Source organism: Giraffa tippelskirchi, chromosome Y (genome assembly GCF_054371585.1).
Source record: "Giraffa tippelskirchi isolate mGirTip1 chromosome Y, T2T-mGirTip1v1.2.pri, whole genome shotgun sequence".
In the NCBI taxonomy this organism is placed as follows: Eukaryota; Metazoa; Chordata; class Mammalia; order Artiodactyla; family Giraffidae; genus Giraffa; species Giraffa tippelskirchi.
The window spans coordinates 10,052,856-10,174,751 of record NC_137290.1 but is presented as its reverse complement, the minus strand read 5'-3'; the positions used below and the strand labels follow the sequence as shown (position 1 = coordinate 10,174,751).

General features: G+C 42.8%; 2 protein-coding genes and 1 pseudogene across 5 annotated transcripts; 1 reads left to right on the top strand and 2 right to left on the bottom strand.

Annotated features, from left to right (window-relative positions):
* Positions 1 to 790: 790 nt before the first annotated feature.
* On the bottom strand, positions 791 to 56,290 carry LOC145537685 (zinc finger imprinted 2-like; annotated as a pseudogene). The gene is made up of 6 exons (XR_014076412.1): positions 55,912 to 56,290; positions 52,660 to 52,763; positions 52,002 to 52,049; positions 48,505 to 48,631; positions 8,981 to 9,073; positions 791 to 1,743 (listed from the first exon to the last, which is right to left on the bottom strand). The product of XR_014076412.1 is annotated as a zinc finger imprinted 2-like (transcript).
* LOC145537763 (testis-specific Y-encoded protein 3-like) lies at positions 34,449 to 38,410 on the top strand. Its single transcript, XM_081568575.1, has 6 exons — positions 34,449 to 35,558; positions 36,142 to 36,219; positions 36,373 to 36,484; positions 36,582 to 36,727; positions 36,847 to 36,933; positions 38,255 to 38,410. Exons 1-6 carry the CDS (start codon positions 35,043 to 35,045, stop codon positions 38,393 to 38,395), a joined length of 1,080 nt encoding a protein of 359 aa, XP_081424701.1. The 5' UTR covers positions 34,449 to 35,042; the 3' UTR covers positions 38,396 to 38,410.
* Positions 56,291 to 69,200: 12,910 nt separating the features above from the next.
* LOC145537765 (eukaryotic translation initiation factor 1A, X-chromosomal-like) lies at positions 69,201 to 89,010 on the bottom strand. 3 transcript variants are annotated; one of them, XM_081568576.1, is made up of 7 exons: positions 86,543 to 89,010; positions 84,090 to 84,173; positions 78,575 to 78,678; positions 77,433 to 77,483; positions 73,287 to 73,368; positions 72,277 to 72,376; positions 69,201 to 69,335 (listed from the first exon to the last, which is right to left on the bottom strand). In XM_081568576.1, the coding sequence occupies exons 1-7, from the start codon at positions 86,556 to 86,558 to the stop codon at positions 69,311 to 69,313; spliced, it is 462 nt and encodes a 153-aa protein (XP_081424702.1). In that variant the 5' UTR covers positions 86,559 to 89,010; the 3' UTR covers positions 69,201 to 69,310. The 3 variants fall into 3 exon arrangements, with proteins under 3 accessions (XP_081424702.1, XP_081424703.1, XP_081424704.1); XM_081568577.1 differs by having other exon boundaries at positions 72,277 to 72,373; XM_081568578.1 differs by lacking the exon at positions 77,433 to 77,483.
* Positions 89,011 to 121,896: the final 32,886 nt, after the last annotated feature.

The following is a 121,896-nucleotide window of genomic DNA, read 5'->3' as shown; positions in this document are numbered from 1 at the left end:
CTTTTCTTCAGAGAGAATGTGGCAGGAACAAAACAAACCTGGGTTGAGCATCAAGATTTAAAATAAGTATCTCAGGGACTCTCAAAAACCAAACAAGCGAACCAAACCAAGCTGGGGTTCAGTTTTTGCCTCATCACTTACAACCCAGGTCAAATCAAATGACAACCTGGAGTTTCAAGTTTGCTCTATCTGTACATATGAAATAAATATCCTCAACACAGGTGCAGTGCAGCATTCCTTAACAGATCAAATAAAACACATGGCAATGTTTTCAAAATTATGAACGTCTATGTAAGCACATTGCCAATTACTTAAGCTTTGTGGATTATCACCATAGGTACACCTCACACACTTTTTTACGATGCCCTTTGCTGATGCATCCCATGTGGTAAAGATATTGTATGTCAAAACTTCTGTAAAAATTCAAGCAACAGAGTTCCTGTCTGGAGCACACCTGCCAGTCACACATTTTTTGTCGGGATGTCAAAATCGAGGTTCTCTGTTCTATGGACACCACCAGAGAAGGACAAAATCTATCGGCTTCTTTGCCAAAAATACTCTCTGAGGTTTTTTGCCTCAGTGACTGGCACACGTGCTGACTGTCCGTCTGCAAAAAGACTGTTCTATCCCCTTGCAACCGCTTGCTGTTTTCTGACTACAGCATGACATGTTTTCGAGTTGTTAACAAGGTGGGAGGGCTGGTGCAAGACCTTCTTTCATTCAGAGCACTCCAAGGGTCTCTCTCCAGGAGAAAGCCTAAGAGGTTGAGAATATTCTGACTGGACGTGTTTCAACAGTAATGGCACTCCAGGGGCTTCTCTTGAGAATGGAGTTGGTAATGTTGAGTGAGGCAGGAGGGTCAGCTGAAACACTTCCCACACAGCTGGCACTGGTAAGGCCTCTCCTGAGCGTGAATCCTGTAGTGCTGGATGAGGTGCGACCTTTGACGCAACCTTCTGCCACAGTCGCAACACTGACGGGCTCTTTTTCCAACGTAGTCGTGCTGCCGCTTATATCCAATCAAATACATCTTGTCTCGGGGTAACTCACATGGCAGGGCTCTTGCTGCTTCGTGGGCTTTGAGATGCTGGAGACGATGCACAGCCTGGATGAAAGCTTTGCCGCATTCGAGACGCTCACGGCAGTCCTGCCTCTGAACGCTCACGCGGCCGTAGACATCTGCACGCTGGGTCAAGGACTTCCCATCCCAGTGAGTCTTCTGATGCCTGCTGAGGCGCGGCATGAGGTAGAAGGCCTCTCCACACCGTTTACATACAAAGGGCATCTTCCCCGTGTGGATTTGCTGGTGCTTCTCCCAGCCTCCTCGGGTACTGAAGTCTCTCCCACAAAATTCACATCTGTAGTGTTTGTTCTCTTGGAGGAAAAACGAGTTGTGGGCCAGGCAGGACCTGGTGCAGACTCCAAGAGTACTGTGCTCCCGGGGACCCTTTCCTAGCAGACTCTCCGATGCTTTCTTACGTTCTGAGCTTTTCTCTAGTTGATCACCCTCGTGGCTTCCTTCCTGAGCGAGGGTCTTGGGGTCACTCATTTTTATGGGACTCAAAACTTGTGCCGGCTTGACCTGGTGTGACTCCAGTGGATCATCAGCACAAGACTCTCTCGTGTGGGCACACAAGGAGTCACCTGCCTCCAAATCCTTTATTCCTGCCCCCGAGGATGATGTCTCTACAGGCAGGCTTTGCTCTGGAGTTAGATCTTTGGTTTCAGATTGGTCCTCACAACCTAAAAGAAATGTAAAAGGTCCTCTACTATTTTTTACTCAGAGAAAAACATCATTATAGTAGAAATAGAAGAAAGAGACCGAACATCACAAACACATTAATTAGTACAGAGGTTTGAGAGTTGTCTGGGGATGTAAGGAGAGAGTGGGAGAAGGATGCAGAATACAGCAACCAAGGATAGGTGAAGGTGAGGCAGAAAAGACCATCTAGGAGGACTGAACATTGACAAAGATGCCAGAGGCACTGACAAGAGAATGAGAAGGAAACCAGAGAAAGACGGGGGACTGGGGTTTGGCTGCAACTTTCACACCATGCTTGGTACATCATTGCTGTTTGTAGGAACTAGTATAACTGTGGCCATAAATGGATTCTATTATCAGGTCAATCCAGGAGATACCGTACGATGCAAGTCAGCTTTCACTCTTGTAGGACTCTTCCGATCCCTTAACCAGCATCTCAGATCTCAAAGAGGGGAAATGTAAGAGGTAGCATTTCTTGAACTGATCTTGTTAGGCAACACTTTTTGTTTTTTTGTGTTGTTTTTTGTAAAGAACCCCTATTATCATAATTCTGTAGGACTATTGGGGAAACACTGGAGTACCCCGGTCAACACCTTCTCACTCAGAATAAAGCAAGAGTACTCCAACTCTTTTCTTGGCTCCCAATCTCTCATTTTACTCATTCAATTCAACATTTATTAAACGCTGATTCTGAGCAAAGCGTTATCCACCTGGATGTTCATAAGTCTGTATAGAGACTTATCCTCCAAACGGGGGGAGGGGGGACGGGAAGGGAAGGGAGGGGTCCTCGAGGGGGAAGGAGGGTTTTCTAGGGCGGGAGTCCTTGAGGAGGCCAAAGGTGTGTCTGAAAGGGAAGGCCCGTGGGGTCCTCGAAGGGGAGGGCAGCGGTCCGAGAGGACGGGGAGGGTCCTCAGGGACCAAGGAACGCGTTCTTGGGGGTGAGAGCAGAGAGGCCATAAAAAGGGAGGGTCTGTGGGGTCCTGGGGCGGGGAGGAAGGTGCGACGCGGGAGGAGGAGGGCGGGTGGAAGGCCTTCCGGCCGGGGAAGCATTGGCAGGAAGCCGGGGCGTGAGCAACAGGGAGGCCGCCGCGTCCTCCTCAGAGCTGACTTGGCCCGCGCGGCCTCCCGCACCCCTTCCCCTCAGGGCCGCTACTTCGCGCCTCACTTTCCGTCGACTTCCCCGCGAAGAGGAGCGTCTGCCCCGGCGGCCCTGAGGGGACGCCCGCACCTCCCTGCCCGCGAGCCGGGCCCTCACCCCCAGGGCCCCTCCCTCGCGTCCGGGCCCTGGACGCCGCGCGCTCACCTCGCAGACGGACACCCTCGCCTGACGGAACCTCTGCACCTCGCTCTTGCAGAGCAAACCCGCCAGGCAGGCGCTACCAGCGGTCTGCGCATGCGCCCTGTGGGACGGCCGGTGCAGAAAGCGCCGCGCAGAAAACGCAGGCCGCTTCTGGCCGGCTCCGCTGGGCGGGCCCGCGAGGACCACCCGGCCTAGAGAGGGCTGGGAGGGGCCGGAGGACTACTTCCTTTAGATGCTTTACGAGTTTTGGCAGTGGTTAGCACGTGGTTTAAAACGGTTTCAAAATAAACAGTATGCAGTGAAAAGCCTTCTCACTTTGTGTGTGCCACCGACGAAATTCTCATGCTATAAAACCACGGAACACTCAGGTGACCGGTGCAATTATTTGAATACGTATGATTATTAAACTGAATAATTATGCAACTGTGAATAATTATGAAAGCGTGAACATGTTTTCAGTGTCCTTCCACAGTGTCTTTGTGTATATGAAAATAGAGATACATGCGTATATACATATGTGCGTTATACACACATATGTCGTTATCATTGATACGTATTATACATATCTATACTATAAATTCGGTAGATATTTACCTGTAATAGATATAAATAGTTTAAAATATAAAATATATTTTCTAAATAAGAAGTGTGACGATGTAACACAACCTATAATGTGACACAGTGTGGTACATACTGTAGCTTAAAATGTGTACTCAACTAATATAAGTACTTCCTTGATGGCAATATAAGGCTTCCCTGGAAGCTCAGTTGGTAAAGAATCCGCCTGCGATGCCGGAGAGTCTGGTTCGATTCCTGGGTCAGGAAGATCCGCTGCAGGAGGGATAGGCTACCCACTGCAATGTTCTTGGGATTCCCTTGTGACTCAGCTGGTGAAAAATCCACCCTCAACGCAGGCAGACCTGGGTTCGATCCCTGGGTAGGGAAGCTCCCCTGGAGACGGGAACACCTATCCACTCCAGTATTCATACCTGGAGAATTTCATGGACTGTCGAGTCCATGGGGTCTCAAAGAGTCAGACACGACTGACCAACTATAACAAGTATATCATGATGCCACGCAGATTCATATTATATGTAACTATATGTCTGTACAAATAGAGTAGAAACATTTTTAGTTTGCAAAAATACTCATAGTCTCGTTTCCTACCTTTTTTATACAAAAGGTGGCAGACTGTACCCATTGTTCTATGCCTTCAATTTTTCCTATCTCAGAGACCTTTTCATATCAGTACAAAGAGAATTTGCCTACTGTTTCTGAACAGCTGTTTGAATTCTGTTGTACTGTTGTTGTGACTTGATTTATTTACCCCATCCCTGACTACTGGGTGGCTGAGTTGTTTTCAGCCCTTTGCTACCAGTATTCTGTGCAAAACTATGAGCTTCAGCAGTTCTGCTGCTGTGTAAACCTTCTGGGAAGATAAATCCCCTGCAGTGGAATTGTTGAGCCACAGTGCACATGTGTGTGTCATTTTGACAGAGATTTCTAAGCTGCCTTCCATAGACGCTTGCCTATCAGACCCCCACCAGCCTGTGTGAGCAAACCTGCATTCTCAGTGTTATAGGATGCTTTTTCAGGTTTTCCAAAACTAGGGTCGAGAAATTTTTCAGGAGCAAGGTAGAATATGTTTTCCTGTGTTGAGGAGCCATTTGTATTTAACTAAAGAACATTTATCAGGGCCTCGAGATACGTAGGGAAAGTATAGTGAAAGGTGCAATAAGTATTTTAGTCATTGTGATGTTGATTATGGTGATGATGGCATAATGGTTAATATTCTTGACACTGGTCTTATACCTGTGACAAAAACTAACTCAAAGTGGATCAGACACCCAAATGCAACACCAAAACTAGAAAACTCCAGGAAGAGAACTTAAGAGAAAACCTATGACCTGAGATTTGGTGATGGCATTTTAGGTATACACGTGCAGCTCACAAACCCCTGGTGTGGGGGATTCCCCAGAAGTGCCCTTCTATGTATTGTATCTGAAAACCTGCAATTTGGAGGTCATTCAAGCTCTCTGAGCCTCAGTCTGTCCTTCTAGACTAAAAGGACAGCAAGTTACTAAATGTAAGGATTAAAATATGTAGAGGTGGATAATGTTTTCTTCCACGTGCTGAGGGTCGCTGGGTGCGTCTGAAAATGAATCAACAAAGACACATTAACTGGAGACAAGCTTACAACTTATTTTAATATGTTTTAAGTGACGCAGGAGCCTTCCTAAGGAAATGAAGACCTAAAGAAACAGACCTGAGTATTTCAAACTAGGTTTGATGAGGTGGGGACAGTTGTGGAAGAATATGATCGGTTAAGGAATAAGAGGTGAGTGTAATAAGCTGGCAGAAACTTAGCAAGGCCTGTGTGTTAGGCTTCCTCTTGGAAGTGTTCCTCACCCTTTGGAGATAAGAATGCTCCTTTCCTCCTGCTATAGGCAGGGTACCTCTCCCATGATGGGATTATGGCTTGTTTCATGGAAGAAGGGGGAAGGGGAAGAGAGTGAACCTCTTCCTTCCGCTGTTTTCTCAAACTGCTTCACCTTCAATATGCCAGGTGCCATATTTTGGGGTGAGGTATCCTGAACCCAATCACATGTCAAATGATTAAAGTGGTGTCTGAGATCCATACAGGCAGTTTATATCTGTTGGCTTCAATTTTATTAGACGACTCTTGACAGTCCCTTAGACTGCAAGGAGATCAAAGCAGTCAATCCTAAAGGAAATCAACTCTGAATATTGATTGGAAGGACTGACATTCCAGCTGAAGCTCCAATACTATGGCCACCTGATGTGAAGAGCGGACTCCTTGGGAAAGACCTGAGGCTGGGAAAGACTGAAGGCAAGAGAAGAAGGAGGTGGCAGAGGATGAGATGTTTGGATGGCATCACCGACTCAATGGACATGGGTGTGAGCAAACTTTGGGAGATGGCGAAGGAGAGGGAAGCCTGGCGTGCTGCATCCGTGGGATAGCAAAGAAGTGGACGTGACTCGGTGACGAACAACAACAGCAACCCAAAAAGTAAGAAATAACAGTGGTTGAGGGAGGAATGGAGATAGGGGGAAGCAACAAGGACGTTCCCAACAGGGATCGCTGATTCCGGATTAGAAGTCAGTGAGGAGTTAACACAGCTTGGGGTCCAGAGGAAAAATAGGTCAACAACCCAGCTTGGAGGGTCCCAGGGAGTCATGCACTAAATGTCAGACTTGATGCAAAGCTCTCTGTTGTGTACATTTCCATCTAATTAAAGAAGCAGACATTTTTCTCAGAATCCACATGAAACATCCAGAGGTCAGGAGACTCCCACCTCTAAGTCACACACATACCTTAAGTGCACGTCAACTTCTTGGAAATTCATATCTTGTTCTGGATCTTGTTTTTCTCCCTTGTTCTTATTTTCTAGGCTGAAGGTAACTCACGAATATTTTCTTATGTGTGGGTGTCTTGTCCAGGGTGCCTGCCAGGGGCACCACACGAAGTCAAGTGTGAAAAAGCTGTATGTTCAACATATGGTTGCTGAGAGGAAGGATGCAGGGAAGGGATGGTTAGGGAGCGTGGGACAGACATGTACACATGGCTGTATTTAAAACAGAGAACCAACAAGGACCTGTTGTGGAGCACAGGGAACTCTGCTCAGTGTTCAGTGGCAGCCTGGATGTGAGGGGAGTTTGGGGGAGAACGGACACATGTGTATCTGTGGCTGAGTCCCTTTGCTGTCTGCCTGAAACTATCACGGCATTGTTAACTGGCTATAGAAAATAAAAAGTTAAAAACTTCATGTTCAATTTATTAGCAGCACCTCTTAAGAGATCATAAGTAGGAGGTCACATTGTCTTAAGTGGTTTTCTATCTCCTTATGTTAAAATCCGAGCAGCGAGAGTAGATAAAGGGATTATATATTCATACATATTAAGATGTCACAATATGTAATCATATAAAAGCAATTTATGCACATTTGAATCTTGATTTTCGTTTGCTGAAAGAAAATACTATTAAGATAAAAAGGAAAATCATCCCCCTGAACATGGTATTACCCCCGTGGTTCTTGCTCCCATGCAAATATTTTACTCAGTCACCATACCTTTATACAACTTAAAAAAAAAACAAACAACTTTTTGTTTGTATTGAGGTATAGCCAGTTAACAATGTTGTGATAGTTTCAGGTAAACAGTGAAGGGACTCAGCCATATGTATATATTTATCCATTCTCCCCCAAATTCCCCTCCCATCCAGGCTGCCAGGGAACATTGAGCAACGTTTCCTGTGCTATACAGTAGGACTTTGTTGGTTATCCATAAGTTTATCCATAAGAACAAACCGTAAGTTTGTTCTCTAAGTCTGAGAGTCTTTCTGTGTTGTAACTTCATTTATATTTCATTTTAGATTCCACATATGAGGGATGCCATATGATATTTCTCCTTCTCTGTCTGATTTACTTCACTCGTTATGACAATCTCTAGGTCCATCCATGTTGCTGCAAATGGCATTATTTCATTCTTTTTAATGGCTAATATTCCATTGTACTGTGTACAACTCTTATTGTATGTGTATATTTTATGCTTTGCACAATTTATTATGTTGTCTCTTTTAAATTAGTATCCCTAAGATCTAATAAGAGTACATCCTGAGAAATGCCGGGCTGGATGAAGTACAAGCTGGAATCCAGATTTCTGGGAGAAATATCAATAACCTCACATATGCAGATGACACCACCCTTATGGCAGAACGTGAAAAAGAACTAAAGAGCTTCTTGATGAAAGTGAAAGAGGAGAGTGGAAAAGTTGGCTTAAAGCTCAACATTCAGAAAACAAAGATCATGGCATCCGGTCCCATCACTTCATGGGAAATAGATGGGGAAACAGTGGAAACAGTGTCAGACGTTATTTTGGGGGGTTCCAAAATCACTGCAGATGGTGTCTGCAACCATGAAATTAAAAGGCACTTACTCCTTGCAAGGAAATTTATGACCAACCGAGACAGCATATTTAAAAGCAGAGACATTATTTTGCCAGCAAAGGTCCATCTAGTCAAGGCTATGGTTTTTCCAGTAGTCACATATGGATGCGAGAGTTGCAGGGGGAAGAAACCTGAGTGCTGAAGAATTGATGCTTCTGAACTGTGCTGTTGGAAAAGACTCTTGAGAGTCCCTTGGCCTGCAAGAAGATCCAACCAGTCCATCCTAAAGGACATCAGTCCTGGGTGTTCATTGGACTGAACAGTCTCTCTGTATAGAGACTCTATAATCAGGCTATAAATGTACAAAAGGAGAGTTTGGGGAATTTCATCTGGGAACAGAAAAAGATCAGGCAGGGGAAGGCATTAGGGCTCAGCAAGCAGTGAAATGGGCGGCAATCTTATTCTGAGCAGACACTGACTATGGAAGTACACAGTCCTGGGGAGCAGCAATATAGGGTTCTACTAGGAGTATCTATGAGAGATGAAGCTGGATGTGACTTTTGGACCAGACTGGGACAGATTTAAATGTTTTGCTAGAAGTCTGGATTTTCTTTTGGGAGTGGTAAGAACCTGATGTGTGCTTTGTAACGTCAACTCCCTGAGGGCTGGAAAGAGCAGTGGTATCACACCAAGGTTTTTGCTTGTCTCAGTGACAGAGGAAAGACCTCTGATTTCTAGCTGTCAGGGGAAAGGCACAAATGAATGCAGGGGCTTGAACATTAGAGGATACAGAAACTGGCCTCCCTGGAGCTGAGCAGGAGAGGAAGAGATGAGCTTCAGAGAGGAGATAAAAGAAGTACTGAGTGAGCATGATGTGGCGTGACCACACGAGCCCCTAAGGTGAAAGCACCTACCGGCCCTCTGCCTAAGCTGAGTGGGCTCTGAGGACCAGCTCCCAGCCCCTGCTCACTGACCAGGGTTGTCTCCCCAAGATCCCGGTCTCACGGCTCACCTTGACATGTCACTGCACTCCCGTCTTCCTCCCTAGCATGTGACCCCTCCTCTTCCAGCTGTGAGATAATGTCAGGTTTAGGGAACTGGTACCCTGTTGAAGAAGGAGACTTATAACTTGGGGATTCTGTCCTGTACCCTCAGGAACTCCCAGCCTGGTTTCTAAAGGCTCTGAGATAACAGGCAAGTGCAAATTTACACACAAGAAAAATAAAGCCTGTTTCAAAAGATTGTGCCACTAGGGACATATGCCAATGTCTGGAAACAATTTTGGTCATCATGGCTTACCGAGGGAGACCAGGTTCCTGTAATTTTCCAGCATCACCTTCCGGTAGAGCTTCCTCTGAGAAGCACTGAGGTAAGGGTAATTCCTCTGGACTGAAGTCCACAGCCACATCCTCGAAAGTCACCAATTCCTGAAATACCAGATATACTCCTAAATGATTGAAATCCGGAATTATCCCAAAGAGGGGGAAAGGTATCTGATAAGAGGGGACTGACCATGAAGCACACCTTCAGACAAGCAGAAAGACTCTAATCCAAAGGTTTCAGGGACCTACAAGGGTTTCTTTCCTTTAAGTCTTTCTCATTAAAATGTTTTCTTCTCTGCAATCACCCTCTTGTTTCTTTCAGTCTTCTAACTTTATAGAGGCTTTCAATGGCTAAGTCAAAAATCTTTCTTGGGAAACGTCACACTGCACTTGAAAATATGTGGGTTATTTTCCAATATCTTTTGCTATTAACTTCTATCATAATTCCACAGTGATAGGAGAACAGAGTGTATATGATTTCAATACCTTCAGGCCATGAAACTTTTGCACTTTATGTTCCTGGATATGTTCCAGGGTCTCCTAGTTTATAGTCCATGGGAACTTGAACACAATTTGGATTCTCTTGTTGTGTGAAAACTATATAAATCTGAAGTTATGTCCAATTGGTTCATACTGCTTTTCAGATCTACTATAGACTTCTACCTTTATTCATTCCATTAATTTTTTGAGTTTGATATTGGAAGTCCAACTAAAAATTGTAATTTATCTACTTAAAAATAATTCTAATTTATAGTAGAACTTCCCCCATAGCTCCCTCATAGCTCAGTTGGTAAAGAAGCTCCCTGCAATGCAGGGGACTTGGGTTTGATTCCTGGGTCGGGAAGACCCCTGGAGAAGGAAATGGCAACCCACTCCAGTATTCTTGCCTGGAGAATCCCATGGACAGAGGAGCCTGGCAGGCTACAGTCCATGCAGTCACAAGAACTGGACTTGACTTAGCGACTAAACCACCAACCACCACATAGTGGAACTATATGTAACTTTGTTCTGAACTCTCCAAGCCTCCTGCAAATGTGTTATCATAGTTTCATAATTTAAAACATGAAAAAGAAAGAGAAAAAATAAGTATATCTTTCTTTTGTCTTGAAGTCTGAGAGAAGTGGGAATATTTCTAAGACAGCTCCTGCTGCGAATTTCTAGAGATCTGTGTGGGAGGAGAAAGATCCTTTTAAGTTCCTTAATAAAGAGAGAAAAATGCAAATAAAAGCTGAGCAGTATACCCCAATCCCAGGAAAAAGAGACAGTTGGGTTTACGTTCTGGTTCTCTCTTACAAGCTCTGTGAGTGTGGATAGGTTAAGCCTCAGTGACTCATCCACAAAACACAAACAGCTCATAAATATGCAGAGATGGCCAATCTTATAATAAAAAAATGCATTTCAAAATGACAAAGTATGACTTTATACTCATTCAACTGTCAAAAATTAAGACGTTGGACAATACCAAATACTGTCGAGAAGAGGGACTCTTGGTGGTGGTGGTGTAGGACTGATGTTGAAGCTGAAACTCCAATACTTTGGCCACCTCATGCCTACGAAATCTTATTTTAAGTTCCTCGTGCAGAGTTTTCTGACTTTACAGATTGTTATTAGATTACTATTTTAGATTGACCTGCTCAATGCACTTTGATAGATTGTCTTCTCTAACTGGAATAGACGATCGTCTCCCAAGTCTATTTCACTTGCGATTTTATTTGATTCTCTTCTGGGGTAGAGGTCTGTATTTGAAACATTCAACCTAAATAATGGAATCAATAAGAAACATGTTTAAACTTACAAATCTTAATAAACTCTGGACTTGAAGACAGATTATTAAGATCCTAGCCCTTGAAAAAATGAAGTATATTGTTTACAAGTTAAAACCACCAACTTTGGGTGTCCATCCAAAGATCAGCTAAAAAAAAACATCATCAGCTTCTAAGAAAAGCATACCTTTCCATGACTTATGTGGCCAAGGAACATCAAAAAGGAAAAAAAAAAGAAAAAAAAAAAAAAACGAAACAGCAAACAATGTAATCTCAGAGGTCTGCACAAAGGATAGCAAATAGCAGCAGAGAGTGGCATTTTACCTTAAGAGAAACTGAGGCTAGAGTATGAATATTTTTCCCTTTCCTTTTCTTGGCGAGTGGTAGTTGCTATTCTGTGGTGGGAATGTTTTCCATCAGATTCCCTAAAAGCAGAGCCCATGTTTGCTACTCACAGGACTCAATGGTGAGGGTTTTCCAGGAGAAATGGAATGAGGGAAGCAAGATATAGCAGAGGGAAAACAAAATCTAAGGTCAAGCAGAGACCAAGTTGCACCAGGCTTTATCTCACTTTGTATTAAGGCATTTGCTTCCATGTCACTCAGTCAAAATTTCACCCATAGATGTGGGATTTTCACCTCTTGGATGAGGAGGCTTTCATGTGACCAAAGGCAATTTTCCAGAACAGGGAACCTTTCACAAAGATTAGTGGCCAGGATTTATGGAGTTGAGGGGTGCCTAGTGAAAGGGACCTGAGTGGTGCACTATAATAGGTATAGTCTGGTGCGGTCTTCCCAGCAGACCACACTGCCTCTCGTTTTTACCACTGGTCTTCCTACTTATTGTATGCCTGTATCCGAGGTTACCTCTGACCCTTGGGCCACTAAAATTTGCCATGAAGCAACCCACACCCATATATTATAGGAGTTGGAAAGTGTCAGTTGCTCAATGGTGTCCGATCTTGGCGACCCCATGGACTGGACCCCACCAGGCTCCTCCGTCCGTGAAATTTTCCAGCCAAGAATACCGGAATGGGTAGACAGTTCCTTTGTCAGCGGATCTTGACAAAGGCACTGAACCTGGGTCTCCCACGTTGCAGGCAGGTATCTTACTGTCTGAGCCGTGCACATCAAGTACAATGAGAATACCATGCATGTATTCCACTGACTAGCCGCCATACTCAAAGTCCAAGGTCCGGGGTCCAATTATCCTATCGAATGGTTCCTTTAATGGCTGCTACTAGTAATCCAGGTTCTAAAGTCAAAGTGAAAGCTGCTCAGGTGTGTCTGAGTCTTTGCGACTCCACGGACTCAGCCGCCCATGGAATCCTTTAGGCCGGAATACTGGTGTGGGTAACCTATCCCTTCTCCAGCGGATCTTCCTCATCCAGGAATTGAACCGGGGTCTCCTGCATTGCAGGCGGATTCTGTACCAACTGAGCTACCAGAGAAGCCCAATCCGGGCAGTAAGGTCAACCTCTAAACTGCATGCCCTATTACAAAGTGATGTGCACAGGATTAGATACGTACGAATAAGAAGGCTTCTAAGGAGCAAAATAGCCAAGTGGTTGGTATTGAAAATATCTATATATGAAAGAGTTGAGAGGTTCCAGGGAGATGTCTTGATTACGAAGCTTGCAGGAAAAGGAAAAAAAAAATGGAAGACAGACCTTGCAGGCCCACATTCATTCCATAATTCAGCTCCAACAGCTGAAATCGTTATCTATTGCATACACTATCCTCTGAGGCAGAAAAGGTTAAAGCTTAGAGTTTGGCAACTGCTAATCTGATCCAATTGCTCATCTAATCCACAGACTGGGAGCTGACTGTGGCTCAGATCATGAACTCCTTATTGCCAAATTCAGACTGAAATTGAAGACAATGGAGAAAACAAGAAATCATTCAGGTATGACCTAAATCAAATCCCTTATAACTATACAGTGGAAGTGAGAAATAGATTTAAGGGACTAGATCTGACAGACAGACTGCCTGATGAACTATGGATGGAGGTTCGTGACATTGTACAGGAGACAGCGATGAAGACCATCCCCATGGAAAGAAATGCAAAACAACAAAATGGCTGTCTGAGGAGGCCTTAAAAACAGCTGCGAAAAGAAGGGAAGTCAAAAGCAAAGGAGAAAAGGAAAGATATACCCATGTGAATGCAGAGCTCCAAAGAATAGCAAGGAGAGATAAGAAAGCTTTCCTCAGTGATCAATGCAAAGACATGGAGGAAAACAACAGAATGGGAAAGGCTAGAGACCTCTTCAAGAAAATTAGAGATACCAAGGGAACATTTCATGCAAAGATGGGCTCCATAAAGGACAGAAATGGTAGGGACCTAACAGAAGCAGAAGATAGTAAGAAGAGGTGGCAAGAATACACAGAAGAACTGTACAAAAAAGATCTTCACGACCCAGATAATCACAATGGTGTGATCACTCACCTAGAGCCAGACATCCTGGAAGGTGGAATAAGTGGGCCTTAGGAAGCATCACTACGAACAAAGGTAGTGGAGGTGATGGAATTCCAGTGGAGCTATTTCAAATCTTGGGAGATGATGCTGTGAAAGTGCTGCACTCAATATGCCAGCAAATTCGGAAAAACTCTGCAGTGGCCACAGGACTGGAAAAAGTCAGTTTTCACGCCAATCCCAAAGAAAGGCAATGCCAAAGAAAGTTCAAACTACTGCACAATTGCACTCATCTCACACGCTAGTAAAGTAATGCTCAAAATTCTCCAAGCCAGGCTTCAGCAATACGTGAACCATGAACTTCCAGATGTTGAAGCTGGTTTTAGAAAAGGCAGAGGAACCAGAGATCAAATTGCCAACATCCGTTGTATCATCCAAACAGCAAGACAGGTCAAGAAAAACATCTATTTCTGCTTTCTTGACTATGCCAAAGCCTTTGACTGTTTTTCCATGACAAGTTCTAACAGCTGCTTCCTGACCTGCATACAGGTTTCTCAAGAGGCAGGTCGGCTGGTCTGGTACACCCATCTCTTTCAGAATTTTCCACAGTTCTTTGTGATCCACATAGTCCAAGGCTTTGGCATACTCAACAAAGCAGACAGGTGTTTTTCTCGAACTCTCTTGTTTTATCGATGATCCAACGCATGTTGGCAATTTGATCTCTGGCTCCTCTGACTTTTCTAAAACCAGCTTCAACATCTGCAAGTTCACGGTTCACTTATTGCTGAAGCCTGACTTGGAGAATTTTGAGCATTACTCTTCTAGCGTGTGAGATGAGTGCAATTGTGCAGTAGTCTGAGCATTCTTTGGCCTTGCCTTTCTCTGGGACTGGAATGAAAACTGACCTTTCCCGGCTCCTCATGAATAGTATGAAAAGGCAAAAGATAGGACGCTGGAAGATGAACTCCCCAGGTCACTAAGTTCGTAACGCTGTCCAGGAGGCAGTGATGACAACCATCCACAAGAAGAACTGCAAAGAGGCAAAAGGTTGTCTGAGAAGGCCTTTCAAATAGCTGAACAAAGAAGGGAAGTGAGAAGCACTGGAGAAAAGGAAAGATGTATCCACCCGAATGCAGAGTTCCAAAGCATGGCAAGGAGACAGCAGATAGCCTTCTTAAGCATTCAGTGCAAAGAAATACAGGAAAACAATACACTGAGAAAGACTAGAGGTCTCTTCAAGAAAATTAGACATACCAAGGGAATATTTCATGCAAAGAGGGGCACAATCATGGACAAAAATGGTATGGACCTAACGGAAGCAGAAGATACTAAGAAGAGGTGGCAAGAATACATAGAAGAACTACTGACAATGACCGAGATAACCACGATGGTGTGCTCACTCACCTGGAGCCAGACTTCCTGGACTGACAAGTCAACTGGGCCTTAGGAAGCACCAGTATGAACAAAGCTAGTGCAGGTGATGGAATTTCGGCTGAACTATTTCAAATCCTAAATGATGAGGCTGTGAGAGTGCTGTACTCCATATGCCAGCAAATTTGGAAAACTCAGCAGTGGCCACAGTACTGGAAAAGGCCAGTTTTCATTCCTATCCCAAAGAAACACCACGTCAAAGAATGTTCAGACTACCAACAGTTGCACTCATCTCACACATCAGGCAAAGGAAGGCTCAAAGTCTCCAAGTCTTCAACAGTAAGTGAAACGAGAACCTCCAGATGCTCAAGCGGGACTTCGAAAAGGCAGAGGAACCAGAGAGCAAATTGCCAACATCCGATGGATCACAAAAAAGCACGAGAATTCCAGAAAAACACGTACTTCTGCTTCACTGAGTACGCTAGAGCCTTGGCCTGTGTGAATCACACCAAGCTGTGGAAAATTCTTAAGGAAACGCTAATACCAGAACACCTTACCTGCCGCCTGAGAGATCTGTATGCAGCTCAGGAAGCAACAGTTAGAATAGGGCGTGGAACAATGGACTGGTTCCGAATAGGGGGAAAGGAGTACGTCAAGTCTGTATAGTGCCACTTTGATTTTTTAAGTTATATGCACAGTACATCATACAAAAGGCCGGATTCGATGAAGCACAACCTGGAATCAAGATGGCCGGGAGAAATATCGCTAACCTCAGATATGCAGATGACACTACCCTTTGGCAGAAAGCGAGGTGGAACTGAAGAGTCTGGCCTGACGAGAGTGACAGTGGGCAGTGAAAAATCTGGCTTAGAACTCAACATTCAAAACACTAAGATCATGGCAACCGGTCTCATCACTTCAGGGTGAATAGAAAGGTAAACAGTGGAAACACGGACACGTTTTACTTTCCTCAACTCCAACATCACTCCAGATGCTGAATGCAGCCATGGGATTCAAACACCCTTGCTCCTTGGAAGAAAACCTATAACACAGCTAGACAGCATATTAAAAAACAGAGACATTAAACTACTGACAAAGGCCCATCCAGTCAAAGCTATGGCTTTTCACATAGTCATGGACGGACGTGAGAACCGGACCATAAAGAAAGCTGAGTGCCAAAGAATTGATGTTTCTGAACTGTGGTGTTGGAGAAGACTCTTGAGAGTCCCCAGGAATGCAAGATCAGCCGGGCAGTCCTAAAGAAAATCAGTCCTGAATGTTCATTGGAAGACTGATGCTGAAGCTCCAACTGTTGGCTACCTGATGCGAAGAACTGGCTCACTGGAAAAGACGCTAACCCTGGGAAAGCCTGAAGGCAGGAGGAGAAGGGGATGAGAGAGGATAAGATGGTTGGATGGCATCACTGACTCAACGCACATGAGTCTGAGCAAGCCGGGGGGAGCTGGTGATGAATAAGGAAGCTTGGTGTCCACGGGGTCACAAGGAGTCGGACACGACTGAGTGACTCAACTGAACTGAACTGAATAATGCTTACGAGAACAGTCCACTATAGCTGAGTCCTGGCTCCAGCTCTATTAAGTATTCTAAGTGTTGGAACAAGTCTGATACAGCAAGTCTCCAGCAAGTTCCACACAACCCCCCAAATATCTGCTGAATTTCTAAGTGGTGACACTGCATGTAGTCTAGTCTAGTGCGTAGGCAACGGCAACCCACTCCAGTACTCTTGCCTGGAAAATCCCATGGACGGAGCATGGTGGGGGTCGCCAAGAATTGGGCACGACTGAGCGACTTCCCTTTCACTTTTCACTTTCATTCATTGGAGAAGGTAATGGCAACCCACTCCGGTGCTCTTGCCTGGAGACTCAGGGACTGGGGAGCCTGGTCGGCTGCCGTCTGTGGGGTCGCACAGAGTCAGACACGACTGAAGCGACTTAGCAGCAGCAGTATGCTGAGGCATTAAGATTGTAAAAGCTCACTGAGGCCAGCGACCACATTTCTTTATTAAATTTGGAAATACGTCCCCAAGGCCTGCAGGCATGTCTGAAGCAGCTCCCACCACCTCAAAAAGCCAGCTTGTAGCTCACAGATCTCCCCTTCGTTCTCCTTTCCAACTCCCTCCATCATATCACCAACCTGTAGCCTTCTCTGTCCTTGGCCTGGGAAAGATTCTCTGTTCTTGCAGTCCTCACTGTCTTCCACGAGTCCCCATTTACCGTCCACATTTTGGGCTGCCTGCTGACTGACCGAAAACCTTTGAGGAATGGAAATTAGAGGTTGCAGACAGGCCTGCAGTGAAATTTATTAAGTTCCATAGAGGGAACCTGCACTTCATTTTAGCTAGGCTGAGTGTTAGTAGTGATTTGAATCCTATTGACCTGATCATCTGGGAGATCAGCATTTTCTCTCCAAAACTGGCACTAAAGGCTTCTATATGGCTTCACTTTGAGTGTCCGTCTTCTCCAAGGCCTACTCTACCTGTAGTGTGACCTCCAATTATTCTCAGTTGAGTATGCCTTGGGCCTGATGTGCTGCAGTAGAGAGTCTTTCGGGCGTGGCTAAGGTGGACGGTGGAGAGGTCTTGCTAGCAGAGTTTCTCGAGCTGGTAGAGGGCTTGAAGTCTATACTCTTTGTCAATACTGGGGACATGCCCCTGGCATGGCTGCAGGTGTTAATGGTGAGCTTGTGTGGAGCTGTGGTTTTGCTGCTCATAGAGGCCCTTGTTGGGGTTGAGGACCATGCACCTCTCCATGGGTTGGGGCCCTTCAGTCTGGACTAGATTGTATTCCTGTTTTGTTTTTGCTTTTTTTTTTTTTTTTCCAGATATGTAGTTTGGAAGCTAGAATGGTGACCTCTTTGGGGGTCCCAGGAATCCAGAGGACTGGAGAGAAGAGTGGCGGCCACAGACAATAGACTCTGCCATGGAGAAGATGACACCAGCAAGCCCACCTGGCCAACTGTGTGGGGGACAGGCCCAGGCGGCTCCAACAGTTTGGGTGGCCTTGTGCCAGTACTCTTGCCTGGAAAATCCCACGGACGGAGGAGCCTGGTAGGCTACAGTCCACGGGGTCGCTGAGAGTCGGACACGACTGAGCAACTTCACTTTCACTTTTCCCCTTCATGCACTGGAGAAGGAAATGGCAACCCACTCCAGTATTCTTGCCTGGGGAATCCCAGGGATGGCGGAGTTTGGTGGGCTGCGGTCTATGGGGTCACACAGAGTCGGACACGACTGAAGCGACTTAGCAGCAGTAGCAGTAGTGATCCTCTAGGCTGCCTCATGGCTGCTGAAGCCTACTGTCTTGGTGAGGGGAGGTTTAAGGAGGCATGGTGACCATGACATCACAACAATGTGATTTCACTAAAGCGACAGGCAACAATGCCTTGGGCACTACCATTTGCCACCTAGGATTTAGAAAGAGATGTATGGGAAGGATAAAAGGAGAGGACTGTATCTTTTTCACGAGGACAGACTGCCTTCCTGATGTGCGTATCTTCTTCTACCACCTCCTGTGGATTATGCTCATTCTGATATTTCATAGGCCAACTTGACCCATGAAATAAGAATACGTTCTAGCCCAGCTGAGTCTCTAAAGAGGCACTGAAAGCTCTTAGGGAGCATTAGGAATCTTTAAGGATTTTCAGTTGATGGGAAAGAGAGTTCTTAGCCATTTTCCATTCCCTGAAAACACATGTAAGAAAAGGACACCTCTTCTGGAACTGACTGCCATAACAAAGTGCCCCACACCAGGCAGCTTCAATAAATGTTTTCTCAAACTCCTGGGGATCGAGTCAGTAATCAAAGGGTCAGCAGATTTGTCTTCTTCCGGCGTCTCTTTTGGATTGAGACTGGCCATTGTTTGCCTTTGTCTTCACATAGTGATGTCTCTGTGTTGTTTGTGACTGATCTCCTTTTCTTATACAGTACCAGTCGTATTAACCCAACCACCTATATAGAGGCCCTATTTCCAGAAAGGGTCAGAAAGAAATTATAATTTATGCAGTACGACTACATATAAAATACAGAGAGTTAGAGCTTCAACATACACACTTTGAGAGAATACAGTTTATTCCATGATATGGATTTTTGTTCTTTCCACTTGGTACTGCCGTATCTGTCTCCCAGAGTTCAACCTACGAAGTAGGTCTCCACAACACAGAAAACAACTGGTTAAGAAAAACGGATTGTCCAGGGGTAATACAGATGAAGACAAAATTCAGAATTTATAACCAATCTAGAAATCCTCTCCTCAAAGACACAAGGGAAGGAAAACATTCTATTTTTGAGTAAGTATTAAACCATAATATGACACACACATAAGAAGCAAATTGCTGAACGATGGAAAAGATAAAAGATATACTCTATATATGTATCCTAGCAAATCAGTTCATGACAACGTTTTCAAAATAATAAGGAGTCCTCAAGGAAGACCAGATGACAAACTTTGTCACACTTTGTCCTAAATTCACCCGGTAACTGCGGGAGCTCTCAATGTCTGCTAACGTGCCTTACACAGAAGAAAAAACTGCTCATATTTTTATGACTGCATGTGGTTTTGAAATGAGGCATTCTCTCAAGAGAGTCTGTTAACCTCCATAGACTTGAGAGATAAGGTGTTACTGTAACCTAACACCCCTGTACCCAACATCCTTGGCCCAAGCAATACCGAAACATTAGAATTTAAAGCCGAGATATGTTTTGTTGCAGAGCCGTGCATGGAGATGGGTGGCATATGCCTTTAAAAACCTCAATCTACCTAAAGAAACAAAAGACCGACATATGGAAAAGTATAAAGCACTGATGAAAGAAATCAAACAGGACACAAATAGATGGCGAAATATACTGTGTTCATGGATCAGAAGAATCAATATGGTGAAAAGGAGTATACCACCCAAAGCAATCTATAGATTCAACGCAATACCTATCAAGCTACCAGTGGTATTTTTCAGAGAACTAGAACAAATAAGTTCACAATTTGTATGGAAATACAAAAAACAAAAAACAAAAAAACAAACCTCGAATAGCCAAAGCAATCTTGAGAAAGAAGAATGGACCTGGAGGAATCAACCTGTCTGACTCCAGGCTGTTCTACAAAGCAACAGTCATCAAGACAGTATGGTACTGGCACAGAGATAAGTCCACGCACCTATGGACACTTTATCTTTGACAGAGGAGGCAAGAATATACAATGAAGACCAGACAATCTCTTTCAGAAGTGGTGCTGGGAAAACTGGTCAACCACTTGTAAAAGAATGAAACTAGAACACTTTCTAACACGGTACACACACACACACACAAAACTCAAAATGGATTAAAGATCTAAACGTAAGACCACAAACTATAAAACTCCTACAGAAAAACATAGGCAAAACACTCTCTGACACAAATCACAGCACGATCCTCTATGACCCCCCTCCCAGAGTAAACAAATGGGACCTAATTAAACTTAAAAGCTTTTGCACAACGAAGGGGACTAGAACCAAGGGGAAAAGCCTGCCTTCAGAATGGCAGAAACTAATAGCAAGCAAAGCAACTGACAAAGAATTAATCTCAAAAATACACAAGCAACGCCTGCAGCTCAATTCCAGAAAAATAAGCGAGCCGATCAAAAAATGGGCCAAAGAACTAAGCAGACATTTCTCCAAAGAAGACATACAGATGGCTAACAAACACATGAAAGATGCTCAACATCACTCATTATTGGAGAAATGCAAATGAAAACCACAATCAGGTACGATCTCACACCGGTCAGAATGGCTGCTATACAAAAGTCTACAAACAATACACGCTGGTGAGGGTACGGAGAAAAACGAACCCTCTTACACTGTCGTTGGGAATGCAAACTTGTACAGTCACTATGGAGAACAACGGGAGTTCAGTTCAGTTCAGTCACTCAGTCGTGTCCGTCTCTTTGCGACCCCATGAATCGCAGCACTCCAGGCTTCCCTGTCCATCACCAACTCCCGGAGTTTACCCAAACCCATGTCCATCGAGTCGGTGATGCCATCCAACCATTTCATCCTCTGTTGTCCCCTTCTCATCCTGTCCCCAATCCTTCCCAGCACCAGGGTCTTTGCAAATGAATCAACCCTTCGCATGAGGTGGCCAAAGTATTGAAGTTTCAGCTTCAACATCAGTCCTTCCAATGAACACCCAGGACTGATCTCCTTTAGGATGGACTGGTTGGATCTCCTTGCAGTCCAAGGGACTCTCGAGAGTCTTCTCCAACACCACAGTTCAAAAGCATCAATTCTTCGGTGCTCAGCTTTCTTCACCGTCCAACTCTCACATCCATACATGACCACTGGAAAAACCATAGCCTTGTCTAGATGGACCTTTGTTGGCAAAGTAGTATCTCTGCTTTTTTTTTTTAAATACATTTATTTATTTTACTTGGGGGCTAATTACTTTACAATATTGTAATGGTGTTTGCCATACATTGACATGAATCAGCCATGGGTTTACACGTGTTCCCCATCCTGAACCCCCCTCCCACCTCCCTCCCCATCCCATCCCTCTGGGTCATCCCATTGCCCCAGCCTCGAGCATTTGCCTCATGCGTTGAACCTGGAATGGTGTTCTGTTTCACATATGATAATATACACGTCTCAATGCTATTCTCCCAGAACGTCCCAACCTCACCTTCTCCCTCAGAGTCCATAAGACTGTTCTATCTCTGCTTTTAAATATGCTATCTAGGTTGGTCATAACCTTCCTTCCAAGGAGTAAGCGTCTTTTAATTTCATGGCTGCAGGCACCATCAGCAGTGATTTTGGAGCCCAGAAAAATACAGTCTGATGCTGTTTCCACAGTTGCCCCATCCATTTCCCATGAAGTGATGGGACCAGATGCCATGATCTTAGTTTTATGAACGTTGAGATTTCAGCCAACTTTTCCACTCTCCTCTTTCACTTTCATCAAGAGGCTCTTTAGTTCTTCTTCACTTTCTGCCATAAGGGTGGTGCCATCTGCATATCTGAGGTGATTGATATTTCTCCCGGCAATCTTGATTTCAGCTTGCATTTCTTCCAGCCCAGCACTTCTCATGATGTACGCTGCATGTAAGTTAAATAAGCAGGGTGGCAATATATAGCCTTGACATACTCCTTTTCCTATTTGGAAACAGTCTGTGGTACCATGTCCAGTTCTAACTGTTGCTTCCTGACCTGCATACAAATTTCTCAAGAGACAGGTCAGATGGTCTGGTATTCCCATCTCTTTCAGAATTTTCCACAGTTTATTGTAATCCACAGAGTCAAAGGCTTTGGTATACTCAATAAAGCAGATAGGTGTTTTTCTCGAACTCTCTTGCTTTTTCGATGACCCAGCAGATGTTGGCAATTTGAGCTCTAGTTCCTCTGCCTTTTCTAAATCCAACTTGAACTTCTGGAAGTTCACGGTTCACGTATTGCTGAAGCCTGGCTTGGAGAATTTTGAGCATTACTTTACTAGCGTGTGAGATGAGTGCAACTGTGCAGTAGTCTGAGCATTTTTTGGCATTGCCTTTCTTTGGCATTGGAACGAAAACTGACCTTTTCCAGTCCTGTGGACACTGCTGAGTTTTCCAGATTTGCTGGCATATCGAGTGCAGCACTTTCACAGCATCATCTTTCAGGATTTGAAACAGCTCCACTGGAATTCCATCACCTCCACTAGCTTTGTTCGTAGTGATGCTTTCTAAGGCCCACTTGACTTCACATTCCAGGATGTCTGGCTCTGGGTGAGTGATCACACCATCGTGATTATCTGGGTCGTGAAGATCTGTTTTGTACAGTTCTTCTGTGTATTCTTGCCACCTCTTCTTACTATCTTCTGCTTCTGTTAGGTCCACACCATTTCTGTCCTTGATCGAGCCCGTCTCTGCATGAAATGTTCCCTTGGTACCTATAATTTTCTTGAAGAGATCTCTAGTCTTTTCCATTCTGTTGTTTTCCTCTATTTCTTTGCACTGATCGCTGAGGAAGGCTTTCTTATCTCTCCTTGAACAACGTGAAGATTTCTTAAAAAACTGGAAATAGAACTGCCATACGACCCGGCAATCCCACTGCTGGACATACACACTGAGGAAACCATAACTGAAAGGGACTCGTGTACCCCAATGTTCACCGCAGCACTGTTTACAATAGCTAGCACATGGAAGCAACCTAGATGTCCATCGGCAGATGAACAGAGAAGAAAGCTGTGATCCATACACCCAACGGAATATTACTCAGCCATTAAAAAGAATGCCTTAGAATCAGTTCTAATGAGGTGGATGAAACTGGAGCCTATTACACAGAGCAAAGCAAGCCAGAAAGATAAAACACAAATACATCACATTAACGCATATATATGGACTTTAGAAAGATGATAACGACGACCCTATATGCGAGACAGCAGAAGAGACACAGATGCAAAGAACAGACTGCTGGACTCTGCGGAAAAAGGCGAAGGTGGGATGATTTGAGAGAATAGCATTGAAACACGTATATAATGTGAAATAGATCGCCAGACCAGGTTCGATGCATGAGACAGGGTGCTCAAGGATGGTGCACTGGGATGAATGACCCTGAGGGATGGGATGGGGAGGGAGGTGGGATGGAGGGTCAGGATGGGGAATGCATGTACACCCAGGGCTGTTTCATGTGAATATATGGCAAAAGCCACCACAATATTGTAAAGTAATTAGCCTCCAATTAATACAAATTTTAAAAAAGAGGTAAAAAAGCAAGCTTAGAAAATATTTTAACAGAGTGATAATAAAAACACAGTATATCAGAATTCATGAGATGCATGTCTACAAGTGCTCATAATTTTAAATGCTTGTATTAAAAAAGAATAAAAGCCTAAACCAATGGAAAAAAAAAAAAACAACAAAAAACAGAACTCCCTCAAAGCTTTCAGCACAGACTACATTTAGGAAAGGTGAGGAATGGTTGTGATTAGCTGTTGCAAACTTCTTGCTGTCCCATCTTGTGTTCTTGAGGTAAGGTGGTGGTCAGCTAACTGTGTTCCTGTAATCCTCGAGGGAAGCAAATATTATTCCCGATTCCCTATTTCCTGAAAGGAAAGGTAAGGGGACGGGGTCCGTTACGACTGCAGGGGCCCCAGGCACTGGGGAGATGAACACGCACCCCTAGAGAGGATTCCCTCGGGTTCACACAAAAAACACGGATGCAAGTCAGCATCCTTGATCTCAAACAATGTGCCTGGTCATCAGACTCTGTTAAATAAGGACTGAAAGTGAGGTCGCTCAGTCATGTCCAACTCTTCTGCTACCTCATGGACTGTAGCCCACCAGGCCACTCTGTCCATTGGATTTCCCAGGCAAGAATACTGCAGTGGGTTGCCATTTCCTTCCCCAGGGGATCTTCCCGACCCAGGGAAAGAAACCTGGGCCTCCAAGATTGCACGCAGACTCTTTACTATCTGAGCCACCAAGGAAGCCCTTAATGACAACACCTTTTTTAGGGGCTCAGCATGCTTCCGCTGCATAACTCCATGCCTGTCATTTTAGATTTCTGTTACCCAGAAAAGACATGAGTTCTTGATTATTTTAGGGGAAATTTTCAGTTAACTGTGGCTCTGGGAAAACCAAGGAGTGTGAAAGGAGAACAGTGCTGACAGGCTGACCTTTCTGCCTGGGGGTGGGAGTGTCTTCGTGGTTACAAAACTGAGTGGCCCTCTTGCTCCTCTGGGGAAGAATTCAGCCAAAGTCCTGGGTCAGAACACAGGGTGGGGCTGGGAGAAGATCTCTACCTAGAGTGAGGAAACCCCATCCTTGCCCAGGACAACCTTTCAGATATCGGTCACAGCCACTGCCCCTTCCACTTCCATGGGCAGAAACGGCTTTGAGCTTGGCCCTTCTAAAAGGCAGAGATCCCACAGGCAAGGCTTCTAACCTGCAAAAGGAACTTCAGCGCCTCTCTTTTCTGCCATGTGATTAAAAAATACCCTGTCCTTGTTGATTAGCTAGTCTGATACCTCTTTGCGCAAAGGGCAACAACAAAAAAGTCCTTTCTCTCTCTCATCTTGCAAAAGCAAGCAGCTGGCTTTGTAGAGTGGTTACTCCCCTGAAAGAGTCCCATTGGAACTCTTCTCCAAATTAAAAAACAAACAAACAAACAACAACAAAAAAAACAGGAGTATGCAATCCGAAAACTTTCCGGGCTTGACGCACTCTTGGGGGGGTTTCACTTAGAAACTAAAACGTTTTAATTTCTAAAGGATATGGATGGTTTACTGGGGCAGTGGGGAGGGAGAGGAAAGGCCATGGAAAATTCCATTTGTCCTAAAATTTGGGAGTATATACTCACCTGTAGTCTCAAAAAGAAGTGAATTTCTTAAAGGTCAACATTGCAAAAGCGACCCCACCCAACTAGCCCACTTACATCAGACTTAGGTTGCTGTCTTGTACATTAAAACAGGACTTTTGAAGAGAAGGCTGGAAATGACTTATATGACACAGGTAAGTGGAGTCACGGTCCTGAAGCGAGCTCCCTTAGCCTCTGCTCTGGGATCTCTAGCTAGAAAAGCCATCTTTCGATCTGAGGATTCAGATTCTGTGTATAAGCTGCACTCCTAACTAAAGATCACTTGGAGGTCACCAAGCACTCTCCAAAACACCCGTCACTTAATAAACTCGTAAGTGAAAGCACACCTTTGAAAAGATGCTCAACTGCAGAGTCTGACATGAAGTCGATTCTTCAAGACCGAAATCATCCTCAGGTGGCTCTGGATTTCAACCTCTGTGAAGTTCCTCTGACTGACTTACTGTTTCAGAATCATCCTTTGCATAAACGTGCCACCACACTCAGAGGATCCTAGAGAAACTTCCTTCAGACACCAGTCAGAGGAAAAGCTCAGCTTCATTTGATCAACTGGAGTGTTTTCTATTTACGGGGGAAACATGAGCTCTTTGAAAGCACTCATATGTTTTTCCCTTTTCCCTCTGACTGCCAGCAAGCTCGGGGCCAAAATGGAAGACTGACTTTGCTAATTCTGAAGGCCGAAATAGTTATTTCTGTATGCAAAGTTTCTCCAGATCTCTCACTATTCTATTTTCATCTTTCTTTTTTTTTCAAATAAAGTTATTTATTTTAGTTGGGGGCTAATTACTTTACAATATTGTAGTAGTTTTTGCCATACATTGACATTTTCATCTTTCTCACTGTCTTTGATATCCATTTTGTCAGTATATCTGAAATCCTTTCCGGAAGCAGTGAAAAAACCCACAACCAAATGAACAATCTACTTCAGAAAGAGAAGAATAGTATAAATGTATCATTCATAGGAACACTGCCATCTGGGACCCAAGAATTCCACAAACTTCATGGAATAAATGCTACTCCTGTTGCTTTCTACAGCATCAGAAGTGGTCCCTCAAACCCCAATCCACACAGAATTGGATGTTTCAGATGCCATTCAGAATTTTAAGGAATGGGGTGGTGATCCACCCTTCCTGACTAACCCAACTGCTCTCTCTCTTCCTGCCCTGTATCACGGAGAGATATTCCATCCTCTCTCAATGAACTGCAGGAACTGAGGTTCTGGAACAGTTCCCAATGATACAAACACGGAGGAAAAAAGCTCAAAACTCATCCCCCCTCCTGCTTTAAGCAGCAAGACTAAGAAAACCCCAGGGGACACACAACTTGTAGATGGGTCCTGTCAGAAGCTGTGTGTTGTCTGTTTTGTCACTAAGCCGTGTCCAGCTCTTTTGTGACCCCATGGATTATACAGCCCACCAGATTCCTCTGTCCACGAAGTCTCCAGGCAAGACTACTGGAGTAGGTTTCCATTTCCTTCTCCAGGAGATCTTCCCGATACGAGCATCAAATTTGCGACCCCTGCATTGGCAGGCAGATTCTTGACCACTGAGCTACATGATTAAGCCTGGCTATCCGTGTATGTAACTCACAAAGTACAAGAGGTTTTATGGCTACAATATCCAATTTGTCCTTAGGCCATGTTTCTCCTGGGCCTTAATTAATTCTTATCTTTCTTGGGCATATCAACACACACCTGCCAAGCCAGCTGAGAAATTTGCTGACTGCTTCGCCAATGGACCGAATATCTTTCAAATCATTCCTATGTTCCACTGTGGTGTCTGCCAACATGCCTGGCGTGTGGCAGGTTTGAGAGAAGCCTCTGCTGGTTCAGTCCCTAACAACAGCAACGGGGGAACTGCTAAGACTCAGGCAGCAGTTCACAACTAGGGGAGATTTAGCTTTGTCAAGACACTTTTGAAGGCCACCGCTGGGTAGATGCTACTGACATCCAGTTGGTAAAGACCAGGGATACTGCTAAACATGCCTCAATACACAGGACAAAGAATTATCCAGCATAAAAAGCTAATAGCGCCAAGGTTGAGAAGCCTCGGGCCCACGTCAGGTAAATGCAAATATGGCAGAATACGGGCTCAGGTGTGCATCCTACAATGCCCCTTGAACTTCTACAGGCCTAAAGAAGAACTCAGCAGTCTGGTGCCACCCACTCGGGAAGTCTTATACTCGAGTGAGAAAATGTATTTTGAAATGCCTGGGCAGTGTGAGGGGAGGTAAGGGAGAAGAAACTCATCAAGGTCTTTGAACTGAACGCTTTTATCAATATCAGCCCTGTACAATGTTTTAACATTGATAACCATGTGAGGCATGTAAGTGAACATATTGGAAACAAAACTGCTTAGGTTCACAATGACCTGACTGCTAGAAGCAGCTATTACTTTCTAAGAGACTTCTTCTCCTGTGCTCAAAATCAACCACATTGGGTATCAAGGAGGTAAATGGTAGGCAGGGCCAGCTCAAGTCCTTGTCCTGCTCAGTAACTAGCTAGGGGACTTGGAGCTAATCCGAGCTTGGTTGTGCCACACTTCATGACGTCTGAGGGCGACATGACGTGTGATACTACAAATGGCAAGGTGACATCCTAAAACCAAATCAAGAAACCAGAAACTGGTACAGTCACTTACCCTCCTGCTTGGGAGATGGTTCTTTGGGTTCCTTCCTAGTGTTTCGACCCTCCAGCGGAGAAAGGTCTTCTTCTAAATCTATGACAAGTCCGCTCTCTGAATCAGAATCCAGGCCCAAATGCACTCTTGGGGAGTCAGTCTCACCTTTTCCCTTCAGCTTATCCTTTGTGGGAGGAGGAAAGGGTTTTTTGCTTTGTCTGAAAAGTCCTTCTCAAGCTGGGGCTCATCTTCTCCTTGACTGATCTTGAGTCCACTTTTTCACAGACTGGTGACCTGCTTTCAGCTCCTCTTCCATCTCCACGGGATTTGGCACTTTGGGCATTTTTTTTTTTTTGATAGCAGATGGCTCTTTGACCATCTGAGCCACCTCTTTGTCTTCAGCATCTTCTGGCTCATTCTTGGACCTCTGCTCCTCATCACCGATAGAGTTACTTCCGCTACTATCTGACTTCTCAGAATGCCTTGAATCGCCAGGCCCGACAGTCATATAAACATCTTCTGAGATTTCATTTATGCCTAAATTAAAACAACAACAACAACAACAAGATGTCGCATACTCACAGAAAAAAAGAGCAGGACCAGAAAACCGCAAATATTTAACACGCTCAATGCTGAAATAAAAAAAAAAAAAAACCACGTTGCATCACACTGGCCTGGTGGGATTAGCAGTAGACTTAAGTTGCAGCTGACTACAGGTGACAAATGGAACTTCCCTGGAGAGGGTTTCAGTTACTGACATTCAAAGATGACATGGGACCAAACCATGTGAACTTCTAATCTATCCAGAGCCTAATCTTGGCAGCATGGGTAACTAACTGGGACACATAGAATGGGAGGGATGGAAGGGAACGCTACACAGGATTTGTTAAAACTGATCCATTTTCAGTTCAGTTCATTTCAGTTGAGTTCAGTCACTCAGTCGTGTCCGACTCTTTGTGACCACATGAACGACAGCACGCCAGGCCTCCCTGTCCACCACCATCTCCCGGAGTCCACTCAAACTCATCTCTGTTGAGTCAGTGATGCCATCCAACCATCTCATCCTCTGTTGTCCCCTTCTCCCTCTGCCCTCAATCTTTCCCAGCATCAGGGTCTTTTCTAATGAGTCAGCTCTTCGCATCAGAAGAGGATTGAAACGCCAAAGGATTGGGGTTTCAGCTACAACATCAGTCCTTCCAATGAACACACAGGACTGATCTCCTTTAGGATGGACTGGCTGGATCTCCTTACAGCCCAAGGGACTCTCAAGAGTCTCCTCCAACACCACAGTTCAAAACCATCAATTCTTCAGCGCTCAGCTTTCTGTACAGTCCAACTCTCACATCCACACATGACAACTGGAAAAGCCATAGCCTCAACTAGATGGACCTTTGTTGACAAAGTAATGTCTCTGCTTTTTAATATGCTGTCTAGCTTGGTCATAACTTTCCTTTCAAGGAGTAAGCGTCTTTTAATTACATGGCTGCAATCAGCATCTCCAGTGATCTTGGAGCCCAGAAAAATAAAGTCAGCCACTGTTTCCCCATCTATTTGCCATGAAGTGACGTGACCGGATGCCATGAACTTAGTTTTCTGAATGCTGAGCTTTAAGCCAACATTTTCACTCTCCTCTTTCACTTTCATCAAGAGGCTTTTTAGTTCTGGATATCTGAGGTTATTCATATTTCTCCCGGCAATCTTGATTCCAGCTTCTGCTTCCATTTTACAGATTAGGAAAAAAAAAAAAGAGGGCCTGAGAAATCCCTTGTCCTGGGACACATAGAAAACCAAGACAGAGAGGCGAGACCAGAGACATGGGCTCTTGAGTCACCGCTAGGACTCTTCCCACAAATTCCCAAAGCATTAAGTCTTTTACTCTTTGTGTCCAGGACTCAAAGAAGTAAGCCAAGCCTTAAAGCAGCGGATGCAAACTCACAGCCCACTAGCCACATGGGGCGAGCAAACGTGTTATTAAGGAAGCAATGGTTTGACCCAATGCTTTCCAATCTTTCGTTATTTGTTGCTTTTAACTTAGAATACGCTGGCCAACTCAGAAATCCCGAAGTTTCACACAGAAATTAAGATGTTAGGCTTGCTGGAAAAGGCGGGAGACCTGGCCATTCTGGGTCACAGGCCTGCAAGGCTGGCTGGGGCTGAGAACTTCTGGCCCATTTCGGTTGGGGGAGCACTGTCTCCAGGTGACCCAGCTGCCCAGCCCCCATCTGGCTTCCTGCCCTGAAGCAGAGTCAACCACCATTGTGCTTCTACTGTTTTTCTACTTGTAACTGAGTCCAGAGGAAAGGCACACATTTCCATGTCTCAAGCAAAAGGAAAAACGATAAAACAGCAGGAGTTTCCTACATATACAAGCAAAAATGGGCAAAAGTCTATTTCTAACAATAATTTCATTTAACCTATTTATGTTTCCTGCTCCCAGAAGTGAGCATCATCCATCTGAACGTAAATAATCTGTTACGCTACAATTTTGAAAAGAGGAAATCCCCATCGACTCTGTATTGTCTTCATTCTAGAGCAATGCTTACCATGAGTGGGATCATGGAAGAGAAAATCTTAAAAGGCCAAGAGCCACAAACATCCCAGCAGGATCAGGAGTGAACTATATCCACCTCCTCCAGGGCTCAAATGGAAAGAACCTAAAAACCAAGTGTGGTTTAATTTCTGGATCTCAGGGCTGGTGCAATTGGGAACTAAAGGTTGGACACAAGAACGACAAGCATGACCACACTTGCTTGGATACTGGAGCCCAAAGGAGGTGAATTCAGATCCTGCTCCTCTGCTTCTATTAGTTGTGTGACTGTGAACGAGTGGACTACCTCTCTGAGCCTCCGTTTCTTCCTCCGGACAATGGGTTTGATAACAGTATCAACCTTCCAGGGCAATCTATGCACAGTGCAGGGGCCATAGGAAGTCCTCCGTAAATCCTTATTGAAAATAACAAATCGAGGAGCTAGACCAGCTGCCTGGAAGAACCCAACAGGGATATGGACTGCATAGTTCATCCACGTCACTCAATGTCCTAGCCAAATGGGCGAACCAGCCAGGAGTGCTTTGGTTACACAGCCTGGGTGACTCCCAACTACAGCTTCTTTCTCACCCGAAGGTCCAGAGCATCCAGTGACAAAGAAACCTGAAGATTTCTTAAAAAACTGGGTCTAGAACGGCCATACGACTCAGCAATCCTGCTGCTGGACATATACACCGGGGAAACCAGAGCCGAAAGAGACTCGTGTACCCCAGTGTTCATCGCAGCAGTGTTTACAATAGCTAGCACATGGAAGCAACCTAGATGTCCATCGGCAGACGAATGGAGAAGAAAGCTCTGATCCATACACACAACGGAATTTTACTCAGCCATTAAAAAGAATGCATTGGAATCAGCTCTAATGAGGTGGATGAAACTGGAGTCTATTATACAGAGCGACGTAAGCCAGAAAGATAAAACACCGATACATGATATTAACACACATATATGGAATTTAGAAAGATGATAACGATGGCCCTATATGCGAGACAGCAAAAGAGACACAGATGTAAACAACAGACTGCTGGACTCTGTGGAAAAAGGTGAGGGTGGGATGATTTGAGAGAATAGCATGGAAACATGTATAGTATGTGAAATAGATCGCCAGTCCAGGTGCGATGCATGAGACAGGGTGCTCAGGGCTGGAGCACTGGAATGAATGACCCTGAGGGATGGGATGGGGAGGGACGCGGGAGGGTCAGGATGTGAAACGCATGTACACCCAGGGCTCTTTCATGTGAATATATGGCAAAAGCCACCACAATACTGTCAAGTAATTAGCCTCCAATTGACATCCATTTTTAAAAAGAGGTAAAAAATAAAAAGAAAGCTTCAAAAATATTTTGAGAGTGATAATAAAAACACAGCATATCAGAATTCATGAGATGCATGTCTAGAAGTGCTCATAAATTTAAATGCTTGCATGAAAAAAGAATAAAAGCCTAAGCCAATGGAAAAAAGAAAAAAAAAAAAAAAAAACACTCCCTCAAAGTGTTCAGCAAAGGCTACGTATAAGAAAGGTGAGGGAGGGGTGTGATTAGCTGTTGCAAACTTCTTGCTGTCAGATCGTGTGCTCTTGAAGCGAGGTGGTGGTCAGCTAACTGTGTTCCTGTAATCCTCGAGGGAAGCAAATATTATTCCCTATTCCCTGTTTCCCGAAAGGAAAGGTCCCAAGCTTGACTTTCACCCTCCACGGTCCTGGTTGGGAGGGGGAGGGGTGCCTGTGCAGGCCGGTTATCCTAGTTGTGGAGCATTCGTCTAGCACCCACTCTTGTTACTTCCAGCAGTGCTCAGTCCCAGCCGGAAGAGGCATTTCTCAGTTCTCTGTGCCTTCCTCTTACCAAGGCCCCCATACACTGCCCAGCCACCTTCAATGAGCGAGCCAGGTACCCAGCATGTAGCTGGCCCTCAGCCTCCTCAGTCTACCCAGATGGAAAGCTGGGTCCTGTAGACTGTGACCCATGGAGATTGCCACAACCATTCGGTCATGGAGGTGGGGATGGAACACGTTGGCCATTGCTTTGAAACCTGGGCCAGGCCAGTCAGTGGCTCCAGCAAGGGCTCTGGGACTCTACAAGACACAGCCTGTCCCCAAGCTCCACAGTTCATTCCCCAGCCCAAGGCCCGAGGGCCTAGAGGGCTCTGTGGGAAGGCTGTAATATATCTCTCACTACACTCTGCTGAGAGGCTTTTTGTTGGTGGTGTTGGGGTTTCTAACTGCACTAAAGGTCTTGGGCTGAGGCCTGCAGCTCAGTTTTCCATCCTGCCTCTATTACAGTATCTTCCTTGATGAGCTTATTCAACCTGTGACTAAAAGTTGATAACCTGGACCATCACGGGCCATTTCCAGTAGCCCGAGGACCACAGTCTACTCTGTTTCTATAATGCAGGGATTTCAACTTCACAATGTCATGTGATGAAAAAGGTTTCGTCTTCCTCTAACTGAAATATTTAACTTAGAATAATGTCCCCTTGGACATACATTGCAAATGAGGCTACCATTTATTTATTCACTGCTAGAATTATACTTGACATGAATATGATTGAAACAATTATTATTGGGCTATAGTCGCATTACAATGTTGCTTTAGTTTCTGCTGTACGTATGTCCAAGTGAATCCATTTTAGCTGTACATATATCCCGTCATTTTTGGATTTCCTTCACAGTTAGGTCACTACAGAGCCGAGTCGAGTCCCCTTGTACTTTCACTTTTCTCAAACTGTAACTTTTTCTTAAATTTTAACTGGGGGTTAATTACCATACAATATCGTGATGGCTTCTTCCATGGGTCAACATTAATAAGCCATAAGTATATAGACGTCCCGCCCATCCTGGAGCCTCTCCCATCCCTTCCTACGCTATTTTTCTGGGTTCTTCCAGAGCACTTGCTTTGCATGCCCTGCTTCGTGAAGATGAAAACCTGAAAGATGATTTTTCTGTATAAAATATGTAATTTTCTCTATCTCACACGTGAGAACATGGGGGCACATTTTTCTATGTGAAATAGGAGATATGTACTTCATGTTTGAAAATCTATTTGTATAAGTTTCTTCATCATATTTGGAATCTTGTCTGTTTTACCTATGGATATCTGTGCATTTTTCCTACATGAATGGGGAATTCTACATATTTCAGATATGAAAAGTTGAGCACATCCTTTCTTGCATCAGAACTCTGAAATTGTACACATTTCCTATGTGAAAATCTCAATGAAATTTTACTGACATGAAGTATGTAATTAAGATATGGGGAACCAACATGGAATTGGAATTCTCTCTATTTCATAAATGAAATTCTGGGCACCACTGTTTCTTCGTGAAATACTTCATTCCTTGTATTTCTCATATATAAAACAATGACTGTCCACCATGGAATATGGAGTTCTCTATATTACCTGCACCAAAATCTAGGCATTAATTCTCCTTCATGAAAGTTGGGCTTCTCTATATTTCACATCTGATGATCAGAACGAACATTTTCCTATGAGAAATAAGGAAATCTCTGCATTTCATGTGAACCACTGGTTCTTCAGTCTCTGAAACACCTGTTTGCATTTGTGTCCCTGTGCATCAAATGTGTGTGTGTACACGTGTGTGCTTGTGGCACCTGTTTGTGTGTGTGTGTGTGTGTGTGTGGCCTAAGACAGGTGCTCAGTGTGAAACACCAGACATCCTAGGAGGCAGAGTGTGAGTGTTGCATCTATCCAGGCACTTAACGTGAGTGTGCCCATGTTAGCTATGCAGCCGAGAGGAAGGGAGTAAGCAATGGTCAGGAGGAGCACTTTGGTCCCCTTGAAACACTTCCAGGAGGAGCTCTGCTGCTCTGGGAAGTGCATCCGCAGGAGCACATCCTTAGCCACCGGGGTGCCTGCTCTAAGCCGTGGGCCGGGGGAAAGGCCAAGAGCTGACAGACCGCAAGCCAGGGGCTCCAGGGTGGTTTGGCTTGGGGCTGCGTTGTGGGGCCCGAACAGCGAGCTGAGGAAAGTGCGCTGCTTCATCCTCTGAGGAGAGGATGACTGCATTCCTGACACTGCTCAAGCCTAAGGCACAAGTTTAGGGATGGACTCTGCAGGCGGTGAACTTCGGTGAGGTCAGCGGTAAGCCCGCCTCCCACACCCTGCCCGTGGCTTGCAGTTCAGATCTAAGGTGAGCACCTGTGTCCCTGAGGTACCCAGGAACCCCGTCTCACCTGTGTGGATCCCTGAGCACACGGAGTCGCCCGCTGCCCCAGAGGCAATTTCAAGCTTGAGGATGGTTGCGGCGTCAGGTTCAAGTTCCTTGCCTTCGCCTCCAGCTGGCCTGGCTCGCCCAGTCGCTGGGCTGGCACATGTGCACTGTTGGTCAGGCAAACGGCTTGCCTGGACCGGCGCACTGTGCGCTGAGCCAAGTTGGGCCCCTGGGTCACGTGCTGAGAGAGTGCCCAGAATTCCAAGGGGCGTGTCCCGTGAGCCAAGCCCTTTCGACTCCATTTGATTGGTTCTGTGATGAGGTCTAGAGGTCAGGGGGTAGAGTTCAGCCCCTTCCCGCCGCCATATTGTGCGTGCGTGGTGGCACACGGCTCTGCGCATGACTGTCTCCCTTTCCCTGCTCATTGGCTGTGGGCAAGTAGCCAGTTGGTTGTGCCACGTAGACTGCGGCCGGTGGGCGGGCTGTGCCGGCCGCCCGCTGTGCCCTCACGTGCAGCTTCTTCGCGGCTCTGGGCTACGGCCAGAACACCATGGAGAGTGAGACGGGGCCAGAGGAAGGCGGCAGCACCCCGGGATCCGGGGTCTTAGTTGTGAGTCCGGGTCTTCAGGAGGGAGGGACCCTGGGGCCTACCAGCCCGGTGGGGGCGGCAGAGGCGATGCAGGCCGCAGGCGAGGAGGCCGCACTCTTCTGGGTGGAGGCGGCGGAGGAAGGTGCGGCCCTGGAGGAGGGCGAGGTGGCGGGAATCGGGCAGGAGTTCCAGCTGCTGGCGTTAGACGTCATGGAGGAGGTGGAGCTGGTGGCCTACGAGGAGCAAGAGCAGGTGTCCTCGGAGAAGCAGGGCCAGGAATATATAAGCCCCGGAGCCCCGAGTGACCGGCCCGCACTGGAGGCGCTCAAGGCCCTGCAAGCCGAGCTGGAACCCGTGAATAAGCAAGCCCAAAGGGCCCACGCTCGCCTGAAACACAAGAACTGCCAGAGGCGGAAGCTGCATCTAGAGCACAGAAGTGCCATCATCCAGGGAATTTGTGGCTTCTGGGTCAAAGTTGTATCCTTGGTGTGGTGCTTGTGGATTTTTTTTTTTTTTAAACCTGGGCTATTGCAGAAGCGGTTTACAGATCGTGGATATTGGTTACCGTTCTATGTATCTGTTCCTGATATTAGGTGGGCTGTCCTTGCTGTTCTAGTTAGCACAAATTGCTACTTGGGCTTTACTTGCAGAGGTCCCAGTCAGAATTGTCATTAGCACCAGGGATTCCTCAGAGAAAAGGCTTGTCTGGGATCCAGGTCTTCTCTGAAAAGCTGAGTGAATTTGGGGATGAGGTTGGGATGTGCAAATGCTCATGCTGCTTGTACCTCGGAGTGCTTGTTTTCCAGAAGTAAGCTAACTTTTAGGAGGCTGAGATGGAGCTTAGGGCCTTTCCTGTTAGGAACAGACCCTCTTATGGTAGTGCGTTCATAGGCACAGCCTTGGGGCTTGTCATGCCTTCATACAGTCTGCGTCAACAGAAATGTGACGAGTTAACTCGTAGCAAGTTGAAGTCAGGCAGTGCCATTCTACTCTTTAGGCTAGATTTGTCCTTCCAGCACTTTTTTCCTCTAGCATCTGGAGGCTCCTTGACCTACAGCAGTTTATGAACCATCCCCAGATGTCAGCTATGATGGCTGACCAAGATGAAGACATGCTTCACTTCATGACCAACTTGAAGGTCAGGCAGGGGACACTGATAATTGTGGAGGAATGGTGACTGGGGAGGGGAGAGGACATGATTTACCCCTGAAAACAGGAAAGGACAGCTCTTCTGTAAAGAGGTTTCACACCCACCCACCCCTACCCCACTCCCCACACTTTGTCCTGGCAGGTGGAGGAACTCAGGCATCCCACTCATCACTGCAAGATCACATTGTTCTTCCGGAAGAATAGGTATTTCCAGAATGAAGTGATTGTTAAGGAATATCTCATTAATGTCACCGGTAAGAGGCAGCTCCTTGGATGGGGTGGGGGGCAGAAAAGTGTAGGTTGAATTGGAAAATGACTTAGGTCTTTCTCCCATACTCCCTTTTCCTGCAGGATACCGCGCATCTCATTCCACCCCAATTCACTGGAACCAGGGATTTGAACGTAAGGCATACAGCCGCAGGCACCACAACAGCAGCGTTAACTTCTTCAACTGGTTCTTTGACCACAATTTCACAGGATCTGACCGGATTGCTGAGGTAGGGTCCCACGTGGCCACTGGGCCAGAATTGGTGATGTATGTTGGAGTTCTTGGCGGTGCACGGGAGGGCTCAGGGTCTGGCCAGCCCTGTGCTGACCTTGCTCATTGCCCTGGCAGATCATCATAAAGGATCTGTGGCCCAATCCCGTGTGGTACTATATGAGGAGGAAGGCTCCCCCACGAGAGGTACTGGGAGGACGAGAGGTGAGGAGCCCAGGGGCTGGGCACTGGCATTAAATGTTTTCCAGAAACTTGGGTCATTTATTTCACTTGTGGAGAAAGTGAGACTCCGTGGAATGCAGAGTACCACCAGGGAATGAGGGAATCAGCAAGAGACAGCAGGAGTAGAGAACTGTAGTGAAAAATGGGTTCTAAGTAGAGAAGCTTGAGGTAGATGAAGTGGCCTGGTCAGGGCAAACTCACTCCAATTTATATCTGACTCAGCTGCACATCTCTGAACTGCCATTCCATGGCCAACAAGTGTACCCTCAGGCTTCTCTTAAGTTGGGGCCCACCTACTATTGAAGTCCCCTTTCCACAAAGGTCTGTGAGTCTCCTTTCTGCTAGGCTGTTCCCCACTGACCATCATTTGATTCCGTTTTGATCATCACACTTGTTTTTATTTTCTTCTGCATCTTTTTCACCTGCCACCCTCATTCTGAGAATACTGACCACTGTGCAGGATTCTGGAGAATAGTCTTTTAACTTACTTATTTCAACTGGAGGATGATTACTTTACAAAACCATGGCGGTTTCCGCCATACATTGGCCAACACGAATCACTCGTATACACGTGTGTGCACGTGTCCCCCCAAATGCTGAACCCACCACCCACCGCCCTCCCCTACCTGTCTTTCTTGGTTGTCCCACAACATGACTTTGTTTGCCTTGCTTCATGCATCAAATTTGTGCTGGTCATCTATTTTGCATAAGGTAATGTAAAGGTTTCAGGGCTATTTTCTCAAATTAACCCAGCCTCACGTTCTACCACTGAGCCCAAAGTCTGTTCTTTATATGTCTGTGTCTTATTTGCTGTCCTGCATGTTGGATGTTCAGTACCACCTACATGGTCCTAAACTCCGTATATTTGTGTTAACATGCAGTATTTGTTTTTTCTCTTTCTGACTTAACTTCACTCTGTATAATAGGCTCCATGTTCATTCCAACTCATAAGAATTGAGTTCGATGTATTCCTTTTTAGGGCTGAGTAACATCCCATTGTGTATATGTACCCCAACTTCCTTATCCCTTCATCTGCCGATGGACATACAGGTTGCTTCCATGTCCTAGCTCTTGTAAATAGTTCTACGGTGAAGACTGGGGTACGTGGTTTTTAGTATGTGCCTAGAGAGGAAATGTAAAAGTTCACAGACTCTCCCTCCTGGGAATTGACTTGAAAGATTAAAGCTGTCTTTAGTGTAGTTCAGAGAGGATAGGTTTACATATCTGTGTCTGTGTCTGTTTTGAAAGGACCCCCCCGATCTTGAGAAACTTATGAAGGAGTGCCCCCCTTTACCTAAAATAGGAAACCTATGAAGGTGCTTCACATGAAGATCAATGGCCAGCTAGTTCTCTCGGACAGGAAAGTAACGCAGAGCGGTCTGCTGGTGAAACGGATCGAGAGGGAGACACAAGTAAACCTGAAATAATTCCGAAGGATAAATAAAAAGCATCAACTGTATGTGTCTGTGCATTGTTTGGACAGGTCCTCAGGATAAATACTTCAGCTCCGTGTAGGATTCTCAGTTTACCGCATGGGAATTACCAGACCATGGAGAGTTGTAGAGGGGGTTAAGTCATATGTTGGGGTTGTGTCAGGGGACACAGTTCTTCCTGTGGGGTGGGGGTTGGGGAGGAAGCGGAGGGGCCATTAACTGTGGGTCTGTCAGTTTTTCAAGGGAGATGTGGATGTTCATGGAAAGGGTCTGGTGAACAAGGGCCAGAGATCAAAATAGTGGGACGCAATTTTGTTGGAAGGTGGTGCCCCAGGTATCATCCCTGTTGGATATCATCAGATACTTGAAGAGTACAGGACAAGGAAAAAGCCTTAACATTCAGCTCACTATGAACCACATAGCCTCCTTGTGTGTATGACTGCACAGTTCAGCTTTGCTCAAAGTCAGCTTCCCAGAGCTAGGGTTCCAGGTAACATCTTAGGGGATGGGGGCGTAAGGTATATAGAGGGGCTGTGGCCTAGGGAGAAAGTGAGGGGGTGAGAAGGCAGTAAGGATATTAGTTTCTGGCAAAAGTGACCAGGGGAAAAGATCAATTGCCAGGAAACAGAGAGACAAACAAAAACAGATCCCATCATATCTGTTTGAGCTCATGTGAACTCTGTTCTTTTTTTCCCAGGAACTCAGTTTAGGTACAAAGTCTGCAGGGGCAGAAGTCAGGGGAGTGGGGATGTTAAACAGGCAAGGTCCAGCCTACCCAGCCATGCACTCTGTGTCCCATGATGGCTCGGTGGTTAATATCCCTTTTCTCAGGAAGGCTTAAGCTCTGTGCCCAAGGCTCTCTATCAGGCCTAGGTGTACAAATAAACGTTTTCTCATGAACCCTCTGGTAATAGTGTCCCTTCCTTGCTGAATGGCTCAGCACAGACTGTTTTCAACCACAAGGGACCTTCTTCTGGGGCTTTGTCGCTACTCTGTGGGCCAAGGGCCAATGGGAACACCTGGGGCATACGGAGCTCACCGAGGGACTGGTCAGCACTTAGGGTGGCCCTTTCCAAGTAGATGGCTGCTTTCCGGAATCACGTCCACCTCTGGATCGGGCAAAGGACAGACTGGCACAGAGGGAGTAGGGAGAGTTCAGCGTTTGTCCTCCCGTGTTGTCCTCTTGCCCCAGATACAATGGCTCCAACGTGGGCATGCCTGAGGGTGATGGATCTGTCCCACATGGAGTTCTCACTCCACAGCTTGTCTCCCTACAGCAGCATCTCTTTTGAGGGCAAAGGGTAAAGGATGAACGTCAACGTTCATGGGTTTATGGATGTCCCCTTCAAGGTGCACTGAACGAGATCTCCTGCTCAGGGCCAACTTTTGCATTTGAATATCTGCACCCTCGCTTTGCCCCTTCTGCAGAGGAGCATCTACAGTTCCAGAAGGCAAGGCTTGGCCTTCTCTGGGTGCTTTCTGTACAAGCAGCCCAGTAAACACCGGAAACATGTCTTCTTACTTTCTTATTCTGTAAACTTCAAAGAACCCTTGGGGCTCTGGCAGGCTGGTACCTGTCTTTCTCAGCGCCAGTTCAAAACAAAGCAAAGGAGAAATTACGCTGTAATAACTCTGCAGTGGGTGTGGGATGGCATATTGGTGCATGGTTTGGGGGACCTTAGACTGGCCTCATTCTAGGGGCTGCGTGGTATTTATCCACATTCAGAAGTTTTAGTAAGGCATTGCAAAGAACTTAAAGACAAGACAAGTTAAGGACAGGGTCCCCCAATGCCTAATACTTCCTGCCTTCAGTACCAGTGCTTCAGTACCAGGGATGGCTTTAGCTCTAACCTGTCCTGGAGTGAAGACTGCAGAGATAGTCATGGATCGGTTAGTGAAACTGAACTGTGTGTGGTTGACTTGATGGTCATTCTCTGGAAACTTGCCATGACTTGTGTCCCAGTGTCTTTCGGGCTTTCACTTGGGCCCTAAGGTCTAGGTGCTATTAGATTTGACTGCGCGCTTGGACGTGTTGTGTAAGGTTTTCTTCCACTGAATATCAATGCGTGGGAAACTTGGCGGATTACTGATGATTTCAAGAGCATTCTGGCTCAATCACCCTGATCTGCATTTGTTTCCTGTTCCCTGGATGTGTTCATGTTTTCCTCTGTTTAGAATGAAGATTGGGTGTCTCCGTTGTGTTTGCCCATGAAGGTGAGCTGATGTTTCTTCCTGTGGGTCTGCCTATGCCTCCTGTCTGCTTTGATGTGGCACCCATGCCTGTGCCATTATGCACAGCTCTGCTGCCGTAGCTGCGTCAGTTCTTGCATGGCCCTATTCAACATACATGAATTGTGTTGCTTGTATTCCCTTTTTTGTTTTAAATTTGTGTGTCTTTGTTAGACTGTGTGTGAATTCGACCCTTTCTTTCATTCCTGGATCAAATGCTTCCAACACCTTGAATAGTGACTTTTTAAAAGAGTTACGCGATATTTGTGAACAGCAAGAAATGCTTTACCGCAGGAATACTTAACAGTGACCCACGTTTGGAAACAACAATACCCACACACTTACAGAAATGCCCATGGGGCAAGATTATCACTCGTTGAAGTGAGAATATTAATTAGGATCACAAAGGGCAAAGATGTTGCAGGAATGCATCTGTCAGAAAATTTTTCATCTGTCAGAAAAGATTTGGGGTTGACTTGTTAAGTGTTCTATAAACGCTGCTGCAGAAATGAAGGACGTTGACTTTTACCACTTCTTGCTTTGATCGTTAAACTGACATTACCTATGCAGTATTTCTTCATGATTTTAAGTGAAGCATCACCCAGGCAGTAGGAGTTGGGGCTTGCCTTTCTGTGAATAGGAAGTTGTTAAAGAATTCTTGTCCTCAGTGACCTTCTATAGCCCGGGGAAAGGGGGTGCATGATCAATTTCAAGTTCAAAGCCCCTTGCTATTTCTTTGTTGTTTCTGGAAGGAAAGCCCAGGGAATGGTATCTTCCCAACGTGATTGGTGCTGTGAACTAGTCCGATGCGATGGGAGTAGAGAACACAGGCACACGTCACTCAACCGTCCACAGTGAGGACTTCCAACCCTGCCAGCCTCTTTGCATGTCAGTCCCCCTCATGAGCAAATCCCATTCACCTTCTAGGATGTATCATAGAAGTAGAAGAGGACGCTGAGTTGATCAACTAGTGAGTGGAAAAAAAAAATAACCGGGCCAAAAAAGAGGGGTGCTTACCAAAGTCCATTATACTGGACAAGTAAACAAATAGTTGTGCATGTGTGAAGTTTCTTTTCAGGACTGTTTGTGTGTGTGGGGGGGTGTGCATGCACACACATATGCGCTGACACAAATGTGTGTGTGAGCTGTCTGAACTGGTCTGGCTGGGGGGTGGAAGAATGGACACTGAAAACGTGAAAGAGCTTGTGTAAGGTTTAAAGATCACAGGGCAGCAGAAGCACTGACGCCATGGAAAAAAGCCCAGGGATCTCAGCGACAGAGCAAGCTGGAAGTGTAAACAGGCTTGTAAGTGTAAACGTGGATCCCTCAGCAGAAAGGAGAGGCAGGAAAAAAGCACCTGGGGGCAGTCAGGGAGGATGCGAAGGAGCAGAGAAATAAGAGTGGGCCAGATCCCCAGGCACAGAAGAGGGGCTATGCACAGCCCCTAGGACACCCAGCTACAAAGGGTTTTCTGTCTCTCTCAAGTGCAGAACCATTCTATCCTCAACATGTCCAGGCACATGAGCACAGCTTGCCCTTTTCTGTAAGGTTTGGGAGACTGATGGCACTGTAGCATAAGCACCTGCTACATCCAGCGTATGCCAGTTTGAAACATCACTCCTTAAAAGGGTGTCTTGGGTTGATCCTCTCGCCCTTCCCAGTCCCACAGGCCTGGGCTGATGGGGTAGGCTGGGGTGTGTTCTCACCTGGAGGCTGGATGAGAACAGAACCACTTTTACTTTTTTTTTTCCCCAGTGACTCGTAAGTTTTTAAACTTTATTTTAACGAAGTTGACCTTGCTAGGCTGCTGTTCTTAATAATAGATTATGATTATAGAGTATGATTCTGTGGAGAGATGTATAAGAAAACAAGAATGGGAGAGAGATTCTGTTTCTCTCTATAGAAAAGAGACGTGGTCTTTGTTTTCTGTAGATCACTTTACCACCGATAGTGAATGAAGCTGAGTAATATTTGGACAGTATTCTGTGTATTCACTAGCTGAACTGTTAGCTGTAAATAAAACACAGGACACAGAAGAGTGTTGATGAAATGTGGCTCCTTCAGTCACCGTACATACAGTGTTTCACTGGGTCTCTTGGCTTTCCTGAGAAACAATTCATTCATGTTTTAAAGGATTGCCCTGGACGCTGAGGGTGTTTCTGTTCACTGGAACTAGGCAGTTCAGTATGGTTGAACACTTAGGGTCAATTATGTTGTTAAATGGACAATCTATGAAATAATCATCTTGGCTTTCAGTTTTACTCTAAAACACACTTACTAAATACACAATAATTTTGCAGAACCATCTGGCATTATCCAAGGTCATGTGGGTAACACCATGCATTTTCTACTCAGGATATAGTTGAATAGGAAAAAAAAAAGTAGTCAATGGCTATGCTGGATAATTTTAAATGTGATACAGTTTTTTGTTAATTTTTTGAGGTATAGCTTATGTTCTTAATTCCTAACTGTATTCATTTTTATAAGGAGAGACATGATATACTGCAGACTACCTAGAAAGTAAATATTTAGAGATAAACTCCTGAGGTATTTTATTTCCCTTACAATTTATGTTCTGTGCTCATGGAAGAAGCTAGGGTGATGGAAGTAACAGGTAAAGGTATTAGTACCTAATGATTTGTCATCAGGTCAGATTTAAACATGTATAAAGCACATATTAGCTGGTGATTCTTACTTGTTTGCAAGAGAACGTTCACTCCGTATAAGTTTTATTTCTAAGAACTAACCATTACAGTTCCCATGAAATGTATGTCATCATTACATGACAACCCAGATTTTTAAGTAAATGATTTTGTCTTTGAGATTCAAATTACTGTTAAATGAAATAGACTTTCATTCCATAACTTCTAAGAACTGGCCAATATATTTAAAATTTTATAAATGCCTTTGTTTTATACTTTAGATGGAAGAGTTTTGAAGTATTTGACATCATTTTTGAATTTTTAAACCTAAAAGCATACAAGAAGTAGTACTTTCTCCATATATTTTAAAATTCGGTATTTTTTAACTTTATTTTTAACAATTTTAGACTTACAAGAAAAAGCTATAAAAATAGTATTCATTTTTTAAAAACAAAGTCCTCAGACTAAACAATGCAGGACTCAGCCAAGTGAAGATCTTAGTTAATCCCTGACCACAGAAGGGCAACACACAGAAGTAACACCAGAGTGGCAGAGGTAATTTGAGTATGTGTTCCACCCAGATTCTCCATAGTTCAAATCAGTGTTTTGTGTTTATAAAAAATAATTTTTCTAAGTTATAAAAAGAGCTTCCCTTGTTGAATAATGCCAGATTTTTCTAAATTTCACTTTCTTGAGAAATCTACACTTTAAAGATGTATTTGTTTGATGCTTCTGCAGTAGAAAATGTAAGTTATTCACTGCTCCTGCTTTCTGATACATTCATAGATTTAATAGATAGATTTCCTTGCCTCCTTCATGGCTGTTCATGTTTCTGTGGAGGCCTGGTTAGGAAAATCTTTTTGTTTTTTTCATGGAAGTCTCAGATGGAGGGGACAAGCTGCACTTAGCACTTGAATTTTAACCATAGCTCTTCAGAAAGAGACTATATGTGGCAGAGGCAGCTGCACTTGCTTGAATAGACAGTGCACGATTTAATGTTTTAACCAGTTGGGTACATCATCTCAGTCTCGCTCACGATAAGAAATTATTTGTCTTCCATTTTCTAAGAGGAGATAAGGATATTAACAAAGAAATCCTTACACCAAGTTCTTCAACAATTGCCAGAGCAGACTAAATGCATAAAATGAGGTTAGGCCATGAAGCATTTTTACATCTAAAACTAAATTCTCATCTCTAAACATTCCTATTAACATAGCAGATTTGAGTTGCAACCATCCTCCTAATAAAATTATGAAATCTTTAAAACTGGGAAGCATTTGTAAATAATGGGTCCTTTAAATATCCCTGAACTTTATTCTAAAGCTTTTCTTTTTTTCTGGTTCTTTTTTTTTTTAATAAATTTATTTATTTTAGTTGGGGGCTAATTACTTTACAGTATTGTAGTAGTTTTTGCCATACATTGACATGAATCAGCCATGGGTTTCCATGTGTTCCCCATCCTGAACCCCCCTCCCACCTCCCTCCCCATCCCATCCCTCTGGGTCATCCCATTGCCCCAGCCCCGAGCATTTGTCTCATGCATCGAACATGGAATGGTGTTCTGTTTCACATATGATAATATACATGTTTCAATGCTATTGTCCCAGAACGTCCCACCCTCACCTTCTCCCTCAGAGTCCATAAGACTGTTCTATGCATCTGTGTCTCTTATTCTGTCTCACATATAGGGTTATCATTACCATCTTTCAAATTCCATATATATGCACTAGTATACTGTATTGGTGTTTTTCTTTCTGGCTTACTTCACTCTGTATAATGGGCTCCAGAAACTGGAGAACAGAATCACTTTGAAAGGGCCTCTGTACAATATATGGGCAGACTTCAATTCCTCTGGCAATGGAGAGCCGTGGCCCTTGGCAGGATGCTGGCCTTAGCATCTCCGTATAAATCTCTCTCTACAGAGAGAATTCCATGTCTGTATCACATTTTGACATGAGGGCAAAAGTGTTCTACGTGAAGCATGGAACTCGGTATTTCACATCTGAATACACGCATGTAGATTTCCTGAATGAAATACGGAATTTTCTGCATTTCACTTGTGAATATCTCACCACAAACTTTCCAAATCAAGAATGGAATTCCCTATATTTTATAATATGAAAATGTATGCACATATTAAACCATAATGTGACACACATGAGAAGCAAACTACTAAACGATGTAAAGATAAAAGATATACTCTGTCTATATATCCTAGCAAATCAGTTCATGACAAAGTTTCCAAAATAATAAGTAGTCCTCAAGTAAGACCTGATGACAGCCTTTGTCACACTTTGTCCTAAATTCACCTGGTAACTGGGAGAGCTCTCAGTGTCTGTTAACTTGCTTTACACAGAAGAAAAAACTGCTCATACTTTTATGAGTGTATGTGGTTTTGAAATCATTCTCTGAAGAGAGTCTGTTAACCTCCATAGACTTGAGAGATAAGGTGTTACTGTAACCTAATACCCCTGTACCCAACAACCTTGGGCCAAGCAATATCGAAACACTAGAGTTTAAAGCAGAGTATGTTTTATTGCAGAGCCATGCAAGAAGTGTGGCTTACGCCTTTAAACACCTCAATCTACCTGTTTAGTATTAACAGTAATAATAACTACTATTAATCAAGTATTTATTATGTATTACTCACTTCTGTGTTTTAATGGACTGTTTGAAAAATGTTCACAATAGTCTAATGAGATAGGGATCATTATTATCCTTATTTTACAGATGAGGGCTATAAAGCACAGAGGTGAGGTTGTGCACCTATGTCACACAGCTAGGTGGAGCTCAGATAGACCCATATGAAACATGATTCCCAGGTGCCTGCGCTTTTCCACTATTTTTTGCAATACTCTCAAATCATCATCAATGGGTGATATTTCAAAATCTTGAAAGATATTGAATTTATGAAAGTAGTCCATTTATGATCTCTAAGGACTCCCTGTTAAACCAGGGAGAAGGTGAGGGTGGGACGTTCTGAGAGAATAGCATTGAAACATGTATATTATCATATGTGAAAGAGAACACCATTCCATGTTCGATGCATGAGACAAATGCTCAGGACTGGGGCAACGGGATGACCCAGAGGGATGGGATGGGGAGGCAGGTGGGAGGGGGGTTCAGGATGGGGAACACATGGAAACCCATGGCTGATTCATGTCAATGTATGGCAAAAACTACTACAATACTGTAAAGTAATTAGCCCCCAACTAAAATAGATAAATTTAAAAAATAAATAAAATAAAATAAAAAACAAAAACAAAAAACAAAACTCAATCTACCTAAAGAGACAAAAGACCTACATATAGAAAACTATAAAGCACTGATGAAAGAATTCAAACACACAAATAGATGGACAAATATACCGTGATCATGGATCAGAACAATCAATATAGTGAAAACGAGCACATTACCCTAAGGATGCTATAGATTCAATGCAATTCCTATCAAGCTACCAGCAGTATTTTTCAGACAACTAGAACAAATAATTTCACAATTTGGATGGAAATACAAAAATCCTCGAAGAGCCAATCTTGAGAAAGAAGAATGGAATAGGAGGAATCAACCTGCCTGACTTCAGGCTATACTACAAAGCAACAGTCATCAAGACAGTATGGGACTGGCACAGAGAGAGACACATAGATCCATGGAACGGAATAGCAATCCCAGGGATAAATCCATGCACTTATGGACAGAGAAAGAGGGGGAACTGGGTTTTGGCTGCAAGTTCCAGACCATGCTTGATAGAAAAGACCATCTAGGAGGACTGAACATTGACAAAGATGCCAGAGGCACCGACAAGAGAATGAGAAGGAAACCAGAGAAAGAGGGGGGACTGGGGTTTGGCTGCAACTTCCAGACCATGCTTGGTACATCACTGCGGTTTGGAGGAACTAATATAACTGTGGCCATAAAGGGATTCTATTGTCAGGTCAATCCGGGACATAGGGTACGATGCAAGTCAGCTTTCACTCTTGTAGCCCTCTTCAGATCCCTTAACCAGCATCTCAGATCTCAAAGAGGGGAAATGTAAGACGTAGCATTTCTCGAACTGATCTTGTTAGGCAACACCTTTTTTTTTTTTTCCTGGTAAAGAACCCCTATTATAATTCTGTAGGACTATTGGGGAAACACTGGAGTACCCTGGTCAACACCTTCTCACTCAGAACAAAGCAAGAGAATTTCAACTCTTTTCTTGGCTCCCAATCTCTCGTTTTACCCATTCAATTCAACATTTACTAAATGCTGATTCTCAGCAAAGCGTTATCCACCTGGATGTTCATAAGTCTGTATAGAGACTCTAATCAGGCTATAAATGTACAAAAGGAGAGTTTGGGGAATTTCATTTGGGAACAGAAAAAGATCAGGCAGGGGAAGGCATTAGGGCTCAGCAAGCAGTGAAATGGGTGGCAAGCTTATTCTGAGCAGACACTGACTATGAAACTACACAGTCCTGGGGAGCAGCAATATAGGGTTCTACTAGGAATATCTATGAGAGATGAAGCTGGATGTGACTTTTGGGCCAGACTGGGACGGATTTAAATGTTTTGCTAGAAGTCTGGATTTTCTTTTGGGAGTGGTAAGAACCTGATGTGTGCTTTATAAAGTCAACTCCCTGAGGGCTGGAAAGAGCAGTGGTATCACACCAAGGTTTTCGCTTGTCTCAGTGACAGAGGAAAGACCTCTGATTTCTAGCTGTCAGGGGAAAGGCACAAATGAATGCAGGGGCTTGAACATTAGAGGATAGGAAAACTGGCCTCCCTGGAGCTGAGCAGGAGAGGAAGAGATGAGCTTCAGAGAGGAGACAAAAGAAGTACTGAGTGAGCATGATGTGGCGTGGCCACACGAGTCCCTAAAGTGAAAGCACCTACCAGCCCTCTCCCTAAGCTGAGTGGGCTCTGAGGACCAGCTCCCAGCCCCTGCTCACTGAGCAGGGTTTTCTCCCCAAGATCCCGTTCTCACCGGGACATGTCACTGCGCTCCCGTCTTCCTCCCTAGCATGTGACTCCTCTTCCAGCTGTGAGATAATGTCAGGTTTAGGGAACTGGTACCCTGTTGAAGAAGGAGACTTATAACTTGGGGATTCTGTCCTGTACCCTCAGGAACTCCCAGCCTGGTTTCTAAAGGCTCTGAGATAACAGGCAAGTGCAAATTTACACACAAGAAAAATAAAGCCTGTTTCCAAAGATTCTGCCACTAGGGACATATGCCAGTGTCTGGAAACAATTTTGGTCATCACAGCTTACCGAGGGAGACCAGGTTCCTGTAATTTTCCAGCATCACCTCCCGGTAGAGCTTCCTCTGAGAAGCACTGAGGTAGGGTAATTCCTCTGGACTGAAGTCCAGAGTCACATCCTCGAAAGTCACCAATTCCTGAAATACCAGATATACTCCTAAATGATTGAAATCCGGAATTATCCCAAAGAGGGGGAAAGGTGCCTGATAAGAGGGGACTGACCATGAAGCACACATTCAGACAAGCAGAAAGACTCTAATCCAAAGGTTTCAGGGACCTACAAGGGTTTCTTTCCTTTAAGTCTTTCTCATTAAAATGTTTTCTTCTCTGCAATCACCCTCTTGTTTCTTTCAGTCTTCTAACTTTATAGAGGCTTTCGATGGCTAAGTCAAAGATCTCTCTTGGGAAACGTCACACTGCACTTGAAAATATGTGGCTTATTTTCCAACATCTTTTGGTATTAACTTCTAACATAATTCCACAGTGATACGAGAACAGACTGTATATGATTTCAATACCTTCAGGCCATGAAACTTTTGCACTTTATGTCCCAGGATATGTTCCAGGGTCTCCTAGTTTATAGTCCATGGGAACTTGAACACAATTTGGCCTCTCTTGTTGTGTGAAAACTATATAAATCTGAAGTTATGTTCAATTGGTTCATACTGCTTTTCAGATCTACTATAGACTTCTACCTTTATTCATTCCATTAATTTTTTGAGTTTGATATTGAAAGTCCACCTAAAAATTGTAATTTATCTACTAAAAAATAATTGTAATTTATAGTAGAACTTCCCCCATAGCTCCCTCATATCTCAGCTGGTAAAGAATCTCGCTACAATGCAGGGGACTTGGGTTTGATTCCTGGGTCGGGAAGACCCCTGGAGAAGGAAATGGCAACCCACTACAGTATACTTGCCTGGAGAATCCCATGGACAGAGGAACCTTGCAGGCTACAGTCCATGCAGTCACAAGAACTCGACATGACTTAGCGACTAAACCACCAACCACCACATAGTGGAACTATATGTAACTTTGTTCTGAACTCTCCAAGCCTCCTGTAAATGTGTTATCATAGTTTCATAATTTAAAACATAGAAAAGAAAGAGAAAAAATAAGCATATCTTTCTTTTGTCTTGAAGTCTGAGAGAAGTGGGAATATTTCTAAGACAGCTCCTGCTGCGAATTTCTAGAGATCTGTGTGGGAGGAGAAAGATCCTTTTAAGTTCCTTAATAAAGAGAGAAAAATGCAAATAAAAGCTGAGCAGTATACCCCAATCCCAGGAAAAAGAGACAGTTGGGTTTACGTTCTGGTTCTCTCTTACAAGCTCTGTGAGTGTGGATAGGTTAAGCCTCAGTGACTCATCCACAAAACACAAACAGCTCATAAATATGCAGAGATGGCCAATCTTATAATAAGAAAATGCATTTCAAAATGACAAAGTATGACTTTATACTCATTCAACTGACAAAAATTAAGACGTTGGACAATACCAAATACTGTCGAGAAGGGGGACTCTTGGTGGTGGTGGTGGTGTAGTTGCTCCGTCGTGCCTGACTCAAAATTTTGAGACCCATCCACTGTGGCCAAGCTCTTTTGTCCATGGGATTTCCAAGGCAGGAATACTACACAGCAGGTTCCCATTTGTTTTCCAGGGGATCTTTCTGACCAAGGATTGAACCTCCATCTCCTGCACTGCAGGCAGATTGTTTACTGACTGAGCCATCAACGAAAATCTTAGAATGTGGGCTTTTGAGACCTCTTAAAAGATGCTAAAAGTGAAGTTGCTCAGTTGTGTGTGAGCTCAGTTGTGTGTGACTCTTTGCGATCCCGTGGACTGCAGCCTACCAGGCTCCCCCATCCATGGAATTTGCCAGACAAGAGTACTGGAGTGGGTCGCCATTTCCTTCTCCAGGGGATCTTCTCGATCCAAGGATTGAACCCAGGTCTCCCGCGTTGCAGGCAGATGCTTCATCGTCTGAGCCACCAGGGAAATGTAAATTGGTAAACCACTTTTGGGTCCAGAAATATACCTCTTCCTAGGTGTATCTGCTCATGTGTACTGTCTTATAACCTCCAAAATCTAGGCAAGACCCAAACACTCATTTATGGTAGAAGAGATAAATGTATGATGATATTGGGGCTCCCCTGGTGGCTCAGATGGTAAAGAATCTGCCTGCAATGCAGGAGACCCAGGTTCAATCCCTCAGTCATGAAGATCCCATGGAAAAAGGAATGGCAACCCACTCTAGTATACTCACCTAGAGAATTCCATGGACATAGGAGACTGTCAGGCTACAGTCCCTGCGGTTGCAATGAGTCAGACACAACTGAGCGACTCAGTTCAGTGGAGTTCAGATCAGTCACTCAGTCGTGTCCGACTCTTTACGACCCCATGAACTGCAGCACGCCAGGGCTCCCTGTCCATCACCAGCTCCCGGAGTTTACCCAAACTCATGTCCATGGAGTTGGTGGTGCCACCCAACCATCTCATCCTCTGTCATCCCCTTCTCCTCCTGCCCTCAATCTTTCCCAGAAACAGGTTCTTTTCCAGTGCATCACCTCTTTACATCAGGTGGCCAAAGGACTGGGGTTTCAGCCTCAACACCAGTCCTCCCAGTGAACACCCAGGACTGATCTCCTTTAGGATGGACTGGAAGGATCTCCCTGCAGTCCAAGGGACTCTCACGAGTCTTCTCCAACACCACAGTTCAAAAACATCCATTCTTTGGCACTTGGCTTTCTTTACAATCAACTCTCACAATCATACATGACTCCTGGAAAAACCATAGCCTTGACTAGATGGACCTTTGTTGACAAAGGAACATCTCTGCTTTTCAATGCGCTGTCTAGGTTGGTCATAACCTTCCTTCCAAGGAGTAAGTGTCTTTTAATTTCATGGCTGCAATCACCACCTACAGTGATTGGGGAGCCCCCAAAAATAAAGTCAGCCACGGTTTCCACTCTTTCCCCATCTATTTGCCATGACGTGATGGCAACAGATACCGTGATCACTGGGCGACTAACACACACATAATCACACCTCAGAATAATCCAGTAATACAAACTAAGTAATTACAGTTACATGCAACATTCTTGGTAACAGAAAGGTGAATGTAAGAAGCAGGTATTGGAAGACTACCGAAGACCATGATACCCATTTTACTAATATACGTCTTTTGTGTTTTCATGGAAACATTATGCAGATCAACGAACTAGAGAGCATGTACTGACTGCCCAGCTTTTATAGAGGGGTTTATTTGGCTCACATGTGTTCTTTATTCTTTCTTCAAAATTTGTTAGTTGCCAACACCAAAATATTAGTATAATTCATATTATTAGCTGGATTTTTTGACTTCACTTTAAAAAATCAGAAGATCTAGGCATCAGGGTCCACATTCTCACATGGCGCCATCAGCTGATGCTGAAACATAGCTGCCCCTTAGATGGGGCAGATGCCCCCCATGTTGTCACAATCCACCCACTTACAAATTCTCTTTTATTACCTCAGTCATCTCTGAGGGCATCTTCACTTGAGATCCTAGACACAGACACTGTAGGGAAAGAGGGCTATTCTCAGGAACAGATGACCTGGAACAATGTTTCTCACCCCTCTTCCCCTTAGCTCTTCCTCAAGGAGCATTTGTAAACACTTTCTTTTCCTAACTGTCAAACGCCTTCCCCTCACCCATGAATTTTTTTCTAAAGCAAGTGCAACACATTAGCTTCTTCTAGGTTTCAAAACATGATTTAACAAGAACATTAAGGAGCAAATTTTTAAAAATTCACAACAGTTATTTCATCTATAAAAAGGAGCATAATAGTAGTACAAATCACATCAGGGTTGCTTTGACTAAGTCAAAAGTGGAGAGATAATGGAACAATAAACAATGAAAAATTAATTCAAGAGACGGGAAAAGAGAGAAAATATTAAAGATGTGGTATGTGGTGGTGGCAATAAGTGTGAGAAAAAGCAGGAAATCAAATACAAAGAGTCAGAAGAAAATTCTGATACAGAAGCCTGGGAAAGAAAGGCTCAGTTAGGTAAAGTTTACATAAAGACTTTAAGGAAATGAGGATGTTTAATTAGATAGAGGAGGTCTAGAAATCAGAAAGGGGAGCTCCTCACACTGCAGAACTAAGTCAGAAGAAAACCTGACTCACCTGAGATCTAACAAATGGCTTCCTGTCAGACATCATTGTGTCCTTCTTTTGGTGGTGGTTTGTGTTTCTCTCTTCTGCAAGGACACAGTTCTGAGCAGAGAAACCTAGAAGGGAGAAGGAATAACCACAGAGTTGAGTCCAGTCTGGCAGCACCCACAGACACAGAGAGTAGCCTGCCAACCCCTCACCTGCCATGGGCAGAAGCAGCACTTCCTATGACAAGAGAAAAACCAAAAAAATCATTTCTCAGCTCAGTGTGGCAATTCCAGAAAAGAGGTTTGGTTACCTCCCACCTCTAAATGCTTCCATGGATTTTCAGTGCCTTCCAAATAAAGTAAACCTTCCCTCTACATTTGTATCAATGGTCCTAGCTTCACCATCTATTTAGTCACCAGAGAACATCAGTTTCTCAATTGTAACATGAAAATTACAAAGATCTCTCTAATTCTACAGGCACCTATAAGGGTTAAACACCTGCTGTGTGTGGGGCACAAAGCAGGTAGTAAAAAAAAAAAAGACCACAACTCTTATTACTACATCTTTTTCACTCAGGGATCTAGAAGACAACCACCACCTTCCCTCAGGAAACCTGAAGTCCTTCCTTGTTTGTGGTCTCTTTCCAAGAGTACCTTTCACTATTCTATAGTTTCTTCTCATACCCTAGCAAGCTCTTTCCCCTCTCTTGAATTTCAGCTCCATCAAAGGCTGTGTCTTTGACCAAGTTTAAAAATTCTGTGGGACCATATGCCCTATGTCCGATGGAGGCAGTATTAACAGCCACGATTAATAAGATGACAGACTCTGGAGCCAGCGACGGAGGTCTGAATCCTTACTGCCAATTACTAATTTTAATAATTGTGGACCACAGGCAAGTTGGGCTTCCCTGGTGGCTCAGACGTAATCCCTTGGAGAAAGAAATGACAACCACTCCGGTCTTTTTGCATGGAGAATTCCACTGGCAAGGAGCCTGGCAGGCTACAGTCCATGGGGTCAAAAAGTCAGACACGACTGAACGACGAACACGTTCACAGGTAAGTTATTCAATCTCCCTGTGCCTCTGTCTTCTCATCTGTGGAAGGAGGGTAATACCTATCTCAAGAACTACTAAGAGAGGTAAAACACTATTATAAAATATTTACAATGTAGTACATTTTAAGTGTCCAACATGTTTACTATTCAGTTCAGTCGCTCAGTCGTGTCCGGCTCTTTGCAACCCCATGAACCGCAGCACAACAGGCCTCTCTGTCCATCACCAACTCCCGGAGTCCACCCAAACCCATGTCCGTCGAGTCGGTGATGCCATCCAATCATCTCATCCTTTGTCGTCCCCTTCTCCTCCCGCCCCCAATCCTACCCAACATTAGGGTCTTTTCCAATGAGTCAACCCTTCGCATGTGGTGGCCAAAGTATTGGAGTTTCAGCTTCAACATCAGACCTTCCAGTGAACACCCAGGATTGATCTCTTTTAGGATGGATTGATTGGATCTCCTTGCAGTCCAAGGGACTCTCAGGAGTCTTCTCCAACACCACAGTTCAAAAGCATCAATTCTTCGGCGCTCAGCTTTCTTCACCGTCCAACTCTCACATCCATACATGACCATTGGAAAAACCATAGCCTTGACTAGATGGACTTTTGTTGGCAAAGTCATGTCTCTGCTTTTAAATATGCTATCTAGGTTGGCCATAACCTTCCTTCCAAGGAGTAAGCATCTTTTAATTTCATGGCTGCAATCACCATCAGCAGTGATTTCGGAGCCCAAAAAATAAAGTCTGACACTGCTTCCACTGTTTCCCCATCTATTTCCCATGAAGTGATGGGACCAGATGCCATGATCCTGCTTTTCTGAACGTTGAGCTTTAAGCCAACTTTTTCACACTCCCCTTTCACCTTCATCAAGAGGCTCTTTATTCTTCTTCACTTTCTGCCATAAGGGTGGTGTCATCTGCATATCTGAGGTTATTGATATTTCTCCCAGAAATCTTGATTCCAGCTTGTGTTTCTTCCAGCCCAGTGTTTCTCATGATGTACTCTGTATATAAGTTAAATAAGCAGGGTGACAATATACACCCTTGACGTACTCCTTTTCCTATTTGGAACCAGTCTGTTGTTCCATGTCCAGTTCTAACTGTTGCTTCCTGACCTGCATACAGGTTTCTCAAGAAACAGGTCAGATGGTCTGGTATTCCCATTTCTTTCAGAATTTTCCACATTTTATTGTGATCCACACAGTCAAAAGCTTTGGCATAGTCAATAAAGCAGAAATAGAGGTTTTTATGGAAATCTCTTGCTTTTTTGATGATCCAGCGGATATTGGCAATTTGATCTCTGGTTCCTCTGCTTTTTCTAAAACCAACTTGAACATCTGGAAGTTCACGGTTCACGTATTGCTGAAGCCTGGCTTGGAGAATCTTGAGCATTACTTTACTAGCATGTGAGATGAGTGCAACTGTGCCTTAGTTTGAGCATTCTTTGGCATTGCCTTTTTTTGGGATTGGAACAAAGACTGACCTCTTCCAGTTCTGTGGCCACTGCTGGGATTTCCAAATTTTCTTAGCCTCTTCAAAATTCTTTTAATGAATGCAGGTGCACAAAACTGGACTAATCATAATCCTTGATACATCACCATTCAGCCATACATGACCCTCATGTTTATTTCAAATTTGATTCTTTATATTTTTCAATGTAATCAACCCATCCCACTGGTCCACATCCCCATCTTGTTCCCTTGCCTTTCTCTCCTTGTCTATATATATATGTATATATATATATATATATATATATATACACACACAAACAAAGCTTTGGTTTTAGTATCAATATCATCCAAAGGGCTATCGGGAGTGAATGGCTTTCTTCTATCACCAGTGAGATGCCCTTAGTTCCAATCGAGTAACTTTGAGTTTCTAAGACACCAGTCAAATTTTGACAGAATTGAAATTTCGGGCCTCCTATCTCCCACACTGCATGCCCTCTTTTTTTTTTTTTGACTGTGTATTGTTTTGTGTTGACACTAAGGTTTAGGCTCAAAATGAAAAGTGGAAGCGTGGGGAACAGAGCAGAGAGAAGGCATACTCTCCGAAAATAGCATGAAAAGCAAAAGCCAAATCTCAAGTTTCTTTCATTTCACATAGGATTAGGCAGATTAGACTGGAGATTACAAAATTCATTCATTCATTCATTGAACAAGTTTTTATTTAGCTCCCTCTTACATGCCAGGCATACAACAAAAGTTCAAAAAGTCCCTCTCTCACCTTCCTCCTCACATGCTTGGATCAAGTCTGCCACCAGGTCACCTGCTTCCTTGCTGCTCTTGGGCTGCTTTGACCTCGCTCATGTCTGAACCTCCCCTGGCAACGTGTTCAGAAACTGCTCCAGCACCAGCTGCTCCATCATCTGCTCCGTGGTGCAGCTCTTTGGCTGCAGCCATCGCCAGCAGAGCTCCTGAAATTGGCTCACAGCTTGGTGAGGTCCTGTAACCGACAGGGGCTGAAAAGACCTAAAGTTTTGATGAGAAACTCTTGGAGCCTCTGGGTTTCTTATGGGGGTGGTTTCTCGATTTTCTTCTTCATCACGTAGATGAACGAGCTGGGTATTCCTCGAGATATCCAAAACTTCTTTCACATGGAGCATTTTTACAGCTTGACCCTTCAAAGGATGGAGATACTCTAAAAGGCAGGCTGCTTCAAAGCACACTGTTGTGGAAGATGGTGGGCTGAGTTTTATCAGATGAAGAAGAGAGTCAGAAACCTTAGGATCTGCAGAAACTACACAGAGAGACTCACAAATGGCTTGCAGAGTTTAACTGGACAGTAGAGGTTATGCGAATCAAAGGAAGTTAGCTCATTTCACACAAATGCCTAAATGAATATTCACACAGATTTGCATATCTACAGACCGGCTCTTGCCTCAGTCACGGCGTCAGGTCTAGAAGATGCACAGACACAGGCTAGAAAAATCTCAGAAATGGCACTGAAGGGAAGAGACTTGAACTCCAAACCACAACGAACTGAACAAATTCATGAACCACCTAAGCAGATGCTTTTAAAAATGAGTTAATACAAATGAGGAAAGATCATTACAATACATTCATCCTACAAAGGACTGCATCCCTATGCAAAAAATATAAAGAAATCAAACAAGCCTGTAACAAAAAGGCAGAGATCACTTAAAAATGCAAATTTATTTTCTTATTTTTTATTTAAACATTTTAACTCTTTAGCTAGAAGTTAGACTGGGATAATGTATGAGAAGACTGTGATTTTTTCTTAATACTTATCCGCCTACCATCAATTTAAAATTTGCTATTACTTCCTTTTTTTGGATGTACGATACCCCCCACTGAATTTCCATCTCTACAGGCTGCAGCATAAGATTCTGACAAAGGAGTAGCAGAAATGACTGTGAAATCCTGGCAACCTGCTTCTCTAGGCTAGCCAGGTCCCAAGCTAGAGCAAAGAGTCACAATCCCTTCTCCTCGCCCAGAGAGGGAAAAGTAGGCATAAAAGCAGCTGATGTTAAACACTTGGGGGGAAAAAAGCAAAAGAGTCCCTAAAACCATGAGTGGTGGTGGGTTCCTTGATTTCAGAGTAGGGAAGAAAGTTCAGAGAAATGGGAATAAGTGCTGGGAGAAGGGAGTGGAGGCCAAGAGATTCCAGGTGAGCTGAGGCTGTGGGAGGAGGAAGCAGGGACTGAAGGGAGCCACCAAAAGAGAAGTGCTGAGGAATGGGGAAAGGAGGAAAGCAAGGCCAGGCAGAATGCAGAGCTGGACCAGAGGAGGAGGAGGGGGGCAAGGTAAAGAGGAAGAACCAGTCTGGGCTAGGAGAGGTGTCCAGGGAGTAGGCGCCCAGAGAGAAGGGGTGGGACTGAGGCAGAGGAGCAGAAAGGAGAGGCAGAACTAAGGAGAGGAAGGGGGCCAGGACTGAGCGAAAGGATATAGAGAGGAGAGGTGTGATGGAGGGAGGAGGTCTGAGGCAAGAGGGGCAGGAAGGAGGGACCAGGGCCAGGGCAGAAGTGGGGGACCGCAGGAAGGCTGAGGGAGGGTAAGGGCTGGGAGAGGAGAGGTGGGCCAGAGCCAGGGGGAAAACACAGAGGAAGGTGGGACAGGAGGTAAAGGGGGAGCTGAAGGAAGGAGCGCCTCTGACATAAAGGGGGTGGAGCTCGGAGAGAGGCAGGAGCAGGACAGAGGGGAGGGATAATGGCAGGGCCAAGGCTGAGGGCACTGTGTTGAGGGGAGAGGAGGGGTCCTAAGAAAAAAGGGGAGTTTGAATGTGGGGGAGGCTGGGGGGAGGGGCCAGGGGGTCTGGAGAGGAACGGGGGTCTTCAAAGGCGAAGAAGGGTGGTTCTGGTGGGGGAGAGCGAGAGTGGGGTCCTAGAAGAAGAGGGCTGAGGGGCATCGTCGAAGGGGAGGGTGGAGGTCCTCATGGAGGAAGGAAGCTGTTCTGAGGGGAAGGCAGGGGGTCTCTGAGGGGGTAAACTGGGGGCCCCTCCAAACGGGGGGGGGGTTAAGGAAAGGGAGGGGTCCTCGAGGGGGAAGGAGGGTTTTCTAGGGCGGGAGTCCTTGAGGAGGCCAACAGGTGTGTCTGAAGGAGAAGGCCCGTGGGGGTCCTCGAAGGGGAGGGCAGGGGTCCGAGAGGAGGACGGGGAGTGTCCTCAGGGACCAAGGAACGCGTTCTTGGGGGTGAGAGCGAAGAGGCCCTAAAAAAGGAGGGGCTGTGGGGTCCTGGGACGGGGAGGAAGGTGCGACGGGGGAGGAGGAGGGCGGGTGGAAGGCCTTCCGGCTGGGGAAGCATTGACAGGAAGCCGGGGCGTGAGCAACAGGGAGGCCGCCGCGTCCTCCTCAGAGTTGACTTGGCCCGCGCGGCCTCCCGCACCCCTTCCCCTCAGGGCCGCTACTTCGCGCCTCCCTTTCCGTCGACTTCCCCGCGAAGAGGAGCGTCTGCCCCGGCGTCCCTGAAAGGACGCCCGTGCCTCCTTGCCCGCGAGCCGGGCCCTCACCCCCAGGGCCCCTCCCTCGCGTTCGGGCCCTGGCCGCCGCGCGCTCACCTCGCAGACGGACACCCTCGCCTGGTCGAACCTCTGCACCTCGGTCTTGCAGCGCAAACCCGCCAGGCAGGCGCTACCAGCGGTCTGCGCATGCGCCCTGTGGGACGGCCGGTGCAGAAAGCGCCGCGCAGAAAACGCAGGCCGCTTCTGGCCGGTTCCGCTGGGGGGACCAGCGAGGACCACGCGGCCTAGAGAGGGCTGGGAGAGGCCGGAGGACTACTTCCTTTAGATGCTTTACGAGTTTTGGCAGTAGTCAGCACGTGGTTTAAAACGGTTTCAAAATAAACAGTATGCAGTGAAAAGCCTTCTCACTTTGTGTGTGCCACCGACGAAATTCTCATGCTATAAAACCACGGAACACTCAGGTGACCGGTGCAATTATTTGAATACGTATGATTATTAAACTGAATAATTATGCAACTGTGAATAATTATGAAAGCGTGAACATGTTTTCAGTGTCCTTCCACAGTGTCTTTGTATATATGAAAATAGAGATATATGCGTATATACATATGTGCGTTATACACATATATATGTCATTATCATTGATACGTATTATACATATTTATACTATAAATTCGGTAGATATTTACCTGTAATAGATATAAATAGTTTAAAATATAAAATATATTTTCTAAATAAGAAGTGTGACGATGTAACACAACCTATAATGTGACACAGTGTGGTACATACTGTAGCTTAAAATGTGTACTTAAGTAATATAATTACTCCCTTGATAGCAATATAAGGCTTCCCTGGAAGCTCAGTTGGTAAAGAATCCGCCCGCGATGCCGGAGAGTCTGGTTGGATTCCTGGGTCAGGAAGATCCACTGCAGGAGGGATAGGCTACCCACTGCAATGTTCTTGGGATTCCCTTGTGGCTCAGCTGGTGAAAATTCCACCCTCAACGCAGGCAGACGTGGGTTCGATCCCTGGGTAGGGAAGCCCCCCTGGAGACGGGCACAGCTATCCACTCCAGTATTCATACCTGGAGAATTTCATGGACTGTCGAGTCCATGGGGTCTCAAAAAGTCAGACACGACTGACCAACTATAACAAGTATATCATGATGTCACACAGATTCATATTATATGTAACTATATGTTTGTATAAATAGAGTAGAAATATTTTTAGTTTGCAAAAATACTCATAGTCTCATTTCCTACCTTTTTTATACAAAAGGTGGCAGACTGTACCCATTGTTCTATGCCTTCATTTTTTCCTATCTCAGAGACCTTTTCATATCAGTACAAAGAGAATTTGCCTACTGTTTTTGAACAGCTGTTTGACTTCTGTTGTACTGTTGTTGTGACTTGATTTATTTACCCCATCCCTGACTACTGGGTGGTTGAGTTGTTTTCAGCCCTTTGCTACCAGTATTCTGTGCAAAACTATGAGCTTCAGCAGTTCTGCTGCTGTGTGAAACCTTCTGGGAAGATAAATCCCCTGCAGTGGAATTGTTGAGCCACAGTGCACATGTGTGTGTCATTTTGACAGAGATTTCAAAGCTGCCTTCCATAGATGCTTGCCTATCAGACCCACACCAGCCTGTGTGAGCAAACCTGCATTCTCAGTGTTATAGGATGCTTTTTCAGTTTTTCCAAAACTAGGGTCGAAAAATTTTTCAGGAGCAAGGTAGAATACGTTTTCCTGTGTTGAGGAGCCATTTGTGTTTAACTAAAGAACATTTATCAGGGCCTCGAGATATGTAGGGAAAGTATAGTGAAAGGTGCAACAAGTATTTTAGTCATTGTGATGTTGATTATGGTGATGATGGCATAATGGTTAATATTCTTGACACTGGTCTTATACCTGTGACAAAAACTAACTCAAAGTGGATCAGACACCCAAATGCAACACCAAAACTAGAAAACTCCAGGAAGAGAACTTAAGAGAAAACCTATGACCTGAGATTTGGTGATGGCATTTTAGGTATACACGTGCAGCTCACAAACCCCTGGTGTGGGGGATTCCCCAGAAGTGCCCTTCTATGTATTGTATCTGAAAACCTGCAATTTGGAGGTCATTCAAGCTCTCTGAGCCTCAGTCTGTCCTTCTAGACTAAAAGGACAGCAAGTTACTAAATGTAAGGATTAAAATATGTAGAGGTGGATAATGTTTTCTTCCACGTGCTGAGGGTCGCTGGGTGCGTCTGAAAATGAATCAACAAAGACACATTAACTGGAGACAAGCTTACAACTTATTTTAATATGTTTTAAGTGACGCAGGAGCCTTCCTAAGGAAATGAAGACCTAAAGAAACAGACCTGAGTATTTCAAACTAGGTTTGATGAGGTGGGGACAGTTGTGGAAGAATATGATCGGTTAAGGAATAAGAGGTGAGTGTAATAAGCTGGCAGAAACTTAGCAAGGCCTGTGTGTTAGGCTTCCTCTTGGAAGTGTTCCTCACCCTTTGGAGATAAGAATGCTCCTTTCCTCCTGCTATAGGCAGGGTACCTCTCCCATGATGGGATTATGGCTTGTTTCATGGAAGAAGGGGGAAGGGGAAGAGAGTGAACCTCTTCCTTCCGCTGTTTTCTCAAACTGCTTCACCTTCAATATGCCAGGTGCCATATTTTGGGGTGAGGTATCCTGAACCCAATCACATGTCAAATGATTAAAGTGGTGTCTGAGATCCATACAGGCAGTTTATATCTGTTGGCTTCAATTTTATTAGAAGACTCTTGAGAGTCCCTTAGACTGCAAGGAGATCAAAGCGGTCAATCCTAAAAGAAATCAACACTGAATATTGATTGGAAGGACTGACATTGCAGCTGAAGCTCCAATACTATGGCCACCTGATGTGAAGAGCGGACTCCTTGGGAAAGACCTGAGGCTGGGAAAGACTGACGGCAAGAGAAGAAGGAGGTGGCAGAGGATGAGATGTTTGGATGGCATCACCGTCCATTGAGTAATGGACGTGGGTGTGAGCAAACTTTGGGAGATGGCGAAGGAGAGGGAAGCCTGGCGTGCTGCATCCGTGGGGTAGCAAAGAAGTGGACGTGACTCGGTGACGAACAACAACAGCACCCAAAAAGTAAGAAATAACAGTGGTTGAGGGAGGAATGGAGATAAGGGGGAAGCAACAAGGACGTTCCCAACAGGGATCGCTGATTCCGGATTAGAAGTCAGTGAGGAGTTAACACAGCTTGGGGTCCAGAGGAAAAATAGGTCAACAACCCAGCTTGGAGGGTCCCAGGGAGTCATGCACTAAATGTCAGACTTGATGCAAAGCTCTCTGTTGTGTACATTTCCATCTAATTAAAGAAGCAGACATTTTTCTCAGAATCCACATGAAACATCCAGAGGTCAGGAGACTCCCACCTCTAAGTCACACACATACCTTAAGTGCACGTCAACTTCTTGGAAATTCATATCTTGTTCTGGATCTTGTTTTTCTCCCTTGTTCATATTTTCTAGGCTGAAGGTAACTCACAAATATTTTCTTAGGTGTGGGCGTCTTGTCCAGGGTGCCTGCCAGGGGCGCGACACAGAGTCAAGTGTGAAAAAGCTGTATGTTCAGCTTATGGTTGCTGAGGGGAAGGATGCAGGGAAGGGATGGTTAGGGAGCATGGGACAGACATGTACACACGGCTGTATTTAAAATGGAGAACCAACAAGGACCTGTTGTGGAGCACAGGGAACTCTGCTCAGTGTTCAGTGGCAGCCTGGATGTGAGGGGAATTTGGGGAAGAATTGATATGCGTGTATCTGTAGCTGAGTCCCTTTGTTGTCCGCCTGAAACTATCATGGCATTGTTAACTGGCTATACTCCAATATAAAATAAAAAGTTAAAAACTTCATGTTCGATTTATTAGCAGCACCTCTTAAGAGAGCATATGTAGGAGGTTACATTGTCTTAAATGGTTTTCTAACTCCTTATGTTAAAATCAGAGCAGCAAGAGTAGATAAAGGGATTATATATTCATACATATTAAGATGGCACAATATGTAATCATATAAAAGCAATTTATGCACATTTGAATCTTGATTTTCGTTTGCTGAAAGAAAATATTATTAAGACAAAAAGGAAAATCATCCCCCTGAATGTGGCATTACCTCCGTGGTTCTTGCTCCCATGCAAATATTTTACTCAGTCGACTGAAAAAAAAAAAAAAAAACCTTTATACAACTGAAAAAAAAAAAAAAAAACAAAAACTTTTTGTTTGTATTGAGGTATAGCCAGTTAAAAATGTTGTGATACTTTCAGGTAAACTGTGAAGGGACTCAGCCATATGTATATATTTATCCATTCTCCCCCAAATTCCCCTCCCATCCAAGGTGCCAGGTAACACTGAGCAACGTTTCCTGTGCTAACAGTAGGACTTTGTTCATTATCTGTGAGTTTATCCATAAGAACAAACCATAAGTTTGCTCTGTAAGTCTGAGAGTCTTCCTGTGTTGTAACTTCATTTATATGATTTCATTTTAGATTCCACATATGAGGGATGCCATATGATATTTCTCCTTCTCTGTCTGATTTACTTCACTCGCTATGACAATCTCTAGGTCCATTCATGTTGCTGCAAATGGCATTATTTCATTCTTTTTAATGGCTAATATTCCATTGTACTGTGTACAACTCTTATTGTATGTGTATATTTTATGCTTTGCACAATTTATTATGTTGTCTCTTTAAAATTAGTATCCCTAAGATCTAATAAGAGTACATCCTGAGAAATGCCAGACTGGATGAAGTACAAGCTGGAATCCAGATTTCTGGGAGAAATATCAATAACCTCACATATGCAGATGACACCACCCTTATGGCAGAATGTGAAAAAGAACTAAAGAGCTTCTTGATGAAAGTGAAAGAGGAGAGTGGAAAAGTTGGCTTAAAGCTCAACATTCAGAGAACAAAGATCATGGCATCCGGTCCCATCACTTCATGGAAAATAGATGGGAAAACAGTGGAAACAGTGTCAGACTTTATTTTTTGGGGTTCCAAAATCACTGCAGATGGTGCCTGCAGCCATGAAATTAAAAGGCACTACATGTAAACCCATGACTGATTCATGTCAATGTATGGCAAAAACTATTACAATATTGTAAAGTAATTAGCCCCCAACTAAAATAAATAAATTTATAAGAAAAAATAAATAAATAAATAAATAAATACTTAATAAAAAAAAAAAGGCACTTACTCCTTGCAAGGAAATTTATGACCAACCGAGACAGCATATTTAAAAGCAGACACATTATTTTGCCAGCAAATGTCCATCTAGTCAAGGCTATGGTTTTTCCAGTAGTCACATATGGATGTGAGAGTTGGAGGGGGAAGAAGCCTGAGTGCTGAAGAATTGATGCTTCTGAACTGTGGTGTTGGAGAAGACTCTTGAGAGTCCCTTGGCCTGCAAGAAGATCCAATCAATCCATCCTAAAGGAGATCAGTCCTGGGTGTTCATTGGAAGGACTGATGTTGAAGCTGAAACTCCAACACTTTGGCCACCTGATGTGAAGAGTTGACTCATTGGAAAAGACCCTGATGCTGGGAAGGATTGGGGGCAGGAGGAGAAAGGGATGACAGAGGATGAGATGGTTGGATGGCATCACCGACTCGATGGACATGGGTTTGGGTAAACTCCGGGAGTTGGTGATGAACAGGGAGGCCTGACGTGCTGTGATTCATGGGGTTGCAAAAAGTAGGACACGACTGAGCGACTGAACTGAACTGAACTGAATGAACACACAAAAGATGCTCAACATCACTCATTTTCAGAGAGATGAAAGTCAAAACCACAATGAAGTGGCATCTGACACTGGGCACAATGACCATCACCCAAACATCTCAAACATGAAATTCTGGAGAGGGAGTGAAAAGGTAAGGGTCTTACACTGTTCGTAGGAATGCAAACAAGTATAGCCACAATAAAGCGTATGAGTTCTTAAAAACCTGGAAACAAAACTGCCATATGAGCCAGCAATCCCACTGCTTACATACACCCCAAGGAAAGTAGAACTGAAAGAGACACGTGCACCCCAATATTCATCTCAGCACTATTTACGATAGCTAGGACATGGAAGCAATATTGCTAGATATCCATTGCAGGTGAATGGATAAGGAAGTTGTGGTATATATATATACAATGGACCATTACTCAGCTGTGAAAAGGAATGCTTTGGGTCAGTTCTAATGATGTGTGGAAACAGGAGCCTGTTCTACAGAGTGAAGTAAAGTCAGAAAGAGAAATACAAATGCTGTATAGTAATGTATATGTATGCAATTTAGAGAGATGGTCACGGGGATCCTTCATGCAGAGCAGCCAAAGAGACAGACATGGGAAGAACAGACTTTTGGACTCTGTGGGAGAGGGCAATGGTGGGACAATTTGAGAGAACAGCATTGAAACATGTACATTACCGTACAAAATCAGATGGCCATTCCAAGTCCAGTGCATGACGCAGGGCACCCACAGCCAGTGCTTGGGACAACACAGAGCAATAGGCTGGGGAGGAGGGTTCAGGGCGCGGGAATATGTGTGTACCAGTGACTGACTCTGGTTGATGTAAATTTAATATCTTACAGTTAAAATAATTTTAAAATATGAAAGTTTGCTTTCTGAAATTGCAGTGTTGGAGTTCATGGTCCTGCATATCTTCTGAACCTATGAAACAAAGTCTGATTTGAAGGAGGGTAGTGTCAAATTATGTTGCCAAGAACTGTGTTCCCACACTCTAAAATCCTACAAAATGGACCTGTCAAGTTTCCATTAAAATATTACTTTGTTTTCCCTTCCGGGGCATCTTACGGAATGTTTCAAGTGACTGGAGAGGAAGCAAAAGAGATCACGCTCTTTGAAGCACCAAGTAACATGGGGCATCCAATTTTGAATAAATTTCCTAGGCACCACCCCCCACAAATTTTACCTATACAATTTCTACATGAGATGTATCAAAATAATTCTTCCATGGAAAATTGTACAGAAGAAACTCAAGATGAAACACTATGCCTCACAGTTACTAAACAGAGAGAAAAAAATGTGTTGTCACCAGTGTTTCCCTTCATTCAAGTTCTTATATCAGAATACTACAAACTGGCTTCTCAACAACAGAAAGTTTCACTTCCAGACATGGGAAGTCTAGGATCAGTGTGCTGGTAGGGTTAGGGTTCTGGTGAAGCCTCCTCTGATTTGCAAACTGCTGAGTTCTTGCTGCCTCTGCTCAGGGCAAACCCTCTGAGGTCTCCTTCATAAGGGTAGAAACTCCTTTCCTAAGGGTTCCCCCGCAGTGGCATAATGACATCCTAGAGGGTCTGCTTCAAAATACTATTATCTTCTGAGGTTAGGGTATCAGAACACAATTTTTAGGAAAATAAAAACAGAAATCAAGAAACAAACAAGAGTAAAACAATCAGACCATGAAAACTAGCAAACACAATGTAAGTGTAGATTAAATCTTTGGACAAGCCCGTGTTTGTTTGAGAACATCCACAGAGAAGTTTTTCACTATGTCATGTGCACAGATTCTGGTATTTTTGGCAAAGGCTTGAAGAAAGATACGTAAAAAGACTAAATAACCAGGAAGTTTTGATTATCAATGAAGTCAACTTCTCAAGTTTGTTTCTTCAGACTATTAAAACTAGTCCTCCATCTCAAATATGTTCAGCATATAAGTGCTCAGGAACTCCACAGATGAAGCACCAAAAAACACATCCATGAACTTTTTTCTCGGATTTAACTATGTACACACTCAGTGTACAAACTTGGGAAAGAAAACTCTAGCAAAGTGAAATGAAACCATCCAAATGTTTACTCCCCTTTTTTATATTACAGAAACCAGCTAAATGTATATTCCCTAAAAATTCTCCAAAGGAATATGTTTCAGAAATTACTTGATGAATGGTCTCTCACTACACATGAGTAAAATTTTATTGAGGTCATTGAACAAGCCCTGAATTTCATTTCATTCAGAGGATACATTCAAAGCACACTGTTAAAAAGCAAGATTAGTGTCTAAATTTGCAGTAAAATATGCGCCACACACACACACAAATACACCAGTGACACAAAGCAAGACCAAAATATATTGAATGCAACACTTTCTTGTATTTTTCAGTGGCTGTTCCTTCCTTTCCCTTATCACAGCTAAGGGACAAATTTATGAAAGTATTAGTTTATAGAAATTACTTATGAAATGAGATTTTCACGCATACAATGTGATTATTTTACTCAGCAAATTCAGCACTATATTGTTACAATGCATATGACTTTTGAGAATGAAAGGACAAATAACCTACTTTATCTGTAAAGGTTCATCTATTTACTTTATTCTTAATGGTGGTTGTACTTGAGAAATATTTAAAATGCTGAGTAAAAATACTCTCCACAAACAGATCAAAACATTCAATGTTAATAAAATTGAGTGTTACTTAGTGTAGAATTTCTGCAACTTCTAATCACATGAATTGAACATTATGACTCCAACCTGTCTTCTGAAGGCTTCACTTTGGAAATGCCCTTTTTATATACAGTGGCAACACAAAATGATGAAAAGAGTATATGTTACCAAACAGAATAAAACTACACTTGAGCATCATATGTAAGAAAATAGCCCTTTTTCTTAACTTCAAATGCATACTTCTGCTTTCTTTATATTCTATCAAAAATCTCAAGAAAACCTCTAGATAAGTGGAATATATAGAAAGACTCTGCAAACAAATGAGTTCACACGAGGGCTTATGATGGTGAGGCAATTTATTCAAAACATCCGTTGACTGGAGGTAAAACAGGAGAGGAATCTTTCCTCTTCTTTCTTTGTCCCCAGTGTTTTGGCAGCAGATATTGAGGTCTTTACCCCTAAAAATTCCATTACATTGAAAGAAGCAAGTGTTAACATTTTACTCAAAATAATTCAGCTTCATCTGTTTTTAAAAGGAATATGATACCAAAACCTTGAATAGCCAAAGCAATGTTGAGAAAGAAGAATGGAGATGGAGGAATCAACCTGCCTGACTTCAGGCTCTACTACAAAGCCACAGTCATCAAGACAGTATGGTACTGGCAAAAGGACAGAAACATAGACCAACGGAACAAAAGAGAAAGCCCAGAGATAAATCCACGCACCTATGGACACCTTATCTTCGACAAAGGAGGCAAGAAGATACAATGGAGAAAAGACAATCTCTTTAACAAGTGAGCTGGGAAAACTGGTCAGCCACTTGTAAAAGAATGAAACTAGAACACTTTCTAACACCATACACAAAAATAAACTCAAAGTGGATTAAAGATCTAAACATAAGACCAGAAACTTAAAACTCCTAGAAGAAAATATAGGCAAACCACTCTCCCACATAAAACACAGTAGGATCCTCTATGACCCACCTCCCAGAATATTGGAAATACAATCAAAAATAAGTGGGGCCTAATTAAAATTAAAAGCTTTTGCACCACAAAGGAAACTATAAGCAAGGTGAAAAGACAGCCTTCAGAATGGGAGAAAAGAATAGCAAACGAAGCAACGGACACACAATTAATCTCAAAAATATCCAAGCAATTCCTGCAGCTCAATTCCAGAAAAATAAATGACCCAGTCAAAAAGTGAGCCAAAGAACTAAACAGACATTTCTCCAAAGAAGACATACAGATGGCTAACAAACACATGGAAAGATGCTCAACGTCACTCAGTATCAGAGAAATGCAAATCAAAACCACAATGAGGTACCACTTCACACCCATCAGAATGGCTGCTCTCCAAAGTCTACAAGCAATAAATGCTAGAGAGGGTGTGGAGAAAAGGGAACCCTCTTACACTGTTGGTGGGAATGCAAACTAGTACATCCACTATGGAGAACAGTGTGGAGATTCTTCAAAACACTGGAAATAGAACTGCCATATGACCCAGCAAGCCCACTGCTGGGCATACACAGAATTGAAAGAGACACGTCTACCCCAATGTTCATCGGAGCACTGTTTATAATAGTCAGGACATGGAAGCAACCTAGATGCCCCTGAGCAGACGAATGGATAAGGAAGCTCTAGTACGTATACAGAATGGAATATTACTCAGCCATTAAAAAGAATACATCCGAATCAGTTCTAATGAGGTGGATGAAACTGGAGCCTATTATACAGAATGAAGTAAGCCAGAAAGAAAAACACCAATACAGTATACTAACACATATATATGGAATTTAGTAAATCGGTAAAGATAACCCTGTATGAGAGACAGTAAAAGAGAAACAGATGTATAGACCAGTGTTATGGACTCTATGGGAGAGGGCGAGGGTGGGATGATATGGGAGAATGACACTGAAGCATGTAAATTATCATATGTGAAACGAATCACCAGTCCAGGTTCGATGCATGATACAGGGTGCTCGGGACTGGTGCACCAGGATGACCCGGAGGGATGGGGTGGGGACGGAGGTCAGAGGGGGGTCCTGGAAGGAAAACACATGTACACCCACGGTGGATTCAAGTCAATGTATGGAAAACAAATACAATATTGTAAAGTTAAATAATAAAGAAACTAATTTAATAAAAAATAAAGAAATAAAACAATGAAAATAAACCATAGTTTATTTAAGGCACAGTGTGCTTTAAACTACACTCATACTGAATTTTATTCTTCTCGGCAGGTGATGACCAAAATTCAAACTGTAGCATGTTCCTCAGACTTCTGAATTCAATTCAGATCTGTAAGTGAAAAGAACATCAGATCTACAGAAAAAATAATTCTTGTAATAATGCTTAAAGGATCTTCTTACACTACTTAGAAAATTATTCCTTTTGAACTAAAGTTAAGAACAACAACCAGATTGTTTTCTCAATTCCTATGTGTTTTCAGTGAATCTCTATGATCTCAATGAGAACATCATGTTACGCAAGCTATTATTTTTTCAATGTTTTAAATTAACTCACTCATCTTAATGGCAGGTTAGAATCTTTTCGTCTCCCAAAGAGAGAAGGATGGTACTAAATCCAATGCTTGTGACTCAATCTGATCACAGGCGTGACACTCTAGTAATCACCAGGATATCTGACTGTGGCAAGAACTGCGATTCTGACATAAAACACATAAACCTAAACAAAATTTCCAATATAAGACAAACTCTTTCACTTACGGTTGCCTTTAGTCTTTTCCCCAACTGACCTGCTTAGTCACAGCTCCAGAAACCTGTTCTCTTTTCCTTCTAAGGAAAAGCTTAACTCTGTGTGGCTTGGTATTCAAGTCTTCCCTTTGGTTAGCTCCCTTGCCTTCAACCCCAGCTCAGCCGTGACAACCTTCCGGTCTCGAATAACATACTACATAACTGGTTCATTTTACATTCTTACCACAGAAAATAACTGTCAACTGTACCTCCTCAGTATTAATTTAGCCACAAGGAATCTCTGGCAAAACTGAGCAAAACATTAGAGAGAGGACAGCATTTCTAAGAAATCTGTGGTCAGCATTACAAACCATCTAGATACTACAAAGATATCATTAAAAAGACATCTACTTAAAAGACATTTCATTACTGGATTCTTTCTTAGTATATAATTGTGTTTTACTTTCTGATTTACACTGAATCATAAAACCCGGGGTCCACTTTTTCAAATAAAACTGCCTTTTCATTTTTAACCACGGTTTAACTGAAATCTTTAAGATGTTCATTTTAGCATTTACAAAATTCATAACTCCAAATACATAAAAGATGATGACAGAGGCATCATAAATATATAAAATAAAAACTGATGTAAAATTTTCGAGCCTCTGATAAGTGGTAGCAAAACTGGAAGAGAAAATTTTTAAAAATATTTAATGATATTGCAACAATATTTTTCTACTCCTTTTTAATTTCCTGTTTCTGGTGTGCTTTAAAAGCATGCAACATCAGTAGAGTATCGGGCTTCCCTGGTGGCTCAGAGGGTAAAAGGTCTGCCTGGGTTGGGAAGATCCCCTGGAGAAGGAAATAGCAATCCACTCCACTGTTTTTGCCTGGAGAACCCCCACAGACAGAGGAGCCTGGTAGGCTACAGTCCACGGGGTCAGAACGAGTCAGACATGATTGAGTGACTTCACCTTCGCTTCAATGGAGTATTGTCATATGTTTAAAGATCTATAAAAATAGGGTAAAAGAAAGAAATAAATTCTCCACTATTGGTACATAACCAGCTGTTCTAATTCACGGTGTGAATAATCTTAAGCAGTTTGGGTGTTAAATGTTATTTGTGGCCATGTCGCACAGGATGCAGATCATCCTTTTCAGACCAGGAATTGAACTCGTGACCCCTACAGTGGACGCTGAGAATCTTAAAATACTAGCACACCAGGGTAGTGCCTTGGTTTCATTTCCTAAATGATTTGGAAATCCATCAAAGTATAATACGGACTGGGATGAACAGGATAGATGTGAGAGACTGAGTATAAAATTGTAAACTGTGTAATCTTGGTGAATATGTGATTGCTCACTTCCACTTAAAATTCAATTTCTCTGAGTGTCTGAAAATGCTCTTAATAAGGATGTTGGTGACTGAAAGATCTTGAAATCTGTGTTCTAAGTCATTGATTCAATTTAGACTTCCTAAAATCTGCTCCTGGAATTCTAAACTTCTACCTTAGTATTCAATCAAACACTCATTTTTGATTTTGCATTTCTGTCTTCTACAGTACATTTTTACTACAGAAGTACCGAAAGAAGAAGATGAAGAAGTCTAACACGCCTTACAAGAGTATAAGCCATATTGTCATTCCAGTTAGTTGATATGCCTGTCTAAAAAGTCAAGAGATACAAATCAATAAAATTTGTACTTAAAAACATTCATAGCAGCATTGAAGACTGTAAATTATCATATATGAAACGAATCACCAGTCCAGGTTCGATGCATGATATGGGGTGCTCAGGGCTGGTGCACTGGGATGACCTGGAGGGATGGGATGGGGAGGGAGCGTGGGAGGGGGTGTCTGGAAGGGGAACACATGTACACCCTTGGTGGATTCATGTCAATGTATGGCAAAACAAATACAGTATTGTAAAGTTTAAAAATAGATAAATAAACTAATTTAAAAAAAAAGAACCGTGAGGCATTTAAAAGTCTTATCATCACTATTTCCTAACCAAGATTAACAACCATTTCCCACAAACTTCAAACCAAAAGTTTTTTCTAGAGTGATACAGGACAATTAATGTAACCTCTAAATACATGGGCAACAAAACAGGCCTTCATTTTAAGAATGCTTTGGAGTACACTGAAATTCCAATGCTTCTGCAAGGTGGCTGCAACATGCTTTACTTCTTTTAACGTACCAGCCTTGGGAGATGATACATTTTAAACCTGTCTGCTAAACTTCTTACTACTATCACTGTAGACCCCCTTACCTAATAAAGACAAGGAGTGCCCACTGTCAGACCCAGTTGACATAAATCAAACAAACAAGGAGATCCCAAGAATTATAAAGTTTTTGAAAAATTAAAAAGGTTGCCACGCTGTCTTATGAATATTAATGGCTATTCAAATTCACGGATACATGAGCCTCAATATATATTCAATTCAAGTGTTCCTCCTTCTGAGCCCAAAGATGGTGAAAGGTCTGACTACTTTCATGTACCAAACAATAAAAAGCACACACACACATGGTTCAGCCTGGACTTACACCTCAATGTCTTCAACCTCATCTGCAGGGTCCTTAAACTGGATTTCATCATCATCTTCAGGATCAAAGGAATTTGTTTCATCTGTTTCACTAAGTTCTGCTAAAAACACAGTAAGAGCATACTCTTAAAAATATAAAATCAAGATGTTACTAGATTAGTTGCCTACTTAAAGAAATAATACTGGATTAATACTAAAACACTGAACTGTACAAGAAACTGCTTGTAATCAATCATCGATTCAACAGTTCCATTCCAAGAAAAATCTGCCTAACTGCAAACATATCACAGAGAACAAACTCAGAATGAAACAACTAAAAGAAGTTCACTGCCAAGTAAATGTTGATCTGATTCCCAATTATCTTAGTCTTTTTTAAATGGCCTATATGTCATCAGAATTTTCATTCTTACTAAAAAACGCATACCTTTATAATAAAATGCACTGTAACTGAATAAATAAAGTTGCTATCATGTTCACAATGTGAGTTTAGTACACTTCCTCTTTTTTGTTACTAGAAACTTATTTTAATCTTTCCAAGCTCACTAGAGGAAGAATAGAATACTTTTGTCTTTAAGAAACAAAAGGGATATCTTTTAAGAACACTCTCCACAAAATGCCACAACAGTACTTTATGTACTAAGAAAACCTGAATACTCCTCCATAAAGATCAATACCAGTACCATAACTGTTGTCCTCGATTAGCTGAAACCAGGTATAATCTCTTAAGAATTGTTTAAAAGAGGCATTCCTTGAACAATTGTTACGTATCAGGCTACAGTCTGTAAACTTTTTAATTCCCCACCAAAACAGCATATATTAGGAAGAGAATCCATTACTAAGTTGTTAATACACTGAAGTATTTCATACATTCTTAAAGCGAATTGAAGTATATATGCAAAAATACATAAAAGAGAGAGAAAGAACAAGAGCAGAAACAACTGCTTCACCTAAACACTAATTAGCAAATACTATAAGAAGACAGGGAAATGTAATAACTTTGACATTAACTACCATATTCTGGAAGCTCTCCATAAGCCTTCAGACTTCTAGCTTCATCTGCATTGTACTTTAAAATTACATCAGCTTTGTTATCCTTGGAGAAAAACAAGGAAGGATGAAAAGTGGTTATACAAAGAATCATCAGTTGTCTCCTAAATTACTTTCAAATTAAACACAATTATGTAAAACCTCACTATTCTCTCACCTTCCTTCTATGAGCGGCACACACACACACACACACACACACACACACACACACAAATTCACATGACAAAGTTTGCATGCATGACCAAATGAAGTATAGACAAGGAAAATGATGCATACAATGCATTGAATCAAAGAAAGAAAAGGAAAGGGGTGTGTGTGTGTGTGGTGGTTTTGAAATGTGGTCCTTGTCCACACTCTAACACTGTAGTTCAAACTGAAAGTGGTATTTTACCCAAAAGAAACCTTTCTACAACCCACAGTTCTTAGAGTATCTTACTGATTCGAATTGTTTGCGGTGCTTTAAAAAGATACCTATATCTTCCTAAAACCTGACAGGCCTGAAGTGAAGTCCTTGCATGTTTATAAAGCTCTTCTGGGTGTTTCTGATGCAAATATGCCTGAGAAGTACTGCCCTAAAATGTTCACTTTTCTCCATTTTAAAGAAGCTGAGACACTGACAGAACAAACAATTCTGAGTGCTTACAATTAACCTAGAAAAGACCTAAAGAAAGGCAACTGAAAATATCACAGTCATAAAACTGCAGTGTAATACACACCAACACTTCTCAAACTATAATGTGCACAAAAAACATGTAGGTATTGTGTTAAAACTCTGAGTGCAACTCAGTAGGGACAAGATTAGCAATGCTATGCTATGCTAAGTCGCTTCAGTCGTGTCCGACTCTGTGCGACCCCATAGACGGCAGCTCACCAGGCTCTGCCGTCCCTAGGATTCTCCAGGCAAGAATGCTGGAGTGGGTTGCCATTTCTTTCTCCAGTGCATAAAAGGGAAAAGTGAAAGTGAAGTCGCTCAGTCGTGTCCGACTCTTAGCGACCCCATGGACTGTAGCCTACCAGGCTCCTCCGTCCATGGGATTTTCCAGGCAAGAGTGCTGGAGTGGGGTGCCATCGCCTTTTCCCAAGATTAGCTAATAACCTGCTAATACACTTCCACAGAGTGGTGATGCTATTTTCTTTACATTATGATTTGACTAGCAAGGGTTTGTAATTATCTGCAACAGATTAAAAATCAGAAGAGCTGTTTCTGGCTATCCACTTTAAAGTTAGTATTTTAACCCCTTAATGGATTGATATAACTGTGGTTACACTGCCATTGCAACAAAGAATTAAACTGGGAACTTAGAATTCTTCAATCCATTTGCGGGGTTATATGTAGTTAAATGAAAATAAATGGACATGAAAATGATACACTTTTACAGACAGATTCTATGTTTTTAGTCATCAAGCATGAAAAATGGAAAGGTTATAAATGGATGATCTAGATCACAAAAACATACAAAGGAAAAAAATACAGTAAAGTTTCAGGATATAAAATCAACATACAAAAATCAGTTATAATAGTAATGTGTCCACATTACCCAAAGTAATGTACAGATTGCATGTAATTCCTATACAAATTTAAGTAGCAGTTTTTTTCACAGACAAAGTTATGTGGAACCTCAAAGAATCCTAACCGCCAAAGCAATCTTGAGGAAGAATAAAGCTGGAGGACACACACTTCCTGCTTTTCAAACACAACTGTCCAAACAATATGGCACTGGCATTCCACCAGTAGGCGGACTCCTAGAACAAAACTGAGCACTCAGAAACAAAATTTTTCAAAGACAGTCAACGAATACTTATGAAGGGAAGCAAGATAACTGTGTAGAAAAGACATCCTCTCTAATAACCAGGTCTAGGAAAACAATACTTAACATAAAAGTGGACCGCTATCTTACACCACAAACCACTTAAAATAACCCTGAAGAGATTTAAACCCAGGCTTGAAACCATAAAACTACAAGAGAACACAGTGTAAAACTACCAAATGCCGCTCTTGTTCTTTGTTTTTGGTATAGGACACCAAACCCATAAGCCACACAAGCAAAACCTAGTAAGTGGAAGTACTTCACATTAAATCACTTTTGCACAGAAATGGAAATCATCAACAACAACATAAAAAAGACAGTGTACTAGATCAGTAAAAATATTTGCAAATGATAAGACCACTAAAGGATTAACATCCAACGTAGATATATATTGCCATTTGCAAGAACAGAGATGAACCTGGAGGACAGTGTGCTAAGAGAAACAAGTCACACAGAGAAGGCAAACACTGTAGGACCTCATTTATATGTGGAATCAGGACTGAACCCAAACTCATCAAAGTTGAGGGATGCTCCTAGTCTCTCAGCTTTGAGTGACCTGGAGTTTCTGCACAAGCCCGAAATGATGACTCAGAACTATCAGTTGCCTGGATGAGTATCAAAGGTATGCCCCAGCATGCACAGAGCCTAAAAGCAGAGGCTGAGAGGACTGCTGGCTTTTAATGAAACCTCAAACATGGGCTGTGTGCAACGTTATAAACAAGCATTCAGCGGCCACATGAAGGAAAAGATACATGCCATACACAATCTGTTTCAGAAATCACTCAACAAACAATGGCAAGATAAAAGCCCTGGGGGAAGAAATCTGATCTCCCAGTTCACCACGTTATATTTGCATTTTCTAGTTTTCAACAACAACAAAAATAACAACAAACACAAGACACACAAAGAAAAAGGAAAAGGTGTTTTGTCACATACCAGAAAATTAGCAGTCAATCCAAAGCATGGCTGAGAAAGCCTAGAAGCTGCACTTAACAGAGACTTCACCTCAGGTAGTATACGTAAAAAGAAGACAAGAAACAACGTGCATAATGTTTTTAATTGTCAAGAATATTTCACTAGAGAATCAAGACATACAGATTCTTTAAGAGAAAACTAGTGCAGATGAAAAGTGAAGTAGCTGACTTCAAAATGTCTCTTTTAGTCACTAATAGAACAATCACACCAAAAAATTGACAAGGAAACAGAAGACTGAAACTTTACAAATCAGAACGTCTTAAGTATTTACAGAAAACATGACCTGATAATCGAATAGAGAGCGACTGAGCAGTTGTTTCACTCAAAATCTAATTTAGCCCAAGGGATGGGTTTGACACAGAAATCAAAAGAATTTCTGTCTCACAAGTTATAGTCCAAACATTAAGGTCGTAGGGGGCAACTACCAAGTAGTTTTCTAAGTATTCATCTCAGATTTATAACATAGACGCTAAACAACCTAGTCTATGTCTTACCTTTCTCCTATAAGCCTCAAACACCCTTTTTGGAGATTACAGGTTTTGCCTGAATTCATTGCATCATCTACAGCAGTGGTTTTTCAAACTTGGATCTGAGACCTTGAAATTTAAAAATTGGAACTGACAACCCAATATAAAATTACTAAATTTTTCTTTTGATGAGTGAGAATACTAACGAAAATCACTGTCATATGCTACTGTTCTTATTTCAGCAAAGGTCATTTTACCAAAATATTTAAAAGGCAAAACGGGGGGGAGTCTTCTGGTGGTCCCATGATTAGGACTCAGGACTTTCTCAGCAGTATTCTGCATTCAATCCCTGACTGGGGATCTAAGATCCTACAAGCTGCAGTGTTGTCAAAATTTACAGAAAAGAAAAATGGAAGGAAAATGAATAATCTAGTTCTGTGAAATATATGTCACAAAATAGAAAGATATCTTCTCATTTTACTACAAAACACTGAAAACGTCAGCCTGCGGCAAAATTCCAGAAAACCTAGCACACAGCCTTGAATACATGTGCGCTTTAAAGGAGGACAGAGTGATGAGTTGCAGTATTTATCCAAAATTATAAGAAAATACTTATTGCATAGCATATTTACAATAAAAAAAGAAACAACAAGTTTTCCCACAAAACCATCAGTCATATGCCGTCAGTCAGCCAGAATTCTATCATCTTATACCTCATGGATCATAACAAATTTTATTGCCAGAAGGATGAGAATCATAACTGGCTGGAACAGATCAAATGCATTTTATTGCATCATCTAAATACTGATGTTAATGATTTCTAAATTCAAGAACATTATAAATTTAGGTGTAATTGTTACCTGATAGTCTCGAAGACCAACCAATATAATATCTGAAGTATTTATCCAAACCTATAAAAGAAAACTCGCAGTATATTATACTTAAAATGCAAACAAAAAATAGTGTGTGATGTTAAGCCATACTTAACATAATACAAAAGATACAATTCACTCAGTGTGTGAAAAGGACCTACGAAAAATTAGGGCAAAACGACAGATGAGTGTGTGTGTGCGTGTGTGTGTGTGTGTTTGTGGTGTGTGTGTGTCATGTGTACACGTGCATGTATGTGTGTGTGATCTGTGTGTGTGCTCATGCCTATGAGACAAAGTCTAGTTACAGAGAGTTACCATCTATTAAGTAAAAACTAAAGATAGGCAGTTCAGTTTGGATCAAGATTTCTAATTTAGGATATTAAAATAGATAATAATTTTACTTCAAATAAGTAAGTTTACAAAAGCATAGTTCTTTGCCACGTGAATTACTTTTATTCACAAATCACTTTGGACATCTTTAGTTATTTTAAACAAATGAAAATAACTCATCGACCCAAACATAGCCATCTAGTTACCATCGGACATCAATTTAGGCCCCCAAACCACTAACTGGAAAAGAATGACTCAAGAGAACAAAACTGTTTTTTAATCCAAAAAATTAGGGTTGAAGGAACTTTTAAACAATATGATCAATCAGTGTGCCAAAATTATTAAATAAGATGGTCCCATTTCAAATGTTCCTAACACCACGTACAGCTGTTCCCACAAAGCAAAGTCTTACCCGGAACCATACACTGGATTTAATTAGCAATTAGACTCCTTTTGTCTTAAAAATAATTTTCAGGTGTTTTATTTTTCTTTCTTTCTCTCATGGGTTAATATTTTTGTTAAGAGTCTAGGTCATTTGTTTCATACACGGAATGTGTCTGTTTCTTCAAGAGCAAACATTTCTGGCCGAAATCCAGCCTAGGTGTCACAAATCATTCTTTCTAAATCTAAATCCTCTGATGAAAGTTATCGAGGATTTTCTAATTTTATGTGTTTCTATTGTCATATAACTCACTATTTTTGAAGTCTTGAAGAATTCACCAAAGTCAGTCACTTGGAAGCACAGCTAAATTTTTTAAAGGTAAGTTTTGTATTAAAGGAAAATATATCTCCACACTCACCCTTTTTCTCAAGCTGCCTCGGATATGACATATCCTTGTCATACCATCAAAACACATTGCTTCCAATCGTGCATTTCCCAACATTTTGGTTACCTGGGCATATTCTTAGGAAGGGGCAAAAAAGAAAAAAAAACAAAACAAAAGAGAACTGTAAAATACTGTTCAATTTTTTAAAAAAATGTAACACTTGTTGTTAGGTTGGTAACTTCACTTTTATTGCCAAATTTAGACCACACCAACCATGATTTAAAAAAGAACAAAATGTTCAAATATTATAACAAAGGAGAGCTGTCTCAAGGTGACCTATATTAATTTTATCCACAAAAATGAGAGAACTCTTAATCTGCCAAACAATGTCTATAGTCTCTTCCAGCTACACTTAATGCATTTACCCTCATGTTTTCAGAGCAAGGAAAAGTCGACAAAAGTGAAGCAGTTAATCCAAAATTAGAAATGTTAGTAACACAAAAAGCTACCTGCTACTTTGAATATTTAAGTCATCTACTAATTTGAGAAAATCAGTTCAGTCGTGCTCTTCATGACTGCATGCTCTACCTTTGGACATCAAAGCGGCTCATTTCAGACTGCACCCTAAAGGCTGACTTAGCAACCTCTCAGGCTGAGTATTCGCCAAACCTCGACTCTCCTTTCCCTCATTAACTCTACCGATAATCAACAGCAGGTTGATCATTAACAAACTTTTGCTTGAGAACACGTTGATGCTTATTCTCAAGTTCTTAAAATGGTATCTTAAGGTAAAGTGTCAAATGTTTAAATACAATTATATCTAAGAATAGTAGAGGCCACCTGATTCTACTGTCATTTGAAAACAATGACAAAATCATTAGCTAGTATGGGATGATGTCTTCTTGATTTAAAAGACAAAAGCAGGCATCAGAATAAAGAGAAAGAAACAGGTAGTTAATATAAAGCGTGTACATTACTAAATTTTTTACTAAGGACTAACATCAAAGTGACAGCCACTGCAGCCACGAAATTCAAAGGCACCTGCTCCTTGATCATTCAGGCATGACATAAATCAAATCCCTGATGATTTTACAGTGGAAGTGAGAAATAGATTTAAGTGACTAGATCTGATAGGCAGAGTGCCTGATGAACTATGGGTGGAGGTTCGTGACACTGTACAGCAGACAGGGATCAAGATCATCCCAAAGAAAAAGAAATGCAAAAAAGCAAAATGGCTGTCTGAGGAGGCCTTACAAATAGCTGTGAAAAGAAGAGAAGTGAAAAGCAAAGGAGAAAAGGAAACATATACCCATTTGAATGCAGGGTTCCAAAGAATAGCAAGGAGAGATAAGAAAGCCTTCCTTAGTGATCAGTGCAAAGAAAGAGAGGAAAATTATAGAAAGGGAAAGACTAGAATTTCTTCAAGAAAATTAGAGATAGCAAGGGAACATTGCATGCAAAAATGGGCTCAAGAAAGGGCAGAAATTGCATGGCCCTAACAGAAGCAGAAGATATTACGAAGAGGTGGCCAGAACACACAGAAGAACTGTACAAAAAAGATCTTCACGATCCAGATAATCACTATGCAGTGATTAATCACATAGAGCCAGACATCCTGGAATGTGAAGTCAAGTGGGCCTTAGGAAGCATCACTACAAACAAAGCCGGTGGAGGTGATGAATTTCAGCTGAAAAATTTCAGATCTTCAAAGATGATGCTGTGAAAGTGCTGCACTCAATATGCAGAAAATTGGAGAACTAAGCAGTGGCCACGGGACTGGAAAAGGTCAGTTTCATTCCAATCCCAAAGAAAGGCAATGCCAAAGAATGCTCAAACTACTGCACAATTGCACCCCTCTCACACGCTAGCAAAGTAATGCTCAAATTCTGCAAGCCAAGCTTCAGCAATACATGAACCATGACCTTCCAGATGTTCAAGCTGGTTTTAGAAAAGGCAGAAGAACCAGAGATCAAATTTCCAACATCCACTGGATCACGGAAAAAGGAAGAGATTTCCAGAAAAACATTTATTTATGCTTTATTGACTATGCCAGAGCCTTTGACGGTGTGGATCACAATAAAGTGTGGACAGTTCTGAAAGAGATGGGAATACCAGACCACCTGACCCGCCTCTTGAGAAATCTGTATGCAGGTCAGGAAGCAACTACATCTGGAACAGTTATAACTAGACACGGGACAAGAGACTGGTTCCAAATAGGAAAGAAGCACATCAAGGGTGTATATTGTTACCCTGCTTATTTAACTTCTAGGCAGAGTACATCATGACAAACGCCAGGCTGGAGGAAGCACAAGCTGGAATCAAGATTGCCGGGAGAAATATCAAGATCCTCAGATAGACAGATGACACCAACCTTGGTGAAAGATCATCTTGATGAAAATGAAAGAGGAGAATGAAAAAGTTGGTTTAAGCTCCACATTCAGTAAATCAAGATCCTGGTATGCAGTCCCATCAGTTCATGGGAAATAGATGGGGAAACAGAGGCTAACTTTATTCTGGGGGGCTTCAAAATCACTGCAGATGGTGACTGCAGCCATGGAATTAAAAGATACTTACTAGTTGGATGGAAAGTTATGATGAACCTAGACAGCATATTAAAAAGCAGAGCCATTACTTTGCCAACAAAGGTTCATCTTGTCAAGGCTATGGTTTTTCCAGTAGTCATGTATGGATGTGAGAGTTGGACTATAAAGAAAGCTGAGTGCCGAAGAATTGATGCTTTTGAACTGTGCTGTTGGAGAAGAGTCTTGAGAGTCCCTTGGACTGCAAGGAGATCCAACCAGTCCATGTGAAAGGAGATCAATCCTGGGTGTTCATTGGAAGGACTGATGTTGAAGCTGAAACTCCAGTACTTTGGTCACCTGATGAGAAGAGCTGACTCACTGGAAAAGATCCTGATGCTGGAAATGATTGAGGGCAGGAAGAGAAGGGAATTACAGAGGATGAGATGGTTGGATGGCATCACCACCTCAATGGACACCAGTTTGGTGGAACTCCAAGAGTTGGTGATAGACAGGGAGGTCTGGTGCACTGCAGTCCATGGGGTTGCAAAGAGCCAGGCACGACTGAGTGACTGAACTGAACTGAACCGCTCCTTGGAAGAAAAGCTATGACAACTCTAGACAACACGTTAAATGGCAGAGATATCACTTTGCTGACAAAGGTCTGTATAGTCAAAGCTCTAGTTTTTCCAGTAGTCACATAGGGATGTCACAGTTGGGACCGTAAAGAAGGCTAAACGCTGAAGAGTTGAAGATTTTCAACTATAGTGCTGGAGAAGATTCTTGAGTGTCCCCTGGACAGAAAGAGACCAACCAATCAGTCAATCCCAAAGGAGATCACGCTGAATATTCACTGCAAGGACTGCTGCCAAAGCCCCAATAGTTTGGCCTCCTGATGCAAAGAGTCGATAGCAAGGAGAAGTCCCTAATGCTGGGAAAGCAGGAGGGCAAGAGAAGAGGACAACGGAAGATGAGATGGTTGGATGGTATCACAGGATTCAAGAGACATGAGTCTGAGCAAATGCAAGGAGATAGTGAAAGGCAGGGGATCCTGGTGTACCGCAGTTCACGGGCTCCCACAGAGTCATAGACATGGCTTAGCAACTGAATAACAACACCTCCACCAAAGAGATCCTAATCTGTAATTATCCTGAAGGGTAAATGGGATTCACATGATGGAGAGTCCCTTGGTTCACAGGCCGTGAACCCAGCTTATTGTTCAGGACTGCTACACAGGAGAAAATAACAAAGAAAAGAAAATTGTAATTTAAAACCTGGGCCTGAAAACAAATTTCTAATGTAAGGAAAAAATACGAAGGTCAAAGACCAGATTATCTTTAGCCACACACCATGTTTCAAATAATTAATAAAAATATTTGTGTTTGTGCCTGAGTGTGTGTGTGTGTGTGTTTAGTGACTTCCACTATGAAGGAATAATTACGTGGCTTTTTATGAAGTGCTGGAAATTACTGAAACAAATGGACACATGTGAATGGCAGTTACACACCAGCTCAACAACAGAGAATAGCATTTTCATTAAGAGAAAAGTTTACATGTGAACTGAACAATATATGTTAACTTCAATTCATTTCAACACCCACATATGGCTACTGGGTATTCCAAAACACAAGTTTGCCCAGTGGTCAGCCATGAAGAATCCACCTGCAAATGCAAGAGACAAAGGAGACACGCACTAGACTTCTGGGCAAGGATGATCCCGTAGAGAAGCAAATGACAACACACTACAGTATTCTTGCCTGGAGAATTCCATGGACACAGGAACCAGGTGGGCTACAGTCCATGAGATCGCAAAAGAGTCAGACATGACTAAGCGCAAGCAACGGGGCTAGAAAAAAGTACTTACTAGGTGACAATACAATGGTAAGGTTAAATTTCTCGTGACCATGCTACTGGAATTACATAAGAGAAAGCCTTCACTCTTAAGAGATGAGATATTTAGGGCTAAAGACCGTAACTGTATGTAACTAGATCTGCCTATAAGAAAGATTAAAATATTAGGAAGAAAATGTTCATGTACAGAAAGAAAGTACAAGAAGAAAACATTAAATATTAGTGAGTCTAAGTTAAAAAAAAATGGGAGTTGTATTCATATTTCAACTCCTCCGTGGGCTTAGCTATCCATTAAAGGGAAAAAAGTAAGTGCTTCAGTCAATTATTCTACTCTTCTTTTAGCCTGCACTTACTTAAATAAGAGACAGTCAATTATTCAGTTACTTTATTAAATACACTAAGGACATTGGAGTACTGAGGGTCTGAGGTCTTGGCATGGATTTCTCAGAGTCTACTGAAAAATATTACAATAGTAGGGAATTTTCGATGTTGGCAGCCAGGCTTACTCTGCTCTAAACCCTACAATTCAGTTGCACTCATGCCATGCTTTGTCACAGAATAAAAACTGGACACTTTCTTTACAGAAATGCCACATTAAATCTGCATGAGAAACAGTGTAAATTGAATTACTTAAAACAAATTATGGAGCAACGTAGGGCACAGTAAATGGGGAAAAGCTAGAGATACGAGGGGCTTCTGTGGTGGCTCAGTGGTAGGGAATCCACTGCCAATTGATCCCTGGTCCAGGATGAACCCACATGCCTCCAAACGACTGAGCCCCTGTCCCACAGCTATTGAGCTTGTGCTCTCAATAGCTGTGCTCTCAATAGTTGCAGCCTGGCAGCTGCAGTTGCTGAGCCCATGTACTGCAGCTACTGAAGCCTGGTCTCCCTAGAGCCTCTGCTCCACAAGTGGAGAGAACACCCCAACGAGAAGCCCATGCACTGCAACTACAGAGCAGCCCCCACTCCCCACAACTAGAGAAAAGCACATGTGCAGTAATGAAGGCCCAGCACAGCCAAACAAACAAACAAAGAAACACATAAGCAAATGAAATCATTTAGATTAAAAAAAAAAGGAGATATGAGACAACTCCTTGGGATTATGACTAAGGTATGTTTCAGGGTAAACTCAAATTCAATTGCTAGAAAAGGTATAAATAACTAAAGAAGTCTTACCTTGTCTGTCTTCCTTAAAGACTAAGTCTCGTTTTTCATATTCATTCTCCTTCTTACCCTTGCCTCTGTTTCTGCCTCCTTTACCTAAATGATTAAAGAGTGAATAAAAATTGACATCTAAGCATCTGTATAATAGTTTACAAACTCAACTGTTGCACAAGCTAACGTAAGATTTTAAACTTTATAAAAACACAGGGAAACAAACAAATTACCATTTAAATTAAGAGACCTAAAAAGAGATTTACAATTTAACATTATTTGCTTTCTGATTAGCCGCATGTTACAAATTGTCAGTGGCTTTCATCCAAATCCCTTACCCAATAAGTATATTATCAACCACATAACCCATTACCAGAGACAGCCATTAGCATTTTGTTATTGTCCATGCTTTCCGATTAAACCTGGATTCTATACATTTTCTTCCACAATTTATTTTCAAATTAATAAACCAAGACTAGTCCATATATTTGTAAAGGGCTGAAAACTGAAAAATCATATGTAGAAATGTCTTCAGTTTGGCATGAGAGGTAGCAGCTAGTATAAAAGTTCCACAGAAGGAAGAGCAGAGTTACCCAAGGCTGGAGTGAAGCCTAGGAAGATAACATTAACAAAAATGTACTGAACATCTACTAAGCACCAAGCTGTAGCAATTCAGCATTCATAAAGTCCTGTTCTCTTTAGAATACACTACCAAATGTGGGCATAGGAAACGTCATTCCTAGAAACAGAAGACGAAACAAGGAATGCATGGCAATGTACAGTTATTTGTAAGCTAAACGTGAATTAAATAGACTAGAAAAAACAAGTAGAAGTGGTTTGTAATTTACCTAACACATTATGAAAAAGACATTCCTAGAGTTTCACTGACTAGTAGCAGCAAAACATTTGCTTGCTAGAGAAAGGCTGGGCCAGTTGGTCTGGGGAATCTAGAGAGCACTGAACTCAAAGGTAAAGAAATGTAACCGAATATGGCAAACGTTAAGTAAGGCTTGAGAGCTAAAATGAAGTGCCAGGAATGAACAATGAAGAGATTTGTTGTGCAATGTGAAATGTGGTGCTATTCTGAAGGAGGTATTCTCACTCCTTGCAGTTACAGTTTTCTGGGAGGCATTACAGGCCATTAAACATGACACAAGAAGAATTGAGGTCTGTAAAAAGGAGAATTCAAGGAATGACTGTCCCAGTGGTCTGCTTCAGTTAGCTTACAAGTACGATGTTGGAAGTTACAAGTAGAGTTATTGTCAAATCTGATTATTTGTGAACTGTCTGCCTCAGAATAAAGATAAGTAGAAATACATAGTGCCAGCATCTATCTTATGAGAAAAGAAGGCAGAACACGTTGGTATATGCTTGCCTTCTAAAGAAGGTTAAGGTTTGTGACAGGTAGAGGAAAGTAAGGAGAAGGCAATGGCACCCCACTCCAGTACTCTTGCCTGGAAAAGTCCATGGACGGAGGAGCCTGGTAGGCTACAGTCCAGGGGGTCGCTAAGAGTTCGACACAACTGAGCGACTTCACTTTCCCTTTTCCCTTTTCATGCACTGGAGAAGGAAATGGCAACCCACTCCAGTATTCTTGCCTGGAGAATACCAGGGATGGTGGAGCCTGGTGGACTGCCGTCTATGGGGTCGCACAGAGTCGGACACGACTGGAGTGACTTAGCAGCAGCAGCAGCAGCAGCAGCAGCAGAAGAAGAAGAAGAAGAAGAAGAAAGTAAACTGGCAGACATGAACCTAAACATGCAACGGTGTTTTACCTTCGTGTTTGCAAAGAAGCAGTATTTTCAGCAGTAGTCAACTGTCCACAAAGTAAAGTATGGAGAAATATTTAATGGTCCCAAAAGAAAGAATCAGTGTGTCGTAAACAACAGCTAAGGGAGAGTCCCGGGAAAGGATGAAGGCCACAGAGGCGAAGCCTTGGCTGCCCAAAAGTAGCCTTCTCCTCAGTTTACTAATGCGCTGGCAGTTAACCTGGCATGTTCAGTTCAGTTCAGTCACTCAGTCCTGTCAGATTCTTTGCGACCTCATGAACCGCAGAACTCCAGGCCTCCCTGTCCATCACCAACTCCCAGAGTATACCCAAACCCATGTCCATCGAGTCGGTGATGCCATCCAACCATCTCATCCTCTGTCGTCCCCTTCTCCTCCTGCCCCCAATCCTTCCCAGCATTAGGGTCTTTTCCAATGAGTCAACTCTTCGCATGAGGTGGCCAAAGTATTCAGCTTCAACCTGGCATGAATGGAAAACTAATCTATTTCACCCTCCGTGTAAAACTGACAAACACAGAGAGAAAATGATACCGCTATGCGAACAGAGCGGGAGGAGGCAGGGGCAGCTTCCTAGCTCCTATGTGGACTGTGCAGTCCTGCTCAAAGATATCAGCCAACCACAAGAAGGAGGGGCTACCACCGGTGGCGGCTGAGCAAACCGTGGTTCTGGGAAACCGAGTCATTACCTTTATTCTTGGGCATAGCTGTAACGGCAGGCTCACTGTGTTCAAGCAGCTTCCTGTGCCGCTGCCGCTGCCAAGCAATCCTCCGAGGCTGCCAAAGAACTGTTACGCACTCCGAATTGAGAACTCGGGAGAGATCGGCATGCGGCCACGCTTAGCGGCAGCAAAATGGCGACCCAGCAGGTGTCACGGGGTTTAACGTCACTCTCGTCGCCTCTGACGCCACCAGCCTATCCCCAAAACACAGTCTCTTCTGACCTATGGACCTCATGTAGTCCAAACCAACTGACTATCCTGATTGAAGGTGAAAAGAAAACTAGGAAAGTCAAACAAAGGAATAAATGTAGAAAATTATGATAGGATTAAAAAAAAATTTAGATTAAAAGTATACATGCTGCTACTGCTAAGTCACTTCAGTCGTGTCCGACTCTGTGCGACCCCATAGACGGTAGCCCACCAGGCTCCCCCGTCCCTGGGATTCTCCAGGCAAGAACACTGGAGTGGGTTGCCATTTCCTTCTCCAATGCATGGAAGTGAAAAGTGAAAGTGAAGTCGCTCAGTCATGTCGGACCCTTAGCGACCCCATGGACTGCAGCCTACCAGGCTCCTCCGTCCATGGGAGTTTCCCGGCAAGAGTACTGGAGTGGGTTGCCATTTCCTTCTCCGAAAAGTATACATACAGAGAGATAAAAAAAGGTGGATTCATGTCAATGTATGGCAAAACAAATACAATATTGTAAAGTTAAAAAATAGATAAATAAACTAATTTTAAAAAAACAGAAAAAAGGGAATAAAAAGGAAACAAAAAAAAAACTCTACAGAGCAACAAAATACCAACTTTGAGGCAGAGGTGTATAACAACAATAAAAAGTGTGACTGAATATACACATATACAGATACATCCATAGGAACATCAAAACTGTCCAAGAAAAATAAAGTACATTAAGTTGACCCCACAAACAAAGGAAACCTAAAGTATCTCTACAGGAGCAAAACTAATGCAGAAACTAGAAAGCAAAACTAGAGCAAGATTCATATTGAGGAATAAAGTGATTAAAATAAAAAATACCAAATTTGCTGAGATGAAAGGACAGAAAGTATAGAAAGAAAGAATAGATATGCAAAGTTAAACAGAGGTAGATAAAGAAGATTTATATGCATTAAAGATTAACTGCAAAGGGAAAGAAACAGTAGAAAAAGAAAACAAAGGAATAGAAAAATAATAATAGGTTTAAAATTTAAAATTTAAAATTTAAAGTAGAAAAAGATAAAAGAAAAACAAAATGAAAACTCCACGGAACTGCAAAAGCCCAATGTAGAACCAGAACTTTATAAGAGCAATAAAAAAATGTGACTGAGAAAAGAAGAAAAAGCTCAAAAGCTTCATTAGATTTCATAGTGCCAATACAATCATCAACTACAAAGAGGGGAAAAAAGGAAAAAGAAAAAAGCCTAAAGAATCTCCAGAGCAAGTCAAAACATAAGAATAATACAGGTTTATCTTGAGTTACTGCTGTCAGAGTCCTTTCCCTCTCTAGAAGTCACAAGCCACCTCACCTCCCTAGGGTACCCTCCAATGCTGATCTCTGGACTTGCTGTGGGGGCAGCTTACATTCTAATCTGGTCCTACTTTTATGTGTTCTTACCTCCAATGTCCACAGCTATCAGAACTAGTGCAATTTCTTTTGTGGGAGCTCTCAATGACATTTTATGTATTCCATAGGCACAGAGTCTGCCTAGGTGTTCATGTGGATTTAATCTGCAGCTTTACAGGTGTAGGAAGGTTTTGCATCTTCTTCCTTAGCCACACTGCCCCTGGGTTTCCTTTGTGGTTTTACTTCCATGTCTGCATGTGATTCACCCACTGGGTTTTGCTCCTGAGGCTGCCCTGCAGGACTTGGGTTTGCGCCTGTGAGGGCCAGGTGAGGAGGTGGTGTGCTGCTTGGGACACAGGCATTCTAGCAGCACTAGGTACTCAGGGGTGTGGTGAATAGGACAGCAGGAAATATAGTGCTCTAGAAGGGTATGGCAATCAGTGTTGGCCAATATGCTCCAGTATCCTTCCTGGAGAACCCGCATCCCTGACAGAGAATCCTGGCAGGCCACAGTCTACATGTTAGAAAAGATTTGGACACTATGAAGCGACTGCACGTGTCGACTCAAGACTTTTTTTTTTTAACTCTGGCAGCTCTGCCCCAGTAAGGGTTGAGCACGAAGGTGTCACAGCTGCTTGGCTTGCAGGGACCCTGGCAGTGCCAAGTGTGCAGGATCTTGGACTGCCTCCACTGCTGGACTAATGGCTCTATCAGTATCTTTCTTTGAGCCTCTTCAGCTGGTGAGTAGAAGGCCTCTTTGGCTAGTTTTTCTCTGTATCTCCACGCATTCAGACACTTAGAGGGCTCCCTTGTCTGAGGTCCTTCTCTGTAGCTCAGCCTATCAGGCATATAGAGGGCACACCCTCAGACTGGGATCCTGCTCTGTATCAGGCACTTGAAGGAGCACCCTGGGTGAAGTCCTACTCTGTAGTTTGGGGAGTCAGGCGCTTCATGGGCCAGCCTCTCTCTTGTTCAGCCGCCAATGCTGGCAAGTAGGGAGAGAGAGGCTACAGTGATGGCTCCACCCCCTACATGTGACTCAGCAGTTTCACCTTGCTTCCATGGCTGCCTGTCATACCTTCACAGGCATTTCCCACCACGATCTCCTCATTCTCACATACAATCAATCTGTGTCTCCCCAGTAAACAGCAGCCCTCACCCTGGGATTGCTCCACAATCCCTATGCTCCAGCTACCAGCTGCTGCACCTTCTAGGTGACCTGTGTCCCTCTCTGGGGTGTGTGTGGCTGTGGCAAGGACTGTTTGATTCTCATTCCATTTAGGCTGCCACAAATGAGCTGTTTCACTCTCAGCCTTAAATGTTTCTCCTCTGGTCCAGATAGGCGCTCCCATGTGGAGTTTGAACACCTACTTCAGTTCTCCCACCCACCTAGGGCAAGTCCAGTCCTACTAACACTTGTACTTTTCTCCCTAGTTCCTTCATCCTACAGACTTTTGGATGGTCCCATATGTTATTTTCCTCTGGTTAGGCAGTCCTGTCTGCTCTCAGCTAGTGTTCTGCAAGCACTTATGTGCCTGAATGTGTATCCCTGACGTATCCATGTCCACCTACAGCTCCACCATCTTGTTCATCTCAACTTTATTAACATTAGAAATAAGACTGCTATGAACATTCATGAGCAAGTCTTTGGGTAAACCTCCTTTTTTTTTTTGTTTTTCATTTTTGTTGGTATATACCTAGAAGTGGGATTGCTGGGTCATATGGCAATCCAATGTTTAACTTTTAAAGCAACTTGCAAAGTGTTTTCCACTGGGTCTGTCCCATTTTGTATTCCGATAAGCAGTGCATGAAAGTTGAAATTTATTCACATACTCATCACACTTCTTCTTGTCTATTCTCTCATTAGAGCCATCATTTTGTTGTGCTGTGCATGCATAGTTGCCATCTGTGTATATTTATTTGGAGAATTTCCTGTGCAAATCTTTTGTCCATTTTTTTGCATTGTTGCCTTTCATATATTTTCTAAGTCTCTTAAGTTTTTCATAGTTCAATGTTACTGATATTATTTTTCATTTTAATTTTCATTTGTCTATCTTACTATATAGAAAAGCAATTAACTGAGTTTTATATATCAACTGTATATCTTGAAACATTGCTTTAATTACTTCTTAGGTTTTGTAATTTTGTTGTTGCTGTGATTTCACTGGCTATTCTAAATAGATGACACTTACAAATAAAAACATTTTAATTCATCTTTTCCAAACCAGATAACTTCTCAATCATTTTCTAATATGACTTCACGGAGAGAAATGAAAAATAATGGAGTGGATATCTTTTTGTTGCTTCTGATCTTAGAAGTAAAGAAATCAGTCTTCTACCATAAAGAGTGCTGTTAGTTATACAGTTTATTACATTCATCAGTTTGAGGAAGTTTTCTGTTTCTAGTTTCTAAGAGTTTTTATACAGGATGTGCTCAGTCACACAGTTGTGTCCAGCTTTTTGTGACCCCATGGACTGTAAGCCTAAAAGGCTCCTCTGTACATGGGACTTCTCCAGGCAAGAATACTGAAGAGGGTTGCCATGCCCTCCTCCAGAGGATCTTCCCAAACCAACGATGGAACCCAGGTCTCCCACATGCCTGGCAGATTCTTTACCAGCTGAGCCACCAGGGAAGCCCAAGAATGCTGAAGTGAGTAGCCTATCCCTTCTCCAGGAGATCTTCCCACCCCAAGAAGAGATGTTAGATTTTATCAAATTATTTTTCAGCATTTATCAAGATGACCCTACTGTGTTTCATTTTTAGTTCTTTAATAAGTTGAATTACACCGATGGATTTTCAAATAATTAAGCGATGTTGCATTCTTAGGGGGACAAAAATCAGTAGATTATGCTGTGTGTACTTTGAATATATTGGTGTAGTCTGTGTTTCTTTCTGGACACTTACTATTACTACTTCATCAAGTGCACAATTTTCCCTGCTGCCCTGTCTAATCTGTCATTTTTTCAGTCCACTGTGTTTGTCATCTGACACTATGGTTTTTATATCTACAAAAAGATATTGGGTCTATTTGATGATTTCTCTGTCTATACTTAATTTTATAACACACAAAACACAGTATTTCCAAGTATTTTACTGTCTGTGTGTGCAATTTCTAAAATTTTTTAAATTTCTGTGTCAGCTTGATTTATCAAGGGGATTACAATTTGATTATTCTTACCTTAGTGAGATTAAATATCTTTTTAATGTGATTGGGGCTATTTCTATATCTTTCTTGTTAATTGCCTGCTCATGTCTTTTAAACATCTCTTAATAAAGTTAAAGGTCAGTGCTGTAACTTAGAAACTGTTGGCTCTTGTCTTTTTCATAAATTTCTATCAGGTTTTAGGTTCTTTGTTATAAAAATATGGAGTCATCTTGTTGGTTTGTTTATGGTGTGCTTTGTTATACCTCTTAAGAATTTGAGCTGTGTGATGCATCCTGGGTGAATAAGCAACCAGTGGACACCAGGAAGTGAGCACTCCACGGAAACCACTGGAAATCCCTCTAAGCCAACAAACTGTGTCCCTGGGGACACCTCTCAAGCTGGCTGAAACTGCCAGTCAATTAGAAACACAAGGACCGCAGTGAAGCACACAACTCATTCCCCTATCATCCAGAGCCAACAACCTCAATGAGAGACCTTGGGAACTAGATGGGCAGGGCATGATTACTCAGGGTTTTCTCCCAGAAACTGGAAGCTTGTGGTAACTCTTCATGGAAATGAATTCCACCATGGTCTCGACTGTGAGGTAACATCCAAAGGAGATGCCAGCAGAAAAGCAAGATCAGAAAAAGAGATTTATGAGGGCACATGTTGAGAAGACCTTTGCACAGGAGGCTCTCATACTTCTGGGCAAACTCCGCCCCTTCCTGGGAATACTAATCTGTCACGGGTGGTCACTTCCTTCTCAGGATCACCCAGTACAACCTGAAGCATGTATTTATGTCCCTCATCCCCATCACCCCGTTAAAACCCAAGCGTGGGTATTATACCTAGTGAGGTGACCATGAGTCCTAGACTTGAAAGAAGACAGTTCCAAGTGGAGCAAGGGCAAGTGTATTCAGTGCAGTCTCACAGCCTTAAGATAGAGATTTCAGACTGAAAACTAGAAAACTGAGGACGACTACATGAACAACTGAGAAAAGGAGCGGGGATGGAAAAGGTTTCTGGTAGGTGACCCAGAGTTAAATAGTCTTCAAGTTGCATTAAGATCACCTGTAGGAGGAAAGTGAAATGATTATCATTTTCAAAGCCTAATTATCATGCAGGCTTTTAGGCAAGATATTAAAAATTACTTATAGATGAAATTGAGAGACAACAAAATGAAACCCCGAGTAGTGTGGCTGTGAAGCAAGGTTTGGAGGAGACACACTCTCTTTGCCATCTGACACTACTGAGTTGACTTAGAGAGATTGGGTTGGCAGTTGAGTTTGGAGGGCTCTTTAGGGGAATTAAAAAAGTCCCATTTCTCCCACCAAAACATCTGAGTTGCTCTCCATCCTCCCCTAGAGATGTCAGGATGGGGCTTTGCGATGTCAAGGCTCACCCAGGGCTGGTGAAGGGATTTGGTGACTTCATAAAGCATAAGGGTGTAGCCCCCTATATATGGGGGTTCTCAGCAGCTCTGGAACAGACCACTGGGAGTCTTCAAAATGACTAAAGTGACTAGGAAGCCAGACGCTCTAGTGCACTTATGCAACAGCCAACTCCATATATCTAGGATGAAAAGATGAAGACCTCCTCTCAACAGAGGTCCAAAAGAAGTGTTAAGGTGAGCTGAACCCACCCAAGCTCCTCTTGCCCATTGACACAACCCTATAAGACACATTCCTCTGTCTTTGCCTGGCAAACACCCTCTTTTGTCCCACACTCTTTGTCCTGGAGCTATCAATTCCAAACATCTTCACCCTCTTCCCCAAACCAGTGCCGTTCTGTGCTTTCTCTCTTGTTTTCTCCAGGTGGCCAGGGTAGCTGTGAGGGTGAATAAGCATATTCAACCAAAGCTGACCAAGAAAGTTTCTCAAGAAACTTCCATCTCAGAGAATCTTAAGAAAATCAGAAGCTCAAAGCTCTGTAGCCAGTGTTTCAAGGTGAATGAAGAACTGAATCAAAACAAACCAGAAGAAATCCGAGAGATCATGGAGACGACTGCCATTCCAGCTGGACCAGCGAGTAGGCAGTGACTTCAGAGTATGGCTAGAGATCTCAGAAATCTTCGGGGGTCTTGCCTCTGAGAAACTGCCAAGAGTAGAGATGTTGAATCTTATACAAACAATAAACAGTAATAATGAAAATTAAATAAATTCAATGTGATGTGAAATTATGTGTGTCACTGAGCTCTTTGATAGATAGTGGGTGGAAGAGAGGAGAGGTGGGGCATAAATGTGTGAAGAGGGAGGGAGATGGGTCCCATGGAGTTGAAGATGGAAGCAGAAGATTCAGTTAGCCAGAAAGTAGAGGGGAAAACTGGGTCCAAACTGAGCCCAAAAGATACACTTCCCATGGGAGAAGAGGAGGAGGACTTGGTGTTTGTGTGAGTGCAGAAGTTGGAACTTAGCTGGGGAGTCGTGTCATGTATGGGGTGGCCGTGCCATTTGCTAAAAAAGGCATAAAAAATAGTTGCCCCTAGGACACCTACCTCCTAGTAGCGTTTATTACATCTTGAGATATGATGTCAGCAACTAACAGCCTCAAAAACTCAATCTTGCTTACTAAAAGGTAGTCCATAGGAGTTAAATAATGGTGTTTTTCAGGTGTTTTGTTTTCTCAAAAAGCTAAAAATGGAACAACACATGACCTAAAAATTTCACTACTGGTTATATATTAAAACAAAAACAAAAACACAACTTAAACTAAAAAGACACATGTACCCTAAAGTTCCTTGAAGCACACCATTCACCTAAATGTCCATTAGATGATAGATGAATGGATAAAGATATGGTATATATGTATTATAGGCCACTAGTTGTTGTTCAGTCAATAAGACATATCCTACTCTTTGCAACCCTATGGACTCTACCCCTCCAGGCTCCTCTGTCATGGCATTTTCCAGGCAAGAATACTCCAGTGGGTTGCCATTTCCTTCTCCAGGGGATCCTCCTTACCTAAGGATTGAACCCACATGTCCTGCTTGACAAGCAGATTCTTTGCCACTGAGCCCCCAAGAAGACCTTTGAAATACTACTGAGCCATAAAAAGAATGAAATATTGCCATTTGCAGCAACATGAAAGGTATAATACTAAGTAAAATAACTCAGACAGAAAAAGACAAATTCTGTATGATATCACTTATACAATCTAAAAATACCTCAAAGTAGAGAATTTACCAAAACTGAAGGCTCTCAGATATAGCGAACAAGCTACTGTTTACCAGTGGGGAGGGGGAGGGGCAATACAGAGGAGGAGGAGTGGAAGCACAAAGGGTTAGGTGTAAGATGAACTCAAGGATGTATTGTACAACATGCAGGATAGAGCCAGTATTTTGTAATAATTATAAATGTAAAACTAACTTTAACAATTGCATAAAAAGAAAGAAATGGAAAGAAATAGTGGAGAGGAAGGAGCAAAGAAAAGAAGGAAGAATGGTGTTTTTGGAGTTCATAAAGCCAATGTTAATTAGGCCCTTTTTAGCTAAGGAATTTAGAATGGAGTAGTGGCCTCCCACAAGCAGGCCAGAGGGAGTGGCCCACATCCAGTGAACGCAATACTGGGGGGCATTGCCCACAAAGAGTTTTATTACAAGAATAAAGTCGGTTCTGTTTTTATTATGATGTCCACACTCCAGTCTTCTTCAATAATGTCAGCAACTAAACACTTTTCCTCTTTAAAATCAAATTTTGTTCATTAAAATTTTTAAAGTTTGTTGTCATTTATGTCAGGTTTTAATATTTCATATATTATTCACAAGGTAGAAAGTTTTAAAATATTTGTGTATATATACATACACACACTCATATGTATACATATATATGTGTATACTGCTGCTGCTGCTGCTAAGTCGCTTCAGTCATGTCCAACCCTGTGCGACGCCATAGACGGCAGCCCACCAGGCTCCCCCGTCCCTGGGATTCTCCAGGCAAGAACACTGGAGTGGGTTGCCATTTCCTTCTCCAGTGCATAAAAGTGAAAAGTGAAAGTGAAGTCGCTCAGTCGTGTCTGACTCCTAGTGACCCCATGGACTGCAGCCTACCAGGCTCCTCCGTCCATGGGATTTTTCAGGCAAGAGTACTGGAGTGGGTTGCCATTGCCTACTCCAATATGTGTATATATATGTATATAATTTCAGAGGGCCACAGTTTTAGTACTTATCTTTAAAAATTCATTGTATTCTGTGAGGGAGTTAATTAATAGAAGACCCTGTTAAACAGCTGCTGCCAACACAGTCTACCATGATTACCACTGCTCCATTAAACAGAGCATCATTAATGGTTTGGAAGTCCTTGAGACCACTTCCTGCATAGCCTGCCATCCTGCAGGGAATGTCCTATTGCACACTGCACGTTTAAACAGTTGATTATAAATACACAGTGCTACAACAAAGATTATCAAGATAAAGACATACAATGTGATTTTATTTATGTCTAAATCAATGACAAAAAGTATTCATGAAAGGTACAAACATTTTTAGCTTGAAATGTATGAAATCTTCTTATATTGAGACATAAACTATCTTGCTGAATTTGAAAAATGTTTTAAAGTGAAATTCACTCCTGTCAGTTATTTTGAAACTATGGTCCAAAGAAAATAAAATTACATTAATTGGGGCTGTTAAAACTGTACCTTTCACAGATTTTTTTCTTAAAAATTCCCTTACATTTTTACAGCCATAAATAGCTATAAAATGATCAATAGATATTATACTATGTTTATTTTCTGGACATTATTTCCTTTAATTTATGAATGTAATTGGAAAGTTGTTCTACCGAATGGGTATTAAAAATTACTCCTCTCTTTTGTATGGAAAACACTGTTTAAACTACTGTTGGGAGATATTTTATTGCCTAAAATATTTTATAATTCAATTCTTCTGTCTAGGTTTTTTGTAATTCACCTCTACTGTCTAGGCTTTTTGAGTAATTTTGTTAAGGTTGAGGATTTTCTCATCTATCTCTACTATCTTAAGAGCTTCTGTTAGGAATGTGTGTCTGTTGTTGTTTAGTTGCTCACTTGTGTCCAACTCTTTGCCACCCCATGGACTGTAAGCCCAACAGGCTTCTCTGTCCATGGGGATTCTCCAAATCATAATACTGGAGTGGGTTGCCAAGCTCTCTTCCAGGGGATCTTCTTGATCAGAGATCAAACTCCTGTCTGCTACAGCTCCTGCATTGCAGGCGGATGCTTTATCACAGAACCAAAATACATGTTGTGTATACAAGAACCACATTTTAATTATAAAGATTTGTAATCGGTGATAAGTGAAAATGGAGAAGCCTAAACAAGAATTTATCTTTTACCAATTAACAGTAAGAAAAAAATTTTCCTTTTATTTTGCCTTCATTCATTTACTTCTTATGACACTCTTTCTTACCTCATAACTTCTCTTCTATCACTTTCCTCTGTGTAAATAACTACTTTTAATATTTCTTACAGAACAGATATCTGCTGAGAATAAATTCCCGAGTTTTTTGTTCATATGAAAACACCTACTTCTCCTTTACAAAAAGGATGTTTTTCCTGGACCTAGAAGCTAAGATCAGTAGTTTTTTTTGTTGTTTTTTTTTTTATAAATTTATTTATTTTAGTTGGGGGCTAATTACTTTACAATATTGTAATAGTTTTTGCCATACATTGACATGAATCAGCCATGGGTTTACATGTGTTCCCCTTCCTGGACCCCTCACCCACCTCCCTCCCCATCCCATCCTTCTGGATCATCCCATTGCCCCGGCCCTGAGCCCTTGTCACATGCATCGAATATGGAATGGTGTTCTGTTTCACATATGATAATATACATGTTTCAGTGCTATTCTCCCAGAACGTCCCACCCTCACCTTCTCCCTCAGAGTCCATAAAATTGTTCCATGCATCTGTGTCTCTTATTCTGTCTCGCATATAGGGTTATTGTTACCATCTTTCATATTCCATATATATGCATTAGTATACTGTATTGTTGTTTTTCTTTCTGGCTTACTTCACTCTGTATAATGGGCTCCAGTTTCATCCATCTCAGTAGAACCGATTCAAATGTATTTTTTTTAATGGCTGAGTAATATTCCATTGTGTATATGTACCACAGCTTCCTTATCCATTCGTCTGCTGATGGACATCTAGGTTGCTTCCATGTCCTGGCTATTGTAAACAGTGCTGCGATGAACATTGGGGTACACACGTCTCTTTCAATTCTGGTTTCCTCGGTGTATATGCCCAGCAGTGGGATTGCTGGGTCATATGGCAGTTCTATTCCCAGGTTTTTAAGGAATCTCCACACTGTTCTCCATAGTGGCTGTACTAGTTTGCATTCCCACCAACAGTGTAAGAGGGTTCCCTTTTCTCCACACCCTCTCCAGCATTTATTGCTTGTAGACTTTTGGATAGCAGCCATTCTGACTGGTGTGAAATGGTACCTCATTGTGGTTTTGATTTGCATTTCTCTAATAATGAGTGATGTTTTAAAGAAAACTTTTTATTTATTGGTATGTTGTTCATGTACCACGACTTTACCAGTTAAAGAGTATAATTAATTGGTTTTTAATTTCTTCATAGTTTTCATAAGCATAACCACTACTTCATTCTAGAATATATTCATCACTCCAAAGGGACATATTGTATAGTTATCAACTATGGACAGAGGTTCATGATATTGTACAGGAGACAGGGATCAAGACCATCCCCAAGAAAACAAATTTAAAAAGGCAAAATTGCTGTCTGAGGAGGCCTTACAAATAGCTGTGAAAAGAAGAGAAGAGAAAAGCAAAGGAGAAAAGGAAATATATACCCATTTGAATGCAGAGTTCCCAAGAATAGCAAGGAGAGGTAAGAAAGCCTTCCTCAGCGATCAGTGCAAAGAAATATACAAAAACAACAGAATGGGAAGGACTAGAGATCTCTTCAAGAAAATTAGAGATAGCAAGGGAACATTTCATGCAAAGATGGGCTCAAGAAAGGGCAGAAATGGTATGGACCTAACAGAAGCAGAAGATTTTAAGAAGAGGTGGCAAGAATACACTGAAGAACTGTACAAAAAAAGCATAACCCAGATAATCATCATGCAGTGATTACTCACCTAGACCCAGACATCCTGGAATGTGAAGTCAAGTGGGCCTTAGGAAGCATCACTTAGGAAGAGGAGAGTGAAAAAATTGGCTTAAAGCTCAACATTCAGAAAACCAAGATCATGGCATCCTGTCCCATCAGTTCATGGCAAATAGATGGGGAAACAGTGGAAACAGTGGTTGACTTTATTTTTTGGCAGGGGGCTCCAAAATCACTGCAGATGGTGATTGCAGCCATGAAATTAAAAGACACTTACTCCTTGGAAGGAAAGTTATTACCAACCTAGACAGCATATTAAAAATCAGAGACATTACTTTGACACCAATGTCTGTCTAGTCAAGGCTATGGTTTTTCCAGTAGTCATGTACGGATGACAGTAGTCATGAGTAGTCATGAGAGTTGGAATGTAAAGAAGACTGAACGCTGAAGAGTTGAAGTTTTTCAACTTTAGTGCTGGAGAGTTCCCTGGACAGCAAGGAGATCAAGTCAGTCCATCCTAAAGGAGGTCAACCCTGAATAATCACTGCAAATACTGCTGCCAAAGCTCCAATACTTTGGCCACCTCATGCAAATAGTCAGCTGAAAGGAGAAGACCCTGATGCAGGGAAAGCATGAGGGCAAGAGATTGAGGGCAGGAGGAGAAGGGGATGACAGAGGCTGAGATGGCAGTGCAATTGGACATTAGTTTGGATAAACTCTGGAAGTCGGTGATGGACAGGGAGTCCTGGCGTCCTGCAGTTCATGGGTCACAAACAGCTGGACACGACTGAACGACCAAACGGAATTGAACTGATTAGACATTTTCCATCCGCTCTGCATCTGGGCCCTGACATCCACTTCTCTATTTTCTATCTTTAGAGAATTACCTACTCGGAGAGAAATTCATTCATATGAAAGGAATAATGCACTATGCAGCCTTTTGTGCCTGGCTTCTTTTAATTAACATAATCATTTCAGAGATATAGCATGCTATAGCATGTATCAGAACTCCATTCATTTGAGGACCAAATAATATTGCATTGCATGTTTTATTTATTCCATCACCAGTTGATGGACATTTGAGTCATTTCAACTGATTTTTTTTATTTTTTTTAATTTCTTTTAAAACTTTTTTATTTAATAATTTGAATTTTTATTTTAATGGCTTTTAAATTAAATTTAAATCAAAATTTAATATAATGGCTTTACAGAATTTTGTTGTTTTCTTTTAAACCTCAACATGAATCAGCCATAGGTATGCCTATATCATACATGTATCTCCTCCATGTTGAACCTCCCTCCCATCTTCCTGCTCATCCCACCCCTCTATGTTGATACAGAGTCCCTGTTTGAGTTTTCTGAGACATACAGCAAATTACTGTTGTCTCTATGTTTCACATATGGTAATGGAAGTTTCCATTTTACTCTCTCCATATGTCTCACCCTCTCCTTCCTTCTTCCCATGTCCATTATTTTGTTCTTTATGTCTCTTTCTCATTTGCAGCCCTGGAAATAAATTCTTCAGTACCATCTTTCTAGATTCCACATCTACACGTTAGTATATAACATATGTCTTTTGCTTTCTAACTTACTTCAGTCTGTAGAATAGGGTCTAGATTCATCCATCTCATTGGAACTGACTCAAATGTGTTCCTTTTTATGACTGAGTAATATTCCATTGAAAACCGACCTTTTCCTGTCCATTTCCTTTTCATTCCAATGCCAAAGAATGTTCAAACTACTGCTCAAATGCACTCATCTCATAAGCTAGCAAAGTCATGTTCAAAATTCTCTAAGCTAGGCTTCAATTATACATGAACCAGGAACTTCCATATGTTCAAGATGGATTCAGAAAAGGCAGAGGATCCATACGTCAAGTTTCCAACACCTGTTGGATCATAGAAAAAGCAAGGGAATTCCAGGAGTACATCTACTTCTGCCCTACTGATTCCACAAATGCCTTTGACTGTGTAGATCACTGCAAACTAGAAAATTCTTCAAGAGATGGAAATACGAGGCCACCTCATATGCCTTCTAAGACATGTGTATTCACGTCAAGAAGCAGCTGTTATAACCAAACATGGATCAACAGTCTGGTTCCAATTTGGGAAAGGAGTATGTCAAGGCTGTATATCGTCACCCTGCATATTTAATTTATATGCAGAGTGCTGCCGCTGCTGCTGCTAAGTCGCTCAGTCGTGTCCGACTCTGTGCGACCCCATAGACGGAAGCCCACCTGGCTTCCCCTTCCCTGGGATTCTCCAGGCAAGAACACTGGAGTGGGTTGCCATTTCCTTCTCCAATTTATATGCAGAGTACATCACGCCAAAAGACGGGCTGGATGAAGCACAAGCTGGAATCAAGATTGTCAGGAGAAATATCAATAACCTGAGATACTCAGAGGACACCACCCTTATGGAAGAAAGTGAAGAGGAAGTAAAGAGCCTGTTGATGAAAGTGAAAGAGATTGGAAATCTGGCTTAAAACTCAACATTTAAAAAACTCAGATCATGGCGTCCAGTCCCATCACTTCATGGCAAATAGACGGAGAAACAATGGAAGACTTTATTTTGGGGTGCTCAAAAATTAGTGCAGATGGTGACTGCAGTCATGAAATTAAAAGACGCTTGTTCCTTGGAAGAAGAGCTACTACTAAACAAGACAGCATATTCAAAAGCAGAGACATTACTTTGCTGACAAATGTTCGTGTAGTCAAAGGCATGTTTTCTCCAGCAGCCAAGTAGGGATGTGAGAGTTGGACTACAAAGAAAGCCGAGTGCCAAAGAATTGATGCTTTTGAATTGTGGTGTTGCAGAACACATTTGGGAGTCCCTTGGACTGCGAGGAAATCAAACCAGTCAATTCTAAAGGAAAGCAGTCCTGAATATTCATTGGAAGGACTGATGCTGAAGCTGAAATTCCAATACTTTGGCCACCTGATGCTGGGAAAGGTGGAAGGCAGTAAGAGAAGGGTTCGACAGAGGGTGAGATGGATGGATGGCACTATTTTCTTGTCCCTGATCTTAGGGGGAACACTAAAGAGCCTCTTGATGAAAGTGAAAGAGGAGAGTGAAAAAGTTGGCTTGAAGCTCAACATTCATAAAACTAAGATCATGGCATGCGGTCCCATCACTTCATGGGAAATAGATGGGGATACAGTGTCAGACTTTATTTTTTGGGGCTCCAGAATCACTGCTGATGGTGATTGCTGCCATGAAATTAAAAGACTCCTTGGAAGGAAGGTTATGGCGAAACTAGATAGCATATTTAAAAGCAGAGACATTACTTTGCCAACAAAAGTCCATCTAGTCAAGGCTATGGTTTTTCCAGTGTTCATGTATGGTTGTGAGAGTTGGACGGTGAAGAAAGCTGAGCACCGCAGAATTGATGCTTTTGAACTGTGGTGTTGGAGAAGACTCTTAAGAGTCCCTTGGGCTGCAAGGGGATCCAATCAATCCATCCTAAAAGAGATCAATCCTGGGTATTCATTGGAAGGTCTGATGTTGAAGCTGAAACTCCAATACTTTGGCCACCTCATGCGAAGGGTTGACTCATTGGAAAAGACCCTAATGCTGGGTAGGATTGGGGGCGGGAGGAGAAGGGGACGACAGAGGATGAGATTATTGGATGGCATCACCGACTCGATGGACATGGGTTTAGGTGGACTCCGGGAGTTGGTGATGGACAGAGCGGCCTGGCGTGCTGCAATTCATGGGGTCGCAAAGAGTCGGACACGACTGAGTGACTCAACTGAACTGAAGTTTTTACCTTGATGACATTAGCTAAAGGAGTGCCAGTTTTGTTCATCTTCTTAAGTTAAAGGCTTTGTTTGATTAATCTTTACTATTGTTTCTTTTATTTTTCCATTGTTTCTGCTCAAATCTTTATGATTTCTTTCCTTCTACCAATTTTTGTTGTTGTTGTTGTTCTTTTTCCAGCTGTTTTATGTGTCAAGTTAGGGTGTCTATTCGATATATTTCTTATTTCTTGAGGTAGTTTGTATTGCTATAAACTTTCCTCTTAGAACGGCTTTTGCTGCATCTCATAGGTTTTTAGTCATCGTGTTTTCATCTTCATTTGTTTCTAGAAAATTTTTGATTTCTTGTTTGATTTCTTCGGTTATCTGTTGGTTATTTAGACATGAGTTGTTTAATCTTCATCTGTTTGTGTTTCTTACACTGTTATTCTTTTTTTTTCTTTTTGAATTTTTCTTTTTTATTTTATATTTTTAAGATTAGTTTATTTTCTATTTTTTAACTTTACAATATTGTATTTGTTTTGCCTTACATTGACATGAATCCACCATGGGTGTACATGTGTTCCCCTTCTAGAACTCCCCTCCCATCTCCCTCTCCATCCCATACCTCCGGGTCATCCCAGTGCACCAGCCCCGAGCACCCTGTATCATGCATCAAACCTGGACTGGCGAGTCGTTTCACATGTGATAATTTACATGCTTCCATGCCATTCTCCCAAATCATCCCGCCCTCGCCCTCTCCCATAGAGTCCATAATACTGTTCTATTTATCTGTGTCTCTTTTGATGTCTCACATACAGGGTTATCTTTACCGATTGACTAAATATCATATATATGTGTTAGTATACTGTATTGGTATTTTTCTTTCTGGCTTACTTCACTCTGTATAATAGGCTCCAGTTTCATCTACCTCATTAGAACTGATTCGAATGTATTCTTTTTAATGGCTGAGTAATATTCCATCGTGTATATGTACCACAGCTTCCTTATCCATTCGTCTGCTGATGTGCATCTAGGCTGCTTCCATGTCCTGGCTATTATAAACAGTGCTGCGATGAACACTGGGGTGCACATGTCTCTTTCAATTCTGGTTTCCTCAGTGTGGATGCCCATCAGTGGGATTGCTGGGCCCTATGGCAATTCTATTTCCATTTTTTTGAGGAATCTCCACACTGTTCTCCATAGTGGCTGTACTAGTTTGCATTCCCACCAACAGTGTAAGAGGGTTCCCTTTTCTCCACACCCTCTCCAGCATTTATTGCTTGTAGTCTTTTGGATAGCAGCCCTTCTGGTGGGTGTGAAGTGGTACCTCATTGTGGTTTTGATTTGCATTTCTCTGATAATGAGTGATGTGGAGCATCTTTTCATGTGTTTGTTAGCCATCTGTATGTCTTCTTCGGAGACGTGTCTCTTTAGTTCTTTGGCCTGCTTTTTGATTGGGTCGTTTATTTTTCTGGAATTGAGCTGCAGGAGTAGCTTGGATATTTTTGAGATTAATTCTTTGCCCTTTGCTTCATTTGCTATTATTTTCTCCCATTCCAAAGGCTGTCTTTTCACTTTGCTAATAGTTTCCTTTGTTGTGCAAAAGCTTTTAATTTTAATTAGGTCCCATTTGTTTATTTTTGCTCTTATTTCCTATATTCTGGGATGTGGGTCATAGAGGATCCTGCTGTGATTTATGTGGGAGAGTGTTTTGCCTACGTTTTCCTCTAAGAGTTTTATAGTTTCTGGTCTTATGTTTAGATCTTGAATCCATTTTGAGTTTATTTTTGTGTATGGTGTTCGAAAGTGTTCTAGTTTCATTCTTGTACAATTACAAGTGGTTGACCAGTTTTCCTAGCACCCCTTGTTAAAAAGATAGTCTTTTCTCCACTGTATCTTCTTGCCTCCTTTCTCGAAGATAAGGTGTCCACAGGTGCGTAGATTTATCTCGGGGCTTTCTGTTTTGTTCCATTGATCTATATTTCTGTCCTTGTGCCAGTACCATACTGTCTTGATGGCTGGGGCTTTGTAGTAAAGCCTGAAGTCAGGCAGGTTGATTCCTCCAGTTCCATTCTTCTTTCTGAAGATTGCTATAGCTATTCGAGGTTTTTTGTATTTCCATACAAATTGTGAAATTATTTGTTCTAGTTCTCTGAAGAATACCGTTGGAAGCTTGATAGGGATTGCATTGAATCTATAGATTGCTTTGGGTAGTATACTCATTTTCACTATATTGATTCTTCTGATCCATGAACACGGTATATTTTTCCATCTATTTGTGTCCTCTTTGACTTCTTTCACCAGTCTTTTATAGTTTTCTATATATAGGTCTTTTGTTTCTTTAGGTAGGTATGTTCCTAAGTATTTTATTCTTTTCATTGTGATGGTGAATGGAATTTTCCCTTAATTTCTCCTTCTGTTTTCTCGTTGTTAGTGTATAGGAATACAAGGGATTTCTGTGTATTAATTTTATATCCTGCAAATTTACTATATTCATTGATTAGCTCTAGTAATTTTCTGGTGGAGTCTTTAGGGTTTTCTATGTAGAGGATCATGTCATCTGTAAACAGGGAGAGTTTTACTTCTTTTCCAATCTGGATTCCTTTTATTTCTTTTTCAGCTCTGATTGCTGTGGCCAAAACTTCCAAAACCATGTTGAATAGTATGTTATTCTTGTAAGTGATATCTTCTCTCACAGCATTGCATTCGGAGAAGATGCCTGATACAATTACAATTTTCTTGAATTTACTGAGGTTTGATTTGTGGCCAAGGTGTGGTCTATCCTGGAGAATGTTCCATGTGCACTTGAGAAGAAGATATAATCTTCTACATTTGGATGGGATGTCCTGAAGATATCAATGCGATCCATCTCATCTCATGTATCATTTAAGAATTGTGCTTCCTTATTAATTTTCAGTTTTTGATCTGTCCATTCATGTGAGTGGCATGTTAAAGTCTCCTCCTATGATTGTGTTAGTATCAACTTCTCCTTTAATGTCTGTTATGTTTGTCCTATGTATTGAGGTGCTCCTATGTTGGGTTCATAGACAATTACAATTGTTATGTCTTAGTCTCGGATTGTTACTTTGATCATTATGTGGTGTCCTCCCCTATCTCTTGTAATCTTCCTTAATTTAAGGTCTGTTTTTCTGATATGAGGATTGCTACTCTATCTTTCTTTTGCTGCCCATTTGCATGGAATATATTTTTGTATACTCTCACTTTCAGTCTATATGTTTGTTTAGGTCTGAAGTGGGTTTTTGTAGGCAACATATATATGGGTCTCATTTTTGTATCCATTAGCTAGTCTGTGTCTTTTGGTTAGACCACTTAATTCATTTGCATTTAAGGTAATTATTGATATATATGTTACTATCCCATTTTCTTAATTGATTGGGGTTGATTATGTAGATCTTTTTTCTTCTTTTGCATTTCTTGTCTGTATAAGTCCCTTTAACATTTGTTCTAAAGCTGCTTTTGTGTTACTGAGTTGTCTTAGCTTTTGCTTGTCTGAACAGCTTTTGATTTCTCCATCAATTTCGAATGAGATGCTTGCAGGGTACAGTAATCTTGGTGCTATATTTTCCCCTTTCAGTACTTTAAATGTATTCTGCCATTCATTTCTGGCCTGCAGAGTTTCTGCTGAAAGAATAACTCTTAAGGGTATGGGGTGTCCCTTGCGTGTTTCATGTTGCTTCTTCCTTACTGCTTCTAATATTCTTTCTTTGTGTTTAACTTTGTTAGTTTGATTATTAAGTGTCTTGCCATATTTCTCCTTGGGCTTATCCTGTGTGGGATTCTTTGTGCCTCTTGGACTTGTTTGACTATTTCCTTTTCCTTCTTGGGGAAAATTTCAACTCTAATCTCTTCAAAAAATTTTTCATACCCTTTATTTCTCTCTTCTTCTTCTGGGACCTCTCTAATTCAAATATTGATGCATTTAATATTGTCCTAGATGTCTCTGAGACTATCCTCTGTTCTTTCCATTCTTTTTAGTTTATTCTGCTCTTCAGCAGTTATTTCCACAACTTTATCTTCCAGCTCATTGATTCGTTCTGCTTCAGATATTCTCCTATTGATACATTTTAGAGTGTTTTTTTATTTCAGTACTTGTGTTGTTTGTCTCTGAATGTTTATTCTTCAGTTCAACTAGGGGTTTATTCATTGATTCTTGCACTTTCTCCCTTTTGTTTTTAAGGTTTTTGATCATCTTTACTATATTTTTCTGAATGATTCTTCAGGTAGTTTGCCTATTTCCTCTTCATTTTTTGGACTTCTGTGTTTCTAGCTTGTTCCTTCATTTGTGTACTATTTCTCTGCCTTTTCATTATTTTTTTTAACTTATTTTGTTTCAGGTCTCCTTTTCTCAGGCTTCAAGGTTGAATTCTTTCTTCTTTTTGGTTTCTGGCCTACTAAGGTTGGTCCAGTGGTTTGTGTATGGCTTTCATAGTGTGAGATTTGTGCTGAGTTTCTGTTTGTTTGTTTTTCCTCTGATAGGCAAGTCTGAGTAAGGTGGCAATCCTGTCCGCTGATGATTTGTTTTCATTTTTGATTTGTTTGCTTTTTGGATAAGGTGTCCTGCACAAGGTGCTACTGGTTGTTGGGCGATGCTGGGTCTTGTATCCAAGTGGCTTCCTCTGTGTGACTTCACACTATTTGATACTTCCTAGGGTTAGTACTCTGATAGTCTTAGATCTTGGAGTCAGTGCTCTCACTCCAAAGGCTCAGGGCTTGATGTCTGGTCAGGAATGAACATTCCACAAGTGGTTTGTTATGGCATTAAGTGAGATTATGAGAAATATGCAAAAATGAGAAACCAAAGATGAACCCTGGACAAATGGCAGTTACAAAATCAGGCAAATAATAATGAAAATAATGGAATACATACATATATATATACACTGCTGCTGCTAAGTCGCTTCAGTCGTGTCCGACTCTGTGCGACCCCATAGACGGCAGCTCACCAGGCTCCACCATCCCTGGGATTCTCCAGGCAAGAACACTGGAGTGGGTTGCCATTTCCTTCGCCAGTGCATGAACGGGAAAAGTGAAAGCGAAGTCGCTAATCGTGTCCGACTCTTAGCGACCCCATGGACTATAGCCTACTAGGCTCCTCCGTCCATGGGATTTTCCAGGTGATATATATATGTGTGTGTGTGTGTGTGTGTGTGTGTGTGTATATGTATGTATGTGTGTGTGTATATATATATACACACACACACACCTATGAGCAAAGTGAAAGAAGTCCAGCAAAAACAAAGTACAGTAGATAGAGCCAGAGAATAAAGCAAATCCAAAATTATATTTACCTGTTAAGAAGAAAACTATAGCACAAACCGGAAAACAAAACTAAAGCATGGTGCCAAGTGGGGAATAAAGCAATGAAAACAAAACTAACGAATATGTTGAGAGGAAAGGAAAGAAGAGAAAGAAAGTATAGATATGCAGAATTAAATAGAGGTAATTGAAGAAGACTTCCATACACTAAAGATTAACTGCAAGGGGTAAAAGCAGTAGGAAAGGCTAAGAAAGGAATAAGTGTAGAAATATATAATAGATTGAAAAAATTTAAAATTATAAAAAGAGAAAAAAATGCAGAAGAAGAAATAAAAAAGAAACAAAAAATAAAAGGAAAAATCCAAAAACCTGCAAAAGCCCATCGTAGAGGCAAAGGTTTATAGCAACAATAAAAAGAGTCACTGAGTATACACACACACACACACACACACATATATATACACCCATAAGGAAAATCTAAAGAGTCCAACAAAAATAGGGTACAATAGATCGACCTGTCAAACATAGAAAATCAAAAATTATATCTACCAGAAGAATAGTAACTAAAGCACAAACTGGAAAACAACTGAAGAACGGTGCCAACTGGGGAATAAAACAATGAAAATGAAACTAACCAAACATTGATAGGAAAGGAAATAAAGAAATGAAAGAGCAGATATGCAAAGGTAAAAGAGATAGATGAAGAAGATTCATATATATTAAAGATTAACCACAAGAGGAAAAGAAGAGTAGGAAAGGAAAACAAAGGAATAAATGTAGAAAAAATATAATAGGGTTAAAAATTTAAAAAAATAAATGTATAAAAAGAGAGAGAGACAGAGGAAAAAAAAAAAACAATGGAAGAAGACAGTAAAAAAAGGAAAAAAGCAAAACAAAACTCCACAGAGCAGCAACAAAACTATGCAGAGGTGGAGGTTTATAACAACAATAAAAAGTGTGACTGAATATACACATATACATATACACCCATAAGGAACATGAAAACAATTCAACAAAAATAGGGTACAATAGATCAACCTGTCAGACACAGGGAACCAAAAATTAATCTACTAGAAGAAAACTAACTAAAGCACAAACTGGAAAACAAAACTGGAACAAGGTGCCAATGGGGGAATAAGGCAATGAAAAGAAAATTAACAAATATATTGAGAGGAAAGACAAGAAAGAAAGGAGAGAAATAATAGACACGCAAATTTAAACAGAGGTAGATAAAGATTTATATGCATCAAAGGTTAACTGCAAGGGGAAAAGAAGAGTAGGAAAAGCAAACAAAGGTTAAATATAGAAAAAATAATAGGTTTAAAAATTAAAATTAGAAAAATATAAAATAAAAATAAAAGGTAAACTCCACAGAACTCCAAAAGCCCAACACAGAAGCAGAGGTTTATAACAGCAATAAAAATGTGACTGAGGAAACAAAAAAAAGCTCAAAGCTTCATTCAATTTCATAGTGCCAGTAAAATCGATAACTACAACAGAGGGGGAAAACAAAAGAAAACATAATAATAAAAGAATCTACAGAGCAAGTCAAAACAGAAGAACAGTATATGTTTATCTTGAGTCACTCCTGTTAGAGGCCTATCCCTCACTGGAAGTCACAGTCCACCTCACTTCCCTAGGATACCCTCCATCATTGATTTGAAATCTTGACCTGCTGTGGGGGCAGCTCATACACTAATCTGGTCCTACTCCTATGTGTTCTTGACTCTAATATCCACAGCTATCAGAACTAGAGCAATTTCTTTTGTGGGAGCTCTCAATTACCTTTTATGTATTCCACAGATACAGAGTCTGCCTAGTTGATCGTGTGGATTTGATCTGCTGCTTTACAGCTGGTAGAAAAGTTTTGCATCTTCTTCCTTAGCCACACTGCCCCTGGGTTTCAATTGTGGTTTTATTTCCATCTCTGCATGTGATTCACCCACTGGGGTTTTCTCTTGAGGCTGCCTTGCAGGACTTGGGTTTGCTCCTGTGAGGGCCAGGTGTGGAGGTGGTGAGCTGCTTGGATCACAGGCGTTCTGGCAGCACCAGCTACTCAGGGGGTTGGCAATTAGGGCAGTAGGTAATATAGTGCTCTAGAAGGGTATGGCAATCATTATCGGCCAGTGTGCTCCAGTATTCTTGCCTGGAGAAACCCCATCCCTGACAGAGAATCCCGGCAGGCTACAGTCTACAGGGTAGAAGAGTCTGACACTATTGAGGCGACTGTGAGTGCAAAGGTGCAATAGATTTTTAACCTGTGGCAGTTCTGCCTCAGTGAGAGTTGAGCATGAAGGTGGCACAGCTGCTTGGCTTGTATGGACCATGGCACGTGAAGTGTTCAGGGACTTGGATTGCCTCTGCCTCACAAGTTATTGCCCTATCAGAATCTTTGAGCCTCTTGTAGCTGGCGATCAGAAGGCCTCCTTGGTTAGTCTTTCTCTGTAGCTCCTCACATTCAGACACTTAGAGGGCTCGCTTTTCTTGGGTCCTACTCTGTTGTTGAGTGTGTCAGGCACATAGAGCACCTCCACCACCCCGGCCCCGCCTCAGGCTGATATCCTACTCTGTAGTTCAGAGCATCAGACACTTAAAGGAGCACCCTGGGTGGAGTCTTACACTCTGTAGATCAGTGATTCAGGTGCTTCATCGGCCAGCCTCTCTGTTGTTCAGCTGCCAGTGCTGGCATGTGGGGAGAGAGAGACTATGGTGATGGCTCCACCCCCTACACATGACTCAACAGTATCACCTTCCTTCCATGGCTGCCTGGCTTACCTCCACAGGCATTTCCCATCACAATCTCCTCATTCTTACATTCCATCAATTTGTCTTTCCCCAGTAAACAGCAGATCATGACCAGGGATTGCTCCACAATCTTTAGAAACCATCTGGCAGCTGCTGTGCCATCTAGAGGACCTGCATCCCTCTCTGGGATGTGTATGGCTGTGGAAAGGACTGTCTGGTTCTCATTTCATTTAGGCTGCCACATATCAGCTGTTTCACTCTCAGCATTACATGTTTCTCCTCTGATCCAGACAGTTGTTCCCATATGGAGATAGGACACCTACTGCGGGTCTCCACTCATCGAGGGCAGGTCCAGTCCCACTAATGCTCATGTTCTCCCCCCTAGTTCCTTCATCCTTCCAATTTTTTGTGGTTCCATATATTATGTCCCTCTGTTCAGGCAGTCCTGTCTGCTCTCAGCTGGTGTTCTGAAAGCACTTCTGTATCTGAAGGTGTATTCCTGATGCACCCTTGGAGAGAGATGTACTCCTGGTCCAACTACACCTCCACCATCTTGTTCATCTCAACTTTTTGACTATTAAGACTGCTATGAACATTCATGGGCAAGTTTTGGGGTAAATTTTCTATTTTTCATTCTTGCTGGTATAAAGCTAGAAGTGGGATTGCTGGGTCATATGGTAACCCAATGTTTAACTTTTTAAGCAACTTCCAAAGTGTTTTCCACCGGGGCTATCCAATTTTCTATTCCCATAAGCAGTGCGTGAAAGTTCACATTTTTTCACATATTCATCACACTTCTTCTTATCTATTCCCCCATTTGAGCCATCATTATGGTGTGCTGTGCACACTTAGTTGCCCTATGTGTATATATATATATACGTATTTGGTGAATTTACTAAGCAAATCTTTTTTCCATTTTTTTGCATTGTTGCATTTCATATATTTTCTCAGACTGTTAAGTTTTGCATACGTCAATGTTACTGTTATTTTTTATTTTAATTTTCAGGGTCTATCTTATCATATAGAAAAGCAATTGACTGAATTTTATTTATCAACTGTATATATTGTAACATTGATTAAATTACTTCTTCAGTTCAGTTCAGTTCATTTGCTCAGTCGTGTCCAACTCTTTGTGACCCCATGAATCGCAGCACACCAGGCCTCCCTGTCCATCACCAACTCTCGGAGTCCACCCAAACCCATGTCCATCGAGTCGATGATGCCATCCAACCATCTTGTCCTCTGTCATCACCTTCTCCTCCTGCCCTCAGTCATTCCAAACATCACGGTCTTTTCCAGTGAGTCAGCTCTTCGTATCAGGTGGCCAAACTATTGGAGTTGCAGCATCAACATCACTCCTTTCAGTGAACATCCAGACTGATCTCCTTTAGGATGGACTGGTTGGATCTCCTTGCAGTCCAAGGGACTCTCAAGAGTCTTCTCCAAAACCACAGTTAAAAAGCATCAATTATTCAGTGCTCAGCTTTCTTTATAGTCCAGCTCTCATGTCCATACGTGACCACTGGAAAAACAATAGCCTTGACTAGACCGACCTTTGTTGGCAAAGTAATGTCTCTGTTTTCTAATATGCTGTCTAGGTTGGTCATAACTTTCATTCCAAGGAGTAAGCATCTTTTAAATTCATTGTTGCAATAATTGTCTGCAGTGATTTTGGATCCCCAAACAATAAATTCAGCCACTGTTTCCCCATCTATCTGCCATGAAGTGATGGGACCAGATGCCATGATCTTAAGTTTTCTGAATGTTGAGCTTTAAGCCAACTTTTTCAGTCTCCTCTTTCACTTTCATCAAGAGGCTCTTTAGCTCTTCTTCACTTTCTGCCATAAAGGTGGTGTCATTGGCATATCTGAAGTTATTGATATTTCTCCCAGCAATCTTGATTCCAGCTTGTGTTTCTTCCAGCCCAGCATTTCTCATGATGTACGCTGCATATAAGTTAAATAAGCAGGGTGACAATATACAGCCTTGACGTACTCCTTTTCCTATTTGGAACCAGTCTGTTGTTCCATGTCCAGTTCTAACTGTTGCTTCCTGACCTGAATACAGATTTCTCAAGGAGCAGGTCAGGTGGTCTGTTATGCCCATCTCTTTCAGAATTTTCCACAGTTTGTTGTGATCCACACAGTCAAAAGCTTTGGCATAGTCAATAAAGCAGAAATAAATGGTTTTTTTTTTTTTGAATTCTCTTGCTTTTTTGATGATCCAGCAGATGTTGGCAATTTGATCTCTGGTTTCTCTGCCTTTTCTAAAACCAGCTTGTACATCTGGAAGTTCATGGTGCACGTATTGCTGAAGCTTGACTTGGAGAATTTTAAGCATTATTTTACTAGCGTGTGAGATGAGTGCAATTGTGCGGTAGTTTGAGTGATCACACCATCATGATTATCTGGGTCGTGAAGATCTTTTTTGTACAGTTCTTCTGTGTATTATTGCCACCTTTTCTTAATATCTTCTGCTTCTGTTAGGTTCCTACCATTTCTGTTCTTTATTGAGCCCATCTTTGCATGAAATATTCCCTTGGTATCTCTAATATTGTTGAAGAGATCTCTAGTCTTTCCCATTCTATTTTTTTCCTCTATTTCTTTTCATTGATTACCAAGGAAGGCTTTCTTATCTCTCCTTGCTATTCTTTGGAACTCTTGAATTCAAATGGGTATATCTTTCCGTTTCTCCTTTGCTTTTTGCTTCCCTTCTTTTCACAGCTATTTGTAAGGCCTCCTCAGACAGCCATTTTGCTCTTTTGCATTTCTTTTTCTTGGGCATGGTCTTGATCCCTGTCTCCTGTACAATGTCATGAACCTCCATCCATAGTTCATCAGGCAGTCTGTCTATCAGATCTACTCCCTTAAATCTATTTCTCACTTCCACTGTGAAGTCATAAGGGATTTGATTTAGGTCATACCTGAATGGTCTAGGGGTTTTCTCCAATTTCTTCAATTTCAGTCTGAATTTGACAATAAGGAGTTCATGATCTGAGCCACAATCAGCTCCCAATCTTGTTTTTGCTGACTGTATAGAGCTTCTCCATCTTTAGCTGCAAAGAATATAGTCAATCTGCATGATCCTCTACATAGAAAATCCTAAAGATCCTACCAGAAAATTACTAGAGCTTATCAATGAATATAGAAAGTTCCAGAATATAAAATTAACACACAGAAATCCCTTGCATTCCTACACACCAATAATGAGAAAACAGAAAGAGAAATTAAGGGAACAATACCATTCACCATTGCAACAAAAAGAATAAAATACTTGGGAATATATCTACCTAAAGAAACAAAAGACTCATATATAGAAAACTATAAAACACTGATGAAAGAAATCAAACAGGACACAAATAGATGGAGAAATATACCGTGTTCATGGACTGAAAGAATTAATATAGTGAAAATGAGTATACTACCCAAAGCAATCTATAGATTCAATGCAATCCCTATCAAGCTACCAACAGCATTTTTCACAGAACTAGAACAAACAATTTCACAATTTGTATGGAAATATACAAAATCTCAAATAGCCAAAGCAATCTTGAGAAAGAAGAATGGAACTGGAGGAATCAACCTGCCTAACTTGAGGCTCTACTACAAAGCCACAGTCATCAAGACAGTATGGTAGTGGCACAAAGATAGAAATATAGATCAATGGAACAAAATGAAAAGCCCAGAGATAAATCCACGCACCTATGGAGACCTTATCTTCGACAAAGGAGGCAAGATGATACAATGGAGAAAAGACAATCTCTTTAACAAGTGGTGCTGGGAAAATCTGGTCAACCACTTGTAAAAGAACAAAATTAGAACACTTTCTAACACCATACACAAAAATAAACTCAAAATGGATTAAAGATCTGAACATAACACTAGAAACTATAAAAGTCCTAGAGGAAAACATAGGCAAAACCCTCTCCCACATAAATCACAGCAGCATCCTCCATGCCCCACCTCCCAGAATGTTGGAAATAAAAGCAAAAATAAACAAGTGGGACCTAATTAAAATTAAAAGCTTTTGCACAACAAAGGAAACAATAAGCAAGGTGAAAAGACAGCCTTCAGAATGGGAGAAAAAAATAGCAAATGAAGCAACAGAGAAACAATTAATCTCAAAAATATCCAAGCAACTCCTGCAGCTGAATTCCAGAAAAATAAACGACCCCATCAAAAAATGGGCCAAAGAACTAAACAGACATTGCTCCAAAGAAGACATACAGATGGCTAACAAACACATGAAAAGATGCTCAACATCACTCATTATTAGAGAAATGCAAATCAAAACCACAATGAGGTACCATTTCACACCAGTCAGAATGGCTGCTATCCAAAAGTCTACAAGCAATAAATGCTGGAGAGGGTGTGGAGAAAAGGGAACCCTCTTACACTGTTGGTGGGAATGCAAACTAGTACAGCCACTATGGAGAACAGTGTGGAGATTCCTTAAAAAACTGGGAACACAACTGCCATAGGGCCCAGCAATCCCACTGCTGGGCATACACACTGAGGAAACCAGAATTGAAAGAGACGCGTGTACCCCAATGTTCATCGCAGCACTGTTTACAATAGCCAGGACGTGGAAGCAACCTAGATGTCCATCAGCAGACGAATGGATAAGGAAGCTGTGGTACATATACACAATGGAAGATTACTCAGCCATTAAAAAAATACATTTGAATCGGTTCTATTGAGATGGGTGAAACTGGAGCCCATTATACAGAGTGAATACAGAGTGAAGTAAGCCAGAAAGAAAAACAACAATACAGTATACTAATGCATATATATGGAATCTGAAAGATGGTAACGATAACCCTATATGCGGGACAGAATGAGAGACACAGATGCATGGAACAATTTTATGGACTCTGAGGGAGAAGGTGAGGGTGGGACGTTCTGGGAGAATGGCATTGAGACATGTGTATTGTCATATGTGAAACAGAGCACCATTCCATGTTCGATGCATGTGACAAGGGCTCGGGGCCGGGGCAGTGGGATGATCCAGAGGGATGGGAGGGGGAGGGAGGTGGGTGGGGGGTTCGGGAAGGGGAACACATGTAAACCCATGGCTGATTCTTGTCAATGTATGGCAAAAACTATTACAATATTGTAAAGTAATTAGCCCCCAAGTAAAATAAATAAATTTATAAAAAAAAAAAAAAAAGAAAAATACCAATACAGTATACTAATGCATATATATGGAATTTGAAAGATTGTAACGATAACCCTATATGCGAGACAGAATAAGAGACACAGAGGCATAGAACAGTCTTATGGCCTCTGAGGGAGAAGGTGAGGGTGGGACGTTCTGGGAGAATAGCATTGAAACATGTATATTATCATATGTGAAACAGAACACCATTCCATGTTCGATGCATGAGACAAATGCTCAGGACTGGGGCAACAGGATGACCCAGAGGGATAGGATGGGGAGGGAGGTGGGAGGGGGGTTCAGGATGGGGAACACATGTAAACCCATGGCTGATTCATGTCAATGTATGGCAAAAACTACTACAATATTGTAAAGTAATTAACCCCCAACTAAAATAAATAAATTTATTTTTTAAAAAAAGCATCAATTCCTCGGCACTTGGCTTTCTTTACAGTCAACTCTCATATCCACACATGACTGCTGGAAAAACCATAGCCTTGACTAGATGGGTCACACAAGGCCCCCGTCCACGCCCCAACCCCCAGATATTAAGTCAAGAGGTTAACAGGGTCTCTGACACCCGCACGGGCGTCGGAATGTTCACTGCAATTCCGTTATTCGTGGGGAGGGTCCCGGGCCTCTTCCTCCAGGAAGACCCCCAGCCTGCCAGCATCCCTGTCCCTCTTATGAGCTGTCCCTACTGGACCTCAGCCCCTGGCCCCTCGCCCAGCGCCCCTCCCCCACTGTGGGGCCAGGCCTTCCTGGGAAAGGCACAGAGGCTCAAGATTCAGAGACCCAGGGGTGGGGGTCCTGAAGGATTACAGACACACAGTGACTCCCTCCTGCGAGCTGACCCCCTGCTCGGGACACACAGGGGGACACTCTCAACAACTCCCAGCCACACCCCTGGCCCCAGAGCCCCACGTGTACAAATAAAGACGCACTTTGCACTTGTAGATCCTGAAACACACGCAAATGGGCAGTAACACATCGTGAGGTTCAGGAACGCTCAGGCACACAAGCGTGCGTACACACACACACACACAGACGTGCAGATACACACAGCTTCAAATACTGGGCACTTCCAGGCACACACACTCAGGACACACATATTTGCACAATTCAATCTGAAAGGACACTCTATGGGACACCCAGACCACCTCTGTCTGACACCCCAGGCTCAACCCCCAGTCTCACCTGGGGACCCATCCCCCAGAGGCTTCCCCTCTCAGACCACCCCCACCCTACCCGCAGGTTCACTCGCCTTTACACTCTCTCCAGATGGTGTTTTTAAACATCAGAATCACTGCTTTCGACTTACAGGCTTGGTAAACAGTGAAACCTACTAGGAAATCAAATCACACAGATAAGCAGAGAGAAACCCTGGCGTGTCTCTCTAAGACACTCTCGGAGACACCCAGCCGTGCACACGGACACACACATACCCACACCCACACCGCAGTCACAGACATTCCTGGAAAATCAGAGTCACCCCTTCAGCTCGCGGGCCTTTTGGAAACGCTAAGACCCGCTCACAGATCCACACACACAAACGTTCAGGTTTAGGTTCGTGGAGCTTGAAAGAGCAGACAATCCGGGCAGATACACACACCAGACACACGCATGTACGGACTTGCAGAAACACCTATTTTCAAACAGACACTTTGGACACGGGGACATAAAGACACAGACGCCTTGGCAGACACGTTTGCAAAGCCGGAATCGGCCTCCAGACACAGGATCGCCTAGGGCTGGACCCGGGGGCCGACGCCCGGTCTCCCCCAGAGGTCGCCCCCCTCAGATGCGCATCCCCGGCGCGATCCAGGCACCCGCCGGCCGCAGGCGCGGGCGCGGAGACACACGAGGCTCCATAACGCTCCGGCAAGCACGCTTCTCGCCAGCTTGCTCTGGTGCCCCCGAAAGGCTCCGGAGGGGTTCCACGCCCCTCCGCACTCCCCCAGGCCCCCGTCTAGGCTCCCCCGAGTCAGCCTCCTGAGCTGCCTCCGGCCGTTCCGGAAGGAGGCCCCGGCCCCGCCGCCTCCCCAGAGCGCCTCGTCCCCCACGGGAGCCGCGCGGCCCGCAGACCCGCGCTCCTACCTCCTGGCGTCTTCGGGCCGGGCGCCTGCTCCTCCTGCACCTGCCCAGGGAGGAGGCCCAGCCAGGCCTTCACCCACAAGGCCCAGTCCTCCTCCCTGCCCTCCAGCCTGCTCTCTTCCCGGCGGCCCGAGGAGCCCTCGGACCACGAATCGCCCGCCTCGCGCCTCAGAAGGGTCTGAGGACTGCGGCCGCCCTCGGGGAGCCGCGGGCTCCTCGGGGGGCTCCTCGGCGCGCGCGCCCGCGCCCCGCCGCCGGAACGCACCCGCACCTCCGGGCGGGCCGCCTCCGCCCTCCCCGCGGCGACCCCGCAGCGCCAGCCCGCGGCCCGCCGCCCGCCGCCCTTCGCCCGCCGCCCCGCACTGCGCACTCGCCCGGATGGCGCAGACCCTTCGGAGCCCCGGCAGCGACTCGGCTCTGGGCTGCCCAGAGGCACAGAGTCGGGGCGGGCGGCCCCGCGCCGCTTCCTGGAGTCCCGCGGGGGCGGTGTGGGCGGTGGGTTCCCGGAAAACCCGCCTGGGGACACCCTGGACAAAAGCACGGAAGGAGCGGCTCCAGACCACCGACCCCGCCCCGGCCCACAGGGACTCAGATCGGATCGGTGGTTACAACAGTGCCCAAAACAGAGAGCAAGTGCTAGTGCTGGCTGTGGTTTTATTACCAGGGTTGGAGGGTTGGAAATGTTGTTCTCATACCTGCTGTGTGAGCCCAGTGTCCCTGGAATACTGTCTCCCTGGCAGGGGTTCCACCTGGGCCCCCCACCCCCAGCGCCCCTTCCCCTCTCCGACCTCGACCCGGCCCGGGCCCAGGTCTTCCAGGAGGCAGGTGGGGTTGACAGGGAAGAACCAAGAACCGTGTTATACTGCCGAGCCGCGGAGACCCAAGGGCCTGGATGCCCGGGGGTGGGGGGGTGGCACTGATGTTTGGGCCCTGGAGGCCCGCCCGGCGCCATCTTCAGATACACAGTGACCCCCAAGGCACGCCCGCCCACACACTCACTGCTGCTCACAGTGGCCTACTCTCAAAGCCCCAAGATGTAGTTCTCCTCCATGGACCAGAATCTCCTCCCCTCTTTTTTTGTTATGCAGATAATTAGAATGAGGACGTTTTCTTGGGTATTGACCATGCAGTAGGCACCAACCCAGTGTCTTTACACATGTTGATCCCCTTAATGCTCACGACCACGTGGCCAATTCTGTTATTCTGTCTCTTTCTGAGATAAGAGAACAGAGGCACAGAGTTCCTGTCGCTTGCTTCAGGTCACACAGATCATAAGGAGCCAAGCCAGGATTCAAATCCAAGGAGGCTGACTCCAGAGACTGTGCCAACAGGACTTAGCAGTTAAACAACAACAACAAGCCTCTGTATCAGACTCCTTTGGGGCAAGCAACAGAAACCCTGATTCAGGGCCTTTGCACTGGCTGTTTCCTCCCCCTGCAGCGCCCTTCCCCCAGGGTTTTTCTGTTGTTGATTCAATCAGCATCTTTTCCAGTTCTTCCTTGCATGCAGGTATTGTTGACTTCACCGTTTATGAGATATTTATGACAGTTCTTTGGTGCTGGCTGACTTTAAGATTATCACCAGTTTCCAGCCCTCTGTTACTTATGAAAGCACCCACTCGTTTCTGAGAAGTCAAATGATCACCCATGAGCTTCAGCACTTCAACAGTTTAGAAGATTATAGAGCGAGTTTTCTCTTTAAGATAATAGATGCATTTCACAAGAATCCCAAGTCATAACAAGGTGTATTCATTAAAACAAACAAACAAAAAGCCTCTCTCTCTCTACCTTCTACTTTTGAAGTTTCAATTTTGGGGATATTTATAATCTATTCATCTTGAGAAATTTCTTTCAAAAGTTTTGCCTTCAAAAACCAGACTCCAGGGGTACAAGCACATATCCTTCCGACTGATTAAAGGAAAAGCAGGAGAGTCGGTGAGGCGGTGAAACCCCTGGAACTCTTGTGCATTGTTTTCGAAGTGTGAATTGGTGCTGCTCTTTAGAAGAGAAAATTGGTGGCTGGCATAACTGCACATATGCATGTCGAACCCCAACAACCCTGTTCTTGGGTATATTCCCTGTAGAAATGCGTATTAAGCTAACAGAGGGTGTGTACGAAGATGTTTCATGACACCTCTCACACTGTTGGTGGGAATATGAACTGGTGCCGTCACTCTAGAGAACAGTGTGGAGGTTCCTTACAAACTAAAAATAAAGCTATCGTATGAGCCAGCAATCCCACTCCCAGGCATGTTTCTGAAGAAAACTCTACTTGGAAAATTCCACGCATCCCTATGTTCAGAGCAGCACTGTTTACATCAGCCAAGACATGGAAGAAACCTCAGGGTCCATCAGCAGACGAACGGTTGAAGAAGATGTGGTACATATACACAATGGAGTATCACTAAGGCATCAAAAAGAATGAAATTATTCCATCTGCAGCAACATGGATAGACCTAGAGATTATCATACTGAGTGAAGTCAGGCAGAGAAAGACAATTACCTTATGATATAACTTATAGATGGAAACTCATACAAATGGACTTAGGAAACAGAAACAGTCTCGCAGACATAGGAAACACACTTAAAATTACCAAAAGGGAAAGGGGTTGGGGAAGGGATAAATTAGGCTTTGGGATTAGCAGATACAAACTGCTATATACAAAAATACATAAGGTCCTGCTGCATAGCCCAGGGAGCTCTATCTAATATCCTGTAATGAAAACCAATCTGAAAAATCCTACCTATTTCTATCCGAATCACTTTGCTGTGCCCCCAAAACTAATACAACATCGTAAATCCACTATACTTTTTAAAACATAAACAAAAATGAACTCATATATATATATATGTGCTGCCGCTTCGGTAGTTGTCTGCCCTTTGTGACCCTATGGACTGCAGCTTGCCAGTATATATAGGCTTCCCTCATGTCTCAGACAACAAAGAATCTGCCTGCAAAACTGTAGGTTAACTCATATATATATCCGTTCAGTTGAGTCCAGTTGCTCATTCGTGTCCAACTGTTCACGACCACACAGACTGTAGCACACCAGGCCTCCCAGTCCACCACCAACTCCCAGAGTTGACTCAAAGTCATGTCCATCAGGTTGATGATGCCATCCAACCATCTCATCCTCTGTCATCCCGTTCTCCTCCCACTTTCAATCTTTCCCAGTATTTTTTAAATTTTTTATTGAAATTTTTATACAATATTGGTTCTCTTTTATGTTTTTTTTTTTTTGAACAAGGCATGTGGGATTTTATCTCCCCGAACAGTGATTGAACCTGCACCCCTGCATTGGAAGGGGCAGTCTTAAGAAACGATATTTAAATCCTTGTTATCATTCTGCTGATGTAGTATCAGGTTAACCCATGTATGAGCCGGAATGGCTTCCCCGGATCTCAATATGTGAAAACTTCTTTATTTCCAAAAGCCACAAGGAAAATGTGAGGCCTGTGAGGAAACTTCAGCCTGTGAGGCTGACTTTCTGGATCCCTCCCCTGTCCTGGGGCTACCCATGTGGCCCAGTGGTAAAGCATCTGCCTGACAGTGCAGGAGATACAGGTTTGTTCGCTGGGTCGGGAAGAATCCTGGAGGAGGAAATGGCAACCCACTCCAGTATTCTCACCTGGAGAATCCCCTGGACAGGGGAGCCTGGTGGCTACAGTCCCCAAGGTCTCAAAAAGTCGGAGGCCGCTGAGCATGCCCACACACACACACAGGAAGGAAACTGAAATCAGCCATCCTCTGTAACATAGACAGGACTGAATTAAAGATTAGTAAGGCTAGGCACTTAAAAAAACAAACAAAAAGAAACAGACAGACAAAACCACACATGCGTGATTTGTCTTCGCTGGAAGTCTGAAAATCTAATATCTGCAGAGGCTGGGCAAAGACATCCAGTGAATTATTAGTGAATTAGTGAATCCAGCCAATTGATAGAATAGGGAGTGAAGGGGGCTCTGGAGAAACGGAATCTGTTGCAATGAGGCGGCCGCTCCAAGCTTCTGCCAGCTGGTGGTGGTGGACCAAGCCCTGCCAGATTCTCTGATACTTTTCAAGAGAACCCAAATTCCAGGTTGTTATTTAAACTTCTTGACTTGGCAGTTAACTCAACTATCAAGGGCTTCTCAGGTGGTGGTAAAGAACCTGCCCACCAACGCGGGAAGACAAGAGACTCGGGTCCATTCCCTGGGTTGGGAAGATCCTAACCAACCAGAGGGAAGAAGAAAAGGAAGTGGCACTGTGCATGTCAAATACCCGCCTCCAAGGCTCAATCCTAGCCCAGCCACGTACCACCTGTGTGACGTTAGGCAAGTTGCTTAACCTCTCTGTGCTTTGGTTTCTTTATCTGCAACATGTAGGAATAACAATGTCCCCTCACCCACCATAGAATTGTCATCCTGCTGCTGCTGCTAAGTCACTCACTTGTGTCCAACTTATGGACCACAGCCTACGAGTATCCCCTGTCCCTGGGATTCTCCAGGCAAGAACACTGGAGCGAGTTGCCGTTCCCTTCTCCAATGCATGAAAGTGAAAAGTGAAAGTGAAGTCCCT

What these genes read in the sequence shown, in the direction of transcription:
- LOC145537765 (XM_081568576.1), bottom strand. An exon ending in CTTTAAGGAAGACAGACAAG is followed by an intron (nt 78,679 to 84,089) that starts GTAAGACTTCTT and finishes CCCCTTCCTAAG; the next exon opens with AATATGCCCAGGTAACCAAA. An exon ending in GAGGTTGAAGACATTGAGGT is followed by an intron (nt 69,336 to 72,276) that starts GTAAGTCCAGGC and finishes TTTCACTTACAG; the next exon opens with ATCTGAATTGAATTCAGAAG.
- LOC145537763 (XM_081568575.1), top strand. Translation starts at nt 35,043, where the DNA reads ATGGAGAGTGAGACGGGGCCAGAGGAAGGCGGCAGCACCCCGGGATCC. An exon ending in GTGGCTTCTGGGTCAAAGTT is followed by an intron (nt 35,559 to 36,141) that starts GTATCCTTGGTG and finishes GACCTACAGCAG; the next exon opens with TTTATGAACCATCCCCAGAT. An exon ending in ATATCTCATTAATGTCACCG is followed by an intron (nt 36,485 to 36,581) that starts GTAAGAGGCAGC and finishes CTTTTCCTGCAG; the next exon opens with GATACCGCGCATCTCATTCC.